At 39.6% G+C, this 144,179-nt stretch overlaps 1 protein-coding gene across 1 annotated transcript; it reads right to left on the reverse strand.

The window, feature by feature from the left end:
- Positions 1-29,138: 29,138 nt before the first annotated feature.
- On the reverse strand, positions 29,139-86,679 carry DHX15 (DEAH-box helicase 15). The gene is made up of 14 exons (XM_004762681.3): positions 86,440-86,679; positions 78,989-79,424; positions 74,591-74,784; positions 58,528-58,687; positions 55,855-56,073; positions 50,851-51,018; positions 43,851-43,937; positions 42,419-42,568; positions 41,919-42,027; positions 41,226-41,417; positions 38,213-38,335; positions 32,944-33,134; positions 30,892-31,061; positions 29,139-29,710 (listed from the first exon to the last, which is right to left on the reverse strand). Exons 1-14 carry the CDS (start codon positions 86,508-86,510, stop codon positions 29,593-29,595), a joined length of 2,388 nt encoding a protein of 795 aa, XP_004762738.1. The 5' UTR covers positions 86,511-86,679; the 3' UTR covers positions 29,139-29,592.
- Positions 86,680-144,179: the final 57,500 nt, after the last annotated feature.

The raw sequence follows: 144,179 nt of genomic DNA on the forward strand, positions 1-144,179 counted from the left end.
TGTGCATGGGCGCGTGGCGAGTGTCTGTGCACGAGCGTGTGAGCCTGTGCGGGGGCACCAGCCACGTTATTCAACTCCATACACGAATTGCACAGCACAAACAGCCTTATCAGAGAAGAACACAGCCAGAAACACATAAGTCTTCGGCGAAATGTTATGTCCCAGTTCCTTCTGATCCACTGTGATGCCTTCTGATTTAGAGTGACCTGTGGGTTTTTAACCAGGGGCCAGTGAGGAAACAAAGGACTATTTCTACTCTGTCCCGTATAATTAAATACCTAGATGAAGTTTTCTCGGGTTCTGCACTCAAAGCCAAACAATGCTTGTTTGCATTCCATCATCATATATAAACACCCACAGGCCAAGATAATTTACCTTTGCTGTTCTGTCATTAGACCCTTAACTCAGGGCCTTCAGAATGGCATTTAAGCATATTAGAAAGGCCTCTGATGATGGAGACTGCAGTGTTTATTTTTCTTTAAATAACAAAAATATCCTAGTTACAGTCTGCTCTCTGGAAAGGGGTAACATGGATATAAACACTTCGTAGATCACCCCTACATCAGCTTTACAGAAAATCGCTTTTCCTCTTCCAACCTCCATCTCAGAGCTGCTGAGCAGTCGCTAAGATGGTGGTCTGGAGGTGGCTTCTGTTGGTGTTCCCTGCTGAGCGCCGGACAGGGAGATCGCGGCAAGCAGCGAGAAGGCATGACGGTCAGGCTCGAGAGAGGCGGGAGGTGGGGACAGTCTGGGGACACCACACGACACAGCAGTTCGACCAGCCTCTCCCCACGCATGACCAGGCACACAGACCACCTGGGAATCTCATCGCCATGCAGCTTCCGCTTGGCTGAAGCGGGGCTGGGGCCTGTGAGTCTGCATTTCTTGGCAGGCTCCTGGGTGATGCAGGTGCCCAGGCCTGGGGCCCACAATTCAGTAAGGAGGCCTTAGTTCTCAGGCTCTAAGTTAGATAGGCCTGGCTGAGGGGCTGCCTCTTGGGAAGCTGGACACTCTTGTACAAATTACCTGGCCTCTCTGGGCCCTGGATTCCTTATCTGTGTAAATGAATGAGAACACCTGTCAGGCAGGTCTGCGGAGAGGCTTAAATTGTGTGATTTGTGAGAGGGGCTGAGCGTAACGTATGGCGAGTTATAAAAGCATTTGGTAAGTGTTACTTATTCTTATCAGGCCCGGGGCCTCCTGTACCAAAGTAGGATAGTGACAGAACTGAAACCAGAGCCCACCTCCCCCGCTCTCTGGAGAGAGTACCTTGTCCATCTTATTATTTCACTCTTTCTTTTCTTTCTTTCTTTTTTTAAATTTCACTCTTTCTTGCAATAAATGACTTCTCTTGGTGTTATTGTGTTATTACACAAAGTAATACATGTTTGTTTAAAGAAAGGGAGAGAGAGGAATGGAGGAGGGAAAATAAAATAAGAAAAACCATGACATACCAGAGAGAGCAGGTGGCATTTTAGTCTATGTACCTTCAGTCATAGATGCACATTCGTCAGAAACCATGGAATGATACTGTACATATTTTCTAATCCTTTATTTTCACTTGACACATCATAGTAACAATGGGAACAATACAGAAATAAAGATAGTAGCTCTCCTTCATGAGGCTTTTACTGGGGGCTAAACACCCCCTCACACGATGCGTGCCCTCACTCATTAATTTCCGCAGTCTCTCAACTTCGTTTCTAGATAAGGGCACTGAGGCCTGGAGCGTGTGGTTTACCCGAGGTCACACAGCCAGTCAATGGGGAGCTCAAGCTGGAAACCAGGCAGCCTAGAAGCACAGCGTGGGCCTGTTAATGTTTATGTTAATTTATATGTTGTTAATTTTTGTATATAAATTTTACATGTTAATTTTGTATTTTTATATACATTCATCCTAACACGTCGTCTGATCGCCTGATATTTTCCCCACTTGCCAACCACATTGTGAATATTTGTCCGGGCTGGTCCACAGTGTTGCACGTCATTTTGGGTGGCTACATAGGATTCCACTGTCTATTATCATGTCCATTTCACAGATGAGAAAGGCGAGGTCTGGGTGCGCAGTAGACCGGCAGACAGTAAGGGGGGCAACCAGAGCTGCCTGGGAATCTGGGCACAGTGTCCCCAGCAGCAGTCCCTCAAGAGCGGACACGGAGCACTGGCCACGCGCACGTACTTGCTGGTCCCCATGGAGAAGGGCGGGCCAGCCCGATTCTTACCACAGTGGAACCTGCTGCCCGGCGGGCTGAGCCACGTGGTAAAATAAGTAAGCAGATGGGTGAACCAGATGATCGGAGATTTCGATGAGTGCCAGAAAACCAGTCCCAGGCTCCGATCGGAAGAATGGAAGCAGCCGTGAGAATTTAGACAGACTGTTTGAGGAGGTGAGATTGGAGGCAAGACCCCCATGACGAGGAGGAGGTAGTCCCACAGTAATCTAGTCGGAATTTTCTAGATCGCTTCACAGGAAACAGAACAAACCTTAGGGAATGGGACTTGGAAGTATGTGTTCAAAGTTCTTATAGAGAACATGTGAGAGAGGGCACAGAGTGGGGAGTGTAGGGTCTCGGGTCAGAGGCTGGAGGGGGTGATCCTGGTCCTGCCCTTTGTGTGGCCTGAAGTGGAACTCAGTCATCTGGTCTGCAAAATGGGCTAGTGATACTCACCTTCGGGCAGGGCCGCTGGGAACATGAAATAGAATAACCACATAAGAGAGCCGCCCCTGGGGATCCTGAGGGGACACTGAGCCCCGCAGCTGCTGTTGACAGCGACACTCAAGTGTTTCGTGGGCCTGGCTGCTGCAAGGTCAAATCTGTACATTCCAACATCTCTACTAATGCACGGTTCTGGAGACCTCACAAAAGCATGTGGACTCAAGAGCCCACGGAGCACTGCCATCATATCAGGATTAAGACTAGATAATACTCCGCACACCATTTGCTAAATCTCACCTCCAGGGTAGCCCAGAAAGTTCGGAATGGTGATTTCCAGCTTCTCCTTTGCTCTGTTTCCTCTGGTAAACTGAGGGGGAGGCCACCTGGGCCACCCCAACCACCCTTGACTTCTCTCCACTCTCACATGGTGCCACAGTTGAGGGAGAGGCCCTGGGGGGCAGGGCGACGACAAAGAAGCCATCTTTGTTCATGACCATAAACCCTACTGACATCGGCTCCCAACATGTGGGGGTCACTAGGCTAAGCGCTTTACCCCCATCATCCAACTTCGTCCTCCCACCTCCTGTTGTATTTTACAGATGAGGGGACTGAGGGTCCGAGAGGTTAAGGAGCTTGGCCAAGGCCACACAGCTGTTAGGCAGTTAGCTCCGTGCCGAGGCCATTTTTTTTTTTTACATCCCCAAGCTCCATCCTTTTCTGCCTCAGGACCCACTCCCCCTTCTGTTCCAACCTGGCTAGCTGCCCCCCTCATCTCCAAAACCCCGTGATGTCACTTCCTCGGTGAGATGTCCAAAAATGGGCTCTCCAAGCTTGGTGTTGTCCCTCCTGCTGCCTGTCCCTGCTCCAACAGCACAGCTGTCCATGCGGTTACCGGCGTTCTGTATAGAGTAGGGCTGAAGGGTACCGCTCAGGCATGGGGTCCCTGGGACTGCAGCAAGCAGCACCTCCTTCCGGCTAAGTGACTTCGGGGAAGTTCCCCAGCCTCTCTCCACCTGTTTCCTTCTCTGCCACCTGAGGGATATGCTGATAACGACCTCCCAGGATGGTGGCCACAACGAAAGAGACCAGTGCTGCCCACGTGCCTGGGGCAAGGCTCGGCAGGGAGCACGCGACACCTACTGGGAGTGGCCCAGAGGCCAAGCTCCCTCACACCGTGGCCTGCACCAGGCCAGGACTGTGTCCAGTACCATGGCTGGCAGAGCAGGCGCACGCCAAGTACCTGGAGAACTCAGGGCAGCGCTGTTGTGATCAGCTCCCCCAGCTCACGGTCGTTGGGCGGCTGAGCAGCTTGCTCAAGGTCACACAGCTGGTTAAGAGGCCCAGCCCAGCCTGGCCGGAATCCTGGGCTCATTAGGCTTCCCCATTCCTCTGGCATGGGCTCTTGCCTTCCCACCCGTGGGGCAGACACCCATGGTCTGAGTGGGAGAGGTGGCACGGGGGTCGCGGGAGCTTGGGAGGAAACATTCGATGCCAGGTGGGATGCCAGGTGGGCGCAACTTCACACCCTCCCCCCACAGGTGGCACAGGGCTTGCGGAGTCACTCAGCCCCGCCATCCTGAGCAGCCAGAAACAAAGCTGGGGGCACCAGGCAGCGGGATCTCCCCCAGGGCCTCAGGCCTCCCAGGCACGGAATGAGGAGGATGGAGGTGGGGTGGGGGGAAGCTCCCATCTCTCAAATGCCTTGGTGTTTTTAACTCGCTCTTTTATTTCCCCTGGGGACTTGCATGTGGCCTGGGCCTAATGACTTCCTGTGAAAGCTCTACCCGGGTGTTTTCCTGTGTCTTTGGAGAAAGGACCATTCCAGCCAGACCGGCTCCACTCCCCTCCCCTCACCCTCTCGGACCAAACCGACCCAGCACTTTTTTTCCGCTTGAATTTAAGAGCCTTGCAGACACAAAGATCCTTTTAGCTTTTAACATATTTAATAATTTATTATTTATCCGATATTTTTGTAAATGTGTCCCTCAGATCGGGCCTTTGCATCTCCAGTTTCCAATTTGCACCTACCTGACATGGTTTCTGTTACCGCCCATTGATGCTCGTAAGGCCAGGCTTCCTCTTTTAACACTTCTTTATAGTCCTAATGAACTTCCATGCTTCATTTACTCAAGAAGACAGCTCTCGCCCCCTTTTACATTTTCCTGCTCACAGGCATACAAATCATATGTGTCACTAATACAGTGTTGGTTTTCCCCGGCGTTGCTGCTTTTTTTAAACATGTTTGCCCTTCAGCTTGCTATTAACCAGTCTCTTCCTACTTTGAAAAACTTGCTCTTTTAAATTTCATCATTCAGTTTTTTCCTCAGGGATTTTACTCTTTATTAAGAAGTCAAAACCAATTTTGGAGCAATCACAGATACCAAATAGTCTCGTGAATCTTTTGTACCCTTCATAGCTCCTGGCACAGGGGTGGGCCCACAGCAGGGACACAAGAAATATGTGTGGCCGCCAAGGTGGCCCACAAGCAATGTGGAGCCGGGGAGGTGTCCCAGTGAGGCGCACGGGTATGAACTCAGACCGCGAGGGGGCGAGTCTGGCTTCCATCCCACAGCAGCTGTGCGGCCTCGAGCGTGGTCCTCAAGTGCTCTGGGTCTCGGCTTCCTGAGCTCTCAAAAGGAAAAGACAGTGGTTCCACCATCTTCCAAGGCTTCTTGCAAGCAAGAAATAAGTAAAACGCTTACGATGGCTCCTGACAGACCAAGCCCTAGGTGAACAATAACTTTTGTTATCATTGACTGCCTACTCTTTGGAAGACTTTTAGTATTAGAGATTATCTTCAATCAAAGAATCCGGCAAATCCTGCCCCCTCCCTCCCCTCCCAATGCAGAGCCACACGGGATAAAGGTAGTAAGAAGATCTTGACCTTGGTTGTCTACACAAGCATTCGGCTGTGTGGAAAGGACCCATCCATGTGTCCCAGTGTCACCCTGTCACTTCTAGGTAAACTCAAGGACAGCATCTGTAAAATGGGGATGGTACTTGGTCGTTTACGGAGACCCCACAATCTCCGTTCTAAAATCTATTATCTTCATTTAATCAATTTCTTGACTCACTAGTCTAAAGGAAACTGCCCACACACCAGTTCAGAACAGTTTTTTTTAAATTTATTTTTTATTTATTTTCAGCATAACAGTATTCATTATTTTTGCACCACACCCAGTGCTCCATGCAATCCGTGCCCTCTATAATACCCACCACCTGGTCCTTTCTCCAAAGACACAAAGTTCCCCCCCAACCTCCCACCCACCCTCCACCCCCGCCACTTCAAACCCCTCAGATTGTTTTTCAGAGTCCATAGTCTCTCATGGTTCACCTCCCCTTCCAATTTCCCCCAACAGAAGCCAGCTGGTCCTCTGTTAAGGATGGTGGACTCAGGAGGCCGAGGCAGAAATGCCCACTAGGGGGCGAGTGCGTTCATTCATTGTTCCCAGTGGTGCATCAGTCCCAGAACTGGGAAAGGTGAAAGATAGCTTACTCAGGGCACCTGCTCTAGCCCCATCTCCCTTCACACTACTGCTAATCTTCATACTGCCCCAACTCAAGAAATTGTATTAACTCCATATTAGACCTGAGACATCTGAACCCAGCCTGCCCAGGACTACAGAGCTAAAAGGAAAAACTGAAGGAATCTAGTTTTCTCTTACTCTACCAGGCTGGCCCCAGGATCCCAGGAGAGGGCAGCACTAAACTTTGCCTGGAGGAAGGGAAGGTGTGCAGACACCTGAAACATAGACATTAACAAAATAGTGACTCAGGTGCATCTTCCCTCAAAAAGGAGCATAAGTTTGGACCTACCTTTCCCAAAGTATGTCCCAGGGAACATAGGTCCTGGGATAGGGCTCTCTAAACAGAGTCTAGAATCACATAAGTCCATGAAATGTGGCCTTCATCTTTCTCTCTGAAATACAAAGTACACATTAATTAAAGGTTCTGAGAAGTTCTGCAGAAAAGAAACCTGTTTGCCTGTTTAAGCCAGTCAGCATTTCCTCAACCTATTTGACATTACGGTTTTTATATGCATATCATTTCTATTAATATTCACTTAGAGATACACTGGTTTTGGTAAATAAAGAATATAATGAAAGCGAAAAATAAGACCCTATACTCTCCAATAAGGAACTGCCACAGGTATCTCAGGACAGCGGAGCATCCAACCAAGATACCTATGTAAAGTCCGAGTTATGAAACAACAGAATCAGAACTACAAAGAAACCTAAAATCTTTCAGCATTCAGGGTGACCCCAAAACATAATCCAGAAGACAAAATCAAATGGCAACCAAGTTGTTTCACACCATGGGGTACAAAATCTGTATTTTAGGAGTTCGTACTCAGAGCTAAGATCTTAAGCATGGGATGCAAGTTTATTCATGAACTCATTCTGTCCGCCAACACGATCAGATGTTTTGCTGCGGCTTAACGATTGAATGACTTGGAAAAGTGGAGTCCCTGCAGCATCATTCAGCAGCCAAGACCTGGAAACATCCTAAGTATCCGTATACAGATTAATGGTTAAAGAACGTGTGGCGTACACATATACACAGTGGAAAAGTAGTCAGCACCCACCCCCAAGAAGGAAATCCTGCCATTTGTGACAACACAGATGGATCCTGAAGGCCTTATGGTAAGTGAAATAGGTCATTCACAAAGACAAATACTGTAGGACATCACTTATATGTGGAATCTAAAAAACCAACAACACTCACAAAAAAGAGGTCAGATTTGTGGCCAGCAGAGGTGGGAGGTGGGGGCAGGCGGCACTCAATGAAGGTGGTCACAAAGTATCAACTCCCAGTTATAAGGGGCACTTGGGTGGCTCAGTCAGTTAAGCATCTGCCTTCAGCTCAGGTCATGATCCCAGGGTCCTGGGATCGAGTCCTGCATCTGGCTCTCTGCCCAGTGATGGGGTCTGCTTCTCCCTCTTCCTCTGTCTGCTGCTCCCCAGCTAGTGCTTGTGCCTGTGCTCTCTCTGTGTGTCAAATAAATAAATAAAACATTTTTCAAAAAATCAAAACCAAACTCCCAGTTATAAGATCAGTAAGGACTGGGGATGTCACATACTACCTGAGTGGTTACCATTACCACATAGTATATCTGAAAGCTGCTAAGAGAGTAGATCCTAAAAGTTCTCATCACGAGGGAAATAGAAACATTTTGTAAGTATGTGAGGTGGTGGATGTCAACTGACTGTAGAGCCCAAGTCACAACATATGTGCGTCAAGGCATTACGCTGTAACATCTTATATAGTGCTGTATGTCGATTGTATCTCAATAAAACTGAAAAAAGAAAAAAAAAGAATTTAAACAGTACTCAAAAGGATTACTCAGACTGCCTTCTCCAGTTCAGGGAGAGGCCAGCAGAGACAAGGAGGGAGCCAGGTGCTCCCCCACAGCTGGAACAGTGGCAGGGCTGGCCCTGCGGAGACCCTCGCTCACAGGAGCCCAGCAGCTTCCGCAGACCCCACGCCTCGTGATGACCCCAAATGAAAACAACAGCGAATGCTCATGGCAGGTTGCAGACCAGGCGCAAATCCTGGGCTTCAGCCCCTTTTCATAGGCGTGGTCTTACTTCCCTCCCCTTGAACCTGAGCTGGCCCAAGTGACTCACCTGCTTGGGGAAAATGCAGCAGCAACGAGGTCCTGGGACTTTGGAGGCCAGATCCCAAGGAAGCATTATGGCTTGCATCTCACACTCTAGGAGCCCGGCCACTCTTCCGTGAGAAAGACCAAGCAGCACTCAGGCTGAGCTCAAGCCAGCAGCTGGCACCACCCTGCCGGCCACGGAAGCAAACCATCTTGGAAGCCCACCTGCTGCTCCATCCCCCCCCCGCCCCCCACCCTGAAAAACCTCACCCTGTGTTCACAGAATCCAGGAGGAGGGTTGTTTGCAGCCACTGACTTGGAGGTCATTTGCTAAAGAGTGATAGACAGCCAGAACACACTTTTGCTGAGCTACTTTAGGACAGCACCAAGGCTGGTGCTGTCCAATACCTCCTGTCAACTTCACGGGGGCCTGCACATGGTAGGTATTTAATCATACAAACATGAGAACTAAGGCTTTGGCCTTGGGACATATTTCTGGTCCCAAAGTAGGACCAGAAATATGTTCCATCTGTCTCTGATACTTTTAATGACCAGGAAACCCTCCAGGGGAAGAGTCCACCCAATGTGCTAGGTTATAGGTGGGAGAAAAATAAAGTGAACGGCGAGCTTATGTGGGTGCAAGAGAATGAAACTGAGATTCGGCCTAAAATAGAATATAAGGAGTGGAGACTCTTCATAGAAATGGGCTCTCCCTCCAACTGCAGTTGCATCACTGCTACAGGCCAGAACAGGAGGAAGGGAGGGGGGCGCCCAGGTGGCTCCGTGGGGTAAGCCGCCAACCCTGGATTTGGCTCAGGTTGTGATCTCGTGGGATCGAGCCCCACATGGGGCTCCACGCTCAACAGCTTTTCCCTCTCCCTCTGTTCCTCCCCACTCTCACACTCTCTATCTCCAAAATACATACATACATACATAAAATCTTAAAAAAAAAAAACAAAAGGATGAGAAGGGAGGGAATATTTTCACAATGTTAAAGATCGTTCCCCCTTTTAAATGAGCAAAGCCGGCACACTGACCATGCCCTTGACATCTGTCACTGAAGAACACTAACACCATGGACTTAGCCTCTGCTCTGTCAGGTACTGCTTCAGGTGCCTCACCTGTCAGGTAGCCACAGGCACATTTCCTTACATTTGTAAGTGCTTTAGAGTTTACAAATGACATTTGCCCACATGCTCATTTCATCATGAGAGCAGATGCTTTTCCTGGGGAGCAAACGGAGCCAAATTAATCAGTGAATAATTAATATTTATCAGGCAGTACCTACGTGATGGAGAAATACGGCCCTTCCTTGCTGTCTCTTCCCTGCGGTTTGCTTTTCTCCCTTTGCTTTCTTACTGCACCGTTTGTACTGTAACGGTCGGTATATATTTCCCTCATGGGCCTGTAAGTTTCACTTGCACACCAGCAGCCTAAGTGCAGCACTTGGGGCAGAAGAGACTGGTGGCCCTGGTGGGAAGGACAGGTGGATGGATAGATGGACGGGTGGGTAGGTGGAGGGTTAGACAAGCAGACTGTATTTACAGTTAGTCACCCAGTCCCTGTGACGTTCCTGACTATGGGATTGTGGGCCAGGCACTTAACCTTTCTGAAGGAAGATTCTCTTACTTCCATAGTTACTGGGGATTAAATGAATTAGTGCATGTTTCTTGTGGGGGTGGACATGTCGCTAACTCTCCAAAGCAGAAGCTACAAAGAAGAGACAGAGGAGGCTACTGCAGAGGATGAAGAGCTGGAAGATGAGGATGGAGAAGGCAGTACTGGCTAAGTCATCAAAACAGGCAGTAAGGAAGAAAAAAAAAAAAAAGTGGACTTAAAATATTATCTGATGGGGCGCCTGGGTGGCTCAGTGGGTTAAAGGCTCTGCCTTCAGCTCAGATTATGGTCCTGGGGTCCTGGGATGGAGCTCCACATCTGGATCTCTGCTCAGCAAGAAGCCTGCTTCCCCTTCTCTCTGCCTGCCTCTCTGCCTACTTGTGATCTCTGTCAAATAAATAAATAAAATCATAAAGAAAAATAAAAAAATTATCTGGTCTGAGAAATCTGAGAAAAGACATCAAATCTACCAGGCCTCTACCATCAACTGGAGGGTGTGGAGGTGGACAGAAGTGGGCAGGGAAGTAAGGGGAGGTTTCAAATGGACAGAAGACGGACAGGAGGATTCGATGGCGTGGGCAGGATGGGAGCTGGGGGTGGAATAGGGGAAAGTAGGAGACCCGTACCAGACAAGGATGGTCATGCAGTGAGAGGGTACTTTGGGGGCAGCGAGTTTGGGGAATTCAGCTTTGTGGAGCACTCACAGAGACTTGAAAGGAGTGACAAGATAGGGAAGGAGAGGTCCCCCTGACAGACACAAGGTGCATCACAGCAGCGGTCTGCCGGGTTTCGACTGGCTGTGCATGAGCAAGGGTTCGCCGTCAGTACCATGGTAACAGCACTATGAATGAGCCAAATACTGTGCTAAGTCATTACATGCATGACCTCATTCAGTGTTCACACCAAGCTCATCTGGTGCCAACCACACTATTATCCCCATTTCAGAGATGAGACAACAGAACTGAGACATCTGGTCACCCAGGATAACACAGCTCGTGACACATGGGGTTAGGCCTTGATTTCTGATTTCCCCACGTCCAAAACAGGAGGCTGTCACACTGCTCCAAACCTATCTTTGGTGCTGTTCCACAGGAACGGAGGGTAGAAGTTACAGAGATGTGGGTCTGGGCTCAGCAGCAATAGTTCTCTCAGAATTTAGGTTGAGCCTGACTGTTCACCCCCCACCCCCACCCAAGGTAGCCCTCTCCGCTGGGGCTCATCAGAGGTGACTGAGGAGAGTGCAGTAGGGACTATCTGTCATGTTTCCAGGCTGTCTGGCCCCTTTTAAACTTCTCAACAGTTTCAAACGGATGTTTTCAGTGTCGTTGGTTTTTGTGGTCCTTGCTTATTTTACTATCTTGGAGGAAAAGTCAAGAAAGCGGGGTTTGGCCTGACGAAGGGAGATGAAGCTTGACAGGTTTATGTAAGGAATAGGCCTAAAGATCTTTGGGTGATTACTCAAGAAGAAACAGGCTGAAAGGGGAGGATACTCTGATGGAAAGAACTTGAAGATTCCACCACGGTAATAAAACATGGGCTCTCTCGCTACAACTCTGCGAGGCTGCGAGCGGAGGGCCCCTCTGGGGGAGGCGGAGGAGGGAAACTGCCAGGACTGACTGCTCTGGGAGGCCGGGACCCAGCGACCTCCACCACTGCATGGATAATGTTGGTGCAATGGATAGTATTCCATCACAGTCTCCCACTCTCCCAGAAAGTTCCACAAGGTTAATTTTGGCTACAGCCTGACCCCGTGACTTCTACCACTTTTTGGAACATGACCATGTAATAGGCGGTATTCCAACACAGTCTCCCACTCTTCTAGAAGGCACTACACAGTTTATATTGGCTACAAATAGAATCAACTGTTCGGTCAGTCAATGGCTGCTGTCCCTGTGGGCTTGACCACACGCCTCTGTTTCCACTGCCAAAGTGCTGGGCAACCTCCTCCCCACAACTTTTACACTGGTTAGTCTAGAAAGTGTCATTACTCACTGACTGGGTCAATTATCCACCAAATGTCACTGCAGTAGGAACACTGGTGGAGCACACGGAAGGAATCCTGTTGTCATTTATTTGGGAAAACTATCACTATCCTTTTCAAACACTGTTTTTCGATTTTCTCTGTTTTCTTGGAGTCTTATGGTGTCAGGACTTATATTTAAGTCTGATTCATTTCAAGTTAATTTTTGTGAGTGGTGTAAGAGCAGGGTCCAGTTTCATTCTGTCTCATGTGGCTATCCAGTTTTCCCAATGCCATTTACTGAGAAGACTGTCCTCTCCCCATTGGTGTGTTCCTGACACCCTTGTCAAAAATTAGTTGATTGTATTCGTGTGGGTTTGTGTCTGGACTCTGCTCTTTTCCCACTAACATGGAAGAAAATACTATACAAACCATGTATCTGATAAGGGGTTGATAAATAAAATATATAAAGAACCCCTACAACTCACTAGCAAAAAAAAAAAAGCAATCCAATTAAATTTAATCCAATTAAAAACACACAAAAGACCTGAACAGACATTTTTCCAAAGAAGATACACAAATGCCAACAGGTGCAAAAAAGGTGCTTAATATCACTATATCATCAGGCAAATGCAAATCACCTCACACCTGCTAGAATGGCTACTATCCAAAAGACAAGAGATGACAAATGTTGGCAAGGATGTGGAGAAATGGGGACACTTATACACTGTTGGTGGGAATGTAAAATGGTATAGCCATTATGGAAAACAGAACAGTGGTTCCTCAAAAAATCAAAAATTGAACTGCCATGTGATCCAGCAATCCCACTGACTCACGAGTGTTATCCGAAGGAAATGCAATCATTATTTCAGAGCGGTATCTGCATTCCCCTGTATGTTGCAGCTTTGTTCACAACAGCCAAGACATGGGAACAACCTAAGTGTCCTTCCATGAATGAGTGAAACATGGTATTGAGATATACATACACACAAAATATATTATATGTATATAATATATATATGTAGTATACATACATTATATATACATATATATATATATGTATATATAAAATTCAGTCATAAAAAGGGAAACGCTGCCATTTGTAACAATATGGATGAATCTGGGGGCATGATGCCAAGTGAAATAAGCCAGAAAAAGACAAAGGTGAGTAGTGTATGGTATCACTTATATGTGGAATCTAAAAAAGAAAAAAAATCCCACTTTATAGAAATCTGAAATAGTACGGTAGTTGCCAGGGACTAGAGGGAGGAGGAAATGGGGTGATACAGGTCAAAGGGCACAAGTTTTCAGTTCTAAGTAGTTCTCCAGATCTAATGTACATCTTAGTGACTCCAGGTGGCTCAGGGATATAACACTTTTAAAGAGCCATCTTTTTATTAACCAACCAGTTAGTTGCAATCCTACCGGAAAGGAGTGCTTCTACAGTATCAAAAATAGCTTGCACTAACAATAGCAAGCATTCACTGAGTGCCTTCCCTGGATTGGGCAGTGTTTTAAACGCACTAAGTATTAACTCCATTACTCTTCGCAACATTGCTTTCTGCTAGATACTATTCCCATTTTAAAGACAAGGAAAGAGGCACTGTGAGCTCAGTTGCCACAAGACTGGATCAGGGTCTGTCAGAGCAAGTACCCCTTCTCCACTCTTGGAGGCCACAGAAGTGACAGGGGCCTCCATCACCCCTGTCTGGGCAGACAGCAGGGGGCACCTCCCTGGCCACAGACAGGGTTTGACTCAAGAGGGGTACAGGTGCCAGCAGAGACAGCCTGAGACAAGAGCTCCTGGGAAGACCCACTACCCTTACAACAGAGCCAGCTGACACTGAAGTTGGTAAGAGTTGGGATCCCCAAGGAGGACGCAAACAAGGCCAAAACAGAGGGAAACAGAATGGAGGGGAGGGACTGTGTCCCAAAGCCATTGTTTGGGCCCTGTCTGAAGTCATTTCCCTAGACGCTTTCACAGTATGAGCCAATATACTGCCAGTTCTCCTGAACCACAGGAGTTGGATTTTTTATCATCTACAACCAAAATTCTTATAACTGAATTTCTAACCATAATCCTTTTTTTCTGGGTACTTTAGTTATTGAATTCATCTTTGTTGTGAACCTATTAAATATCCGGGTTCAACACTATAGTTTCTAAGGGAGAGTAACAAGTCTAAGACAGTCCCTAGCCACCAGGAACTTAGGGTCACACTGGTTGTGAGATGCCCACCCTATCCACGCGGACTCCCCCAGAAGTTGAGTATCAGAGCTGCCCCAAGGCAGTGACTATGCGCCAAGCGTGAAGAGGGAGATTAGCTGCTGAGGAAGGACTGGGCTGGAGGAGGAGGAGAAGGTCAGGATGAGATGAGGTGGGGAAGGCCACGAGCAGCTGTGTGGACGGCAGCAGGAATAGGCAGGGAGGGAGCCAACGGGTGATGGTGGAGCTGAGGGTTGATTTCCAATCTGAGTTTCCCCCCAAAGCAGCCCCTGAGACAACCGAGTATGTGTGTATTGTATTTGGGATGTGATCCCTGAAAATGATGCTATGGAAGGGAAGGAGGCCAGTAAGAGGGCGATTGGCAAGCTTAACAGTGCCTGGGCAAATGGGGCTCTGTCCTGGGAACCCGTGGGAGATAGTGGGGAACAGGCTGGAGAATCAGCCCAATAAAGAGGTGAAGAATGAGGTATTCATCTACAACCTTCCCCACCCCAGGGCGACTCAAAGCTGCTTCTCGGGTGGCGCCACCGCCACTTCAAGCCTGCCTGCAGCAGGGGAACTACAAACACCTTGGGTAGCCAGGCACAAGAGCTAGTCCCACGGGTCTGCAGCAGTCACCAACACGACGGACTGCCTTTGCATCAAGCCAAGACAGCCAGGATTTCTCTGTCCCCAGGGGTATCATAAAACCTATCAAGTGGCTCACTGAAGGCTGGGAATTTTGGGGCCAGATGGGAACGGGAGAAGGAATGTTCTGAAAGGGGAACGATTTTCTTAAACTCCAGAGCCCAGGGAATGTTTCAACAGTCACACAGCAAAGGTGGGGAGTGAGTCCAGATGATCTCCCCAGCATCCTCCCAGCTCTGCTGATCTCTGAGAGGGATTAGGATTAAACAAACTTGCTCCTCCTGGGAAGCTCTGGTGAGCCATCGGACTCACCTTTGCCCTTGGCCCAGCACAGTGGCCCAAATCCCCACAATTACGGTCTTAAAAAGCTGCTGGTCTTGGACCAGGCACTTTTATTTTTCTCATTTGCAGTGAAGAACTAATGCCAATTTCTTGCTGGCAACCTGCTGTGTGTTTGAAGCATTCCGTCATTTAAGCAGAGTGCCCTTGTTTTATTGAAAGGTTTGAGGAAGAAATATACAAACACTAAGAATATAGGTGAAGCAGGAACGTCATTTAGGAAGGCTTTAAGTTCGAGTCCTATCACACCAACAAGACCTTTCCTTCCTTCACTCAATCAACAAATATTTTATGGACCCCTAATTTGTGCCAGGCAAAATGAGTAAAGTCTGGACTTTGCTCTTGTGTGTGTGTGTGTGTGTGTCTGTGTCTGTGTATAAATAGATGTACATTTATGGTCACATTGTGATCAGTGCTAGTGGAAAAGAGATTAAGCAGGGGAAAGTGATATGAGAGCATGTTATCTTAAATAGGTCCCTCTGAGTAGGTGGTACATGAGTACAGAGACACCTATGAAGGTAAAGGTGAGGAAGGAATCCATGTCCTGGGGGGAGGACATTTTAGAAAAGGGAAACATAGGCACCTGGGTGGCTCAGTTGTTTTAAGCATCTTAGGCTCAGGTCACAATCCCAGGGTCCTAGAACTGAGCCCCACATCAGCAGTCTGCTTCTCCCTCTCCCTCTGCCTCTGCCACCTTTCCCCCGACCTGTGCTTTTTTGCTTTCTTTCTTTTTGTGGTGGTGGGCACGGACCAGAAGACACATGCATGAAGTGTGATACAAGCTGTATCAGTTTCAGACTGCTTCTATAACAAAGTATCGCATAAAATAAAAAATAAAACAAATGTATTATCTTACACTTTTGGAGGCCAGAGGTTCAAGATGGGTCTTACAGGCTAAAATCATGGTGTCAACAGATCTTGCATTCCATCTGTAGGTTCTGGAGGAGAACCTGTTTCCTTGCCTCTTCTAGCTTCTAGAAGCTGCCTAATGCCCCCAAGTACATGCAAAGTCACACAGCTAGCTGTGCAAGTGCCAGGAGCCAGGGCCTTAAGAAGTACTCCAAACGTCCCACCCTTTCACCACTGAATCCTAATGCCCCTACGGAGACTGAAGAGCCCAGACAACCATTTATTTGAAAAGTGCCTTCACTTCCCCAAGCCCTGAGCCATGTTACCCAGTGGAGTATTTCAGATGCAGATTTACAGCTGGAGGCATACCTGGGGTTGGGGTGCTTAGATAGCCTACCATTTTCATTCCCAAAGTGCTGAGCTTGTCCTCAGAAAGGTCCCCAACTCATTCCCACTGGCTCATTTAAGGAACACTATCTGGCATAACTAAACTGAAATTTACAGGGCAGTCAGCATGGAATGACAAAAAAATTAGATCTGAAAGAGGAAACAGAATCCTAGGCCTGGACATGGGAACTTGGGCTAGTTCTTTGTCAAGGTTAGGTTTGCTTCCCTGCAAATGGAGACCCTTCTTTCCTGCTCTACCTGATACACAATCCCTAGTCATTTACAAATAAACTACAATAATAATCTTTTGGGTACCTGATCAATGGCTAGGGACTATGTTCTTTTAAATACATTACATACCGTTATACTTAATCCCCATTTCAACGGCAAAACAAGAAGGGTTAAGTAATTTCCTCAGTGGACCCTGGATTGAATACAAGTCTGTCTGACCAAAAAGACCCCATGATGTTAGGTTAGTAGAAACAGGATATGACTGAAACATATCCTTGAAGGATCTTGGATATTTTTCCATTTTAAGTTCAAAAGATTTCATTTTATGCTTTATAAAAAAGATTTTTCAAGTAGGCTTCATGCCCAACGTGGGGCTCAAGCTCGTAACTCCAAGATCAAGAGTTGCATGCTCCACCAACTGAGCCAATCCTGTAGGCCCTAAAAAAAATTCATTTTAAATGCAACTCGCAACTGTGCCTTTACCATGAGCCCTGGTTGGTTTAAGTCTACAAGTCAGACAGCACAATAGCAAGTAAGACCCATGGGGGTCTGTGAACCTCAGTCATTATAGGCAAAGAGATAATGTAAGAACATAGTCCCAAACCTCAGAGGCTTCTAAAACATAGTTTATTTCTTGTTCATCTCCAGCTGAGGCCATCTGGGAACTTTGTTGTGTCACCTCGCTCTAGAAAGAGCCAAGGGAAAGGGAGCATGGGAAGCGCACACTGACTGTGCTCCGACAGCCTCCACTCAGATGTGCCCCCTGGCACTTGCACTCTGTGCCACCAGCTCAAGCAAGTCATCATGGCCATACCTAACTTTGAGGGTAGAAATCGACCACAGGCCTGGAACCAAAGAAGAACTCCATTTATGACCACCACGGGGATCTTACCGTTTACAAAGTATTTGTCACAATGACTACCCAACTTAGTTCTCACAATATCCAAGCTAGCGATTAATTAGTTAAATGAGATAATTCAATTATAAGGCATCAACAAAACACCAGAAACAAGATAAAACCAGCGAAAGGGGAGAATAAACAGTTTGGACAGTTCTGCCCACTATTTTGAGTGCCTCCAGTCAATGGAATTGGAAGTATCAGTCTGTCATTTGCTTATCTCAAAAGAGATGCCTGCCTCCTGGAAGTGTGTGTGTGTGTGTGTGTGTGTGTCTTCTATGAACGGGACTCTTGATTTTTTTTAATAAATGGCCTCTGAAGGCCTATTTTATCAATTTTCAGCTTAAAAATTGGAATCTTCCGATATTGAAGGGGGAAATGGCCATTTCCCACCCTTCCCCTTGAAATAGCCCAGCATGCATCTCTAACATCTCCCCTTCTTGGGGAGATTTAATTTGAACTATATGATTTTAGTGTTAAGGACTGTCTTTAAGAGTGTGACCCCATGTTAAAGACAAGACTCCACTTTTTCCCTCTCTAAAAGATGAGGGAAGGAACAGAGGCTTGGCAATCAAGTAACAAGGACAATAAAGAAGTGGCTCAGGATCATCTCCTGAAGGCAAGCCCCATCAAGGGGTAACTTAGATGAATCAAGAACTGGGTGGCTCTCCTGGCTCAGAATTTCAGCTACCATCTCCACAGTGGAGATAAAAAAAAGTTAAGAGGCAGGAGGCTAAGAACAGTCTCTGTTTTTCTTAGTTAACCCCAAAAAGACATGTTTTGGTTTCAAAGCCTGACCACCAGGTGTCAAGCTTCAGGGGGAAAGAAAATAAACAGAGATGGTTTATCAACCCCACTTAATTATGCCAATATAATTCAAGTGAGATTTGCCAAAGGACAGAAAATCGGCTGGCCCAAGTATGTTAATATGTCAGGGAGAGTTTACTAAACTTTCACTCATCTGATTACATCAATTAATATTTATCTTTTCCACATCTGTACAAATAATTCATTAGGCAGCACAATGATGGGACATCAATCCCTTCTCTTGATTAAAGATTAAGAAGTAGTCAACTTCCATATCCAACTATTCTAGAGACAGATAACCTGAAGGCTTCCTACAACAAAACACCTGGAAATGCAAAAGAAAATAAATATAACAAGATATTTTACTTTAGCTCCAACGCCCAGTGTGGAGTCCAATACAGGGCTTGAACTCGAGACCCTGAGATCAAGACCTGAGCGGAGATCAGGAGCTGGACCTGAGCACAATAGGTGAAACGCTTGAATAAGCCTCACAAGCTCCCCAAACAAGGTATTTTAAAATGCATAATAGCTGTGCCTATCAAAAAGTAGGGGAAATTCCTGGAGCAGTGATGGGAGGAAAAGGACTGAAAATTCAAACGATGTGGCTGGGTGTACTGTTACATTTGCCAAACCTGGCAAGACAGGGACAGGAGGAACGGGAGGGAGGGTGGAGTAAAACTGCAATTTCTACATAAAGCCTGGGCGTTCAAGAGACCATGGCTGAAGTGGCACAGACATATGACAATCCAGGTCTGCTTCACAATGGCTTGGAGTGGGGTGAGATGGGTTATGGGGAGAACATGGGTAAGGGGTAAGTTAATGGGGCTCTGGAGTTTGCTCTTCCTGCTCTCTACCTTCATTACCAAAGTTTAAAACCCAGCTCTCACTAGTCCTATATCTTGGGCAGGTTACATAACCTCACAGGGCCTCATGTTCCTTGGCCGGGCTACTGTGAAAATGTATTTAAATTCAATGCACTTTAAGTGCTTAATTAGCACAAGACCTGTACATGAAAGTGGTTTTCAAAACATGGCAGGACAATCAAAACAAAATATGTTTGAAATGTGTTCTTCTTCCAAAGAGCAAGAGATTTTTCCTTAAGAAAGTCAAGAAACAGTAATGCATTACCCAAAAATTTAATGAAAAATAAACAAACTTGATTTAGTTATAAAGGGCCAAAATTTTACAGCCATTACCAGACTCTAATCACATGATGGGGGGAGGGGAACTGTCTGAAATTAGCGGTTTTACAACTTATTCCATATTTAAATCACTTAAAATAATGCACACACAGAAGTTTTGATCACTATTACCCACATTCTCTTAATGCCACTGGCATAATTCAAAAGCCATTTTTGTTTATTTGGGGAAAGCAGGAAATCAGGTGCAATTAAAAGCCACCATGTCTACTCTATAACTGTGTATCAGGGGAAAAGCCGTGACTTAGAATGAAGAGACAAAATAACAAACTGAATGACCTTGAAGAGAATTTGGTTATCTCAGGTCCTTGGTTTTCTTTGAAAATGAGGGTTTAAAATCAAGGACTTCTGAGGTCCCTTCCAGCACTTTCTTTGATTTTATGACAGCTACTGCAATTGCAACAGAAACTAACTATCCATTTGGCCCTCCCATTCCACAGAAACAAAATACACAGTATCATTTTAAGAGTCAAAGAGTCAAATTCTTGTTTTGAATTTTAAAGTGCTACATGACTGCTAAGGTTAAAACTCCTCTCTTTCAAAAATCAAAAAGGTTGAATCATCAGAGGATAAAACCCATCACCAGTGCAAACCAAAGTGGATTTTCAACCTAGTAGAAAATTTGAATTGACAAAGCATGCAAAAATTAGCTCAAATATCTGCAGCCTTCCTCTGAATATCCAGGCAAATGTTTAGTGGTTTAAGTGTTTATTGTTTATGCTGCAGGAAGCAATGAGGCTAGATGCATGAATGCAATATGCCCAGAAACTAGAATCTTCACTCAACAGGGAAGGAGTCATTTTCAAGGAAAAATAACACAACTAAAAAATTAAAAGTTCTTAATCAGAATTGTTTAATTGTTTCCACAGGATCTTGGGGGTGGGGGGGTTAAGGAAGGGGTGAAGCATGGGGGAAAATCACCAACTGTCAATCATGTGTTTGCAAATTTTCAATTTCTTACAGTCACTGGATTTACATACATTTGTTGGTGATGCTTCTTTCTCCGTGTACACAGTGAAAGACACTGTCCAAAATAAATTTTGATATAAAGTAGAACTTAGCAAGAAAAAAAATCACTTAAGAAATCAAATCTTATATAATGGAAATACTTTAAACCACAGCATTCATACATTTGACTGTGGATCCCAAATGCTTATCTAAACAGAGGCAACGCAATTAAACTGCCTTCACTCAAAATGGTGTCAGAAGGCAACTACCCTATTTACTAGCCACTGATAAGTTATGACAACACTATTTCATAGCCTGTCATTGCATTGCTTTTAACCACCCTGGCTCTAGGATTCAGGATTTCCTCAACACTAAGGACTTATCTCAAATATTTTAGTGAACAGTTAAAAAAAAAAAAAAAAGTCAAGGTGGCAATGCCATATTCAAAAACTAGATAATGACCTGGAAATAAAAGCAGGATGGGCCCTGGGAAGTGATGAACTGCCACTTAACTGTGTCCCTAAGCTTTCCATTTTTTTAACAGAGTGAAACTTTGAACAGTAACTTAAAAGATAAATCTAGAGGGCCTAGAAATTCTATGGGAAATCCAATGGCCATGGAAAACTTCCAGGTCACCATTAGTCTTTGTACTGTTCAAATATAATAATAACAAATAATGAACACATGATTGGTCACAGATCTATAAACACTGTCACAGAAGCTACGTGCTCTGTCAATCCATAAATACAATGTGGATTATCCATAAAAAGCTCCTGATTCCTTTCAATACATTCTTTCTAAATACTTCCTCCAAGCCTCCCCTAGCATGTCAAAAGTGAAAGCATTCAGGTTACTCAGATCTGCTTGTCTTGGTCACAGTACTCTATGTTTACACAGGACAATCTTTTTCCAAGTGACTTTAAGAATCCTGAGAGTCAGGAAATAAGCAAGACAGATCTTTGAAAGGAGGTCACAATAATTATTTTAAGTTCTATGTAAAGAATGGAGTTTTACTAAGGTCCCACAAAATAACCTGTTTAAAAAAAAATTTTTTTTTTAATTTTATTTATTTATTTGACAGAGAGAGAGATCACAATTAGAGAGAGAGGCAGGCAGAGAGAGAGGAGGAAGCAGGCTCCTTACTGGGCAGAGAGCTGGATGCGGGGCTTGATCCCAGGACCCTGAGATCATGACCTGAGCCAAAGGCAGAGGCTTATTAACCCACTGAACCACCCAGGTGCCCCTAAAATCGGTGGAACAGTAAAGGCTATCAATTATGGGCATCCACTGGACCAGATGTTATGTATTATTTCATTTAGTGAAAACCCTTTGGGCAAACTATTATAATCAAGCCTCCCCTTACAAATGAGGAAGCAGGTTAGTGAAGTCACAAATCCACAATCTCACTGCCTGATAAAGGCAGAGATGGGTTTTAAAACCTGACTAAAAAACAAATTAAAATAAAATAAAATCTGGGCGCCTGGGTGGCTCAGTGGGTTAAAGCCTCGGCCTTTGGCTCAGGTCATGATCCCAGAGTCCTGGGATCGAGCCCCACATTGGGCTCTCTGCTTAGCAGGGAGCCTGCTTCCTCCTCTCTCTCTCTCTGCCTGCCTCTCTGCCTACTTGTGATCTCTGTCAAGTAAATAAATAAAATCTTAAAATAAAATAAAATCTGATTGTTGGGCGCCTGGGTGGCTCGGTGGGTTGGGCCGCTGCCTTTGGCTCGGGTCATGGTCTCGGAGTCCTGGGATCGAGTCCCGCGTCGGGCTCTCTGCTCGGCGGGGAGCCTGCTTCCTCCTCTCTCTGCCTCTCTGCCTACTTGTGATCTCTCTCTGTCAGGTAAATAAATAAAATCTTTAGAAAAAAGGGAAGAAAAAAAAAAAAAAAAAATCTGATTGTTTATGAAAGTTCATTATATCACATTCTTGCCTCACTCCGTTGCATGCCCTTGAACAATCTGGTTTTTAGCCTAACGAGTAAAAAGCAGGAAGGAGTCTTAAGTTCTACCACTACCAGTAAGAAGGAAACAATGACATAAAACACTACACACATGAAAGCCACAGCAGTTTATTTTGAAAAATACTTCCTGAAAAGTTACTGCATACCAGTCCTAGAGTCAGGTACTAGGGACATAGAGACATGCAACATAGCTCCAGCTCTTCAGGAACTAACAGCTCAACAGAGTAGAACAGCCTCAAATACTCAGACTGAAAGTACAGAAGTGGGAAAGATGATCTATCCTCACCATGACTACAGGTCATGGGGAAAAGCAGTTTAATATGAGTGAAAGCAGGAGGAAATAAATGTGATTCACTTTGGTTTGGGAATACTTCTAATCCCAAAACAGAACAAACTGACTTCTGGATTATGTTTACTTCAGATGTCATTTCAGATTATGTTCCGTGAGCCATTCTAAAACCACAATCAAGAAAGGGCTGTGCTGAAAATCCACACTATAATAAACAAGTAGATCACCAATTAAAACAGGTGTCCTCTTCAGACCCTTAAAGTACTACTTAAAGAAGAGAAGGACCAGAAATACAGTAAAGTTCCCTCTCCATTTTCTTTTTTTTTTTTTTTTTAAAGATTTTATTTATTTGTCAGAGAGAGAAGAGAGTGAGCACAGGCAGACAGAATGGCAGGCAGAGGCAGAGGGAGAAGCAGGCTCCCTGCTGAGCAAGGAGCCCGATGTGGGACTCGATCCCAGGATGCTGGGATCATGACCTGAGCTGAAGGCAGCCACTGAACCAACCAAGCCACCCAGGCATCCCCCCTCTCCATTTTCTTATGAACACTAAAACAAAATGGAAAACTAGACCCACCTTGGTCACAAATATGCCTAATATATAATGTGGATGGGGCGCCTGGATGACTCAGTAGGTTAAGCCTCTGCCTTTGGCTCAGGTCATGATCCCAGGGTCCTGGGATCAAGGCCCACATCCAGCTCTCTGCCTGGCCGGGAGCCTGCGTCCTCCTCTCTGTCTGCCTGCCTCTGCCTACTTGTGATCTCTGTCAAATGAATAAATAAAATCTTAAAAAAAAATTTTATAACGTGGAATATATTCTAAACTTATGACAAGCACCATAATCTAAGGATCAGTCAAGGACTACAACCAGGCTTGATATATCCCAGCTCCCTGCTATATAGCTCAGGGAAAACATTTAGTACAGAGGCCCTCATGCAAAATGAGGAACAGCCAGTTCTGCTGTTAAGTGGCCACATGACCTTGGACTTCAGTTCTCATTAAAAAAATAAAAAAGGAAATAATGCAATATACCACATTATAAGATTCAGTTCTAATGAAGGATTCTAAAGAGTTCCTATAAACTATTTTATGACTGCTTTCTCTTTTCTTCCACCATCCCTGATCATTTCTACTGCCTTCAGCCTACACTGTTGTTTCTTGATGAAAACATGACCACAACTATCCAAAAGTCATCAATTCGTGTCAAAATCCTCTGTATGAAAAGACACCCAATATTACATTTCTCCACACTAACAAAAATGGCGAAATGTGTTCTTACTGATCAAATAAAATCTCTCCTACCAAAACTGACATGAGATGGTCCTGATCATAACATTACTTTAAGAGGACAACTCCAAAGCAGTATACACCATTACTTTTTGTACAAAGTCCTATGCTTCTCTAAGGTAATCAAATGTTACAGGTTAGTCAAGTGCAGCCATTCAAACCTAAAAAATACCTTTAATATCATCAGTCCACCCCTCTTCTTAAATATAAAAAAATAAATAATAAAACAAACTATATTATAAAAAAAATTTCAGGGACGCCTGGGTGGCTCAGTGGGTTAAAGCCTCTGCCTTTGGCTCAGGTCATGATCCCAAGGGTCCTGGGATTGAGCCCCGCCATGCAGGCTTCCCCCGCTCTCTCTGCCTGCCTCTCTGCCTACTTGTGATCTCTGGTGTCAAATAAATAAAATCTTAAAAACAAAAATAAAAAAAATTTCATTGATATAATTAATTTTGGGAAGTAATGATTACATAAAATAGCCAAACATAAAGCTTTAAGAATTTTTGTTGTTTTATAAAATAGTCCTGTATGTTTTGTACCAAGACTATCACTAACAGAAATTCCAGTAATTTCTGTTACAATTAACTGCATGAGTTTGTCATTCCTTAAAAATTAAAATGTTTCCCTTTTGAAGACACTGACTAGCACGGACAGGTAAACCCTCCCTGTGAATCAAGGACTAGGTTCTTTGATAAGATACTAAATAGAGCTAGTGCCATAAAGCTGAAATATTCCCTACCATCTAACCTTAGTAATTCCACTTCTTTATAAAATCTAAAATAAAACAACTCACACCTCTGTAAGCATTAAAAGAAATTCTCATTCATTAAGGGTTTTAAAATAAGTCACTCCCTAAAATTGAGAGCATGCCTCATTTCAGTCTGATCATGTCTCTAATTTGGCTAAGACAACATTTCAACTGCCTAACAATTCATATGAAAAACAAATACATGAGCTGACATGAAGACACTTGTCAGTAAAGATATCACAACTAGTACTGTGTATACAATGTTCACCAGTGCTACTAACCAAACAGCACAGAAGCATAAGACATGAAGAAAATTCACAGGTACTAGATGAGTTTACAGGGACAGCTATCAATGATTCTTTTAACTGTTTAAAGATGTATTTATTTGAAGAGTACACACATACAGCACACACAAAACATGAAGGACAGAGAGAAAAAGAATTCCCAACAGATGCCATGCCCAGCATGAAACCCGACAAGGGGCTCAATCTCACAACCCGGAGGATCATGACCTGAGTCGAAACCAAGAACTGGATGCATAACCAACTCTGAGGACGCACCCAGTGATTCTTTTTAATGACAAGATCTCGAAGGCTTTACCACTTTTCTCCATTCCTTCATAAGCCATACTCAACCTGGGCAGCTTTCTCCCTGTTCAACACTCCTGGGCTATAGACCACAGGAGAGGAACCTGAGAAGGAATCCATAGTCAAATTCACACAATACTCCTCTCCCTCATGCCTGGACTTGATTCCCTTGCAGGCTCCGTAAGAGGCTATTTGAACTAAGGTTCCTTAACTATCTTAACCTAAGGAAATTCTTGCCCTCATCTAAGGAAATCTTCTCATTTCCAAGGCTAACACCACCAAGCTTGGCCTCAACCTGTCTTTTCAAGACATTCATTGAAACTTTGCCTAACAACCTGTTAAGTTGGGTCCCTTTCTTTAAAAAGGTATCCCTCCTCTTTCTTGATCTCCATCCTAATCATGTAACTTTTTGTAAAAAGTAGCCTTTCCAAGTTTCTTCCAATCCAAAACTTTAACTCAACAACAAAAACCAAGTTATTTAAGTGCGGTTTTCCCAAGTTTACAACTTGGGTTGTAAGTTCTCCATCAGGTTCCATTTACAACGTACTACAATTACAAATGAAGACTCTACAAGAAATAGCATCTTTTAAAACAGAATAAAAGAGGGGGGAAAAAATAGAATCTAAGAAACTTCCCAAATCCGGGCTGGGCTACACTCCATATACCACTGCTGATGGAGGTGGCTGCAGAGAACTGCGTTTGCTAGGTTAGGCTCAAATACCCTCAAAATGAGCAATTACCAAGTCCAAGCTAGAAAATTCAGTTAAGCCAAACAGCAAAGTTTCCATCATCTAGCCAGTGTACACCAAAAGAAGAAATTAGAAGTCACCGCAGCAACAAGGTCTCAATAAATGCATTTGTCTTGGCAATGAAGGATAACACCTGTGCAACAGTGTACCTACAGGGCCATTTTGTCCATAGGTCCAAGCACTAGCTAATGCACCACAAAAACTGCCTGGGAACACCACTCCTCCCTGACTTTCTCTAATATAAAAATAAAATATAAAAAATATAAAATTCAAATTTCTGTGTAAATATGTACCAAACATATTTACCAAACCTGTCAACTTCACTTTTAAACTCAGTATTGATAAAAACAGCATCTGAAACAATGTGTAGGTTGGTTTCATACTGTAAGAATTCTAGAACCTTTAAAAAAAAATGTACTTGAGATATTCCTAACCCAACTATTTAGGAAGACATCGTTCTTGTGTCTGTAAATTTTTTTAACATTATTTAATGAGCAATACAGAGATGTATTAAAAAGCATGGGGTGAGGTCTCTAAGATGAACACTGTCCATGGTCTTGTGACAGTCTTTTCCCAGCCCTGAGCCACATCCAAAAATTACCGCATAATAACTGGATGCCTTAATTTTTTTTTTTTTTAAAGATTTTGTTTATTCATTTGACAGAGATCACAAGTAGGCAGAGAGGCAGGCAGAGAGAGGAGGAAGCAGGCTTTCTGCTGAGCTGAGAGCCTGATGCGGGGCTCGATCCCAGGACTCCAGGATTGTGACCTGAGCTGAAGGCAGAGGGTTTAACCCACTGAGCCACCCAGGCACCCCTAACTGGATGCCTTAAATTTACGTTAAAATTAACATGAGCCAAAAGTACACTGTGGTTGTTCAAAAGGTTAATGTAATCATAAGCTACATTAACATAAGTGATGTCATGTCTGGTCCCCTGAGAAATACAAGTTCCACTGCTCTCTGCCCAGTTTAAACCACAGAACTGACTACGGTCCAAAGAATATCTAGCAGAGGTTAATCAGGGATGTTCAAGATATCTAGAAATGGTATCAAAGAGAAGGGTGAGGGGAAAACAGGCTATTCAGCCTAAATCAGGGTAAAGGAAGAGGACAGTTAAGTATCTAAATAGCATCATGCAGTAAAACAAACATCCTTATTTAACTAACTTTGCTCTAGAAGCAAGAATTAGAAACAGTCAGAAAGAAAAATTTCAGCTCAGCATTTCTAGCAGAACTATTAAGATATCTTTGAAAGTAATGGTTTGCTTTAACGTATATGAGCAGAAAGGATGGCCATTAAAATTATTCAGAAGGGAATCTCAAGGTGTTTGTGTTACCTTACAAACCTGAAATTCTAGGACTAAATCATATGGACTTATGACTCATAAGGGCTGTGGCTTAGTGGACTGACTGTAGAGTGTATGTTATACTGTCCTATTCCCCCCAAGCTGTGTTCATTTCTACAACTTATAGCCAAAGGCCTTCCTTTATGCTACATTCACACAAAAAGTAGCTTCTGAGAAGTGAAGACACCTCTTCAGAAAAATCTTCAGTAAGATTTTCTGAATTATTATGGAAAAATCTTTAAATTTAATTTTCTTCTACAGGACCACTGGGGTTTCATTTGATAGTTTTAACCACCCATGGAAACAAGGGAAATGAAACATGTCAACTGCTTCTGTATTCTGCTGCGAAACCTATGCAAAAGGGGTTCGAGGACAGGAATTTTAAAGCCATTCTTTTGCCAAAAACTTCAGTGCATAAAACTCAAAGCTTTGGTCAGATATGGTCAGCCTCACAAAACTCAATGTTGCAGTGGGCATGACAACGGAATGAAAGAGCTCCACCTGCTCCACTGTTTCCATGGCCACTCCCAGTGCACACTCATCACTTACAAGACGGAAAGAGTACTCGCTGTTCCTAGAAACTCTGCCAAATGCCAAACTTTCTTCTTTACATCAGAGCTCTGCAACTTAAGCTTCTCTTTAAGAAAACCCAATGGTCTAATTTAGAATTTTAAAAAGCACAAGATTGAACAACACATACACTACACCGAGATCTATTTAAAACTAGGTAATGGTCACATTATAAAAATATGCAACTGGGGAAAAAAATGCAACGTAATACTTTGGCGAAAGCTGCCTGCTTAGGAGAAACAGTCTGGCCAAGTGCCGAGACTTTCTTAATATAAAAAAATTCTAGCAGATAATTTGTCAATACTTAAACTGGGATAAATTTTTAACCAATTTAAATGCAACCTAAATATTATTTCACCATGTACATTATCCCATGGGAAGAACACCAGGCACTTAGAGAAATGTATTAACTCTTAAAAACCACCAGCATAATTTAATAACAGCTACCTATATACTAAAAATTATTTAGCCTGAAAAACTTTAATTTTCCCAATTAACTCCCTTAAACCACATAAGATATATGCCACAAAATATATTTCAACTCTAACTAAAAACACCTGTACATTTCCTTTAACATTTAAATATTTGTGTATGGGGGGGGGAATAGAAGAAGGGAGTCCAGAAATTAAGGAGTACAGTATTTACTCTTCAAGTGAAAGGAACGGATTTATTACAGGCCCCTTAAGGGATCACACCGAACACCTCATTTGTGTTAAAAGAGTTTTTAACTTGTCTACTATCTGTTACAGGAAACAGAAAGCCAAGTTTACATTTTAACACACTTTACTAATCACTCTTGCACACTGTGTAAAATATCCAACTCTAAGATCTACAATTTAACATCATTCCCTACTATTAATTTAATACAAATAAACATCTGTTTCAGAGGATAGGGTGTTTAAAAGGTTTCTCTAAGTATAATAAAAAGACCTGCTAAAAATGTGGTAACAAATCAGCCTTATGAAATGAACTTTAAGACGAAGAGAAAGCTATTCTTTTGTTATCCAGTCCTTCGAGAGCCAATTTTGAATGAAAACACACACTTTTATCCCATTAGATTAACCTAACAAAGTACCACACTATCATCTTAAAAATATTGCTTTAGTGACTATTTTATCTAAGGAGTAGTAGCCTTTGTGGAAAGATGCTAAATATGAAACCATAGTTTACTTACAATTAAAAAACAAAAAAGCCCCACACTTGAGAAGAAAAGAAGCCATATTTAGAGAGACTAGAACAAAGATATCAAAGTGCTTTGGCTGAAATTAGTATAAATAGACTTTATTGAAGTCAGTGCCTCTGTACTGAGACAGAAGATTGTGTCTACATAAGCACAAGTTGTAACATTTCACAACTTCTAAAAGGAATGTCAACAATTACAACGATCATGCATACCATGGTCGATAATCACATTTTAGAAGCATTTTCAACCATTTCTAAAGAAATGCTTATAACATTGTTATATATAGAACTACTTTCAATAAACTGCAAAACATTGATCGACTTTTCCAGTATGAGCTACAGTGTCAACACAAAAGGGAGGCATAAATGTTTAATTTATGAAATCAGAATGGAATATTTACTGTAAAGAAAAATTAAAAAGCTTTCAAATAAAGGCCATTATTGAACCAACGTGAAGAGCACAACTTGAACTTTTGAGTTCATTCATCTTTTAAAGCTGTCCTCTGAATAACTTCAGTTCTAAGCACTGAATTCAGTACTGTGAATATTCCTTGGATTGAAGTTTGGCAATGATGCGGTCCAACTGTCTCTTTGCTTCACACTGTGGGAAATTGCTCATGTCATAATATTGAGGGGCAATTTTCACCAACCTGTCCAGAAGGGGGGAGAAATATTACCAAATTATCATTTAATTAAAGACTAGAGTTGCTAACAGGATAGGAATTACTCATTAATATATTGATGAAAAAAGGTAAATCTACAAATCCAAATCAACATTATAACTACAAACGCCTAATCCGTACAAACACTGCTTTTAGAAGTGCATTACTTTCGCAAGCTGTAAAATTTTCTGATGTTGGACTTTCCATAACTTAAAAAAAAAGTTCAAGAAAAATCCTTTCAAAAACCTTTCTCACATTAATCTAAAGATACTAAAATAAGGTCTTAATTTCTTCACTCTAGAACACTATTTTGACCAACCTCTCCAAGGTTATAGTAGTATAGGTTCTATATGAGAAATATCTTTGCATTCAAATGATTGTATCTTCTCAAAGTTTACTAACCATAAATATAGATCTACACTCCAAAGAATTCACTTGACTGAATCTTTTTTAATGTTTAGCCATACAATTTTTTCTCAACAAAGAATTTAAGATAAAATGGTAATGTCCTACACATGTGTCAAAAGTCATAAATCTGTGTAGGAAAGAAGCCTCACAATATCTAGCAAGTGACATCAACTAAAATTAGTGCTTTCAGTCCCACCATTCTTGGCTGACATCTCCTATCTTAAGTTCCAGAATGGACTCTGGTAAACCAACCAACCAACCAAACCAAAAACCAGACATACAAAAGGAGAGTGGTGGTAATTTTGCTTAAAATAACAATCAGTTCCTATAACAATCTATAAATCAAATATGCTAAGATACAACAGGATGTGTAATTTCTATGTTTGCTTACTGACTCTCTTTAAAGCATCAACATATAAATAGTTCAGAGCTAATGATAAAAGACTGTTTCAAGTACAGTATCAGGAGACTTGGGTTGATCACAACAAAATAGTTCCTAGGACACTCCTGAAGCTAGTCTACTATAATTTTATATTTGGCTTCAAATCCTGCCCATGCCCATACCAATAATCCCACCATCCTCTTAGCAAAGTAAAGATTCTAAGAGATCAAACATTCTATCAGATCAAGGCCCCATACCTAAACATGGGAGCACATATCCTGAGCAGATGAGAAAGAACTTTCAGTTCCAGGATAGGACTAGTGCAACCAAGTCAGATTCCATTCTGAGCAAAACTGTTAGAACAAAGGGTGGTACTTACCATTCTGGCTTGATATCTGTACACGTCCGGATGTAATTCTTTGTTGTAAGAACAAACTCATTATAAAGCACCCATTCAGGCTTGTGGTCAAGAACAGTAGAGGGATGCAACTGAACCACCTGGTTATCTTTCACAGTTAAGTAATGCCCTGTTCGTTCTAAATGTGCCACCTGAAACCAAAATCCAGTAAATTAATACAATGCTCTTGATGTGCTATTTATAAAGCAAAAGTGGTATAAAGCTACCTATACAATTAGAACAGGAAGGCCTCAACTTTTGCTTTTTATTCAGGGGCTACACTTACTTATCACTGCCTTATGAAGCAGGGGATCAGCAAATTACTGCATGCCAAATCCAACTCATTGTCTGCATTTGTTAAGGCCTATCAGCCAAAAATGGTCCATATGTCTTTAAAGAACTGGGGGGCGGGGACAACAACAAAAGAACAGTAGTTGGTGACCAATGAAAATCATGTAATCTGAATTTCAGGGTCCATAAATAAAGTTTCAGTGGAACACATGGATGCGGATTTGACCATGGCCACATGTGCACTGAGAGGGCAGGCAGGGCTAAGCAGTCTGAAGAGTGACCTAATGGGCCCATGGAACCTTATATATACACTATCTAGTCTTTCATGCCTTAATCTATCTAGAGGGGATCCTTAGTGCCAGCTGTGTATTAGATGAACAATTACTGGAACATTCATGATTACGACGGAAAAATAAAGCAAAAAGTAGTCTACAAAGAAAATATAACAAGAAAAGAATGGAGCAGGCAAAGGTGGCACGTGCTTCTTGCCTCCATTTCTTCTATCTATAATCAAACACATCAATTGGTGGAACTTATCTACTATTTAATTAGCTAACACTGAAACTGATGATGATATGCCTTTTCTAATTCTAGAATTATAGTAATATGAAGAATGTGTATGAATGACAGAAATAAAGAATTATTAATAAAGAACAGAAAAATGAACTCAATTTCCTTCAATAAATAATTACTAAGCACCTACTAGGTGCCAGGTACTATACTGGACACCCTGTTTCTAACCAAGTTTAACTTTCACAAAAGTAGAAATCTATACTGTTTGAGTATGGCTTTACCAATCCTTTTTCAATTATAAGCAAATTTAAGAATATGTCAAAAAGAAGCCACTGTGTATTAGTATATATTAAACAAATATTAAGAATGAAGTGTCTAAAGAATGAATTTTCATACCTAGCTTTATTATTTCCCTAACTCTAATGAGCATGGGATCTTATATAAGGTGCCACAATTAAAAACTCTTACTGTTACTATGATTTCAACTACAGACTATGTACCAATCAATTCTTATTTTGATTTTGTGCATTTGGGTCCATTCTACTTATTTAGCTCATCTGGCCTTAAGGCAGGCTACATCTTGCTTAACAGACATAGCCAAAATAGAGAATGAAGAAACAGGAGACAGAAGTGATGATTAAAATCAATCCAATCACAAGTAATGGATTGACTTGTTTTCAATTTTACCACCAGGGAATGAGTTTTTAAACAATTTGTTTAAAATCCCTTAAGGGGCGCCTGGGTAGCTCAACCTGGGTGGGTTAAGCCTCTGCCTTCAGCTCAGGTCATGATCCCAGGGGCCTGGGATCAAGTCATGCATCAGGCTCTCTGCTCAGCAGGAAGCCTGCTTCTCCTCATCTCTCTCGGTCTGTCTCTCTGCCTACTTCTGATCCCTCTGTCAAATAAATAAACAAAATCTTAAAAAAAAAAAAAAAAAAAAAAAAAAAAAAAAAAAAAAAGACTGCTAATTAAAGAGTAATTCCAAACCGATTTCTACACAAATGGATCACTAACTTTTTCATTTAATGAGTTAATCTGTCAATCTATCACTCATTTTTTAAACACAAAAAATTTCTTGGTATATTATTTCAGTCCAAAATCTGGACATAACATTTAAAATCAATATTCAGAGACATTCTTTAACTTGTTTAAGTAGATTTAAAGGGCTGTTACAGAAAGCAAGCACTATTATTAAACATTTAATTATACATGCATGCATTATCCACATACCTGCATAAAATACCCAGTAACCAAAGCTTTTCTTATATTAATATAATAGTCCCTGCTTGTAAAGTCAGTACTTCGACGAGGCAAATTAAATCTGTCCATAATTCGTGATAGCTGCTGGCGTACATTATCTGCTGACATCAGGGACCTGTAGTTAATGAAGTTGTCATAACACCACTGAACCGATTCATGATCTACAAAGTTGGAGGGAGGGGAAAAAAGAGGGGACATGAATTATCCATATAGGTATATTATCTAATTAAAAAGAAAAATCATTACTAAGAATAAACTAAGTAATATAGAAAGGAGAATTAACCACATCAGTGTTATAAAAGAACCAAAATGTTATCAATATTTTGAAGTTCAAAATCAGAAATAGCACTAAGGTTTTTGTGATTTTGAATAAAGTATTTTTGATGAAGTTACATCGCTGATTAACACCCACCTGGTTGTTTCTCATATAGTCTAACAGACAAAGATGGGTTGAGGGAATGTGATAAAATGTCATGTCTTCCTCATTTTCAAAGAAGGATAGACTTAGATTAAGATTACCAAATACAATTTAGAAGTCCTAAAACTGAATTCAAATGACTACTACATAATTTTTATTTAACTACTTCTGAGCTAGAGCACAAATCTAGAGCTAAATATTTAAAAAAGTTTCACTGCAACCCATGTGCCGTTTAATGGAGGACAAACAAGATTTAAAATTTAAGTGGTAAAGCACTCTTTAATCCCAACCACCTATTTTTTTTTTCACTCCTCCCTCTGCCACCTCCCCTCTGGTAACCATCACGTTGTTCTCTGAGTGTTTCTTGATTTGATCCTATCTTATTTTTTCCCTTTGCTTTTCTTAAATTCCATGTGAGTGAAATCATATGGTAGTTGTCTTTCTCTGACTTATTTCACTCAGCATTATACTCTCCAGCTCCATCCTTGTCATTGAAAATAGCAAGAACTCGTTCTTTTTTATGGCTGAATAATATTCTACTACCCCCCCCAATCGTTTTTATCCATTTACCAACCAATGGACACTTGGGCTGCTTCTGTATGTTGACTATTATGAAATACTGCTGCTAGAAACACAGGGATGAATGCATCCCTTTGAACAGTGATGGGCACAGGATGATGTATGGAAGTGCCGAGTTACTATACTGAACAACTGAAACTAATATAACACTATATGCCAACTAACTAGAATTAAAATAAAAACTGGAATAAAAAACTAAAGAACTAGACTATAAAAGCAAAAAAAAAATACAGGTGATATAGTTTATAAGGATTCTGGAATCCCCACTCATGTTTAATAAACAAGTCTTACTATTATTAATAAACAAAGCTAAACACTTCAAATAATTTCACTGCACGTATTTATTATCAAAGGTATATTTCTCTACTGATGAATCCTTGACAAGCTTCCAACCAATCCACTGTTTGCTCATTTAAGCAAAGAGCTCAAACTGCAGCATAATATAAAATATTATACAGTGACATTTTTATGTCCTGGAGAGTCACAATGGAAAACTTCATCATTTACTTCATAGGCCTTTTGATAAATAAACCTAAGAGGGTTACTGTGAAATGGGGGGGGAAGGGAGGGAATTTAAAATCTGAACTATGTTCATCCTTCTGCAGCTTCTATAATAAATATTAATCTTTGGCACACTCTTTTCTCCTTAGTTCTAGGATTCTACCAATTGAAACATACAACATTTTAATTGCTTTTCAAAGGAACAACATATATTAATCAGTGTCTGCTTGTTACAAAATCAGCCACATTTCAGAAAGGATGGGTGGGCAGGTGAGGTAGTAAAATGGATCTTTTAAATTAAAGAACTGATGTGTTCAAGTCATTAACCCATGTAGAATGAGAATAAGTATCCATCTGAACTTACTGACATTTAAAACAAAGCACCAACCAAATATCTTCAGGAGATAACACAAAGAGAAGAAAAGTATGCCTATGAGGCATCCTTGCTTATGCTGGTGCAATGCATGGAGCTGAAACGCAATGGAAATGTCCACACTGAGACAATAAGAAAGGGGGCCCTTGAAAAGGGCAGCTGATTAGCATACTCTGATCTGAAGTATAGCTTTTCTGAGGTTCTAAATTTCAGAACTCATATCCCCTAAAGAGAATACTCTTTAGAGTAACAAAATGGCAATTTTAAGTGGTCAAGATAAACACTATCTGGCAGTACTACAAGTACTTTCTAAATTTGTTAGAGTGAGTTGATAAATGGGAAAAATAAAATCCAAAATTGGAAATATTTTAAAATAATGCTAGCTATGAATTTCTTAACCAATATAGCAGAACTACTTTTAAGATCTAAAGTCAAATCATTTCAGAGTGAAATCAGACAGACAAATCAAGATGTTCCAAGATAATTTAAACCTAGTTGTCTCTCAAGAGTGTTATTTCGGAGATGCCTGGGTGGCTCAGTCAGTTAAACATCCAATTCTCAACTTCCAGCTCAGGTCTTGATTTTAGGGTCCTGAGACGGAGCCCCACAATGGGCTCCAAGCTCACAGTGGAGTGTGCTTAAGATTCTCCTCTCCCTCTGCCTCTACACACCTCTGCTCACATGCATGCCCATGTGTGCTCTCTTCTCCAAATTTATTTTTTAAAAGTATTATTTCAACATATAGTATATCAAGATGAATTTTAGCTTTTCTATGTAATCAGCCACTGTCATTGTCTCTGATAATATAGTTCCTCTTGACCAGTATCTGAAACACAGTCGCTATACTTAACGTTTCAATTAACAACATAACATAGCATCATTTAAAAATCATTAGTGAAAACACTCCAAATTCAATAAAGGGATATGAAATGTTCAAATATTTTGTAGAGATCTAAGAGTCTGGTATTATTTTTAAAACAGCTCCCTTTATTTGAAAAGATGACAGGCAGTAATTAAAGGCTAAATCCTTTGACTACTGGGGACACTTTTATCAAATGTTCATTCTGTTTCCTTTGACCTTATTTATTACAAGTATTTGGAGTAAAAGGTCTAAAAACACCCATCAGCTTACCATCCCTATGGCAGTGAGAAGCATGTAGTAGACAAGGATCAAGCATCTAGAGAATGGATGCTACCTCTCTAATTCACGACACTCCTTCTCCTAGTCTTGCTAAGAAGTGGTAGGATAAAGCTTTTATAGATACCTACTGTTCAATATTTTCATAGAAAGCTCCCAACTACCAATATGTACATAAAGAAAAAAGCATTTACTAATTTTATCATGTGAAACAGTAAAATGCTCAAATTTCAAAAACTGAATTGTTACATTCATACTTAAAATCTAAATACACAGTTCTACACTATGAAACCTAAACTTCATTCTCAAAGCAACTGATGAAATCCAAATACACCAACTGCTGAGCTTATATAGCTTAAATAACTTTTAACAGTTATTTAAAAAGAGAACTTAAATAACAAAATAATACAATCTCCTAACTTAAAAGAACATTAAAATCTCTTGTGAGACATACATGGTAAAAACCCATGCTGCTCCATTAGAAATCTTTTAATTTCCACTTAAAACAGTATTTTAATGATCTCAAAGGATTTTGAGAACCAAGATGGACATGAATCTGCTCCTTCTCAGGACCTTCCCCTCTGTAGCCTCCCCGTCAGTTAATAGGTTATGTGCCTGGTGGTCACATAGTCCACCACCAACCACGACGACACCACCTGTTTGATACACACAGGAATATAGTGTATTTCTTGGATTGACCTAACCTATATCAGGAACAGTCTTTAACATTATGCATCATCAGTACACTGGACACAAGAGGGATAAAATAAATGTTCTGAAGTCAACTGTGTACTGGCCTTCGTTTTTTATTTTGACCTGATTATTTGCCAATTCTATTCAACTCATAGCGAAGTTCATGTGTAACACACAGACGTGCAGCACTTTGGCAGCTATGCTCTTTGTTCCACTTACTGGCTCTGCAGCATTTTTGGATTCTGAGATAAATAAATTCAGCCTCACCCAAAAGAGATGTGCCAAAATGAACAGACCATTTAGGAGTGTAAATAGATTTTTAGAAGATAACAAAAATGAGTTACAAATAAAAACGACATGAAAAACCTGAATTTGAGCCACTGTATTTCACTGTTCTCAAACAAATGGAAAAATGTTTTTCATGTCAATAAACAGTCTCTGAAAACCATTTAAAGTTAGAACAGGGCACCTGGATGGCTCAGTCAGTTAACTGTCTGCTTTCAGCTCAGGTCATGATCCCTGGATCCTGGGATCAAGCCCCTCATTCTGGCTCCCTGCTCAGCAGGGAGTCTGCTTCTCCCTACCTCCCGCCCCCAAACTGTGCTCTTTCTTGCTCTCTCTCTTTCAAATAAATGTAAAAGAAGAGAAGAGAGAAGAAAAGCTAAGCTTAGAATAGTATAGCATAAATCACTGAACCACCTATTTATTGGTGGGCATTAAGACAGTTCCCCCCTACCCTTTTTACTATCATATGTAATTTTGGGATGAAATCTTTTAATTTTATCTGTGTCCACTGGACACTGAAAGATAACTTCATAGATTATTTCTGGTTCAAAGGGTGTGAATTTCTTCAGGTCTCAGTGACATAAAATCTACTGCTTTTCATAAAGACCACATCAATTTATATTTCCACCTCTAGTGTAGGATTGTTACACTAAACCCACTTCTACAGAGCTCAGGACTATTTTTCTGTAAGTTTTGCCAGTTTTATAGGTGAGAAAATGGTACCTCTCAATAATACTGCTCTTGAACTACAAGTAGAGGTCATCTTTCTCCTCATGTATATGGACCACTTAGAACCTGAGAATGGTCATTCACATCTGCAGCCCTTTTCTCTATTTTGTTAGTTTTATATTTACTTAAGAGCTATTTATTAGTAAAATTATTAAGCAGTAAAGATTCTATAAAAGATACAAAACTATTCACATATAATGAATGAGAAGAAATAGGAAAAAAACGTACATAAAAATTATAGGTCAGTGGTAAATATTATACTATTTTATATTTTGTTTTTATTGCTCCGTATTTTCCAGTTTTCTTATAACAGGTATTTTCCCCCTGATTATAAGTAAACAACTTTGGAAATGACAGACAATTTCTATTTTCAATGCTAGTCAGAGGAGTTTTTTCTAAAGTACCTCTGGGTTTCTAATGTAAAGTTGTCACAGATAACAAATGAAAGTAAGATGAAGAAACATCTTATATGCTGCAAGTGACATTTAGACAAAAGAGTGCCTTCAATCTAATTTACACTTACTTTGTTTAAAAGCATGGTAGACATTCAGCAGTGTCAGATGATCTCCATCTATGTGGGCAAATCTCATCTTGGCTTCATCTGCGGCTTTCTTGGCCTCCGTGGGGCGAACAAAACACTGTGGGACTAAACAAGGTTGGTATGGGCCCAACACAAACGCCCATATCGATGAGTCACGCATTCACAGATAGAGGAACAAGGCCTAGCTAGGTCAGTTCACAGAGCATAGGGCAGGGCAGGATGGCCTCCAACTGCATCTTGGACTGTTTACTACCTTGATTTGGTACATCAACACCTAACCACATCTGTAAGACAAGAGGGTTTCAAAGCTACAGAGTACCTGATTATTTTAACTAGATCTAAAAGTAGGCATCAAACAGCTATTCTGAAGGCCATCAAGATACTAGAAATAGAAAGCTCGACTTATTTCAAAAACCAGTGCCGATAGCTCTACCAATAACCAGAATTATGGTGTCAATAGCCTTTAAGCTAAATGTAATTTTTCAAAAGGCCATCCACTAAATCCATTGAATGGCTATGGAAGTTATGAGCTCTATTTGCCCACTGCAGGGCTAAAAACAACTTTCTAACCAGTCTATTGCCACATTTCTACTGTAATTTTTTCCCTATTGCTATGGCTATTACCAACTGGTGGGTATCACTATTAGCACCGGTGAGCAGAAGCATTACGTAAACATAAAAAATATCATGAAATCTTGGGTTTTGATGATAGCAGTAGTGGTGGAAGGTTAAACCGCCTTTGAATTAAGAAAATTCAAAAAGGCTGCGGATATTCAGCCTAGTTTTTCCAGCATTTAATAAAAAGATTAGAAAATGACGTCCCAAGTTTAAAAAAAAAAAGTTATGTGAATCAAAACCTCAATATAAAAAGCAAAATTCAATATTTAAAAAGTTGACAATTAGTCTGAAACAGTCATTATTTCAAGGGTCACCAAAATATGTAACTACAGTATTTGTTTAGAGCCTCAATGTTAATTCACATAAAACTTTAAGTTGTTACAAAGCGTGCACTACATTTTTAAAATACAACTTTCCTTAATTCACTTTAGCAATTCCATAGTAATAAAAGCAGTATGAAAGTAAAAATACTTAACAGCTTGGGACTTTGTCAACACATTTTTAAAGCTCTTAAAACCTTGTCAATATAAAAAAGTATAAATGATCAGTCCAGATAGAAGATAATGGGAATAATCAACAACAAGATCAAATACAGTATCAAATTACTTTCCCATACAGTTTCCCCTTTAAAAAGATACCAAAGAAGCCAAATAAAGACAATGACATACGATCACAATAAATATAAATTAAATGTCCTGCTTAATGTAACTGAAGCAAGGTAATTCATAGAAGTACAGAAACCTCTCAAAGATGTGAAAGTAAATATGAACTAGCTCCCAGAATTAACAGTGGGAATAAGCAGCACCCTAGAAGGCCCTTGATTATACTATTTTGTATCAGGACCTGAAAATTTCAAAAACTATTTAAATGGAAAACAAAGCAGTATAAACTCGGCAAACTTGTTTTTGTTCCATGATTTCTTCCTCTCCCTTTAAGATTCCCCCCCACAAATGCCATGCTTAATAACCACTACACATAAATGTCCATAATCCTGATGTGCTAACAGACCCCTGTGTTGTGCAGAGCTCCTTATTACAAATTAGAGATATAGTTGGAAGATTTCAACTGCGTCACAATGACCAGTTTTTTAAAGAGCTACTAATCTAGACTCATATGATGGTAATTATATAGTATCCCTGATAAGAGAAACAGGAAGAATAAAAACTGAGCAGAAAACAAATACACAAACAATCTGTTAATCTTGCCCCACACTTTCTCTGCAAACTAAAATCTTGGGTAAATACCAACTGGGAGCATCTAACAAAAACACGTAAGAAAGGCAGACAACAACCTACCACCACCTCCGCAAGTGAAACTACAATTTTATTAAAATGATTCGATACTGCCCTGCCCATCTGCTCTGAGTCTGATCAGTCATAACTCTGCAAAAAAACATTTTTAGCTAGTTCTTAAATAAAAAATTCACACCATTAAAACATACCATACATCTAAACTAAGCCAAAATTTTGTATTTAGGAAATTTTTCAATTTATCCTTTAATTCTAAATAAATTTTGAATTATTTGAGGCATTAAGTTATAATAAAGACGAATAAATCACTCTGAAACTGAAGTCATTCTCCCCAGTAGTGGAACTAGTAGTATAAAGTACTTTGATCATCAGTAAAAACAAGAAATGTCTTCTATTTTTAGCTATAAGAATCAGTGTAAAGTTGTTAATCATATTTCTTCTTTTTGAAAGGTCTAATTTCCAAGTTATAATTCATTTGTGGATTACGCTTTATTGTTAACTAAAAACAGCATGATTTGTTCAGCTTAATGCTCCAATTTCCAAAATTAGCAATATTATCTATTAGGTATATTTCTTTTATCAAGTGTTTTCTGCCATTGTAAAAGAATTCTCATCTTATTTTAAGCCTAAAATTACACATACCTATTTCTATTTATTTGATACTAACTTTGAAATTCATGTTTGCTTGACTGCCACTAGAAAACATATTTATGTATGTAGGAAAAGCTCAATTTAAATGATAGTTTGGGTTTGCCCCAGGCTCACTTAATAGTGCCAAGTACTAGAACGAATTTCTTCTTGTGCTTTCAGTAATAAACCGCAAAACTGATGAAGCTACCAAAGAACTCCGTTACAATTGTGTTCAGACTTGTTCTTTTCTTATTGCAATTTTTATTCGCACTCAAGAGAGCCAATGCTTTTACTAGATTTTGTGCACAATCAATTACTTTACTTTTGTAAATATTATGTCTTTATAATTTTTACAAGAGATTTAGGAAACAAAATGAGTTCCTTGAAACCAACTATAAAATCCACTATCATACTAGATATTAAAAAACAAAACCAAATGTGAAGTCCACCCAAACTGTGAAGAGCTGGGCTTTTTTTAGTTCCTTTCCCTCTATTACCTGACAACATAGCAGTAATAGATAGGACCTCATTAGAACAGTTGTAGTCACAACTTGCAATAACCATTTTAGCGAGCTGTGGATCTAGAGGAAACTCTGCCATCATGGATCCCAATTCAGTCAGATCTCCATCATCATTTAAAGCAGCCAGGTAATTCAAAAGTTCTAAGGCTCTCATCAGAGTTTCAGGAGCTGGGGGAAAAGGCAATCTATTAGACAAACTGCTTTAATAAGCAAAAATGTGAAAAAGTACAAACTATTAGAAGCCATCTCATTTTTCATTCTACAGTGGACCAAACTCTAAACTCAAACTGTCATCAAATTCAGTTACAGAGATCTAGCAAACAATGGATCACATAAACTTGAAAAATTTTCCTGCATAGTTAAAACTGTCATTTTCCTACATTAAAAACAACAACAACAACAAAACAACACCAACACAAAAAAAAACAGAAATTTGATTTTCCTGCCCAGTCAATAATTCCCAGGATATTTAGTTATTCCAAAGAAAGAAACAAATTAAAAAGAACTTTCTCAGATAGTTGTCACTCTTTTAGCTTTAATGCTACCATATGAGACTCTTCTTGATGATACTGGAAGAAAAAAATAAGGGATATGTGTGTAATGAATAAGATGCAGAGACACTGAACTCTGGTTAAAAGGTTTGCTAAAACAGGCTTTGAGAATTCATACCTGGTGGATCCATAAAGTCAAAATGCACCAAATCATCAATACCAAGCTTCTTCAATTGTAACACAACTGATCCTAAATTAGAACGCAAAATCTCAGGATAGGTGTTATCCTAGCAAAAAAACAAGAATGTTTATTCTGTTAAACATGCCTTAATCCTCTTGCTCCAGAAAACAAAACATATCTGTTCTCTGCCTCTTTAGCTATTTACTTTGGCATTACTTCTAAACCACCAATCAACATGAGAAAAATACCAGAAAGAAATCAGACATTTCCTGTGAACTATCTTTACAGGGTTGAAAGTGTTACTGCCACTGTTTCCTTCAACTTAGAACTGTAACAGAGAGCTGTACTGCTAGATTACAACATAAATCTCACTAGGGGAAAAAGTAAGGAGCTTATGGTGCCAAAGGCAAGATGAAGTAAATAGAACAATTTTCTTCTGGTAACAAATTCAAATTAACCTTCCACACAAATAGGAAGGATACAGCAAAACCCCTTACCTGCATTTCTGTTTTATAAGCCTTCTCTGTATAAAGTCTGAAGCATTTCCCAGGTCTGGTACGCCCAGCTCGACCAGCTCTTTGTTGAGCTGAAGCTTTACTAATGGCTGTTACCAAGAGAGACTCAACTCTGATTCGAGGATTGTATACCTATTGGAATAAAAATAATGTTAAGAATTTTTTCTCCAGTTAACCACAAAACTATAACAGAAGTACACAAAGTCCACAGTTAATCTCAAAATAAAGTAGTACTGATGAAGGCTGTAAATCAGAGACAGAAACCAAGAATTGGTCACCCTGTGCCTTAACTTTCAGATATTCTGACTCCATCATTCTGAAGATCCAAGCTAACATGGAAAGGCTCTTACCTATTATACACAAAACTTCTAACACTTTTACTCTTCCTAATTGAAAATATTTTCAGTTCTCCTAGTTTTACCTTGCTTTCATAGAGCAGACAGTTTTAAAGGCTTCTGCCTGAAAAGAATCTGTCAATTTCAACATTTGATGTTCAGAGTGAACATCAAGAAAAGTATTTTGAACTTAGTCCAAAAAAAGTCAGTTACACACTGCCACTTTAAAGAGAAAATTTTCCATCAGAAACAGGAATAATACATGCAACAAATTCTCTCAATTACACCTACAAAATGTAACAAATGTAACAGAAGATCTGTGAATTACAGAACATCCCCAATATTTCTTGAGCAGTCACTTCCTCTGACCGAACTGCTTGGTTTTCAGCACTGTTCAACTAGAGGTTAACATTAATAGCTTTTCAGGTACTATGCCTGGCACATAAAAGAAACACTGATATCCTTCGGTAAGTGACCAATCTACAGGAATGATAATCCTATCCCTCTAATTACTACCTCCATACTTTTTTTTTTTAAGATTTTATTTATTTATTTGACAGGGAGAGAGATCACAAGTAGGCAGAGAGGCTAGCAGAGAGAGAGGAGGAAGCAGGCTGCTGGCCAAGCAGAAAGCCCGATGTTGAGCTCGATCCCAGGACCCATATCGAGATCATGACTTGAGCTGAAGGCAGAGGCCTAACCCACTGAGCCACCCAGGCGTCCCAACCTCCATACTTCTTAAATGAATGCAGAAACCAAAATACTTGCCAGTGCTACAGAGAAATAAAGAACAACAACAACGAAAAAAACCCCAACACCACCACCAACAAAAACCAAATTAACCTTAACAGGGAAAAAAAAAATACAAAACCCTAGGATTAAACATTATGCGTGGGCTTAATACATGAGATCCATATAACAGAAAAGGTTCATTATCACCAACACCTGAAAATAAAACACAAGACAAGAAAAAAATAATTCTAAAAAGTAAACTGTACTCACTAAATGAGTAGACAGTAAGAACTCTTAAGCTAACACCAATTTAATAAAGAATACAACTAAAGTACTAAATTATGTACCTTTTGTTTTGCAAATCCAGGATCAATCACAAATACCACACCATCTATTGTCAAAGATGTCTCTGCAATGTTAGTTGACACAACTACCTGTTAAGAAATTAATGGTATATAAATTATATAGTAAATCAAGTAAAACTGAGATAACAGTAAGCCATGAAGTTTCACTAAAGAATTTCGACCCAGTAAGTAAACTAAAAAATAAGGTTTCATCCTCAATGGCCAATGCAATATGAAGAAATTAATATTTAAGATCTTAAATCAAAATTTCATTTAGTCCATCACAGCAAATTCGTTTTTCAAAGAAAGATATTATTCCAGGTTATCAGTCAATCACATTGTTTTGATTATTTAAATGTAAGGATAGCATCAAAAGAAAAATATCGATGAAACAGTATAAGCTTAATTTATAATGTCTCTCTGACAGAACATTATTTTGGTTATTACCCAAAGTCCACACAACATGTATATCTTTCAATATTTTCTGGAAATATTTACAAAGGAAATTTGCATCATCAAAACTCAACATTTTAAACAAAATGGCACAGGAGGCAATGGGGGGAGAAAATCTCAAGTTATAATCCAAGAACTGGCAGATCATCAGAATTGAATGCAGATGTTTTAGCAAGTGTACGGTCTCAAAGATGTCACAGCATACAAACCAAGTGTTAATCACTCGGACCTTTTACTGCCAGGGGAAAATGTTTATAGCATTTACATACTAGTATGATCGTTGTGTGTATGTTAAGTGTATGATGTACTTTAGATCTATTTTAGGAAACTGGTGGGGTTTGAGAATAACATGTCACATAATTTTTCTTTTTAAACAGTAAATGGGATACTCATTAGTATTTTTTCCTCCAAACATCTGATTTTAAGGAACAGAAAACTGCCATTAGTTGAAAATGCCTGTATATGCAAGCAAATGACATAGTAGATGAGTCAGATACAGGGCCTACTCACACAGCTTGTAAAGGAAGCTCAGACATGGACCGTGTAAATGACACCAAAAAATCACTCAGACTTAAGAAGGGTTTATTTCCACAGCAAAGACCAAGGAAATTTACCGAGAAAACGGCACTTTAGTGAGTTGGCAACTGTAAGGTGGGATGATAAAGAAGGGCAGAACACTAGCAATAGAAGGTTGCACTTAAACTAGGGCATGTAAGCAAAAATGCCCATAGGCACATCTAAGAAACGAAAAGGACTTACACTGCCAAAACTTACTAGAGAGCCACTGATGGGGTAATATTTTAGAATCATTCACATATAAAACCAGAATCCTTCTTTTTTTTGTACTGGGCAGTTGCAAAGACTGCAGACTAGCAAATGGGTAAGAAACACGGGCCGTTTGATGTTACTGAAATATATTTTTCAGTACATTTAGACAACACGCACACGGTTCAATAATTAAAACCAAAGCAAACATAAACAAGGTATATAAGGTTGACAGGTGAATTTGAATAAATATCCTGAGTTGAATATTCTTCTACAAAGTCAAGTGTGTTGTGCTGGAAGGAGCAATGAATTTAGGAGTGGTGGCAGAACCGGGAAGCAAACCTAGGTTGCTAAGTTATAGCAGAAAGGTCTTAAGACTCCCAAACCTCAATTTCCTTTTATAACTTCTGCATATTAATCTAGCTAAGCCAAAGCTATTAACAAATAAAATTAGGTAATAAATGTAGAAAGTCCTTATAAACCTATTACAGAACCAGCTACATGCTCCTGATTATATAAGAGGTCTTATGGTTTTCTGGAATTCTGGGGTGAAACTGTTACAGTTCTGGATATATACTTAAAGCCAGGGAAGAAATTTTTAAAAAATACATTTCACATGTTTACTGTAGAACAGAATACAATTAATGTGATAAAAATTTATTGATTCAACTGGTTCTTTACGGTTATTTGAAAATCATTTTTCTTTACAAAATACTTTTACTCAGTGGTCATGCGTCTTTGGGTATGGTGAGTGTGTGACAAACTACAGAATACTTACAAGGACGTGTGGATTTGTGATTCCACAAGTGTTTAACAGGATTATGCCAACCTGGCAAACCCCATGTCATTATCAAACTCTAAAACAGTAGTGTTAAAAAAGACCTTAGAGGAGTATGACTACTTTCAAGCTTTTTTCCCAAAGGCTTAAAGTAAATTGGTTAGAAAAGCTTTAACGTAATAAAATTTTTTCTGAATACAACTTATTTACCATACTGATTTAGCAGGTATTAAAGTATCTTTGAGAAAAAGGGCAGGGTTCTGAAACCATGGGAAGTAGGTTTGTGGACCAAAAAATGGAAAAACTCATGTAACTGTATGACTTTCATGGTGCTTCTGCCAATGACTCTATTACTAGAGCTGGAGAAGTAATACTAGCTAGGTCTAAAGAAAACACACATACATAATACACAAGAACAAATAAATGAGATGTAAAAGTCTTCTAGCTCCTTTGAAAACTTACCAACAGAGTAAGGCAAGCCATAAGTATGTTCTAGATGTTAAGTGGCACATGATCTAATTAGGAACTGATCAGAACACAAAGTGATCCTGAATTTGTCAAGGGACCTACATATGACCAGTGGAAATATATATAGATGGTACAAGATTTCTAGACTGTAACATGGCAGTAAGTGTTCAGAGAGCCTTAAAAAGTGTTCAAACCTCATTGACCAAGCAATTATTTCAGGTAAATAACCCAAATAACCCCTAAATATAGAATAAACCCTGTGGGAAAAAGTTTGACACATTTTATGTGTTTATGTTAAGTGTGTTAAGATTAAACTTTATCTAGATTTATCCCCTTCCACCTCAATAACATGCCTTGCAATGAAATCTACTTTGATTTATTTCAATAAATCCACTTCAAAGTAGTAGAACTGAGAGTACTTGAGTTGCTCTACTTGAATTCTATTTGGACACAAAATTGCATTTAGGTTCAACTAGTTTGGTTTTTAGTCCCCAGGGAACTCTGTGGGGGTCACCAATTCAGTAAGGACATTAACTTCTTTATTTGTCCACCTCCCAGCAGTACCACACTAAGTTATCTTCAGATAGTGGATCATTAAGCCTCTCTTTAAAACTATAGAACCACCACCACAAGGGCCATTTCTCTTTTTTATTGAGCAGTGTATGCTTTGAGCCATGTTAATTAGTAAACTGTAAGATAAGCCACAGAAAAATCAGCTATCTGTATGGACAAAATTAATGAAAACTAAACAAAATCAAAGAATAGTTACTAGGTTTTAATAACACCAAATCTATTAAATAGCAATTGTAAAACGTACTCAAAAGATGTACATAAGTAATTTACTGATGAGTAAACTTTAATGTTTATACAAAACTGTAGCTTGAACTTAACCTCAAATATCTGAATAAATGTCAAGCATGATCAAAACAAGTAAAATGATCTACCCTCACAAAAATACATGCATTCCCAACCTTTCTCGATCATTAAAAATTTTTAAACAGTTCACCAGCAGTGCTGTGTTAGAAGCTCACATAAAAGGAATTCAGTAACTATTTGTAAAAGGAATGCTAGTTAAGTCCCCAATGCCGACAAACCATAAGTGACTCTTAATCTCACAAAACAAACTGAGGGTTGCTGGGGGGAGGGGGTTTGGGAGAAGGGGGTCTGATTATGGACACTGGGGAGGGTATGTGCTTTGGTGAGTGCTGTGAAGTGTGTAAACCTGGTGATTCACGGATCTGTACCCCTGGGGATAAAAATATATGTTTATAAAAAATAAAAAAATTTAAAAAAAAAGTCCCCAATGCCTATAAAACTTTACCTTTAATATAGACTACATTTTAAAACTTTAATACTAAAAGGCTGCTTTGTAGGTTTTACCTCAATCACATTATAAACTCTATTTTACATAAATTAATACTATCAGTAAGATAACAAATAAGGTACTACCTCACAAAATGTGTCCAAATATACAGAATTATACTTATTCTGGCAGAATTTTTTAAACACCTATTAAATATTCTCTTTGTTCCAAACATTTTAACTTCTTACATTCTACTTTATGTTATTATCCTTCTAGTAGAACAAATTTAACAAAGAAATCAATCAAATCGTATTTGGTTTTACACAACTGGAAGCAGACCATACATCCCTAAATATTCCGTCGTACTTTTAGATCAGTTGTGAGTATCAGTCACTGACAGTGAATTCACACTTGTGAATAAACGCGCCATTCTATAAACTGGCAGAATAATGAATTCATGACAGAAGAAAGAAGCCTTGGCCTCTAGTCCTTTATTTTATAAGAAGGATATTATCAAAGTTGTGACATTTCTTTTTAAAGACAATAGGAAAACAGCAACCAACTGCCAGTTCTTCCTGTTCCAGTATGCAACCACTTTCCCTCACATAACCTGTGTGCATCTTAATTCCTCCCCATCCTCCTTCCCCACAGTCCCAACAATCCTTCAGAAAGCTGTCTAACCCAGCCAGAGCCATGGGTCTGCCAGTCACCTGCTCTTCCTGCACCAGTTGGTGCCTGGACAGAAAAATTTTCTACTCACTCTGGTTCTCAGCTGACACTCCCACCTTCTTACAGGCAGTTTCCCCATCCAGCACCAAAAACATGACTAGATGAGTGAATCCTCCTCTGTGACTGCTCATTTTTCCTTAAACATGCCCCACATGAGACTGACAATCCAACTGCCAAAAAGTCCTCCCTCCCTCTCCTGGGATCATGGCTGGGGGCGGGGGCCGCAAGCGGGGGAATGGGTGCTTGTACGCATCTGTGTGTTTGACAGTGTTCTCAGCGTCTAAGATGAAGCTCATTCATGCCAAGAGAAAATATGACTCGCCACCAAGAGATCCTATTGTTTTAGCTGAATGAAATACCACCAGTAGATGAAGCAGCACTATGACCCCTGGTTGGACTCTGAACTGAAAGCCCACAATGGGATCCCAAAGTGAGCCCACCCACTGGGGATGCCAGTGGTCCCCTCATCATCTGTGGCCATCAACACACATATATCCAACTACTGCTAAATCACTCTTTTCAGTGAGACAAAATTCTCCTCAGTATCCTCGGGATTTACAAGAACACAAAAGGTAATACAGTTAAATTCTAATTCATGTGCTTAAGTTGTAGATCCTACAAAATGTATCATGTACTGGACTTATACCAGACTGAAACTAAATTTCCAGTAAACTTATAATTAACAGTAAAGAACTCAGATTTGTGAAATACATTTCAATAAGCTCAGGCCCATACTTCTCAAAGTAACCTAAGAACGGTATGAAAAGAGCTATATGAAAAGATACACAAATACGGCAAATCTTGCTCAGTGGTTTAAAAAAAAAAAATCTAATCTTAAATGCAGATATACAGAGTGTACATGATTTTAAGAAAAATTAAAAATTATCTGCCTACAGTCTATTCTTTGCTATAAAAATGTTTAAGAAAACAGCTACTTTATTTATACATCCACTGATACAGAATTAAGCTAAAAATTCCAAAGAGAATAAGCACTTTTCAGTCAAAAATTTCAACTTCAAAATTACATACTAAAGCTATCACTTAGAACTTCAAGTTTTCCCCAAAGCTGAATATGCACATAAAGAAAAATGTTATTAACATTTTAAGATGGAAAAATTTTAAATGGAAAAAAGGTTTTAATGTGTTTTACAGACAGCACTATGACAAAAATAATTGGAAAGTTCAACATAATGAAGCTATGATCACACTGTTTCTTTAAAAAAGTCATATTTACTACTCCAGCCGATCTATGAAAATCTCAGAAGCTGATTTTTTTTTCCCCTATCAATCGCTTGTTGATTTACATTCCACTAGGCTGGTGTTGTATATCCTTTTGGTAGGTTCCTTCAATTTGAAAAATGTATTTAGTTCATTTAACTTACACAGCCATATAAAGGTATTAGTAGCCCTGATATATTTAAGTATCTTTATAATGTGTAACTTTTCAGTAATGATAAATATTAGCAAAAAGACTGAAACAAACAGCAGAAAAAGTTGTGGGAATCTGGTAGTCCTGAATATAGAAATTAGAAAGCAATCACTTCCAAATCTAACTGACAAATAAATCATACCTAAGTAATATTTCAAAAGTTTTTTCTACAGGAATATACTCAAGGAATTTATAGCAGTTACCATGAGGGACTAGTTTATTCTAGATACATTAGTAGTCTGTGTACACAAAACTTAATCCTTGATAATAATCCCCCAAAGTGATGACGCAAATAATATCCACTTAAAAAAAAAACCTTAAGAATCTTACCAAAATTCATATTCAGCAGCTATTTAACCTAATAAATGACTAATTCCACTAATGTTTTTCAAACATTTTCAAACAATGTAATTTTATTTTTGAAGAACCTACTAGAACCTCCAGCTCTCAAAATAAAATAAAAGCATAGTTTTTTTTTTTTATAGTTTTTTTAAACTAAACTTCAACTCAGATCCCCTTCCCCTCCCAACAAAGAGCCCAGAAACAGGTTTAGAAAAACCCTTGCTCCTTCCTATGCCAGGCAGACATCCATACTGAGAATCTGGCATTCCTGCCCTAAAGAAACCCACATATTTATGCAATGCAGCACGATGAATGCTATTATCAGAAATCTGCGCAGTTAGTTATTTCATACCTACAGACATGACAATTGGTTAGGTCTTTAAGAAGATTCAAGGCACTGAAGAAAAAAGTGCTTAGCTTTTGCCAAGTGACTTAATGGAGAGAAAGACAACACTTGATCATCTCTTGCTTTTCTTAACCCACCCTAACCAAGCACCCATTTACTAAGGAGGCGTTTCCTGTGGGGGATGGAAACAGTGCTCTTACTACTCTAAGGTCAAAAGATAAAATTCCACCAAAATACACTTTTTTTCTATTTACTTTTGAAATACAGATTATTTTGTAGTACGCAACTCAGATCACCACCACCCGTAACTTAGTACTTAAAAATTCAACAGTTTCATATCTCACCGTTCTGTGTTAATGAAACATTTATAGAGAATATTTCAATGCTAACCTTTCTTCCAATCGCTCCATTCTGCTTTTTTGGAGGCGGAGGCTCAAAAATGCGTTGTTGCTGCTGAGGCGGAAGTGTAGAGTATAATGGAATGATTTTAATGTCACCAACTTCAGGGCCCAAATCATCTACCTCGCGCTTTATTCTCTTACACGCTTCATCAATTTCCTACAAAATAAAAGGCTGAGTGTAAAATCAAAACAAATACACACTGAAACATTTAAGTATTTATCATAATCTTATTAGTTCTATGACGTTTACTTTGAATTTGGAAATCAAAACTAAGTTATAAACTTCATTGGGATTTCCAAAACTATTGAAGGAATTTTGATTTCTGTACTCAAATAGACAACTATTTATTGGCACTCCACACTTTTTTCTTCTAGTCAAAAGTCCTAATTAAATCCCAACAAATTGTACTGAAATTAAAATTATTCACCAAGGAATATTTAACTGCACTCATAACCTTTTAAATTTTTACAATCTAAAAGAAATTGATGGGCTAGATATTTTAAATAAGCCAATTAGGCTTTAATATCACATATCACTAATGTGATTATATGGAAGATTTGCTTCATTGTGCCTAATGAGAACAAACACCTTTATAGTATCAACACAGATATTTAAAAGTAGGTAACCCAAATAACTTAGAGCATCTTCAAAAAATTTCCGACCACAGAAAATAATTTCCAATGCATTTGCATTCATCTCTACGTTTTAAAGAGAAGACTCAATAAATACTCAGAGTGTTGGGAGACAGAGAAAGAAAGGTTAGGCGGAGGCTCTACAGCAGTGGCAAAGGGACTTAAAAAGAGAGGACACGGGGAGGGAGCAACAATTTAACTTTTACTAAAGCATTAATTCGGTTAAATTCAGAAGTATGTTAAATGATCTGGCAGCCTGTCCAAGGTACGACCCAATCAGAAGGTATCAACAAATTATCTCTTACTCAAAAATCAGAATGATTAAAGAAAAGAGGGGGGAAAAATTTCTTATCAGGTAAATGTAGTCTGTATTTTTATTATATTAAACTAAAATTATCTTCCTTCAAATGATTTTATCAAAGTGTAACTCTGTTTTCATGTTAAAAAATACAAAGTCTTTGGATACTTAAGACCAAAAGATTTTTTCACCCTCTGTTTCAAACATAGCAGTTCTCTTAAAAAACAGTAAGAGGGCTGAAAATTATCATGTAGAAAATTATTATTGAAGATTCGATGTTCATATTTCCCTCTGAAATCTGAAGTTTCTAAAAGAAAATGAAAGAATGCTACTGACTGATAGAAAAAAATATAACAAAACAAGTATTTTTAGGAAAAAAAAAGCATTTAAATGCTGTGTCTAGATTAGAATGCCCCCTGCTGGTATGCAAATACAAAATTAGATCTCTTCCAAATAAAAAAGATTTGAATTTAACTCCAAATTAGATTTTTCTAAAATAAAAACATAAACACATGAAAACTGATGCCGATATTCAGAATACTGTTTTAATTTAGCTAACTTAGCTAGATATTTGACTAGAAAACAGAAGTTTCAAAGTCTCTAAACCTCCAGATTTCATTTAGAAAACGAACTGCCTCAGTGTACGTTTTCAGATTCCAGAATTTTAGCAAGATAATTCTAACTTTATACTTTCCAATCTGTCAAATATGTATACAGATAAAACAAAATCACTACTGCATGGGATATAAAGATATCCCTAGTGATGGGAGGGGGGAAAAAGTCCCACACCACTTGTTTTTCACACAAGCAAGGTTCTAAACACTTAGTTTTAAAACTGCAACAAATTTTTCCTAAAGTTCACCAAACTTCCATAGTCAACATTAAGTTCAGGAGAGCACAAAGCTCATTGACATTCAGCAGCATAAAGCAACCATCTGCTCAGGGTTGCTTACTTATGAGCAATATTAACTACTGAGACAGAAGCTCAAGAATTTTTAAGACTTTCAGCCCCAAAAGTATTAATATATGTGAGTAAATAAATTTGGACCACTAATTTGAGGAGGCTGAACGCACTGTATATGGAAAAGGCATTTTACTCAGCAAAATCAAAGATAAAATAACCTGCTGCTTAAAGAATGGTTTTAACATCTTCACGTAATCCCTGACAAACAATTGATATTTCAATTATAATCATTCTTATCTAATTGAGAAGTGTAGCTCTCCTAAGGACTTCCACTAGGCAACACACTTCATTTTAATCACAAGTCCAGATTTTATGTATTAACATAGAATTACCAAAAACTATTCTAGAATTCAAATCTTTCTCAACATTTCACCAAGACTGCTCTCCTACTCCCAAATTAACTCAGATTACTACAGATGCATTATTGTTTAAGCAGTCAAAGCGGTAAAATGCTCTTAAAAATCATTTTAAAACTTCCTAAGAAAACTGAATTTTACAGGTGCTATTCAAATTTATGAAAATAGAATAACAAATTCTGAGAAATTACCATTTAATTGACCACATGAAAATAAAATAGGTTCACAGATATGAAAAACAGTAATATGATATATCTTTAAGTCAGCTTTACTAAACACAATCAGTGAAACAAAATACATTAGGTACTCTGCTCCTTTCTCCCTAAAGATCTTCAAATTCAAGACTAGTCACCTAAAGATGATTTTTAAAATGTAGCAGAACAAATGCAAACCTAGTTCACAATCACAGTCAATAACTTTACTGGAAACATACTCCAGCAGACATTTGAAAACCATGGGGCTTGCTCCCTTCCTTTCCCCAACGACAGCATACATAGCTGCCAAAACATCGAGTACAAGAACTTAAAGCGTAGGAAAGCTTTTCAGGTCCTCACCATGAGACCATCTGATCTTTCTGATAAAATTCTAATGTGTTTAGTTATTTGAACATAATGGCTATTTTAGAAAATACACTATGCAGTTCTCTAGATGAAGCAGGGAACTAGAGCCCAGGCACAAAAGGACAAAATGAATACAACTGCCTAAAGACTGCATTACTGCCTAAATACCATTTATATGCCATCAAAAAAGCATTTGGTACTCCTGCTTACAAAATATATAAAAATTCTTCCATTCAAAATGCATAAAAAAGACTAGTACCAACATAGATCTATCTGTAAAACTGAATTTGCAACACATTTTATTTCCCAGAAGAACAAGTGTGATTCTTAACTGGGAATAATTTTCCACCCAGGGGACATGTGGCAATGTCTGCTGACATTTTTGGTTGTTACAACTGGGGGAGACAATGTTATGCATCTAATGAGTAAAGACCAAAGATGTCACAATGCACAGGTTACCCAGCAACAAAAAAACTGATCAGAACCTATCATGTAAATAGCGCTGAAGTTGAAAAATCCTGTTGTACAGTAAAGAACTATGGCCAATAGGGGTACAAATCATAGCTCACATAAATACTGAAGAAATGCAGGGGAAAAAAATTACTCAACACTTATAGCTCTTAAAACAATAGCATCTGCTGGTATATTATGTGTTATCAAACATTCCTGTAGAAATTGAATACAAATAAAATAATTTACATTCCAATGGAGGCAGGCAGGCAGTCACACAGGAGACCTCTGATTTGCCATCTGGGAGAACTAGGGCAATTCCCCACAACAGTGTTTATAGTTGTGTCATTAATGTACTACAGGAATTATGTGGGTTTAAACATCCCTCTAGGACAGGGACCTTTAAACCTAGGGAAATATAAAAAGGGCCCACAGACCTCACTGAAGTTGCAGATTGCTATATTTCACCAAAGATTTCACCTATCTCAGCAAGTCTGCAAGAGGGCCAAGAACTTGCTTGCCTCCCTTCAGCAGGCAGTTCACTGGCCACACTTCAGAAAAAATGTTCTGGGGCAGGGGCCAGACCTTTTATTGTAAAGGGCCAAAACAATTTAGGCTTTGCATCCATGTATCATCTCTGTTGCACATTTTTGTTCTTACTTAAAACTGTTGAAAAATGTAAAAACAATTCCTAATTCGTGGGTCATACAAAAACTGAAGTAGAAGGGATGGCACCTGCAGCTATTTAAATTTAAATTATAAAAATGCTGCAATATTAAAATTTAATCCCTCCTCTCACAGCCACATTTCAAATACTCAAAAACCGTAAGACTTCTGGTGACTACCATATTCAACAGCACAGACACAGAACATGTCCAGCACTGAAGAAAAGTCTGAGGGGACAGCGCTACTCTAGAACCTCACCACTCAACCCTGGACAGCTTCGGCATTACTTGGAAGCTTGTTAGCAATATAGAATCTCAGACTCCACCAGATCTATTGAATCAGAATCTGCAAATTTTCTTAGTGATCTGCATGTGTGTTAGTTTGAGAATCACATTCTAGAAAATTCATAAAACCTACTGAAACAAAGGACAAGGCCTTAAGAAAACCTCTAGTAAAAGACTCTCTGAAACTTTCTTATCCAGACAGCTCTTTCCTGAACTTTACCTTGAGGATGTCACAGCACACCTTTAAATCTATGGGAAATAAATTTAAAAAATGCAGCACCTGAGAATAAAATGTGTATCTTAAAATGAGGTAAATTCTAACTAAGAAATTTCAGTGATGCTTCTAATCCTTAGTAAAGGCATGGAAAACAAAACCAAAGCACAAACATTTGTTTTGATTTTGAATGGGCACCCAAGTCACTCAAAAGCTAACTGACTAGGACAATGTGATTTTCACAGCAGCTGTGTGGTTCAGGTTCTTGCTTTACCACACCACTACTTACCACTCAGGTCTCTCCAAAGCTGAGATGGCAATCACTAAACCTTGAAATTCTAAAAGCATTTAACATTCTTAGGATAATTAACAAACACCAACCGTACAAAAGGGTATTCATAGAGTACAGAGACAAAGGGGTTATATATGTCATGCATAAATACAATCAACTTGAAGAAAAACCTTAAAACTTGGGATAAGAAATACATGGTTAATATATGCCAAGTTCCTAACAGTTGTATAATTTAATATGCTAAAGGCTAAATAGTGAAGCAAATAATGACTATACCTCTTGACCAGTTAAGAAAAGTAGAAGATCTCCCTCCTCCTCTTCACACATATGAATTTGGATCACTGTTCGAATGGCAGCTTCAAGATAATCTCTCTCTGGTTCAGGAGTATAAAAGATCTCAACAGGATGTGTACGCCCAGGAATAGTTAAGAGAGGACAGTTATCAAAGTAAATTTGGAATTTCCCTGCATCTAGAGTAGCGCTCATAACTATAACCTGGAAAAAAAAAAAACAACAACAGTGAATTATTTGAGATTGTCTTCAAGGATTCTTAAATGCTCTTAAGGAAAAAAGATAAGTAACGGTTACTATTCTATATATAATATATATATTCTATATATGTTATTTAAAAACCTATAAAAATCCTCATACAAATTAATTATAAAAAAATCAAATGCTGGGGCACCTGGGTGGCTCAGGACATTAAGCATCTGACTCTTTTTTTTTTTTTTTTTAAGATTTTATTTATTTATTTGATAGACAGAGATCACAAGTAGGCAGAGAGGCAGGCAGAGAGAGAGGAGAAAGCAGGCTCCCCGCTGAGCAGAGAGCCCGATATGGGGCTTGATCCCAGGACTCTGGGATCATGACCTGAGCCGAAGACAGAGGCTTTAACCCACTGAGCCACCCAGGTGCCCCAAGCATCTGACTCTTGATTTCAGCTCAGGTCATGATCTCAGAATTCCGAGATCATCCCCCACCCCCAGCTCAGTAAGGAGTCTGTTTAAAGTTCTGTTCTCTCCCTCACTGCCCCTCCCCCCAGTTCATGCTCCCTTTCTCTAAAATAAATAAATCTTAAAAAAAAAAAAAAAAACACAGAAACGCTGAGCTATAGTAAAAGTTACTAACATTTTAAAAAATTAGAAAGAAACTCAATATCCAATAAACTACATCTTCATGAAACAATACCTGAAAACCCAAAGTTCATAAAATGTTCCTAACACGTTTAGTTTTCATAATATGTAAAAGGGATTGATAAAAACATTAATACACAGTATAATTACTACTGTATTAAGACAGAAAATGATAACCTTGCACACAAGAATAAACAGGAAATGAAAAAAAGAAAAAAAAATCAGTGGCACAGGTATAAATTTTCTCCTTCTTCCAAATCACTTTGAATAAGTATGACTTCTTCAGAAAAATTCCTACATAGGGATTTTCTACACTGTTGTAAAAAGCCACAGCCACAAAAGGCCATTTAGGGGTTAGGGTTAAGGGCTACAACACAGGGCAGTCACCCCCACCCCCCACAACGTAAATCACACGTTACAGGACCCATTAAAAAGTTTACTTAAAAAGACCCCATAAAACATTCTACTACAGAGTAATTTCTACTTTGACTTTCTTTCTTAAAAGCTTTAATAACCCACACCTGATTTCACTTATATGTGAACTCTAAAGAACAAAAAGCAGAAACAGGCCTATACATACAAAGAACTGGTAGCTGCCAGAAGAGGGTGGAGGGATGGGCAACATAAGTGAAGCAGAGTAGAAGTGTCAAACTTCCACCTATGGAATGCATAAGTCATGCGAATGAAAGGTACAGCACAGGAAATATAGGCAATGGTATTTTAATAGTGTTGTACGGTCACAGATGGTAGCTATACTCGAGGTGAGCACAGCATAATGAATGCAGAGTTGTCATTACCAATCACTATGCCGTACATCAGAAACTAAGATAACATTGTGTGTCCACTATACTTCAATTAAAACAAAACAAAAACTTCAACAGTTCATAAACTTTAATCAATAATGACAGCATTAATTTTTAAAATACATTCTTTAAAAGCGTAATTTTAATTTATAGGCAAAAACATACTAAGATAACAATTGTTTTAAGACCCAGAATCTTTCTGCACCGTGTACAATCCCGTTAACACATATATGCTAACAACTGAATGAGCAGCCCAAGCTCCAATAAACGGTACAGACACACACTTCATGGGGCGCCTGGGTGGCTCAGTTCATGATCCCAGGGTCCTGGGATTGAGCCCCTGATCAGGCTCCCTGCTCACCGGGAAGCCTGCTTCTCCCTCTCCCACTTCCCTTGCTTGTGTTCCCTCTCTGGCTGTCTCTCTCTGCCTAATGAATAAGTAAAATATTTTTTAAAAAGAGAGAGAGAGAGAGGCACTTCCTAAACTCAAGGCAAAAAGGTCAGAAAATTCAGTCTGTTTTAAGCCCTTATAAACGGTTTAACACTGGCCAGGGTAGTGGCAATATAACAGAAAGAAGAAAAACCCAAGCAAACTAGGTGAAGTGAACACATTTCTGAGGAAAGGCTTGCTTGTTCTGGGTATAGCTGTTCCTATTACCCAACATGACGAGTTATAATGGGTGTGTTTATGTTGAAGCAGGACAAAGATTTGAGGTTTCTATATTTAATGAAAGGTAGGGTAAGCAGGGTTATTAGATCACTAGAAAACAGGCAGGTTAGAAATGGAAAAGATCTGGCTTAAAAATACATTACTAAAAAGTGAAATCATACCAAGAACACACATGAAGACACAGTTACTTACCTTAGAAACAAAGAAAAATAACAATGTAGGTACTTACTGGTGACTTGTTTTACAACTGGTATTTTATAGGTGATTAGAATGATTGGCATATATCCTGTTTTTTTAAATATACCTTTTTTAATGAAATAAATGAGTAAAAAAATTATTTCACCTTTAAGTCTGATCTCTGTCTTACAACTTCCTTCAGAACACCCATGAGGATATCTGTAGCCAAAGTCCTTTCATGAGCCTCATCAAGAATTATTACTCCATAACGCTCCAGGAGGGGATCATTCATAGCTTCACGAAGTAGCATCCCATCAGTCATATACCTATATTCACAAAAAACAAGTTGGCCAAGGTTCATTTAGAGCATTTTAAAACTCAACTTCATGACATGCAAAGACATCAGGAAAATCAAAATTAAATTTTTCCCAAAACAAATGGGCTATTGTTTCATAATCAATTGCAAAATTAAACATGAATAAAAATTTCTAAGAGTATCAAACAAGCTATACACTACCAAATTTTGCCAGGTGAGACTGTAATACTGAAATGCATTAAGAAAACGAGATTAAATCTGCTTATGGAATATAATTAACACATGGTTTCATACAAATGCCAAAGCCAAAACGCATCACTTAAGTGAGTTTCTCAAAAACAATTTAAAACGAAAATGTTCAACTTCCAAAACAAAACTAAGAAGTCACTTTAAGTTGTTTTATAATACCGTATCACTAAAATGTTACCACAATGCAAATGCACATTTCTTTAAAGCCGTATTAGTAATTCCCCACTTAAGCCAACAGGCTTCCTTGGTTCAAAAGGGTTGAGACAGCACAAAAGTCTACCATCTGTTTGCCCAGTCCCGTCCAATTCAATGACATAATGGCAAGCACAAAAAGGAATACATTCATGGAATAAGGGGCAGCATTAGCACTACAGAAATGTTGATAAATATGAGAGATACAATAGGACAAAGACATCCACTAAATCAATGCAGAGAGGGAAAGAAGGTTTAGAGATGGCTCAAGATAAAACAGCTAATATGGCACCCGATGCAGGATGGTTTGGTTTGCAAGTGGTGTTATGGGCCAGCCATCTCCCATCCATTCTACTCTGGCTGCTACTGTCACTAAGAGAAAACAACTATCCCTAGAGTTTGGCACACGGACAAAACAAAGTCTGCCTGTATAGGCTAGCTAAAGTCACAGTTCATTCAATTCATGATTTACAAATTTAAAAACAGTAAAAAATGAGACGTCATCATTTCTAACTTCACCATTTTGGGGTTTTTATTTTTTACAAATTAGTCTAACCTAATCTTTCATGGACTAACTTGGTATTTTTAGCTAATGTGATTTTCTGGAGCAGTTAAGTTCACTAAATTGACAATGTACAGCAAAAGTGAACTGTTCTCCTTATTTCACTTTAACTTAATTCTAAGTTTAGTAAGACTTTGGGCAAACAAACCCATCCTTACTCTATATATTTTAGCTTCTTATTTGACCATATTTTTTAAAGTAAACTACATTTCTGCAATTAACACAGAATTACCTAAAGATTATTTTATATTAAGACCATGAAAGAAAAAAACAGTGCCAATTAAAATATGACTCAATGGCTTAATGACAGTGCAGCATAGTGCATGAATCAGCTACACTATCGCCTCTAGCTGCTTTAGCTGCTTTGAAATATCTCTGATCTATTTGAGGACATTTAGTAATTCCTCCTGACTTCAGCTGTTAATTACTGACATGAAATAGGCAATCCTTTTGCACATTATCTCAGTAGCGAAACATAATACAGTATCATCTGCTTGTGTGTAACTTCCTCAGATTCCACAAAGCTCTTGTCTGTTCTTTTGGGGGGGGGGGGATGAACTGGTTACTCTTTGAACAATAAATATTTGCTTAAATACTATCAAATGTACACCACGCTCAGTATCCAAGCTTACTCATTCCAACATGGAATCCCAGGATAATCTTTTTGAACGCATTTTATGGAATTAGCAAATAAACCCAGTACATGTAGTTCCAACAGTAGTGCATTACTTAGCTGAAGTGAAATATGCACAGCTAGATCACGTTCAAGCACTCACAGGCAATAACCACCACCAAATTGCTACCAGTTTATAAGATTCTCAGACTGTAAAAATGTACCTCAATCTCAAATACTAAAAATATGAAAAAGTCACAGAACTGATAAAAGTACCAGGCTTTAACTTGAAAACTCCTTGAAACTTGTTTAAAAAAAAAAAAAGTCACCCTCTTTATTTTGATCTTTACCCTCCTTACACTCAAGCTTCACACAACCACAACAGTGCAGAGGCATTTAAAAGCACAGCTAACCCCAATGCTCATTCTTTTAGATTTTTCTGAGGGAAAATGTTGCAAAGGGCAGAATACAGATATTGTATTTTAATGGAACTCCTATCTGTCTTGTTTTATTAGGAAGTACGTATAATATATGTACTAAGTTAAACGGTCAACTAAACCCTCTGACTTCCAGACTCCAGAGACAGACTCCTAACAGGTGTCTCAGCATTTGATCATCACACGGTGATCTAATTCTGAGATGTTACTGTTACCTCTCCTGCAGGACAGGAATGTAGGAAGTCTGCTGTTTGTGTAATAGAAAGCTTCGGAAAAAATTACATTTGTAGGGGCACCTGGGTGGCTCTGTCAGTTAAGCGTACCAACTTTTGGTTTCAGCTCAGGTCATGATGTCAGGGTTATGAGATGGAGCCCTGAGTTGAGTTGGGCTCTGCGCTTAGCAGGGAGCCTGTGTGAGATTCTCTTCCTCTGCCCTTTCACCCACTTGCGTGCATGCACTCTCTAAAATAAATATTGTAATTAAAGATGAAAGGTCTCTTAGAAATATAATCAATATTGCTGATTACCCAGTGTAGAAAATTCACTATTAGTAGTTAACTTTCCCAGAGTCTCAAAACCAGTTAAATCTCTTAAGACTAAGTATCACTGTACTGATCCCCAATCCTGAGCCCCTCCTATACTAACATACTATACTCTCCTCGAAGTCCAAGAAAAATGTACATATAAATACAATAGCAAAAAGTTAGCTGGTGTGGGGGTGGGGTTTGGAAACATTCAGAAAAAAAGTAGTTTGTAAGCTCGTCTGTGATCTACAGATAAGCAGTAATACTAAAACAAAAGTACTACTGAGTAAATATTAAATATTAATATTTACTAGAATATTAAAACATAAGTACTATACTACTTTCTTTGTCCTCTGAAATGACTGCAGCGGATGCTCTTAGTCAGCCAAACTTTTTCTAACCTGATTTAATTGACCCCCAATCCTCAGATGGCCTTTTTAAAAAAGATTTATCTGAGAGAAAGCACACGTGTGCAGAGGCACATACAAGAGCCAGACAGGCAGAGCCAAGAGAATCTCAAGCAGACTCCACACTGAGTGAACCTGGAGCCGGAGCTGGGCTTGTTCTCACAACCCTGAGATCATAACCTGAGCAGAAACCAAGAGTTGGAGGCTTAACCAACTGAGCCACCCAGGTGCCCATTACCTTTTAAATCAAGGAAACAGAGCCAGACTTTCCAAGTACATCTGGATCTTCTATATAAAGAGAGATCTTTTAAAAAAAAACCTCACCCAGGGGTACCTGAGTGGCTCAGTGGGTTAAAGCCTCTGCCTTCAGCTCAGGTCATGATCCCAGGGTCCTGGAATCAAGTCCTGCATCGGGCTCTCTGCATCATCAGGCTCTCTGTTCGGCACGGAGCCTGTTTCCCTTCCTCTCTGCCTACTTGTGATCTCTGTCCATCAAAAAACAACAACAACAACAACAACAAAAACCCTCAACCCAGTAGCGGATGGAAGTCACATAAAAGTGTCCCCCCAAAACAAGTATGCAGGTACATCCTTTTCCTATCTTACTTTAACACCGAGTAATGCTCTCTTTTAAGTATGTACCAAAACTGATTTCTGCCATCCAACATCTTTCTCAGGAGTCACCTCAAAATTCTAATCCTGTCTCCATTAGTATATCTTATTTAACATATGAAAAACATACTTTTTTTTTTTTTTTTTAAACTACAGTTTGTTAGGCCTTGAGAGTTTTGGGACAATTCTTTGCTGTGTGTCACCACAATCATCGATTCCTTTATGGCATGCTTTCATTTACGAGACTTCAGGCACTGTTTTCTGTTGTTATATTATTACACAGTAAATTTTTCTTTCTATGAGTGCTGTAAGTTTTGATAAAATTACAAGTGTGCCAGCATCAACATACACAGCTGATTTTAGGAACACTGAACTTTTCTTAAAGTACATTAAGAGGCTCCAAAGTACCGACATGTTCACTGGCAAAAAACAAGAAGGGATGAGGCTGTGGATTAAAACCCAAGTTCAGGGGCACCTGGGTGGCTCAGTGGGTTAAAGCCTCTGCCTGAATTCAGCTCGGGTCATGATCCCAGGGTCTTGAGATGGAGCCCCACATCTGGCTCTCTGCTCCGCGGAGAGCCTGCTTCCTCCTCTCTCTCAGCCTGCCTCTCTGACTACTTGTGATCTCTGTCAGATAAATAAATAAAATCTTTAAAAAAAAACAAAAACCCAAGTTCAAAAGGTCAAATGTCAAAATAATGAAGACCAATCAACCGACCTGGCCTATTTCAAGAACAGAGGGGAAGCTGGGAGCAAGACCACACACCTATCCTTCCGCCAGGTTTCCTTCCCCCTCTGGGTTTGTCCCTCCATCGAGACTCCTCTGACCTGTTGTCACTGTTGTTTATTTATGCTATGGAGAGGCAAACAGAAAGGTCCTACACTTCTCCTAATTAAGCCACTATCAGATTTACCGGCAACTTTGGCAGAGTATTTGAGGTGATTTTCTTTCTTTATATTTAGAGTGACTTGATTCTGATTCTTTCTGTTGTTTTGTATGGAACAGCACTTTATCTGTGTATTAACAGAACTGTTCCCCTGTATCCTTTACGGCTTTTCCTTGTTTTTGTTTCCTTTTTAAATTATGCATGAATTTTATGTGTATGTGAAATTAAGGTCCTTATTAACCCTGAGAAAAAAGAAAAGCCACCCGATGATTTGCTATACTACTAGATAAATGAAGCCCTCTGATTTAAAAAGAAAATGCAACCAAACACAAAGCACAGAAAAAGGCAGAACCTTTACTGCTGATCCTATAAAGGCCATAGCCATCTTCAATTTTACTACCTTCCTCTCAGTACTAATGGAATATTTAACCACAGTAAGGCATCAGTCACAGAAAAGTAGGGTGTCACAATAATAAAACTTTGATCACCTAATTTTGAAGTTTCAACAATAGACTAATAATTGAAAACTGAATAGGAGAGTCAAACTCTACCTCTGACTGGATACGCTAGTATTCAGTGTTCTTCAGTTCTGAAACAAAAACTTGCTTAAGTAGTCATCTGTACTACCACCTGTGAACCAGTTAAAAATATAAAACTTGGGTCTCACTCCTGACCCGCTTAATGAGAAATTTTGAAGAGGAGTCATAACAATCTGTTCGAACAAGCTTTCCTGAGTCTGATGCTTGCTAAAGTCTGAGATGCAGTAGTCTAAATCAAGTTATACAAAGGCAGATTAAATAGATGCCTAAAGCAGCAAAAGATCCCTGAAGATTAAGTCAGAAACAGTTTATATTTTCAACCATGACTGCTTAATTAATAAAATAAACAAAAAAAAATTCAGTGTGCTGAGTAGTATGAACTTATCTTGAGAATTTCTTTTTTGCAATGGGCACATGCAAATGGCATAACACAACTATAAGCCAAATGCCAACCCTGACCCTGACCAATAACACCAATTCCAACATGAAAAAGTATTATAAAACACTACAGACTACGAAGGTATTATTTAGTTTTCTGTTTATATTTATAATTTTTTGAAAAATTTCTCAATTTGTCTGGTTCAAAGAAAATAGATACATAGGTGAAAGTTTCCCAAAATGTATACCAGAAATTTTTAACAAACTCTGTATAAGATTATTCAGAACTTTAGTGGATGTCAAAAACTAATGCACAACTGTGCCTACATGGGGAAACAATCTCCAATTATGCATGCACCTACACATTCTCTGGTGTAGGAATGTGTTAAGAGAGACACAGAGTGTGAACCTACTTAAATCCCTACCTCAAACCTTTTATCTCCTTAAAAAAATTTCAAATAGATCAAAGATGTGTAAAACAAAAATACTACAACACATGGATTCAAATAATTGTTCAATAACTGAATACATCTTCAATTAATTCAAAACACCTATATAAAATTCAAGTTTCTACATGGCATAAAGTGTGATAAACAAAGCAAAGAAACATGGCAAAGTGAATAAAAATTGGAACTTAAATCCTGAAGGCCAATTTTGTTAAGAAAATTGCAGCTGATATCCAGAATGCTAATTCTGTTAAGAGCTCCTACAATCAATATAAAAAAAGCCAACTAACCACAGAAAGATGGACAAACATCAAGTTTCATTAATCCTGTAATACTGTACATTTTTTTCAAATTTACCTTCTCTGGGATTGGGATGCATTTTAAAATAGCACCTTATAAATAACTGGCAAGCAGGTAGCAATACTTCAGGAAAAATGAGAAAAGCACTACTCTAAGCTCAAAAAGAAACACAAATGGCTCATAAATAACACGTAAAAAGCTCAATTTCATACAAAAGAAATGCAAATTAAAACCTAATATTTCATTTTTCACTTAAAATAATGACAAAGAAAAAAAAAAAGTTCCACAATACAATGCTGGCAAGGATACAGAAACAAACATTCATTTGCTCATTCCTTACTGGTCAGAGTAGATAAATCTCTATGAAAGGCAATCTGGCAATATAATAAAATTCAAACATAACCCTGTAACTCAACCAATTTCATTTGTAGGGAATTCATTTCGGGCATATATGTGTCAATGTGTGAAAAAATGTGTGTACCAGGTTTTGTTAGGAGGGTACTAAGGGCAGCACATGTTTTTCTTTTTAATATTTTATTTATTTGAGAGAGAGAGAAAGCACAAGCAGGGGGAGGGGGAGAAGGAAAGAGAAAATGAGAAGCAGAATCCCCACTGAACAGGGCTCAAATCCCAGGACCTGGACATGACAACCAGAGCAGAAGGCAGACATTCAACTGACTGAGTCACCCAGGTACCCAAGCAAGTGTTTTTAATAGCAAAACTACAAACCTTGAGTGCCCATCAATAGAATAAAACAAACTATACAGTCATTAGAAAGAGTAAGGCAACTTTATATTTACTGTTCTAGAACAATACAAGTGAAATCAGCACCTATCAGTAGATGGGGTACCTGGCTAGCTCAGTAGGTATTTGAGTATGCAACTCTTGATCTCAGGGTTGTGAGTTTGATTCCGACGATGGGTGTAGAAATTACTTTAAAAGCAGCCCTATCAGTAGAATACTTTTTGAATGACAACAGTAAAAGAAACAGAAATGACAAAGCTAAAACAGCTTGCACTTACCAAGAACTTCATTAGAAGAAAACTATATATAGTATACTGACTTTATAAAATACAGCTCTTTTCACTACTATAAATAGTGAAGCCTGAACACCCACACCCTACCATGCGTTAAAATGCCAACATTATGAAATGGTCAATTACCAACTTTTAAACATGCTCACAGGGATTTCTATTATAGTTATTCAGTAGGTACCAAGAGTCCTCAAATTACCTTCCTCCAATACTTTCTTCCAGTATCAGTTATTTCTATGCCATAAGCATAAAAATAAAGAACTATCATCAAAGAACACCTAATTGTGTACAAAAACAAAAAAACCCCACATAAGTCAGTTAAAAATGAAGTCATTTACCTCTTGTAGGTGATCTGGCTATTTCTGGATTCATCACTAACTTAATGTCTTCAGTGTCTATAATGCTAGCATTGTATTTCTCAATTTATATAGTTCTACGAAGTTACGTCAAAAAAAAAACAAACCTTTAGAAACCTGATCATGTGAACACGGCAGTTTTAAAAAATAAGGTATTGGTTGTTCAATAAGATCACCTAAAGGACAGTTTATCTATAATCCCCTAGCACAGTCCAAGTTTAGATTACTGTAGAACTTTAACATCTATTTATATAACCAGTCAAGAGAAGAGTAGACTACTTCCTTCTTTGGGTATAAACAGGTCACTTAACTTGCTACAGTAAATTGATTCAATTTGTTAAATGATACCCTATTTCCAGAGAATAACTATGCTCTTGCCTAAGATTCAAAACAATTTATATTATCATCTTCCATAACTGACATGTGATGCCACAGAACCACTAGCAGAGGTACTTCATTATGTGTATTCCTTTCAAAGATACTATCTTTGCAAGGCTTAATTTTTGATAGTTGCTCTAACAAAAAGCAAATATAAGGCAAATATCAGTGTAGAACAGTAAATAAAGGCGGCAGTGTCCAACTCAACTCCATAGTTTAAGAAACTGACATCACACTAGTAGATAATGGTGCTTTAAGAATGAAACAAAAATATTTTGATTCCAGGCACCTGGTTGGCTCAGTGGGTTAAGCCTCTCCCTTTGGCTCAGGTCATGATCTCAGGGTCTTGGGATGGAGTTCCACAACCCGCTCTCTGCTCGGCAGGGAGCCTGCTTCCTCCCCTCTCTCTCTCTGCCTGCCTCTCTGCCTACTTGTGATCTCTCTCTGTCAAATAAATAAATAAAATCTTAAAAAAAAAATATTTTGATGGGCACCTGGGTGGCTCAATGGGTCAAGCTGCTGCCTTAAGCTCAGGTCATAATCTCAGGGTCCTGGGATCGAGTCCCGCATTGATTGGGCCCCCTGCTTAGCAGGGTGCCTGCTTCCCTCTCTCTCTCTCTCTCTCTCTCTCTGCCTCTCCGTCTACTTGTGATCTCCTTCTGTCGGATAAATAAATAAAATCTTAAAAAAAAAAAAGTTTTGATTCCAGTGTATGTGTGGTATTTGTTTAAAGGCTACTAAGCTGTTAGGACATAAATACTTAACTAAGTTTTTAGGACCAAACCAATAAATAAATGAAATTCTGAGTCATTTCTTCAGGCGTTAGGGTACCCTGAAAAATCACTGAGACATTAAGCATGTGAACTTAAGGTAGTTTAGGAACTTCTACTCTACCTAAAACCTAGCTAAGTTAATCTATCTAAGTCCATCCACCCTTCTCAGCTCAGATGAAATACCTTCTCCTTTGTGAAATCATCTATATAATTCATGTGACTAAAACTACATTTTTTTTTAAGATTTTATGTATTTATTTGACAGAGAGAAATCACAAGTAGATGGAGAGGCAGGCAGAGAGAGAGAAAGAGAGGGAAGCAGGCTCCCTGCTGAGCAGAGAGCCCGATGCGGGACTCGATCCCAGGATCCTGAGATCATGACCTGAGCCGAAAGCAGCAGCTTAACCCATTGAGCCACCCAGGCGCCCCCTAAAACCACATTCTTAATTGCCTCACAGCTTAAGTCCCCAACCAAGTCAGAGAAGAACTAGTGACACTAACACAGTTCGTTTGTGTACTTAATATTCCTTTCATTTGTAAAGGGATAAGCAAACATTTATATAGGGTCAAGTTCAACTTGATATATTTAAACAACACTAATCTTACTAGAATCACAACAAAGAACAAACTACAAGATGTAAACAGTCACATGGAAAGGTACGACACAATATTTTGAACAATTTGGAATCTACAGTGTTCCAATGCGTTTCTAATACCAAAAAATGGACAAAAAGAAAGCAAACAGAAAACCGCAAACCCCACTTATATATAACCTATACAGACAGCCTCATACTTCTGAGATCAGCATTCAAAGCATACAGCTTTATCTGGGCAAACAGCTAAAATATATTGGTATGGTTCAGTCAGCTATGTATCAAGCAAAAGAAATACCTAAGAAATTAAAAATAGGCAAATTACCTTTTCAAAATAGACTGTCCATTCCTCAATAAAATTCACAGAAAGCTAGTATAAATGCATGGGTTTTATTTAACATTTTGTAAGATGTTAAACACTATAAACAAAGAGTCTTCTAGAACTAAACCCTTGCAAGTACTTAAGTATAAACACAAAGACCAAATGCAATATATGCATACCTTTAGGAAATCAAGTTAGCTTTTTATGAACAAAAAAAAATCAAAGAATTCTAACTCTAAGGTGACAACGATGAGTTTTCAGCCTGACAGAAAATGCTTAAGTGGTAAATAACCATATTTGTTCTTTATCACTACCCCTTTCTAAAGATTTAGTAAAACTACCTTATCTAACCCCAGTGCTATACCTGATTTAGAACAAAGCCTACTCTACAACATATGTTCAATAAATTAGTTTATAATTAATGTTTATGTAATTAATGGTCTTTAAAGTACCAGGCCTATTTCCATGGCTTACCTCCAGCCCTAAGAGTATTTGGATTCATTCATTCATTTCATAGTGACAAGTAATACCCAAGTTTTAATTCAAGTTAAAACCCCCAAATTGTAATTCAAGTGCTGTATTAAAAAGAACTTTATTAAGCTGTTTTTATGTCTCTTTTTAATTAACTAGGTTAACTGCTTAATAAGATCCAATAATTTCTCAAACTGGAAATCTACCACCCCTAACAGCAGCAGCAGTGTAGAAATGTTGACTTAGCACTTGCTGGGCGACAGGAATTACTCTAAAGGCTGTACACAAATTAACTTATTTTATCTCAGAACCACCATATGAGATAGTTATTATCAGCTCTATCTTCTGAAAAAGCAATAAGCACAGGGAGGCTAATTAACATTGCCAAGATCGCAGCTAATAAGTAGCAAAGCTAGGACACAACTCCAGCCCCATAATCTTTGTCTGTGGCTTAGGATGTATTTCCCTTTGATTCTCTTCTCAGCTCATCTACTTTTTAATAAGGCTGCCTTATTGGAAACCCACTGTGGAATCTCTAAATAGTCCTTATTCAGTTGGTGCTTCTAACTCAAGCCCCAAAGAATCTGCTATGAGAAGCTGCTACAACAATGTCTGGTAAATTCTCCCCAGTGTCAACCTTAAAGGTCCTGTACCAGCCAACTCCTTATTGTAGCAGTGTTTGTACTGGAATCTCATATTTATTAAAAATTTTTAGATTTTCTTCCATCTTCTCATCTAGACTGCCTTTTGGAAATTAAAAAAATGTGGAAAGTCTCTGACTCGTATTATGGAGATTAGCACTTCTTTGGCTGGTTAGTTCAAAACTTTTCTTCCTCAAACTTTACAAGGGGTTTATCACACCTTGAGACCCAAAGTTCTGTTCATTTCTCCTTTATCACCGGATTATAGATTTAAACTATATCCTGTCCTTAAGTTTTCTAGATTTTTCCAGCAGCTTGTCCTGAAGCTATATATACCATAAACAACTCAGGATGGTGGTCTTCCAAAACATGCATCCTTGAAGGAAAGAGCTACACCACCTTCACTCCATAAACATTACCCCAGATTAATTCCTTAGCCTTTGACCCATCCCAAAATTGAAATGAATCTGACGCCCAAAACCAAAAGATTCAGAATAGAAACCAAATTATAAATTATATACACCAAATCACCCTATCATCATGCTGTCTCCACCAAGAAATCAAGGAAAATGCCTTTTCATGAAAACCAATCAGTTTTTCACATTTATGTTGAAGATTAACCCACAATCTACAGTGTAGTGACAAATTTCACACTCTCCTGTTGCCTTTTCCAAATCAGGTTTTTTTTTTCTTCTTGAAGTTCCATGCACAAGGCAAGTATACAGATATAGACACAAACTCTGTTTCCCAAAGCGTTTATACTCCAACCAGGCAAAAGAAAGAAACCAATCTTTAATTATTCATACTATCCATAAACCAGTCCTATATCATCTCAAGTGATGAGGCATGGAAATACTGACTTACACAAATCATTTGGATACTTGAAAAAATACACAAACTGCAGTATCTTCTCAAGTAAACTCTTTCCCCCCCTTCAGAAAAAAAGGTTTTAAAAATGTTGCTCGATGGGCACCTGGGTGGCTCAGTCAGTTAAGTGTCTGCCTTCAGCTCAGGTCATGATCCTAGTGTCCTGGGCTCGAGCCCTGCATCAGGCTCCCTGATCAGCGGAGTCTGCTTCTCCCTCTCCCTCCGCCCCTCCCCTGATCAATAAATAAAATCTTAAAAAAAAAAAAAAAAAATGCTGTTCCGTCTGCCAAGAAAGCTCTGCTCCCTGTACCCCCAAACCCTGGCAAACCATTATTCAACTTAGGCTTTTATTCCATCTTCTCTTGTCCCGTCTAAACTGAATTTCCAAATCATGCCTTCATACAAACACTGGTATTCTCTTTCAGAAGCCTAATCACAATGTGAAATTGCACTTACTTTATGGGGACAAGAACCAGATCAGCTTTTTAGTATCTAGCTGGCACTGTCCAACACAGAGAAAGCACTCAATTAACTAACTTTACGACTAACTAAACATTACTTATGCAAATCACTGGGTTCACTCAATATCAAAATACCTCAGAATTCTGCAGCTTAGGGGAGAAGATACAAAAAGAAAATAATTAATTAGGTACAAAATTACCAACGTCAAATATTATGTCTCCCTGAAGGTTCAAGACTATCATACTGTTTTATTCCATAAAAAAATTATCAGCTCCCTCAAAATAAACGAAGAACAGATTTCTTAAAATTTGTCGGAACTCCAAAGTGCTTCTTAAAATCCCCTGCAAGAGTATCATCTCTTCTTCCTTAAAGTGGATTAAGAGATTTTTCACTGACCAATCACAAACTTAGCAACATCTTCCACTGACAGATGTGCTCTTCTTTAGCGAATTTACTTGGGGTTTTTTGGATTTTTTTCTTTTTTTCATAATTTCCAAGCCAAAATGGCAAAAGGAAAGTTGAGAATACTGTAAAAGGAATACTTCAGAAAAGTGATGGGAGCAGGCAAAAATCACAACAAATGAAATTTAAAAATGATTTACAGCTGTGGCAGTTTGAAAACCTAACTTGTCTACTGGGACTGGACAGACAGACTTTTAAGACTAGTCTGATAGAGGGGCGCCTGGGTGGCTCAGAGGGTTGGGCCTCTGCCTTCGGCTCGGGTCATGATCTCAGGGTCCTGGGATCGAGCCCCACGTCGGGCTCTCTGCTCAGCGGGGAGCCTGCTTCCCACTCTCTCTCTGCCTACTTGTGATCTCTGTCTGTTAAATAAATTAAAAAAAAAAAGACTAGTCTGATAGAGAGTGTACTAATTTACACTAGATCCAATTCTCTGAAAACAGTACAATAATAGATCTAGAATCTAGAATTTATGGGTATGTGTCCCAAACACCAGAAAAAGTACCTTTGGGCCCTTAATATGAATAGAGATGATTTAAAGATATACTACTTTAACTAAAGTACTCTCAAACAAATTTAATTTAGTAAAAAACTATTTGTTTACTGTCAACAATGAAATCAAAGAGTATGATTGAATTCTGAGTCCCTCAGACAGAACTTTCAGAAGTTAGTCCTCTTTACCATTCTTAGTGAAAATTAAAAGCCTTTTTTTGGGCAGAATAATGGATTCCTAGGCATTTTTATAACCACACCTGACCCCTAAACAACACAGGTATGAACAACACATATCTACTCATACAGATTTTTTTTTCAATAAATATAGTACAGGACTATAGATTATTTTCTTGTGATTTTTCCCTTACCTTGCTGTAAGAATATGGTAGATAATACATAAATAACATACAAAATATATGTTAACTGTTTGTTATTGGTGAAGTGAGCTATTAGTAGGTAATTTGTAGGGGAGTCAAGTTAGACACTGATTTCTGCAGGGGGTGGGAAGAGCTATTGCTCTAACCCCCTTTGTGGCTCAAAGGTCAACTGTGTTTAAGAATAACTGAAGGAGGAGACTGACTGGTGGCTGTCTTAGGTATTCACTCTTCCTAGCTAATTATGTAACTGATCCTCCTTAAGTTTAAGTTCTAGCTGTTTTTAGTATCTGGGGTTCTCAAGACATGAGATGATAGAGGACTATACCAAATACATTTACAGATTCATACTACACTCCATTTGAAGTATTCCTACTATCAAAACTATCACACATTCCATACAATTAAATAGGATTTAATTTTAGTATCACTTAAAGACAGTATTAGGTAAGCTTCTAGCTCTTCAGACTCTAGAAGATAACCCAGTAAGCTAGCTCTGTCCAGAATTAGGTGGGCTTTTTTGTTTAAAGTTTAGTTATAGCCTCTAGGAACCATTTCACATAAGAAAACATCCCAATGCCAAAAATATGTTCATTTTGATCTATCGAATCTATTTATATGTTACTTCTCATTCCCTATTAACTGAACCAAAATCTTTCACAAGCATACATTTTTCGAAAGCCTACCACTTCCTAACACTAACACACACACATACACACACACACACACACACTCTAACCCAGTATTACATGTAACTTTCCTTGCCCAATTCCAAATTCCATTTTCCCTGCTCAAATGTGGCTTGCCAAGAAATATTCAATACTTAGTGAATCAAATGTCAAAATAATTATTTCTCCTCAAGGTGAGTAAAATCTGCCCTTTATTGTCCTCAAGTCCTTGACATTACCTGCATGTTAAATTAGTATGAAATCTTACGTTATGATTTTATATAACTCCTTCATTGGTTATATCATAATTACAAGTGAACAATAATGAGATTATCACTAAACTAAAAAGATGTACTCAGGGGCACCTGCATGGCTCAGTCGTTAAGCATCTGCCTTCAGCTCAGGTCATGATCCCAGGGTCCTGGCATTAAGCCCTGTATCAGGTTCCCTGCTCAGCAAGAAGCCTGCTTCTTCCTCTCCCACTCCCTCTGCTTGTGTTCCCTCTCTCACTGTCTCTCATTCTGTCAAATAAATAAAATCTTAAAAAAAAAAAATTAAAAAAAAGACATACTCAATGAAACTTAAGATATAAACCAAAAACATGCCTTAAAGTCAAAGACAAGCTGATTTAATAGACAACTGTCCAGTTGCTATTAAAAACAACAGTGATACTTTAACCTGAAGTTCCAATAATTATCAAAGAAACTAGAAAAAACTGACATGAAACTTTAAAAGTGATTGGATGTTTTAAGGAAATTTTTAAAGTTATGAATATCATAGCTATATAAGAAACCATCTTTGACCTATGTACACTGAAATATTTAGAAATGAAAGTATATAATATCTAACATTTGCTTAAAATTATATGGGACAGGGAAAAGTTGGGATTTGGATGAAACAGGACAGCCCAAGGTTGAAGATGCTGGATAAACAGGTGGGAGTTCATTATACTATCATACTTCTGCATTCATTTGAAAATTTCTGTAATACATTATTTCCCTCATAAGACTATATATTCCTGCCACCAATGACTCATTTCACTGCCCATGTAACATTTTGTTCCAAAATTGTCTTTTAAAAAACCTCAGGGAGAATACATCGTGACAAAGAAATCATTTTTAAAAAATGATTTAAATGTCACATATATACAGAATAAATGGAAGCAACAAAAGGGGAAGATTTTCAAAAGAAGTACCATCAGGCAGTATCTCACAACTTATGCAGAATACAGTATAAGAAGAAAAAAATTAGGACAGTTATAAAGAAAATACTAGAAGGAAGCTCAACAGGGTAGTCAATTGTGCACCACAGCAATAAAAGAAAAGGTAAAGGACTTTGGGGAGACTCCAAGAGTATATTACACAACAAAAGATTCCTCCTTTTAGCTCATAACATATGTACAGTAATAGCTGTATAATTAACATTAAAAGCACCAAATAATTTCTATCCCATCCCACACATCATTCTTTCTAGAAATAACTATCTTTCACTAAGATGTATCACTTTTCTACCACATTTAAATGCTGTAACATTTCACCCAAGATATAGCACCGAATAACTAAAATCTGACCTTTGAAGCTCACTGTCTACTGAACAACTATATAAATATATTGCTAGTAAGAAATCTTTCTTTGATCAAAGAAAATTTTGAACAAAATCAATTTTTGTTCAAAGAAAAATTTCTTTGAACAGCTGCATATATTGCTGGTAAAAAAGAATCCATCTTAAAAAGTCATTTATTAAGTCTAAGAAGGTCTTCTCTGGACTATTCTAAATTTGGATGATTTTGAGACTCCCCTAACAAAGCCCTCTATCTAGTGGCAGAAAACTAAAAGTAGAGAAACAAAGTATGCATTTTCGAAGACAGTACTTACTTAAGAATGGTTTTTGCACTGCTGCAGTCTTCAAATCGGATGGAGTAACCAACTTCCTGGCCCAACATTACATCCATTTCATCAGCAACTCTCTGGGCCACACTCATTGCAGCAACTCTCCTGGGTTGGGTACAGGCAACTCCTCTCTTGGGTCCTGGTAATGATCGCATGTACTCCACACACCACTGTGGAATCTATCAAATAATTTCAAACTTAAATCAATTCTACTCTGCCTGCACATCAGGCATATTCAACATATATTTTATTGCATTCCAATAATTTAAAGCAAAAATCAATTAGGCACACCAAGTATTAGGGCTCTAACTTAGAGCATGAGCTCTCCAAGCCAAGGGGTCATACACTGATGACATAATACTCCAGAGCAGACTAGGTCCACTGAAGCTGTGCTAAATACGCTCTACAGCATCAACTGTTAGATCATTAAACGTTTCTCTATATACTGGAAAAAACCCAACTTATAAAAAATTCTACTTTTTAACAAATGTGAGTTTCCACAAATTTTCTCAGAAATTATTAAATTCTTATACAATCTGATTACAAAATGCAGATGAAAATAGAAATCACAACCCTTGTGGTTATAAAGCTATGTCTTTTAAGTCAATTCAAATTTGGTTTGTAAACCAGCAGAATCAAACCCCTATTCTTCTGCTTTTGGGAGAAGTAGGCACAATGGAACGCCTTAGGTGCCATCTTAAAAGTCAATTTCAGTAACTGTCAATCTCAAACTCGATGGCACCTACTAAAGCAAGAAAAAACACCAAGCACAAGTTGGTTGGCTTCCATGACGACAGCGCATTTCTCCCTTGTTCCATTATCAACAGAAGCTAACAGAACCTCTAATTTCTTGGCTCTTCACTCACTTACCTAGGTAAGAACCATGGCAAAAATCTAAGTAATCACTATATTAAATGGGAATCCACTGCATTAAAGTCATGATGGGCCTCCATCAAAGCATCCAAAAGCTTGTCAAACTCAAATGCCGCAGAAAATGCAGGTGGGGGTGGTTTTGGTAAAGGATTACAAACACACTTGAAGAATATTGGTTGTCGTACCATTGCCACATTTTAGTTAGGTTACTTCTACAATTTGGGGATAACTGTTTTCACTTACAAATATCTAAAAGGGGAGAAGGGTGACTATATCACTTCTCTAAGAACTTAACAATGCATATCTTTAAAGGACTTAAAATGAACAGAAATAAATACTATCCTAAAAGAGAAGGGTCTCTCTAGGTCTATAAACCCACAAACCAAAGTTTAAGTGGTTTTCCAGCTAAGTTTTATATATTTATCTTCATTTCTGCAAGCCTTTTGCAAAGGCAAAATGCACTTTATAAGACCAAACAAAATGAAATTCAAACAAACATTTACCATTCAGCTAAAACTATTTAAAACCATTTGGAATTCTCAAGGCAAGAATGTTCAAAGCTTTTAAAATTAACTCCAGTGAAATGGTAACTTGCTTCCACTTTAAAATTAAGATACAAACATTTTTGGCCAATTCAGCAGTTTTTGAACCCTGATCTCGGGACTTCTTTTTACTCTTAAAACAATCAAGGATGCCAAATAACAGACTTTACTATATGAGGAAATTAAAACTGAAAAACTTTTAGAGTATTTATTAATTCTTAACAATAAAAACCTATCCTATACTACCAAAAACATTTTCTATGAAAAATAATTACATCTTCCAAACCAAAAAAGAGAAGAAAGAAAAAATTAGCAGAAAAAATACATTGTTTTGCATTTTTGCATATCTCTAATGTCTGGCTTAATAGAAGACTGCTGAATTCTCTTATCGGTTTCAATTTTGAATATATTGCACTATTTTTGTTTTGTTGGAAGTATATAAAGAAAATCCCAGGACCTCTGAGTTTCAGGAACCTTCCAGGTTTCCCAGACAATATTTGGAAAACGGCGCAGGCAATGCATCTATTCACATTTCTAAGAACATTATCCTGATTGGTCTTATTTACTCTCCTGACTTCTAGTATTACCTGTAATACACTGACAATCCTAACTATGTTTTCCATCCTAACCTAGTGGTCATTTCCACTTGAGGAATGAATATTTTACTGGTATCCCAAATTCAACAAGTTCAAAACCGAAACTATTTCACACCTTCCTCCTATACTTACTAATCCCTCCTATGTCCCAACAGTAATATTAACATTCTAACTCCAATCTACTCTTTATTCTCCATTCTACTACCTTATAAGGAGTCAAATTTTTGTTATGACTTCCTACATAGTCTGTTGTCAACATTCTCACTAGACAGGACATTTCTGTAAAAATCCCTACTGAAAAGCTCTGATGGCTCCCCGATCTATAGCACGATACACTGAGGCTTAGCCTGCTGTTCCAGTCCCACCTGCCCCATCTCCCTCTTTATACACACCCTATATACTGGCCAGAAAATACAAAGTTCTCTCTTCTCTGAACTTGTGCCTCCGTTCGCCCTGAACTGGCTTTAGTTTCTTACACATGGATAATAGTATGAACACACCAAGTTGCAGTGTAAAATGACTTTTACTGTGAGTCTCAGTCAAAAGTTAGAGTCAATACTTTAGATTCTGTTTGGAGGGTCTCATTTTCTGACAGGCATAAAAAGATAACCAAAAGGGCTTGCTCTTAATGATTTTGAGTAAAAAACTTTAATAGGAGCATGCCAAAAAAACACTTGGGTGAAATTCACTAAGCTGTTCAGCTTCCCTCTGAACTACCCAAATGGCCTGCGATTTTAAGTACACAAAACAAACAACAAAAACCACTACAAATACTCATCGAAATAATCACAAACCTCTCATTTTGATATCACTTGACCTTCCACATTAACTGCTACTAAAGAAACTCATCTCTGAAACAAAGTTAACCACGTAAGACCATAGAACAGGAAAATGAAATAAATATAACTTTGGCTATTAAACAAAGAGACAAAGCTTTAAATACTGAGCCCACCTAAATCTACTATGTAACCACAGGCAACTCACTAAACCTCTAAGATTCTTACCAATCTCAGGCTCATTTTGCTCATCTGGAAAATAGTGACCAACAACTTCCTTATAGTGTTCTTGAAACAAATACAAAGGATACAGTGCCTAGCTTTATCCAATTCCTAATTAAATAAATTAGTACTATGCAAAGCAGATAAATCAGCTGAAATTCTTTAAAATACTAAATCTTCAAAATAAGTTGTATCTTTTCACACATTTAAATTCCCGTAAGATGATAAAAATAAACCTATCAGTTTCAGTTCCTAACATCAACACTAAGTTTTCTTTTCTTATTAAGAAAAACCATATTCACTAAGGCTCAGTCTTTAAAAGCCTTCTATTCTGATTGCCACTGTAGCCTTCAAAATGTCTCCACGATATATCCAAATTGATAGATTTGTGGCATATGGAACTTAAAAAACAACAATGGTAACTTGCACATGCAGTATGCTTAATTATTATAAACATGAATCACAGGTAAATAAACATGGAAAACAAGCCAGGAAAAAACACAGTATAGTAATATTGATTTCTACATAGTAAGAGAACTTACTAAATTCATTTGAACTTCTGGATTTTCCAGATTTTCTACAATGGCCAAGGACTACTACTTCTGTAATCTCCTTGAAATTTTTAACTGGTGGTTAGGCTCAAGCATACAAAAATATGGTTAACACCTCATTCATAGCAGGAAATGCAAATTAAAAATTACTGAAATACCATTTTCACCAATCAGATTTGTAAAAATTCAAATTCCATAGTATAATCTTTTGGATCTACCTGTTCATGAAAAACAACCATTAGAAGCAGCCTAGAGTTCTATAACATGGACCCAGTAAACCACAGCTCATCCATTTTTAAAAATATCCTAGATATATTACTAACAAGACACTAGTGCTTACTGCTATGTATCTGGGGGTAGTCTGTAACTGGATATATGTGGAGATCATAGGTAAAGAGACTTTAGTTAGCTCTTCCATTTTTTAAAAACAGGATAATATTCACCCAATTCAAGACAATTACAAAACGAAACAAAGAAACAAAAGATTAACAAAAATAAAACTGCCTCAGTGGTTCAAACCTCTATACTCAAGCAATGGAAAACAAAACTTGTACCTCCAAATTTGTACCACCCAAGAGACAAAGTGGTCAGAAAGCATCATTCTGTCATACTTAACATTAACAAAACAGCACTGCTATTTTCCTCTAGACTCAGGAAAACAGACACTCCCACTGTGTGTTACTAAAAAGTGCTAAACATCAAAGTAGCTATTCTTCGGGATGTTCTACCAGACAATGTAAAGGACTACTAGGATCAAATAAGCAACATTTAGTAAACATGAACATTAATATAGTATATACCATGGTATACAATAATAACTCACCTGTGTTGTTTTACCAGACCCAGTCTCACCAACCAGTACAAAGGACTGATGCCTAACCAGAATATCTGTAAACCTATCTTTGTATTCCCAAACAGGGAGCTGAAGCCGTTTCTTTAGAATATCATAGTAACGAGGAGTATGGGGTAGGTTGGTAAAAGGATTAATGCACTGTGGAAGTGATGTGTGTCCTGCATGTCCGGTGTGTGCTGAATGAGCAGAATGTGTCGAATGTGTTGAATGTGCAGAGTGGGTTGAGTGAGCTGAATGGGAAGCTTTTAAAGGTGGTAATCCAGCACTGATAAGCATAGCATTAGTCGAAGCTCGCAATTCCTTCTCCTTTTCTTTCTCCCTTTCCCGCTCTCTATCTCCTCTATCACGTTCTCGGTCTCGATCTTTAGACCGATCTTCACGATCCCGGTCACGATCTCGATCCTTCCTAAAAATAAAAATTTAGAATTCAGATTCTGAATTTTACGCAAAATGTTCTTGGCAGTGTTATAGTCACAACAGAAATATGCAACAACCAATAAACCAATACAAAACTCAATAACGAAAAAGACCTTATGGACATTGGGGTGGGTAGGGCTATGGTGAGTGCTGTGAAGTGTGTAAGCCTGATGATTCAGACCTGTATCCCTGGGGCAAATAATACATTATATGTTTATAAAAATAATTTTTAGAAAATAATGAAAAAGACCTTATAATCAAGAATTCTCCATGCCTCATCCATAAACATCTTTCCCTCTTTGATGAGACCTCAAGTTCTCTTAAGGAACAGTGTCTTTCCATACCTTTAATCACCAGCTGAGATAACGCCAAGTCTGAGAAATCAGACTTGATGGAGTAAAATCCCTGCCTACTTAGCAGAAGTTAAAGACTGAGGGCAAAGGTGGGGAAAAGGTAGGAATAAATAAAGCAAAAAGGATGCATCACAATTTTCCCCAGATTTTCCTTCAAGTTACATGAAAAGGTATGTTCAAATTCAAAACGGCTTCTGGACACAAAGACAATTCTATTTCCCTAATGGTAATACAAATATGAGTTAATAAAAGACTGTAGGTGAGTTTGCTTTCGAGTTATGCTTCAGAGCACTTTTCCAGTTTTATTTACTAACCGTGTATTTGTCCTACAGAAAAACTAAAATTAAAACACTCTCATTCTTTTGTCTTCATTTGCACAACATCCTTAACAGCAACTGCAAAACTTTGTAAACCTATGTATACTTTTGACATTCGTCAAGTGAAATACAACCATTAAAAACAAGCTTCACTGAACAAAAGTTGTTATTTAAAATGCTAAAATTTTGCAGATGGCCACTGTATTAATTCTAGGTCAACTTTAAGTACTCAATGCTAATATCCACTTCCAGTTACCACACATGATTCCTAATAAAATAATAATTTTTAAATAATCTGTTTATTTATTCTACTAATCCAGTTTACTTCAAATCAAATCCTACAGCAAACTTGCCACAAAGTATCTGGATCCAGACCTGAAATAGTGAGGCAAAACAGAGCTGTAAAGACAAGCCACTTAACACGTCACTACTCCTTATTCATAAGTCACAGAAGACGTACAAATTTTCCATGCACCAATTATCAGTAGCCAAGTAGGAAAGACCATTCATTCTCTATGACAGCACATCAGAACAACAGAAAACCCTAGATAAAATACAGCTAAAATTCTAGAGCCGACAGGAATTAGGTTGGTTCCCCAATTACAGAAATAGTAAGCAGACCAACTCTATTTTATTTTGTCCCTCCTTAAAATATAATTGTATTCCAGAGAAATTTAAAGAAAAGCTTTATTATGTATATAAACACATGTATACTTTCATAGAGCCATATATACATACTTTTCATATAAATATAAAATACATATATAAAAAGTGATCCTTTCTCCCATCCCTCTGTTCACCTTCTACAGAATCACAGGACACATAAGCCATGATTGAAGCCTTTTATCCCATTTCACACAAAGAGAAAGGAAGTCAAAGGGGGTAAAAAATAAAAACCCAAAAGATAACATAATAAACACATAAAACCAGGTCTCAGAACTCACAACTTCCTGGGCTACCTTTGAAATATGCCATCAACCATCCTTCGTTTACCTCATTCTGCCGCTGGTCTAAAGTATCATTAATTATTTATATTGCCCCAAATGTGAATGACAAAGTTTCTAACAGGGTACAGAGAAATGTGCCCAGCAAAGTGAGAAGCACTGTAGCCATGAATGGTTCAAAGACCATGTATATTAAAGGTCACAGAACATAAAAGAACCCTTAAAGAACATCTGGCCTAAATGCAAAGGATTCATGTTTCTAGTACTCTAGGAGTGGGGTGGGACAGAAGACCATTACATGACCACCAAGAAACAATATGACAAAAATATAAGTTTTATGAACTTCTACACTCCTAGCACCAGGCACTTAACATATGAACCTAACCTTTCCAGAGTTATAAAATACAGGTAAGGGAGAGTGATCGACAAAGTAAATCATACCACAGTGCTTTGTTACAGTATCTATACAGATACATTTTTAAAGGGCCTACTTCACCAGAAACTTCATTACCAAAAATAACGACAGCAAAGGGAGCATAAAATACATCCTAAGGACACAAAGATTTAACTGCTGACTGAGAAATAGGGGCAAAAAGAGTAAAAAAGAAGCACTGAGATCACAGCTGTACAACCACTGGCAAGATGTAAGCCTCAACTTACTATCTGCAAAGAGATAAGTATTACTAAAATAGCCTGAGATTAAAATAAGAAAGCAAGAGGAAGGATGCAGAAACCAAATCCAATCATCTTGCCTATCACTCAAACTATTTACTTTCAATGTGGGAGGATAAAAATCAAAATACAGCTATGGAGGGCTCTCTCAAATCCATTACTTCATAAATAATGAATAGACCACCATGTATACGTTTTCTTTTCCTTTTTTTAAAGTTATTTATTCGAGAGAGATAGATAGAAACAAAACAGTGGAACAACACTCTGGCTGAGCATAGAGCCCAACTCCGGACTGGATCCCACAACCCCTGACATCATCACCTGAGCCGAAATCGAGAGTCAGGGGCTTAACCCACTGAACCACCTGGGCAACCTGCCTGTTTTCTTTTTTAAAACAGGCACTTTCATTATACAGGAGTTTTACTCTTAAAAAGACTTACTCATTGAGATATGATGCTTAAAAACTGACTAAAAAACAGTGCTTTATTGATCACACAGCCACAATCCTGGCAGGTAGACACAGTTATGACACAGTTTTTAAGCACGTTTCTTAACTATCTCAGCTCAATCTTGGCTCAGCATTGAAGCTAACTATATGACCACAGTTATTTCTTTCCTTGTCTATAAAATGTGGCTATTCACAGATCTTGTGCAGTACTTCAAGAATTAAGTCAGGGGGCACCTGGGTGGCTCAGTGGGTTAAAGCCTCTGCCTTTGGCTCAGGTCATGATCTCAGGGTCCTGGGATAGAGCCCCGCATCCGGCTCTCTGTTCAGCAGGGAGCCTGCCTCCTCCTCTCTCTCTGCCTGCCTCTCTGACTACTTGTGATCTCTCTGTCTCTGTCAAGTAAATAAATTAAATCTTTAAAAAAAAAAAAAAAGAATTAAGTCAGTACATGTAACGTGCTTCAAGTTGTGCCTGGGACAGTGTAAATGCCTGATAAATATTGCGTATCACTGAAGGGTTTTTTTTTAATTTAATTACAATACCGCATTAAAATTCTACATGGAATAACAGGCACTACAGTACTGCTGATGAAGATGTAAAAGATGGTTTTTTTTTTCAAGATTTTATTTATTTTTTTGTCAGACAGAGAGCAAAAGAAAAGGAAGCATCAGGCAGAAGGAGAAGTAGGCTCCCCGCTGTGCAAGGAGCCTGATGCAGGACTCCATCCCATCCATGACTCTGGAAGCATGACCTGAGCTGAAGGCAGCTGCTTAACCGACTGAGCCACCCAAGTTCCCAAAATCAGAATATTTTAAATACACACTGCTTTTTCTCGGGCAATTTCACTCCCAGAAATTTTCTGAAGGGTATTTTAAGTGTGCAAATACGTATACATAAGGATATCCTCCATCCCTTTCACTTGTAAAACAATAAAGACTGGGAAACTAAACACCAAAGAGGAGAAAACTGGGTAGATAAGTTACAACACCCCTTTATGAGTGGAATGTGATATAGCAAATGAAAAAGATAATGTACACCTATTCTAATTTGATACATTTCTTAGTAATTAAAAATCAAAGCACAAAACAGCCCATATTGAAACATTTCATCTATATTAAATATTACAGTTTGTATTTGTGAATAAACATGCAAAGACTAAAAACAATGTTCATTGAGTGGTTCAAGATAAGGATGAAGATTTCAGGGAAATTTTTCTTTATTTATTCTTTCTTTATTTATTTAATTCTTTCTTTTCTTTATTTCTTTATGTATGAACATTTCTTGTATTCCCTGGGACAAATTACTTAACCTCACCTGTATCATAGGGCTGTAATGAAAAAGTGGTATATATATACAGCACCCAGAATAGTTCTGGGAGCACAGTATGTACTCTACATATGCTATATTTGTTTCACTTTTCCACAATTAAGGAAAAAAGCGCTTATTATTAGGAAGTACTCTCCAAAACAAACATAAAAATGGAAAGTGTCCTTACTTTCACAAAGTTTTCCAAAGGTCAGTTGTCTTTTTCTTAGTAATTTTATAAAGCAAAACTTGTGGGATGATGAAAAAGTAGTAATGTCAGTATGTAACAGAAACTTTCAACTTCTCTACCTGACCTCCAAACAAAAATACAGCAAGAATAAGAAAATGCCATATAGTTTGGGACTTGAATCTAAATGAAATCTCCCACCAAATTACTTTCCTTTTCAGTACTGGGGAATGAACCAGCCATGTTCAGCAACAAAGTTCATAGGACTGGCAAGCTTCTCTCCCTCAGATAAAACCACTTGTTAATAACTACAAGGGTTTAAAACAAAAAACAAAAAACAAAAAACACCCCCCCTACTTCAAGACTGCAAGGCAGGTAGGGAGAGGGTGGCTGGGTTATGGACATTCGGGAAGGTATGTGCAGTGTTGAGTGTTGTGAAGTGTGTAAACCTGGTGATTCACAGACCTATACGCGGGGCCTAATAACACATTATATGTTAATTAAAAAAAAAAAAAAAAGACTGCATGGCAGTCAACAAAAGTGACTTTCAAAATTATCGAACTAGCGGCAGGGGGAGGGGAGAACCCAAGTACAAATGTAACCCATTGCTAAAGAATTGGTTGTATGAGAAATGATACAGAAATGTTTATACAAATTTCTCTCCAGAATTATCTCAGAACTTGGACTTGACTTCAAAGATGGAACTCTCCTTTACCAACAGGCAGATACGATATAATATCCAAGAGAATCAAAAGGTCACCATCCTATACCTAAAAAGAAATCCTTAATTTACTAAGGCTGTTTTGCAAGAAAAAGGGAGCAATATACACACACACACAGCCAATGATCCCAAACACACAAATATGAATGCGCGCACGCGTGCGCGCGCACACACACGAATAAATGAATTCACTGCATTCCAGTGTCTTTTGTTCCAATCTGAACTCTTTTGAGAGACATCAGTTGCATCTTAGCCAGGTGACAGGACTATTTATTTTTACTCCCAGAAACCAAGAACCAAGTGTTCCCTACTTTACCAACCCATTTCAAATGTCATTAAAATAGGCTGCACTGACTTAACTACAGCCATATTCTATGCTGTAATGGAAAAAAGCAAGAGGCTAAAAGTGAGAATGAAAAGATCAAGGTTCTACACCGAGCTGTACACTGTGTAAGGTTGCACAAGCCACCTTAACAACTCTGCATCTCCATTTGTCATCCCCTGAGCGGATGATGCTTATACTCTCCAAAGTAACTTTCAGCTCTAAAGGAGTCTTTAACCAAAAACGCTGAAGTTTTGCTGGGGGATGGGGAGGAGAAGATCCTAAAAGAGAGAAAACTAATAACCTAAAAAGAAAGAAAACTAATGTCTAACATTGCAAACTAAAAATTTTACATGATTAAAATGTGATATACTTTTGCTTTCCACATTCAGTACATAGAAAAGTATTAAAAAGTACATCCTTCCCCAGGCTTACACTCCAGACACACACAGACACACTCAACATTGATACTGGAAACCAACAGAAATGAAAAACTTTGGGAGAACAAAAATTCATAGAACTTATATAGATAACGTGACACAGTGATTCCTTACATTCTTTACACACACACAATTAAATTATGGAAAGTATTTGGATATGCACACTTCTGTTTTCTGACCTGAACTACCCAAATAATTTTCTTAACTTCAGGAATGAAAACACACAACGGTCGAGAAGTGATTTTGATGAAATTGCTAGTAAATTGTTAAATTCCTTTGTAACTTTCAGGAAATGCTGCGGGAAAGCAATCTGAAACACCAAGAGTCTAAGTGTTTCAACTCCCTAACAATCTCCCCACCGGCGACATTTTCCTAAAATACTAAAGACATTTTTTGGAGAAGTGTCTGCATGTTTCCAAAGCTACTAATGAAGGAGTGGGGATATAAAACAAAAAACTTCTTAAAGGGGGGAAAAAATGCCTTCTAATTCCCATCCCACGACTGCCCAAGAACCACTGTTTCAGCCAAAGCAGGAAATAAAGGAGATGGCGGGAGCGTAGGCAGAGAGCGGAAGTTTGCCTACTATCTACTTTGAAGTGTTTGAATGGACTGAGGCACAAGCTCTCCCGCCAAACTACACACGCAGCGGCTCCAAGGCACCAGCCCTCCAGCCCACCAGCGGTGCTCCACGTTCTCCTTTCTCCCTGCAGGCCCTCTACTCTCCCTTCCCCGAGAACTCTCCCGGCACGCCTCACTCGACTCCCGCCGCCCCCATCTCAACCTACACGAGAATCCACGCGCTTTCCTCACTTTCTGCCCCCTGCCTTTCTCCTTGGGGGGCACCCAGCCGCCCCCCAAAGACCTCTCCGCGATCGCTCCGCCGGAGAAGTAGCTGCTGCCCGCGGAAGCGAATACTCCCGCCGCGCCCTCCCCCACAGTCTCCCCGGCTCCAGACCTCACCCGGGAACCCAGACCACGAGGTGCGCGACTCCCTCCCGCATGCTCCCCACGAAGTGACTCCGGCTCGGCTCCGAGAGGAGGTGCCCTCGTGGCCACGCAGGCCTCTCCACCCTCCCGATTGGGCCGGGCGGCGGCCGCGCCACACATCTCCCCGCGCCCTTGCCCAGCCGAACACCGGGAGTGGCGCCGCTCTCCCCGACCCGCCGCTAGTGAGCCGAGCCCAGAGGGAAACAAAGGGTCGAGCTCCAAGGCCCGTGGCTAGGCCGATCCTAGCCCGCTCTCCTCCGGGACCCCAACAAAGCCCGAGCCGCTGCCTCGCGCCCCCGGCCTGGCTTACCCATCGGTCCCCGCACGCTTCTTGCCGGAGGGGTAATCCTCCCCCAAGTCCAACCGGTGCCGCTTGGACATCTTCGGACTTTGCGAGCGGGCGGTTATGAAAGAAGAAGAAAAAAAAAGAAGCTGGCGGCTGTATCGGTACAGTCGAGGGCAGCTACTTAACTCTGGAGGACCCCCACCCCTCCCCGCTACAACAGCCTACACCGTGCGGCCGGAACCAGGAGCTAAAATGGCGGCGGCGACGAGGGCTGGGCCTGCGCGCGCGCTTCCGCAGCGTGCTGTGCGTGCCGTGCGTGCATGCGTGCATGGTGCGCGCACGCATCGGAGGCGGGAACGCCAGGCCCTTCCTGCCGCGGTCTCGTTGGCCCGCCCCGCTTCGGCTTCTCGGGCCTCTAACCCCTTGCTTGGCCTCTTAGCTTGCGGTGTGGCTGTTCAGAGGGGTAATCCCCCATGGCTTTCTTTCCCCTCTGATTTAGGAAATTGAAAGAGAAGAAAGTCTAGTCCCAGTTACGAAAGTCTGTCCATCTCTGTTATCCTGGCTTCAGGGGAACCGGACACCATGAGAGGTTGAGAAACAGATCATAACAGCTAGATGACAAGGTGCGGAGTCAGAATGGGAACCCAGTATTTTGTAACTCTCAATCTTGAACTTGCAGCCACTGACCTAGACCCTTTCAGTTATATTAAGGAAACTGAGGTGAGAAAATAGAAGCACTTGCCTTGATGCATTTTGCCCCTTTTTTTGCCCAGCAAGAATAACATACGTTCAACCTGTAGATGTTTTTTACTGGAAGAGAAAATTGGCAGTAAGGGCATAATTCGTTTTTGTTTTTTTGTTTTGTTTTGTTTTCTTTTCTTTTTTCCTCTGTGTGACTGTAATGTGATTCCACAGTATTAACCCTACTTCTGACCTCAGTCTTACAGTAACACTGCAAGGTAGGTGTTATTTCTATAAATGTGGACACTAAGGCTGAGAAAGGTAAGTCACGTTGTCATAATAGCTGTCCCTAAAGCCACAGCAAACTGTTAGGGTTAAGTGACTCTTACAACTCTTGTGGATCTCTGCCCCCAGGGCATATCAGTTTCCCGGCTTAAGGGCTACTATTAAGTACTTTAAAATTTCAAAGAAATGTTGAGGGGAAAGGTTAGAATTGTACCTGCAGAAGTGGCTCACTCAGGGACGCCTGGGTGGCTCAGTTGGTTAATTGTCCTCCTTTGGCTCAGGTCATGATCTCCTGGGATTGAGCCCCACATCTGGTTTCCTGCTCAGTGGGGAGTCTGCTTCTCCCTTTCCCTCTTCCCCTCCCCCCGCTCATGCTCTCTCTCACTCTTTCAAATAAAATAAATAAAATCTTTAAGAAAAAAAAATAATAAGTGCCTCACCCTAAGAGGCATCAGCCTGGCATAAAAGTGCAAGGAGACTTGGTAAAGGAGGAACTGAAATTAAAGTGGTGATGCTTCTGCCTTGGGCTTAGGGTATACCTAAAGAAAACAGTACTGTAATCGTGTTGTAATCTGAATGAAGAAAAGCCATACTTACCAAAAGATAGTGGCCTTTCTAGAATCTATAATAAGGAGAACAAAGAGCCAAAATCTGCTAGAATGTTCACAGTGCTGGTGAGGAGGGGCGGAATACTGTGCCTAGATAATCCACCCTAGATTTTCAGATAGAACTGTCTGTAGACTAGAGAAGAGCTGCCTACCAGGTCCCTACAGCTTTTTGGAAATGCCAAAGAATATTTCCTTTATGCCATCTCTTTGTCCACTAGATAACCATCTGATCTATCATTTATCTATGGCATAAATTTATGCACCTAGAGAGAATGTCTTATGCAGCTAACCAGCACCAGGTGTCCAGCCAGACATGTCTTCCAACCTAAATTAATAAATAATCATGATAATAGCAAACACATATAAAGAATTTACTGGGTACCAGACACTGTTTCTTATATATTTTAACCTACCTGACCCTTACAACAACTTTGAGCTGGGTGTTATGAGTTAGACTCCTTCACAGGTGAAGAAAATGATGTACAAAACAGGGTAAGCACTGTGGTCAAAATGACTGTTTCCCAGATAGTCTTTGTGCATAAGTGCCATGCTGTGCTGCTGCTGATGATAAATAAAGATTCTCATTCCACACTGTTCTAGGGTTTGGTTACTGAGGGTAAGTTCCACCAGTCTGGCAAACTTAATGTGAACTGATAACCTGAAGTTTGTCTGCTGTGCAAGGGGAGAACTCCTTTACGGAACTCTCCATGGACAAGTTAGGATTTGGAAGGTTTGCATCCAGCCTGATTACAGAGCCACACTATTAACTGCTACACTTTATCACTATTATCTATCTTAATTACTTCATTTACATAGTTGCTCAATGAGTATTTATTAAAGCTACATGTCAGGCATTAAGTTTAGTTCTGGGGATGCTGGAGAGGACAAAATAGCCATAGTTCCTGCCTTCATAACACTTATCAGAGGAAGAGAGGCGTTGAACAGCTAAATACAAAAAAAGCTATGTCATCTGTTATAGCTCTGATAAGTGTTAAAAGGGCCAGACCCTTTTAGTAAATGGTAAATACAGTCTTATAACTTGGCAAATTCCAGGGGTTTAGAAGTTACCTCTCAGGAACCAGGAACAGTATTATATAACAGTGTCACAGCCTCTTTTTTTTCTTTTTTTTTTTTTTTTTGCTCTATGTGATCCTACTGTCCTTCCCTTCCACTGCTGTTGATCCTAAGTGTAATCCTTAGTAAACTTCCTGAACACTCATCTTTGCTTCTGTTTACTGTTCATGGAACCCAACTTAAAAGATTTGGTGCCAGGAATGGTCCAAGAAAGCAGACACTCTGATTGCATTTTGGGGTTAGCCATTGGTCACCGACCACAGTGAATCAGTGGTGATGGGTAGAACATAGCAACCACAAGAAAGCAGGTTAACTTAAAAGTTTCACCTGTGATGTAATGGGAAAGAGCATGTGGTGTATAATGAAAGAACATACTGTCAAAGAACAGGGGAAATGGTATCTGTAAGCACAAAGGATGTCGTGGCTACTACAAATGGAATTGATGCTAGAGCTAACAATGATTAGAGTGGTAGATCTACAATTCAAAGTGAAGTGTGAAAGCCAGAAGACCTTCTGGGAGCTTATGAAGAAGTTCTCATCTCTTGCAGTGGGAAGACAGAGAAAACGGGGAACTAATCCTGGACTTAAATAAACTCATGATGAGCTCAGAGCTCATACTGGCTCTCACAGTATGAGAGCCATGTGGAAACTTGCAAAGTCTAAACTCTCCATTTAGGAAGGGGTGATATGTCAAGGTCAAGGCCCTCATTGGGAAATAGCAGAACTGTGACACACTGGGATAGGGACATTTAGGTTCATATGCCCAAACAATCTGAAATCCCTAAATTCCCTTCAACCTGCTAAGCCCACCCAAATGCTCCACTCCACCCTATTAAAAGCTAGTGCTCCTTGCTTATAAATCAATGAGAGGCCTCCTCTCTGTGGGATAATAATGCACTTCTCTCAGGATACACTACACTCCCCCCACTGATTTGTTGGCAATAATTAAAGTGAAGTCACAACATATGATATTCCAGGGGCATCCTAGGGCCAATAATATTGGAAAGTGACCCTACCCCAAAGAAGCTGTAGGACCTAGCTCACAGGTACTCACAGGAGCCAGGAGATTATACATGGCAGCCACTACACTGAAGTGTAATTGCTATGTTAAGAGAGGAGAGAAGATAGAATCATATAAAATGCTCAGGAAAAACCAGAGAAGGCAGACAAAAAAAGAGGTGAAAAAAGAAAGAAAAAAACTATAATGAATAGAAAATAGTTACAAAATCAACCTAGATAAAAAAGAAAAATGACTTACTCAAAAAAAAAAAAAATTGGGCAAAGGATTTGAATAGACATTTCTCCAAAGAAGATACACAGATGACTTATAAGCACATGTAAAGATGCTCAACATCATTAATCATTAGGAAAATGCGAATTAAAACCACAATGAAGAGCCATTTTTACACCCATTAGGATGACTATTATAATAAAACAAGTATCGGCAAGGTTGTAGAGAAATTGGAACCCTAGTGTATTGCTGTTGGGAATGGGGTAGCCACTATGGGAAACAATATGGTGATTCCTCAAAACATTAAACATAGAATTACCATAGGATCCAGCCATTCCTCTTCTGGGTATGTACCCAAAAGAACTGAAAGCAGGACTTGAATGGACATTTATATACTGATGTTTATAGCAGCATTATTCACAATAGCCAAAAACAACCCAAATGTCCATTAATAGATGAATGGATAGAGAAACTGTGGTGTATACATACAGTGGAATATTACTTAACTTTAGTAAGAAATTATTTAGTAAGAAATGTACACATCTATGTGTACAACATAGATGAAACTTAAAGGCATTATGCTTAGTGAAACAAACCAGACACAAAAGGACATGTATTCTATCATTCTGCTCATATGAGGTACTTACGGTAATCAAATTTGTAAAGATGGGAAGTAGAATGGTGGTTGCCAAGGGCTGAGGAGAGGTAGAAATGGGGATTTCTTGTTTAATGGTACAGGTTTTCTGTTTGAAATAGGGAAAAGTTCTAGAAACAAGTACATGCACATCAATGTGAATATACTTAATACCACTGAATTGCATACTAACAAATGGTTAAAATGGCAACCATTATGTTGTATATATTTTACCACATTATAAAGAAATGAGAGAAAGAAGGTCAAAATTGTGGCCTCCCTTCAAGATCTAAAAGATGGATGGGGGGTGCCTGGGTGTCTTAGTCGTTAAGCATTTGCCTTTGGCTCAGGTCATGATTCCAGGATCCTGGGATGGAGCCCTGCATCGGTCTCCCTATTAGGCGAGAAGCCTGCTTCTTCCTCCCCAACTCCCCTGCTTGTGTTCCCTCTCTCACTGTGTCTCTGTCAAATAAATAAAATCTTTAAAACAAACAAATAAATAAATAAAAATATATAAAGTAAATAAAATCAATAAGTACAATATGTAAATAAATATATATAAATAAAATATAAATAAATATAAAAGATGGATGGGTGATAATCTCTGTCATACCTCCATTTAATTTACTGGCCAGGCCTCTGCCAAATCCAGATAAATATTGGAGAACGGCAACTGACTATCACAAACCTAACTAAATAGCATCCCCAATTTTAGCTGCTATGTCAGTTGTGTCATCTTTGCTAGAGCAGATTAGCATGGACTCCAGCTATGGTAAGCAGCAATGATCCAGCAAACTGCCTCTTTCTATTCCCATCCAAAAAAAAAGAAACAATTCACATTCCTTTGGTGCATGCAACTGTGTCCATTTATAGATTTGCCCCAGTGCTATGTTAAAACTCTGCTGCCCCCTGTTATAACATAGTCCAAAGAGACATGAACCAGCTGGACCTCCCACAGAATATAACAGTGGTTTGGGAAATTGATGACATCATACTAGCTAGACCAAATAAACAACAACTAGGAGATTGGAGGCCTTGGTAATTCACATGCATTCTTGAGGGAGACAAACCTTAAAAGATTCAGAAGCAGGATGCCTGGGTGGCTCAGTTGGTTAAGAATCTGGCTCAGGTAATGATCTCAAGGTCATGATATCAGGGTCATGAGATTGAGCTCCATGTTAGGCTCCATGCTGGGCGTGGAGCTGCTTAAGATTCTCACTCTCTCACTGCCTCTTCCCCCTAAAAAAGACAGAGAGAGAGAGGGCGCCTTCCACATAAGTAACATTTTAGAGTCTAGTGATCTTCACTGTGTGGGGACATCTCTTCCTTGCCATCATGTGTAAGGAGCACAGTGCCTGCTAGGTAGGTCTCTTCAAGTTCTGGAAGCAATATATCCCCCAAAATACTGCTCCAATTCACATACTAGGTAACAACGCACATACCAGGATGCATTTTTTTCAAGGGAGTGAAAAAGGACTGCCACAGGTCCAGGCTGGAGGGCAAACGGCTGGCCTCTTGGACCATACAGCCTAGCAGATCCTACAATATTAGGGGCATCAGTGATGGAAAAATGATGTGTGGATTTTCTGTAACCCCCGTTGGAGAATCACAGTATAGATCCACAGGTTCTGGATCAAAGCCATATCAACTGCAACACAGAATTACACACCTTTTAAAAGACGGCTTTTGGAATACTACCGGGCACTGATTGAGACAGGTACCTCATTATTGAACATCAAATGACCAAGACACTAAAACAGCCCCTCATGTTCTAGGTTCTGTCGCATTCTCCCCACCGTAAGGTGAGATAGGCCCAGATGGAAGAGGTACCTCTAGGATTTAACATCAATAAAACTAGAGAGCACAAGAGAGCTGTGTAAGCACAGGTAGTAGACATATAGCTCAATCAACCACCACTGTTAGACGCCACCTCTCCCTCAGCTCTGATGCTGTGCTGGGGCCAACTTCTATCAGCTCATGAGAGCTCATTGTTAAATTTTCAGGAATGTTGCCATCCTGTTGACATCACGTAGATAGTTTGAAACTGACAGTAGTAGAAGTATTTATACCATGAAAATGAGTGAATGCTATAAATCACATATTTTTCATGTGGTTTTATCGCCTTTTATCACCTTTTCAGAAAGGTGATATTTTATCACATTTTCAGAAAGCTGGTTGTTAAGTATTTTACCAGTAGACCACTGCTCAACTCACATTTCAATGATCAGTTGATGTAAAAAGGAAAAGTCTGAGATGGATTTCCAAATGGCTCGACAGTGGCTGCACAACTGCCTCATTCAGCATGATCTTGAGAGATTTACCACTTTTCATGGAAAGAGAAGTGGCCTGAAATGCGAACATGCAGAGATTCACGGGCACTGCTGAATAACTTGACCATCTGGCCAGGAGTCTGGAAGCAGAAAGCTTGGAAGATTAGGGGACAATGAGGATTGGGGTAAAGCCATGCAGATGAACATATGAAGTGGGCACAGAGTGATAATCTTTATTTCATAAACAAATGCCCATCAAAGAACATCCATCATAGAAGAGGCACTAACAAGCCACATATCGTCCAGTGATAGACAGGCTTCTGTCATCAGCCACTCCAGGACTTGCTTGATGGGCATATGAATGGAGTTGTCACGGTAGCAGGGATGGAAGCTATATGTGGATGCAACAGCATGGGTCCTACTTAACAAGGCTAGTCTAGCTACTACCATCACTGAATATCCAATTTTTTCACAACAGAAACCAATGCTGAATGCTCAATATGATATATTCCCTCCAAGAGAATGACTGTATTGGATACCATTACCTCTGAAAGTGGTAACTATTCATTTTGACAAGAATAGACACATATTCTAGGTATGGATTTCCTTTGTCTATCCAAGGTCCTTGAGCCAGTACCGTTATCCAAATACATGGAATGTTTAATGCTCTATTATGAGATTCTATATACCATGGTGTCAGACGAAGGGACCTACTTAACATTAAAGGAAGTGCAGGAACACATATATGACCAGGAGATACACTGTTCATGTCACACACTGCAATACCTAGAAGTAACTAACACGATAGAATAACTGGCTCAGAAACAACATCTTATGAAGATGGCATGCCATCCTCCGTAATGCAATGCACATTGTAAATAAAGGACTCTTCTTTTTTGTTTAAGATTTTATTTCTTTATTTGACAGAGATCACAAGTAGGCAGAGAGGCAGGCAGAGAGAGAAAGCAGGTCCCTGCTGAGCAGAAAGCCCGATTGGGGCGCGATCCCAGGACCCTGGGATCATGACCTGAGCTGAAGGCAGAGGCGTTAACCCACTAAGCCATCCAGGCTCCCAATAAATGACTCTTCTATGGTGTTGTTTCCCCAATACGTAGAATACATAGATCTGGGAATCAGAAGGTGGGAGAATGAGATCTCCACCTTCCTTCACTTTTAATTGTCCGTTTTGGGAATTTGTCCTCCCCATTCTTGAAACTCTGGATTCTAAATAGTTAAGAGTCCTAAAAGGAAATACTTCCACCACGGCTGTCAACTGTGCTCTCGAAGTTCCTCATGCCAAGGGACTGGAGGGCGGGAAGAGGAATCACCAAACTGGCAAAGGTAATTGGCATTGATCATCAGGAGGAGAGTAAGGCTGCTGTTACACAAAAAAGAGTTTGTCTTCCTCTCAGATGATCCATTTGAACACCTCTTGGTACTCTTATTTCTAATTTATATAATAAATATTCAAAAGTAGTAGCTATAGCCTGAGAATGTCATAGTGACCAGGGACTCAGACCCTTAAAATCTGAAGGTCTGGAATTTCTGTTTGTTTAAGGTTTATTTATTTATTTATTTATTTGAGAGAGAGGGAGGGAGAAGCAGACTCCCCACTGAGCAGAGAGTCCAAAACGGGGCTCAATCCCAGGACCCTAAGATCATGACCTGAACCAATGTTCAGTTAAGGCAGATACTTTTTTTTTTTTTTTTTTTTTAAAGATTTTATTTATTTATCAGAGAGAGAGACGGGGAGAGAGCGAGCACAGGCAGACAGAATGGCAGGCAGAGGCAGAGGGAGAAGCAGGCTCCCCGCTGAGCAAGGAGCCCGATGCGGGACTCGATCCCAGGACGCTGGGATCATGACCCGAGCCGAAGGCAGCTGCCTAACCAACCGAGCCACCCAGGCGTCCCTAAGGCAGATACTTAACTGACTCCCCTGAAGGTCTGGATCTTATTACCAGGTAAGCCATCAGGAGCACCAAAGAAGCTACTTGAGGGTGAGACTAAAATAGATGGCCAGTAGAGGAAGGAGGCGATGAGTGTTCATTGCAGCCCTCAGACGCATTGCAGGTGTCTGCACACCTCCTACCCAGGGTAGCCTATGTCTAATAACAGATTACTATGGGAATATAAGTCTTGTTCCCACCCACTGTGATCTGGACCCAATTGGAAGAGCTATCCTAGCTTTGAAGTCCCCACTGGGATTGACTGTGGCCTTTTAAGGGACCATCACAGCCACACTTTTCTCTCTATCCAATCCTACTTTCTTCTCTTCTTTTCCACTAGTGTTGATCCCTGGAGCACTCCCTCATGAAATTCCTGTGTGCTAATCTCAATATCAGAGTCTGCTTCTCAAGAAGCCTAATTTAAGATATTAGAGTTGGCTTCCTTATTTTCAATATGAACAACCTCCAAACACATTCTAGATGACTTGTCAGAAAGTTTGAAAGTCTCACATATACATTCATTCATTAGTTAGCAAATATTTACTTATCACCAACTATATGTCAAGAACTGTTCTGGATGCTGAGGCTATAGTGATGAAGAAAATAGAGAAGATCCCTGCCTTTGTGGCACTTATATTCCAGTGGAGTGTAAGAAGCAATAAGCAAGAAATTAATAGGATAATTTCAGATATTCATGGGTACTGTGAAGAAAATAATACAGAATAGTATGACAGAGAATAACTAGAAGTGTTAGAAGTGGGAGGGATTCTACTGAGAAGGTAGTTAGGAAAGTCTTCTTTGAGAAGTTGGCTCCTTGGCATGAAGAGCTTAGAGAGTGCAGTTGACAGCCATAGTGGAAGTATGTCATTTTAGGACTCTTAACTATTCAGAATCCAGAGTTTCAAGAATGGGAAGTACAAATTCCCAAAATAGATCATTAGAAGTGAAGGAAGGTGGGGATCTCATTCTCCCAACTTCTGATTCCCAGACCTATGTATTCTACCTATTGGGGAAACAGCACCATATAAAAATCATTTATTTAGAATGTGCATTGCATTATGGAGCCTTTCGAAGGACTGGAAGAGTATTCCAGGCAGAGAAAAGAGTGGGCGTAAGGAAAGAAGGTAGTATGAGTATGGTAACAATAGGAAAAGACCAGCATGGATACAGGTAGTGAACAAGGGGGTGGGGGTGGGCTGAGCTGAGGTTATTAAGGTTGACAGTGGCCAGATTATGTAAGACCCATGAGTCATTGTAAGGAGTTTGGATCTACTCTAATCTCAATGGAAATCTATTAAAGAATTTTACACAAGGGAGCTACAGTTCTGTTTTACTTTTTAATGAGTCACTTTAGCTACCTTTGGAGAATCAACTATGAGGGAAAAGACAAAAATGGGAGCAGGGAGTTTAGTACAGAAGCTACTGAAGTAGGCCCGATGAGAAGTGATGGTGACTCAATCCAGAATGATGACAATAAGCAGGTGAGATAGAAATGGGTTTGGGATCTAGTCCTGAGGCAGAGCCAACAGGACACACTAATGGACTGACTCAAAAGAAGGTTGGGAAAGGAGAAAGAAAGGAGAGGACTATGGGATGTCTGATCAACCAGGTGTATGGTGGAACTATTTATCAAGGTGGGTAGGATTGTGATGGGTGGGTTGGAGGGGATGACTTAAGAGTTTTATTTTGGTCATGCTAAGTTTGAGATGCTTGTCAGACAGACATCCAAGTGGAGATATCAAGCAAACCTACAACTAAAGCTTAGGGATGGGAATGTAAATCTAGGCATCATCAGCATTTTATTTAAAAACGTGGAACTAGGGGCACCTGGGTGGCTCAGTGGGTTAGAGTCTCTGTCTTCAGCTCAGGTCATGATCCCAGGGTCCTGGGATTGAGCCCTGCATCAGGCTCTATGCTCAGCCAGGGAGCCTGCTCCACCCCCCCTCCACGCTCTCTCTCTGCCTGCCTCTCTGCCGACTTGTGATCTCTGTCATATTAATAAACAAAATCTTAAAAAAAAAAAGTCTGTATCACATTCTGAATCATTTAAAATAAATAAATAAAAATAAATAATAAATAAAATAAAAACCTGGAACTTGGGGTGCCTGAGTGACTCAGTTGGTTAAGTGCTTTCGGCTCAGATCCTGATTCCAGGGTCCTGGGATGGAGCCTGCTGAGCAGAGAACCTGCTTCTCCTTCTCCCTCTGCCTCTAACCACCCCCCTCAAGCCACCCACTCATGCTCTCTTTCACTCTTTCTCTCTCAAAATAAATAAATAAAATCTTAAAAAAAATAATGATATATAAATAAATAAAACCATGGAATTAGGTGAGATCACTTCATCCATGAGTGAGAACCAGGCCCTGGCATCCTCTTGGTATCCTTTCATCAGCCAGTGAAGGCAACAGAGAGGAACCAACCATCAAAACCAGGTCCCTTAGTAAGAACAGTAAACATATCAAGAAAAAAAAAGTCCAATGTTTCTAGGAAGCCCAGTGTAGTAGGCAGGACTTGTGCTCCATGATCGTCATTACCTGGATATTTCACCTTTATCTACTACATTATGTAGTAAAAGATACCTTGCAGATGAAATTAAGCTCATGGACTTTAAGATAGGGAGACTAACCTGGATTATGCTCACGGTCCCAATGTAATCAGGTAGCCTTTAAAAATGGAAGAGGAAGGCAGAACAGTCAGACTGATGTGATAAAAGAAAAGGAAGGAGACATTCTAAGCATGGAAGGGACCCATTCCTCTGTTGCTGGCTTTGGAGATGGAGGAAGGGGGCAATGAGCAAAGGAATGAATATGACCTCCAGAAACTGAGAACAACACTTAACTCATAGCCAGCAAAGCAAACAGCTCTACCACCACAGGAAACCAAACTCTGCAAATAATCTGAATAAACAAAGGACCAGATTCTTTCCTAGAGCCTCCAGGAAGGAATGTAGTCCTGCTGACACCTTTATTTTAGCCTGGTGAGTCACCTGTCAAACTTATGTCATACAGAACTATAAGATAGACACTGTTTCTTCAAGCTGCTAAGTGTGTAATAATTTGTTACAGCGACAATAGAAAATGCATGTAGAAGTAAGATGGGGCAGATATCTTACCATTGGGTTGAAAAAGATAGAGGCCATTGATGAACTTTATGTGCTGTTTCAGAAAAATGGTGGTGGGAGAAATCCAGACAAAAGGGTGGAGTGAATTAGAAATAAAAAGATATAAAGGAAGGACACCTGGGTGCCTCATTTCCTTAAGCAACTGCCTTCCACTCAGGTCATGATCCTGGAGTCCTGGGATCGAGTTCCACTTCGGGCTCCCAGCTCCATGGGGAGTCTGCTTCTCCCTCTGACCTTCTCCTCTCTCACGCTCTCTCTCACTATCTCTCTCTCAAATAAATAAATAAAATCTTAAAAAAGAAAAAAAGATATAAAGGAGGAGGAAAAAAGCAGAGACATGACATAAAGGGATAGGTAAAGCCATGAGTTCTGAAACAACTCCAGGCCCCAGAGAGCATTCAAGCTGGTTAAACAACAACAACATTGAGGTCCACCAGCAAGAAATCAGGCCACCTCTGGATTGGCAAACGGGTCTACCGCTAACATTGGAGGGATCCGGGGCAAGGATACGAAGGACTGCATCTGGCCTGTGGCATACATACCTGCTCTCCCCTCCCTTTGCAGACACTCCAGTCCAATGGTCATGGCTCTCATCCAGGTTCCCAGGGGTAGGGACTCCAAATGGCAACACTCCCTTGGCCCTGTAGGCAACTTGCTATGTGGGTAAATACTGACTCAAGAAGACCCCCATTGGACCCCTGACTGGCCTAGGACTCAGTCATGAGCATGGTCATGAAACCTGGACCATTCAGGGTTTGAGCCCCAGTTCCCTGAGTCTAAGGAAGACCCTGCTCTAGGCCATTCAGGGTTTGAGCCCTGGTTCCCTGAGTCTAAGGGAGACTCTGCTCTAGGCTCTAGTAGTTTGTACTGGTGCCTCCTCCTCTCATGATAACTTTATTAACAGAGCAGTAGGGAGCACAGGGCAGCCCCATCCAGGTACTGAGGCAATTCAGATGAATGGAAGCCTATAAAGAAAACAGACACAGAAAGTGAGGAATCAAAACTGAGACTTGAGAACAGCCACATCGCCCCCAGCTGACTTTACAGCACAATGCCTGAACTTACTTGGTGTATGGAGACAACTTCTCCTTCCCCCACTCAGCTTTACACACTTCTCAGACTTCCTCTTGTGGAAGTACCAGGGAGGAGGATCTCATCACTTCCGCTGACCCAGTGAGAGCCTGACTTCCGCTGGTCCCTGTTTCTCAGTTGGGTGGGATTAATGAGTCACCGTGGGACCCAGGACTTCGGTTCTGGTTCTCTTGGATCTGCGTGCCCGCAAACGGAGTGTCACTCAGTCACTAGAAATTTGTGTGGATCTTTCTTCTATCTTCCATGTCCTTCCTTAACACACTCATGCTTTCCTCCACCTTCTTAAATTTGGGATGATTCTTTTAATGCCATTGTCTAAGAATTTTATCATCTGTGTTATTTCTGGGTTTGTTTCATTGATTCCTTTTTCTCATCAACAACAGTTACATTATTCGGCTTCTTTGCATGTCTGGTAAGCTTTTATTAGATGCAAATAGTATGAATGTTGTCTTGTTCAAGGTGGGGTATATTTTGTTCCTTTAAATATTTTGGGGCTTTGCTCTGGGGCGGAGTTAAGATACTTGGAAGGGATTCAATCCTTTCAAAGCTTATTTTTATGCTGTGTTTGTTAGGTGCAGAAGGGCCTTTGCCCTGAAGCTAGTGGAGGGGAGTGTTCTTCCTAATCCTTCCTGGTGATCTTTCTCTTACTTCACGTGGTATTCTCATTCACATTGCTGTGGCCTGAATGTTTGGATCCTCCAAATCCATATATTGAAACCCTACCCCCAACGTGATGGCATTTGAAGTGAGGTCTTTGGGAGGTATTTAGGGTTACATGAGGTCATGAAGATGGGCCGCCCCACGATGGGATTAACACCCCTCTAAAAAAGAGGAGGAAAGACAGGATCTCTCTCCTCTCTGCAACTAGCACTAAGGAAGACCACATGAAGGTATAACCAAGAAGAGGGCCCTCATCAAGAACCTCACCAGGGGGCACCTGGGTGGCTCAGTGGGTTAAGCCACTGCCTTTGGCTCAGGTCATGATCTCAGGATCCTGGGATCGAGTCCCGCATCGGGTACTCTGCTCAGCAGGGAGCCTGCTTCCTTCTCTCTCTCTCTGCCTGCCTCTATGCCTACTTGTGATCTCTCTCTGTCAAATAAATAAATAAAAATCTTTAAAATTAAAAAAAAAAAAAAGAAAGAACCTCACCAGGTACCCTGATCTTGGACTTCCAGCCTCCAGAACTATGAAAAGCAAATGTTCATTGTTTAAGCCATTGGTTACAGCAGCCTGAGCTCCCTCAGAAACACATGCACAGCTGAGTGCTGGGCTGAAACCCTCAAAAGGAAACCTCCGCAGCTCTTCAGAGTTCTCTCCATGTGGCTCTTGGCTGCCCGGTGTGCCCCGCGAATTATAGCTGTTTTGACTCAACTCTTTAGACGCTGACTCTGTACTCAAAGTCAGAGATCACTCTGGATGCTCCTCCTTGAACTGCAGCTGAGAAATTCTCTGCAGGCAGTAGGCTTTGGCAATTTTAGGGTTCATCTCCTTTGTTTTCCTTCTCTGCTGCCTGTTGACCAATGCCTGAAACTGTTGTTTTGTATGTTTTGTCTAGTAATTTCATTGTGTAGGGAGGAGGTGAAATCTGGGCACTGGTTGTTTCATTATGGCCCAGAGCAGATGTTAGTAAACTATGTTAGTAAACTAAATCTATGCAGTAGACTCTCAGTATATGCTCCAATATCTGGTGGGGAAAGGTTTCTTTCATTTTCCTTTTTTCAAAATTTTGGTGGCCTTCAGGTCCCTTTGCCTTTCCTATGGATTGCATAACTTGCTTACTAAAGTCCCTTAAAAAGGTCCATTGGGATGGGGATTGAGATTGAATTAAGTTTTAGGTACTAATTCGAAATATACTCTTATACTTGGATATACCTTGCCTTTGGATGGGAAAAGGTAATGTCATAAAATAACTCTTTTCACCTGCTGGATGTTGTTGATGAACTAGAAAGGGAAAATGCATGATTGAAGGGTATATTGCAAGACCCAGTTGAGGAAGTGCTGGCCAATTCAAGGCTGATAAACTGGAAAGAGTGGGAACTCCATAGGATGAAAATATTAAAATTGTCAAGATTAGGGAAAGAGAGTGATCTCTGGGATACTTTGTTAAATGAAAAAAAGGTGGAGAGAAGCATAAACAGTTTTCTACCATTTAAGGAAGGGAAGGTACAGGGGCATCTGGGTGGCTCAGTCAGTTAAGTATCCTAGACTCTTGATTTCAGCTTAGGTCATGATCTCAGGATGCTGAGATCAAGCCCCATATTATAGTCTGCACTCAGCTGGGAGTCTGATTGAGATCCTTTCTCCCTCTCCTTTTGCCCCTCCGCCTACTTGGGCACCCTCTCTCTTTTTAAAGTAAATCTTTAAAAAAAAAAAAAAAGAGCGGGGAGATACACAACACGCAGGTACACATACTATTATGTATACATATGTACATCAATCTACTTAAATTTAAAATTGCCAAGTTGATTAGCTGTTACTACAGTCTTTTTTTTTTTTTTTTTTTTTAAGATTTTATTTATTTATTCGACAGAATGAGAGAGAGTACAAGCCAGGGGAGCAGCAGAGGGAGAGGGAGAAGCAGGCTTCCCACTGATCACGTACCCTGATGTGGGGCTCAATCCCAGGACCTTGGGATCATGACTTGAGCCTGGAGCCAGACGCTTAACTGATTGACCCACTGAGCCAGCCAGGCAAACCTGTTAGATTTAAGACTTCCTGTCAGAGGAAGTCATGAAGGAGCAGGCACAGTAGCTTGACTTTTTCAAATATATCTTGCTTTTAAATTTTACTTTAAAACCATATATAGATTACATAGTTATACATCTAACTTAAATTTTTAAAAAGCAATATCTGAAAAACTGAAAGTAACCAAATGAACCCAACCCAAATGGAATCAGTTTGGTGGCACAGCTACACAGAGAGAACCTATATAAAATGACTTTTAAAGCATGGTAATTTGATAGCACAGTCCCTAGTGAGATATGCCCTAAGGGCAAAGGAAGAATTGCAGAAACTGTCTTCAGCTGCTGCAGAAATCTCACATTTTTGAGGCAGGGCGGAGATCGTTATTCTGAGACTGGAGTGTGTGCAGAGTGGCCTAAAGTCAACGAATTCTGTGGGGCTTGTCAACAACCCAAATTGTTCAGTGTGGCAAAAAAGGAGATCAATCAGTTAAGTAAAAATCCTGTAGTCTTTCATTTGAATCGAAACTATTGATACAAACTCACGGTACTGGTAATCCTAGAAACAAACACCATTTTTCTACTCTGTCCACTGAAAAAGTCCAAACACTGTGACTCAGCCAATAGCATCAAGCACCCACATGGTGGTCCCATCCCATTTTCCCTAGAAGGCAGCAGGGCCCTTGGGGCTACAGCCTAAATAGGTCAGGGGCAGGAAATAACACCACCTGCTCCCAGCATCTGAGCTTCCTTTTCTCTGATAGGACCTCAAAAATCCCCAGGGCTGTGTGCAAAGCCCTCACCAGCCAACCCAAAGAGGCCTCCGGAGGCCGCCAAAACATACAAATAACTGTCATTGAAGTACATCAATATGGAAGCCCACTAGTTCTTAACAAAACAAACAAACCAAGCCAAACTTGAGGGTCACCCTTAGAGGGTTCCAGGAAAGCAGCTCATCTGAAATCCATCCTTCATCTTGTTCTCCTGGGTAACCAGACCACCAGGAATCCTGTGACTGTCAAGGACACAACACATTTGTAAAAGAAATTTCTAAAGCTGTTCCAGTTCACAATAGAGGAGTGATGGAATTAAAATATCCTCCCCCACCCCCGCCCCAGACCCCGTGTGAATCCTAACCAAAAACTGCGATGAATACAGGGGAGCTGAGCAGCAAAGACAGACAAATCGACGTTCTGTGCCAACTTCTATGAAGAGGATTTGCCAGAAAATTGAAGCTGAGTCTGATAGAACTTAGATCTAACTATCAGTACACGGCAACTACAGGAGACAGAGGAATACATCCAGTGACACCACAGAGGTGCAGTTACCAAAATTCAGCCTTGGAAAATGCTACTGGACAGTCTATTTTCCTCAGTAAATTATAAGAGCAGATGTGACAGAGGGGAGTCTATAGATTAAAAAAAGCTAAAAACCAATCACCTCCAACTGCAATTTAGGGCTTTATTTTGATCCTGAGTCTAACACATAAGCTAAATAATTGTGAGATTATTGGGGCAACTCAAAGAGTGATGAGACATTTAATCACAACAAGAATTTTTAAATTTTTACAATGTGATAATGCTATTTCTTTTTTTAAAAAATACTGAAATTGTTACAGTTTTTGAAAATATCAATTTTGCCCCTTAATAGACATAACAAAATTCTATTTATTATCTCAACAGTTCTCTTTTGGAGGGGTGGAGGGAGTTGGATAAAATTATATTAAAATACATAGGGAAATATAAATGCCTGAATAGCAAAAACCACTGTGAAGAAGATAAATAATGAGAGACTTGTCTTCACCTGAAAGCCACTGTAATAGAAATCACTGTAATACAATGAACATGGTATTGGCCTAAGAGTAGACAAATCAGTGAAACACAAGAACGGATCCAAAAATAGAACTCAGTATATATCATAATTTAATATGTGACAAAGGTAGTATTTCAATTCTATGGGAAAGAATGGTTTAGTTAATAAATACTGTAGGCATAACTGACTGTTCATCTTAGAATGAAATGAACTTGTATCCCAATTTTGCAACAAGCCCAAAAATAAATTTCAAGTGGATTAAAAACTTAAATATAAACAATAAATCTTAGAAGCACATTTAGGTGACTACATGCAAATCTAGGGGACAGAGAACACCTTTTTAACTCAAATCAGAAACACAGAAAATATACAAGATAAATATTTGATTAAATAAAGGTTTAAGACAGTTAAATGGTGAAAAACACCATAAAGTCAAGAATCAAAATATGCATTTAGGACAATATGTGCAATGCAGGCAACAGATAAAGGATTAATATTTCTTATATGCAAAAAATTCTTACAAAGTGATAAGAGAAAGATAAGCCCTTCCAATCTTTAAAAAGGGCAAGAGGTATAAACAGGCAATTTACAGAATAGCAAGTCCAAATGGCTAATAAACATATGAAAAGACACCCAAACTCACCATCAGTGAGGGAACTAAAAATTAAAATAATAATGAGACACTACTCCACACACGTCAGACTGGCAACAAGTTAAAAAAAGTAATATTATCTATTGCAGCCTCCTGCATTCTTGTGAAAATGTTACTGCCTTTTGAGGAAAAAGACTGTCTAGCAGCATCTCTCAAAATCAAGAATCCACATACCCTTTGACCTAAGGATGGAACTCTTGTAAATGCGGCCAGTAGAAGTCAAAGAACCGGTGCAGAAGCCAATATGTGAAATTGTGGGCTGCAGAATTATAGTGGCAAAAACCTAAAGATGAAGTGAATATGTACCCATAAGGAAATGGTTGACTAAATGGTGTATCTGCATCACAAATAGTACAAAGCTGTTACAGAAGAAGGTATTAAAACTAGTCCCTATGAATTAGAAGGATTGCTATGTGATGTTGAAAGAGGAAGGCAAGATGCTGAGAATTGTGTACAGCATGGTTGCCAGTGATAACTAGTATGTATGTATGAATGTGGAGGTGAAAATGTATATATTTGTATGCAAACCTCTCTTTGTTTATGATGTTGTGAGCTTGGGGGAAAAGTGTGGAATATTCTACAAGGGGTGATTAACAGCCAGGTTGAGAGGGTAGGGAGCTGAGATTTAATGTAAGGAGGATCAAAGAAAAAAAAAACAGCTGATCTAAATTTTTTACACATTAATTTGTTACACATTAATTTATGTATAAGTTACATATACATATATGTATAGTGTTTGTGTGTGTCTGATGTATATTAAAGGAAAAAAACTAGAATTGAATCTGCCTCTACATATTTGCAGGGTGTCCATGATATGCTGTTAAATTTTAAAAAGCTTGGACTGTGTATGGTATGATTCTGTTTTGTCAAAACAAAGCCCATGTAGGCAAACCTTTAAAACTGTGAGCAGCACAAGTAATACTGAACACTTGTAATACTGAATGAGCCATGAAAAAGATGTGAAGGGATAAATGCCAGGTTGTTAACATTTCTTACCTCAAAGGGGATTGAGCTGGGGATGAAATGGTGATTCACGTATTCTTTATACATCACTGTACTATTTTACTTGTTACAATTGCCTCCCTTTCTTTGTGGCTTGAGAAATATCAAGCTGAGAAAGCGAACAGAAACTAACTTAAACTAAAACACACACACACACACACACACACACACACACACACACACACACAGGATTGAGGGGCTTCCATCTAGAGAATACAGTATCTTTCATTATAGATGGAGGTCTTCTTTTTCCCCTTAGATGAAGTTTCTTTATATTTCTAGCCTGCTTAAATTCTTATTGTTACCATGGTTCACTTAATCAGGAATGAGAGTTTAAAGGTTGTTAAATCTTTTTTGGCATCTGTTGAGAAGATCATCAGGATTTTTTCCTTTAATCAGTTTATGTCATTTTTCTCCTCCGTACCTGAGCAGTCCCAGGTAGTGACCTTATCCAGTCTCCTGGCTTTAAACATTATACACATGCCAACAACCCCCAAATAGATCTCTGAAGCCCAGACTTCTCTTTCATAGTCCAGATCCTAAAGAGCTGTCACTTGACATCTCTGTCATTGAATGTCTAATTGATATCTCAGATTCAACATGTCCAAAATGGAACTCGTGATCACCTTTCCCTCTTACAAATTCCGACAAACCTTCTCAACCAGTAGCTACCCTTTTCTCAGGTGAGGTCAATCTCATCCACCCAGTTGCTCAGGCCAGAAGACTTGTGTCATTGGCAACTTTTCTCTTTCTTTGGCAACCTACACCCAATGCATCAGGAAATTCTGTTTGTTCTACCTTCAAAAGCTATTCAGAATTGATCACTTTTCATCACCTGCACTGCCACTACTAGAACATACATTCCAAGAGGCTAAGAGTTTTATTTTGTTTATGGATGCGACTCAAATGCTGGAACAGTGCTTGGCACATAACAGATGCTTAACAGACAGGTGTTGAATGAAAGAACAAATTAATGAGTTGCACTAGCTTGGATCATAGAACTCCCCCCAAACCAGTCTCCCTAATGTCACAGTTCCTATCTTGCATGGGTTGAAACTGCGATGCTCTACTGGATTTTTTTCCTCTTAAATATGACTCCTATTGCTTTTCCCATTTTAGAAATAATTCCAAACTTCTGGCTCATTAATGAAGCTTCCTATTATTTCCCCACATGGTAATAGATTCATTCTTCTTAAAAGTGCCTCTACAGTGAGTGATTTCATAGAATTTGGTGCGGGAGGAAAGGCAGATGTGTGTGCTCACTCCCCCCAGACTTGACCCCAGAAAACTGGTAGTTTGTCAGTGTGAGTATATCTGATGGACTTGAGTTACTGGTGATCCCATCAACACAATGTAGCCTTGTGAGGCCTGGCTTGGCCACCAGCTGGACTTCTCTAATATCTCCAGCCCCAGCCCTTGAAATGTAACACTGCTCTCATTAACGAGATATTATAAAGTATTTCTTTCAGTTCAGAGAGGAAATGAATTGCATAAATGCTAGATAATAAAAATGAGGTTCTAATGCTTGACACCACATTTCCTTTCTACTAATCAACTCAATCTTAATATCAAAGATACCCACCCACATCCTTAGGGAATACATTGAAAATCTTATGCAGCTGAAAAAATTTCTAATCTCCTTTTGCCATGGCTCTACTAGTCAATTAAAGACTTTTCAAAATGTAAAATATGCATTTTTATGTCTTTTTTCAAAATCACCAAAGACCAGATTTTGACCATTGATTTATATGCTGAATAGGCCTGCCCTACAAAAAGAAATTTGGTTAATTTGAGAGTTTGAGAATGTGTTAAACTATCTTTATCTAACTTTCCCACCAGCATAACATTTCTAAACCACAGAAAAACATGCTTTGTGTTCCATCATTTAAACAAACAAACAAACAAACAACATATTCTCAATGCTTTTGGTTCTTTGCTTTTTATGTAATTTCATGACTATGTTGGATTTGAGGGGAAAAGTGTTCACTGTGAGCCTATTTGTCCAAGGCCAAAAATGAATTAATACAGATCACAAAATCACAAGGCTGTGACCAAAATTACTATTTTTAAGAATGTGACTTGACCTTTAACTACTAATATCAGCCAATACTGAGAAGAGACTGAGCTATCAGCTGAATCAGCGCAGCACCTGTCAACACCCCATCTGTCAACTGGATAAACCAGTTTTTCCAGATCTTTATGTTCAAACTGATAGTCCCCTGCCCTTGGCCTTCTGCTAACAACCCTACCTTTCCCAAGATACTCCAAATAAGAACTCTTGTTTGTAAATCACTGGTAAAAATAAGTTCCATTATCTTGGGAAAATCTATGAAGATGGAGGTCCTCTTCTACTTTGGGATTTTATTCCATTTTTCTAGCAGGTAAATTCTGCCTTGTGTTCATCCAAAATATATCTACTTTCCTCTAAACTCATTTTCTCTCAATCAAAATTTTTGAACATGGAAAATCATCGCTCATATCCTCTGTATTATTCTTGGAGACAATGCACAAATTCTCTTTTTGGCCTGTTCTATTTAAATTTTTAATTGTGAAGAAACAGAAAAGTACTTTTCATTTCTCATCATTTCTGGATACTAGTTAGCAATTCATGTGATTATTAAAATGTGGTGGCAACAATAGGACCCCTTTTACAAGATCTTTGCAGAAATGGGAGCTTTTTGAAAGATGGAAACAATAGGAAAAATTAAACAGGAAATGACAGATTTAACTGTCTTAAATTTTTAGAATTTTTAACCACAAAAATTAATAAAGCTGGTGAGGAAAATATTGACGTCACATATCATGGTTAGAAATTGACATCTCTACATTCTAAAGAATTCACTCACATATGTGAAAATCAGCTTATATATAAGATCCAATTTTTTTTAAAGATTTTATTTATTTATTTGACAAACAGAGCTCACAAGTAGACAGAGATGCAGGCAGAGGGAGAGAGGGGGAAGCAGGCTCCCTGCTGAGCAGAGAGCCTGATGTGGGGCTTGATCCCAGGACCCTGGAATCATGACCTGAGCCGAAGGCAGAGGCTTTAACCCCCTGAGCCACCCAGGCGCCCAATAAGATCCAATTCTTTTTTTTTTTTTTAAATTTTTAATTTTTTATAAACATATAATTATATTTTTATCTCCAGGGGTACAGGTCTGTGAATTGCCAGGTTTACACACTTCACAGCATTCACCAAAGCACATACCCTCCCCAATGTCCATAACCCAACCCCTTCTCCCAACCCCCCTCCCCCCAGCAACCCTCAGTTTGTTTTGTGAGATTAAGAGTCACTTATGGTTTGTCTCCCTCCCAATCCCATCTTGTTTCATTTATTCTTCTCCTATCCACTTAAGCCCCCATGTTGCATCACCACTTCCTCATATCAGGGAGATCATATGATAGTTGTCTTTCTCCACTTGACTTATTTCGCTAAGCATGACACGCTCTAGTTCCATCCATGTTGTCGCAAATGGCAAGATTTCATTTCTTTTGATGGCTGCATAGTATTCCATTGTGTATATATACCACATCTTCTTGATCCATTCATTTGTTGATGGACATCTAGGTTCTTTCCATAGTTTGGCTATTGTGGACATTGCTGCTATAAACATCTGGATGCACGTGCCCCTTCGGATCACTACATTTGTATCTTTAGGGTAAATACCCAATAGTGCAATTGCTGGGTCATAGGGCAGTTCTATTTTCAACATTTTGAGGAACCTCCATACTGTTTTCCAGAGCGGTTGCACCAGCTAGCATTCCCACCAACAGTGTAGGAGGGTTCCCCTTTCTCCACATAATCGCCAGCATCTGTCATTTCCTGACTTGTTGATTTTAGCCATTCTGATTGGTGTGAGGTGATATCTCATTGTGGTTTTGATTTGTATTTCCCTGATGCCGAGTGATATGGAGCACTTTTTCATGTGTCTGTTTGCCATCTGGATGTCTTCTTTGCAGAAATGTCTGTTCATGTCCTCTGCCCATTTCTTGATTGGATTATTTGTTCTTTGGGTGTTGAGTTTGCTAAGTTCTTTTGGATTTTGGACACTGGTCCTTTATCTGATATGTCGTTTGCAAATATCTTCTCCCATTCTGTCAGTTGTCTTTTGGTTTTGTTAACTGTTTCCTTTGCTGTGCAAAAGCTTTTGATCTTGATAAAAATCCCAATAGTTCATTTTTGCCCTTGCTTCCCTTGCCTTTGGCGATGTTCCTAGGAAGATGTTGCTGCGGCTGAGGTCGAAGAGGTTGCTGCCTGTGTTCTCTTCAAGGATTTTGATGGATTCCTTTCTCACATTGAGGTCCTTCATCCATTTTGAGTCTATTTTCGTGTGTGGTGTAAGGAAATGGTCCAATTTCATTTTTCTGCATGTGGCTGTCCAATTTTCCCAACACCATTTATTGAAGAGGCTGTCTTTTTTCCATTGGACATTCTTTCCTGCTTTGTTGAAGATTAGTTGACCATAGAGTTGAGGGTCTATTTCTGGGCTCTCTATTCTGTTCCATTGATCTATGTGTCTGTTTTTGTGCCAGTACCATGCTGTCTTGATGATGACAGCTTTGTAATAGAGCTTGAAGTCCAGAATTGTGATGCCATTAACTTTGGCTTTCTTTTTCAATATCCCTTTGGCTATTTGAGGTCTTTTCTGGTTCCATATAAATTTTAGGCTTATTTGTTCCATTTCTTTGAAAAAGATGGACGGTACGTTGATAGGAATTGCATTAAATGTGTAAATTGCTTTAGGTAGCATAGACATTTTCACAATGTTTATTCTTCCAATCCAGGAGCATGGAACATTTTTCCATTTCTTTGTGTCTTCCTCAATTTCTTTCATGAGTACTTTATAGTTTTCTGAGTATAGATTCTTAGCCTCTTCGGTTAGGTTTATTCCTAGGTATCTTATGGTTTGGGGTGCAATTGTAAATGAGCTTGACTCCTTAATTTCTCTTTCTTCTGTCTTGTTGTTGGTGTAGAGAAATGCAACTGATTTCTGTGCATTGATTTTATATCCTGGCACTTTACTGAATTCCTGTATAAGTTCTAGAAGTTTTGGAGTGGAGTCTTTTGGGTTTTCCACATATAGTATCATATCATCTGTGAAGAGTGATAGTTTGACTTCTTCTTTGCCTCTTTGGATCCCTTTAATTTCCTTTTGTTGTCTGATTGCTGAGGCTAGGACTTCTAGTACTATGTGGAATAGCAGTGGTGATAATGGACATCCCTGCTGTGTTCCTGACCTTAGCGGAAAAGCTTTCAGTTTTTCTCCATTGAGAATGATATTTGCAGTGGGTTTTTCATAAATGGCTTTGATAATATTGAGGTATGTGTCCTCTATCCCTAAACTTTGAAGAGTTTTTATCAGGAAGGGATGCTGTACTTTGTCAAATGCTTTTTCAGCATCTATTGAGAGTATCATATGGTTCTTGTTCTTTCTTTTATTGATATGTTATATCACATTGATTGATTTGCTGATGTTGAACCAAACTTGCAGCCCTGGAATAAATCCCACTTGGTTGTGGTGAATAATCCTTTTAATGTACTGTTGAATCCTATTGGCTAGTATTTTGGTGAGAATTTTCGCATCTGTGTTCATCAAGGATATTGGTCTATAGCTCTCTTTTTTGATGGGATCCTTGTCTGGTTTTGGGATCAAGGTGATGCTGGCCTCATAAAATGAGTATGGAAGTTTTCCTTCCATTTCTATTTTTTGGAACAGTTTCAGGAGAATAGGAATTAGTTCTTCTTTAAATGTTTGGTAGAATTCCCCCGGGAAGCCGTCTGGCCCTGGGCTTTAGTTTGTTTGGAGATTTTTAATGACTGTTTCAATCTTCTTACTGGTTATGGGTCTGTTCAGGCTTTCTATTTCCTCCTGGTTCAGTTGTGGTAGTTTATATGTTCCTAGGAATGCATCCATTTCTTCCAGATTGTCAAATTTGTTGGCATAGAGTTGCTCATAGTATGTTATTATAATAGTTTGTATTTCTTTGGTGTTAGTTGTGATCTCTCCTCTTTCATTCATGATTTTATTTATTTGGGTCCTTTCTCTTTTCTTTTTGATAAGTCTGGCCAGGGGTTTATCAATTTTATTAATTCTTTCAAAGAACCAGCTCCTAGTTTCGTTGATTTGTTCTATTGTTTTTTTGGCTTCTATTTCATTGGTTTCTGCTCTGATCTTTATGATTTATCTTCTCCTGCTGGGCTTAGGGTTTCTTTCTTGTTCTTTCTCCAGCTCCTTTAGGTGTAGGGTTAGGTTGTGTACCTGAGACCTTTCTTGTTTCTTGAGAAAGGCTTGTACTGCTATATATTTTCCTCTCAGGACTGCCTTTGTTGTGTCCCACAGATTTTGAACCGTTGTATTTTCATTATCATTTGTTTCCATGATTTTTTTCAATTCTTCTTTAATTTTCCGGTTGACCCATTCATTCTTTAGAAGGATGCTGTTTAGTCTCCATGTATTTGGGTTCTTTCCAAACTTCCTCTTGTGGTTGAGTTCTAGCTTCAGAGCATTGTGGTCTGAAAATATGCAGGGAATGATCCCAATCTTTTGATACCGGCTGAGTCCAGATTTAGGACCGAGGATGTGATCTATTCTGGAGAATGTTCCATGTGCACTAGAAAAGAATGTGTATTCTGTTGCTTTGGGATGAAATGTTCTGAATATATCCGTGATGTCCATCTCGTCCAGTGTGTCATTTAAGGCCTTTATTTCCTTGTTGATCTTTTGCTTGGAATTTGTCCATTTCAGTGAGGGGAGTGTTAAAGTCCCCTACTATTATTGTATGATTGTTGATGTGTTTCTTTGATTTTGTTATTAATTGGTTTATATAGTTGGCTGCTCCCACGTTGGGGGCATAGATATTTAAAATTGTTAGATCTTCTTGTTGGACAGACCCTTTGAGTATGATATAGTGTCCTTCCTCATCTCTTATTATAGTCTTTGGCTTAAAATTTAATTGACCTTATATAAGGATTGCCACTCCTGCTTTCTTCTGATGTCCATTAGCATGGTAAATTCTTCTCCACCCCCTCACTTTAAATCTGCAGGTGTCTTCGGGCTTAAAATGAGTTTCTTGTAGGCAACATATAGATGGGTTTTGTTTTTTTATCCATTCTGATACCCTATGTCTTTTGATTAGGGCATTTAGCCCATTAACATTCAGGGTAACTATTGAGAGATATGAATTTAGTGCCATTGTATTGCCTGTAAGGTGACTGTTAATGTATATTGTCTCTGTTCCTTTCTGATTTACCACTTGTAGGCTCTCTTTTTGCTTAGAGTAACCCTTTCAATATTTCCTGTAGAGCTGGTTTGGTGTTTGCAAATTCTTTCAGTTTTTGTTTGTCCTGGAAGCTTTTAATCTCTTCTTCTATTTTCAATGATAGCCTAGCTGGATATAGTATTCTTGGTTGCATGTTTTTCTCGTTTAGTGCTCTGAATATATCATGCCAGCTCTTTCTGGCCTGCCAGGTCTCTGTGGATAAGTCAGCTGCCAATCTAATATTTTTATCATTGTATGTTACAGACTTCTTTTCCCGGGCTGCTTTCAGGATTTTCTCTTTGTCACTAAGACTTGTAAATTTTACTATTAGGTGATGGGGTGTGGGCCTACTCTTATTGATTTTGAGGGGCGTTCTCTGAACCTCCTGAATTTTGATGCTCGTTCCCTTTGCCATATTGGGGAAATTCTCCTCAATAATTCTCTCCAGTATACCTTCTGCTCCCCTTTCTCTTTCTTCTTCTGGAATCCCAATTATTCTAATGTTGTTTCGTCTTATGGTGTCACTTATCTCTCGAATTCTCCCCTCATGGTCCAGTAGCTTTTTGTCCCTCTTTTGCTCAGCTTCTTTATTCTCTGTCATTTGGTCTTCTATATCACTAATTCTTTCTTCTGCCTCATTTATCCTAGCAGTGAGAGCCTCCATTTTTGACTGCACCTCATTAGTAGCTTTTTTGATTTCAACTTGGTTAGATTTTAGTTCTTTTATTTCTCCAGAAAGGGCTTTTATATCTCCCGAGAAGGTTTCTCTAATATCTTCCATGCTTTTTCGAGCCTGGCTAGAACCTTGAGAATTGTCATTCTGAACTCTAGATCTGACATGTTACCAATGTCTGTATTGATTAGGTCCCTAGCCTTCGGTACTGCCTCTTGTTCTTTTTTTGTGGTGAATTTTTCCACCTTGTCATTTTGTCCAGATAAGAGTATATGAAGGAAGAAGTAAAATACTAAAAGGGTGACAACAACCCCAGTAAAATATGCTTTAACCAAATCAGAAGAGATCCCAAATCATGAGGGGGGAAAAAGGGGATAAAAAGAGGTTCAGAAAGGAAGAAAGAAAAAGAAAAAAAAAGAATTAAAAAAAAGAAAACGAATAAAGAAAAGTATAAAAAAAGAAAATATATAAAAATTAGATAAACTAGTTAAAAAACGTTAAAAAAGAAAAAGGTAAAAGTTTAAAAAAATGTTAGCAGAAGAAGAGAAAAAAATGAAAAAGAAAAAAAAATTAAATGAACTGCATGACTAAAAATCACAGGGAGAAAGCCATGAATTCCGTGCTTTGCTTTCTCCTCCTCTGGAATTCTGCTGCTCTCCTTGGTATTGAAACTGCACTCCTTGGTAGGTGAACTTGGTCTTGGCTGGATTTCTTGTTGATCTTCTGAGGGAGGGGCCTGTTGTAGTGATTCTCAAGTCTCTTTGTCCCAGGCTGAATTGCACCGCCCTTACCAGGGGCTGAGTAATCTGTTTGGGTTTGCTTTCAGGAGCTTTTGTTCCCTGCGCGCTTTCCGTAGAGTTCCGGAGGATGGGAATACAAATGGCGGCCTCCTGGTCTCCAGCCCGGAGAAGCCGAGAGCCCGGGACCCCACTCCTCAGTGTGCCCTCAGAGAACAGCGCCCGGTAACTCCCGTCTGCCTGCCCTCTGTCCATGCTCCGAGCTCACGGAGCCTGCGACCAGTTCAAGGCAACCCCGAACTGTGAGCTTACTGTTGGCTCTGTCTCTGTAGCTGGCTTCCCCGTTCCAATACCCGCAAGCTCTGTGACACTCAGACACCCCCGATCCTTCTGTGACCCTGCGGTACCTGAGGCCACGCTGACCGCTCATGGGCTTCGCTCGGTTTAGCCTCTGGAGCAATGTCCCTCAGTGGAACAGACTTTTAAAAGTCCTGATTTTGGGGACACCTGGGTGGTTCCTTTGGTTGGGGGCTGCCTTCGGCTCAGGTCATGATCCCAGCGTCTTGGGATCGAGTCCGCATCGGGCTCCTTGCTTGGCGGGAAGCCTGCTTCTCCCTCTGCCTCTGCCTGCCACTCTGTCTGCCTGTGCTTGCTCTCGTTTCTCTCTCTATGACAAATAAATAAAATAAAGTCTTAAAAAAAAAAAAAGTCCTGATTTTGTGCTCCATTGCTCCGCTGCTTGCCGGGAGCTGGTCCCTTCCCCTGGGGTCTATCTTCCTGTGGCTTTGGATTCACTTCTCTGCGAGTCCTACCTTTCAGAAAGTGTTTTTCTGTTTCTAGAATTGCTGTTCTTCTCTTCGATCTGCCGATGGATTTGCAGGTGTTTGTAATCTTTAGATAAGCTATCTAGCTGATCTCCTGCTAGCTGAAGTAGTCTCAGCCTGCTACTTCTCTGCCATCTTGACTCCTCCCCCTAAGATCCAATTCTTAATGAACACTTTTGTATTCATTTTTTTGTTATTTTTAACTAAAACAATCTTTCTGAGTAACATCAAGACTCCAGTAGATACATAAATGGACAGTATTGTTATAGGTCAATGTTCACTTTTCTTCAATATCTAAGAAGCCCCATCTTGGAAGCCCCAACAAACTGCCACAGAAAATAACTTTTTCTTCAAACTCTGTGATCCTGTAATTTATGTTAATGCAATATCCTTTATATCCCTTTTATAGCAATCATTATATTATTCTGCATTTACTTACATAACTATCTTCAGTATTAGAAATGACCACCTGATAAGGTGTCAGAACAGGGACGATGTCTTTGCTTCATTATCTTTTCATTATTTAACATGGTGTGTGGTACAGGGAATAGGTGCTTCATAAATGTTTATTGAATGAATCAGTTCATGTTGAATGTAAATAGTAATTGTAGAGTTACAGAAAATCTCTCCCTCCTCAAGCTCTTAAAGATGTGCTACATAATGCAATATTATTTTGTTCAAGAAGACTTTAATAATTGATGGACTTGTGTTCTTTTTGCCTAGGAATTAAAAAGATATGAAGATTATTAAGGAGATACTAAACAATGGAAATTGTCTTGAAATGGATTTATAAGTTTAGTGTGATACCAGTCATAATGCAAGACTTTTAAAAACTTAATGCAATTATTCTAATGACCATCTAGAAAAACGAACATGAGAGAAGAGCCAGAAAAAAAATCTGTAGATAAAAATAAATAAAGACAAGTTGGCAACTGGCTGGCTCATTTGGTGGAGCATATGACTCTTGATCTTGGGGATGTAGGTTCAAGACCCATATTAGGCATAGAGATCAATTCAAAAATCTTTTAAAAAAAGAAAAGAAAAGAAATAGCTCTATCAAATATTTAAATGTTTCATTAAATTCCAGTAATTAACATGCTATGAACTGATATGGGGAAAAAAGATTCTATAAGTAAACAGAATTGGAAATACAGAAATGATTGGAAGTATGTATGAACATTATTATATGAAGTTAGCTTCTCAAGGATGGCCTAGCCAATAAAGTATGTAGTAAAAAACGGAACACTTTTTGAAAAGGTTATCATCTCTTTCATAAAGAAATTCAATGGCTTAAATTCTCAAAGAAATGCCATAACGACAACAAAACCCTAGAAGAAAACATGAGTAAATTAGAAAAAAAATAAGTATGGGGGTGCCTGGGTGGTTCAGTCAGTTAAGCATCTGACTTCAGCTCAGATCATGGTTTCAGTGTCCTGGGATCAAGCCCTACATGGGGCTCCCTGCTCAGTGAGGGGTAGAAGGTGTTTGCATTTGCCTCCATACAAAACACCCTCCACCCGCGTGCTGGCTTTTGCTCTCTCTTTCTATCTCTCTCTCTCAAATAAATAAATAAATAAATAAGATCTTTAAGAAAAAAGAAAAAATAAGTTTGGATGGGTAAGTCCATTGTAAGCTTGACACATTAAGAAACCATTAATGATAAAATTATTTAAATTTTTTTTTAATCCTGGGGGCGCCTGAGTGGCTCAGTGGGTTAAGCCTCTGCCTTCCACTCAGGTAATGATCTCAGGGTTCTGGGATCGAGTCCCGCATCGGGCTCTCTGCTCGGCAGGGAGCCTGCTTCCTCCTCTCTCTCTCTCTGCTTGCCTCTCTGCCTATTTGTGATCTCTCTCTGTCAAATAAATAAAATCTTTAAAAAAATGTTTTTATAATCCTGGAATTCTCATGCAGCAAGAAGAAGCCCACAAAAACAAATCAACAACCTTCCAAAGATAAAATAAAAAATAAGGAAAAACCAAAAAGAAAGTGTTTGTAATACATGACACATGAAGGATTAACCTCTTTAATATGCAAAGAGTTAATACTGATCCATATGGAAAAAATTAATGATCCAACAGAAAGATAGGCAAAGGATAAGAATATAAAATTCATAGAAAAGAAGTAAATGGCTAATAAACCTATAAAAAGATAATAAAAGAATATCAAAATAAAGCAAGCAATGATGTTACATTTTTTACCTATGAGATTAGCAAAAAAAAAAAAAATGTTTTTAAATTGATGGCATACAGGGTTGGCAACAGAGGGGAAATAGATTCACTTCTCTCCTGAAACAATTGGTGAATGTTAAAAAGATACATCATATATTTCAAAGGGCAATTTGGCAATATTAATAAAAAAAACTTAAATAAGAACAAACAAACAAAAATATATTTAGGGATTTTTTTGTTGTTGTTGTAACACTGTTTGAACCAATAAATGCTAGATACATTCTAGCTATACATTGGATTCTGTGCAGCTCAAATAGAATGTGTTAGAATAGGAGTATAGAGAAATGTCCGTTATATCACTAATTGAAAAGAAACAAGTTGAGAACAGTGGTAGAATATGATCCTATTTGCTTTTTAAAGTGTGTACACATAGGATATATATATTGCATGCATTTATATTAAAACTGTCTGGGAAGGGACACCTGGGTGGCTCAGTGGGTTAAGCCTCTGCCTTTGGCTCAGGTCATGGTCTCAAACCCTGGTCCTGGGATCAAACCCTGCATCGGGGGTCTCTGCTCAGCAGGGAACCTGCTTCCCCTCTTCTCTGCTTGCCTCTCTGCCTCCTGGTGGCCTCTCTGTGTCAAATAAATAAATAACATCTTAAAAAAGAAAAAAAAAACCTATCTGGGAAGATACAATATTTATAACAATGACTACTTTTGGAAACAGGATTGAGAGAAGAAAGATATGAGAGATGTTTGCCTTTTACTTTACACTCTTATTTTTTTTATGAGTATACAGTGTTTCTGTAATCAAATTTAAAAACATTGTAAAATAATGCTCACATTTTACATAGCAGTTGTTAGCAGCAAAACCTTCTGACAAATAATCTGGCAACACATGGTGAGCTGCAGAGCTGGGATTGGTTTGAGACAAAGTAGGCACTGGTCCTGGGGGCAAAATTTAAGGGGATGGCAAAAAAACTCAGTAGTCAAGATAAGTGATATTTTAATGCAATATTAAAAAAAAAACAGTTAATGCAAAAACAAAATCTACTGGTGAACAGAATATCAAACATTTAAATGAAATTCTACAACTGCATGAGTAGTCTTATTCACCTCACTTGAATCCTGGTCCCTTTTGATTCTGTCTTTATTTAAAATATTGGAGCACCTGTGTGACTCTATCGGTTAAACATTCAACTCTTGATTTCAGCTCAGATTGTGATCTCAGGGTTGTGAGATTAAGCCCAGAGTTGGGCTCTGCACTCATCGTGAAATCTGCTTGAGATTCTCTCTCCCTCTCCCTCTCCCCACCCTACTCTCCACACACTCTCTATCTCTCAGATCAATAAATAAATCTTTTTTTTTTTTTGCTATGTTATCTTAGTCACTATACAGTACATCATTAGTTTTTGATGTAGCATTCCAAGATTCATTGTTTATGTATAACACTAAGTGCTTCATGCAATACATGCCCTCCTTAATAGCCATCACTGGGCTAACTGATCCCCCCACCCCACTCCCCTCTAAGACCCTGAGTTTGTTTCTCAGAGTACACAGTCTCTTATGGTCCATCTCCCCCTCTGATTTCCCCTCCCTTCATTTTTCCTTCCTCCACCTAATGTCCTCCATGCTGTTCCTTATGCTCCACAAGTAAGTGAAACCATGATAATTGGCTTTCTCTGTTTGACTTGTTTCACTCAGCATAATCTCCTCCAGTCCCATTCCTGTTGATGCGAAAGTTAGGTCTTCATCCTTTCTGATGGCTGAGTAATACCCCATTGTGTATGTGGGCCACATCTCCTTTATCCATTCATCTACTGAAGGGCATCTTGGCCCTTTTCACAGTTGAGCTATTGTGGGCATAGCTGCTATGAACAGTGGGGTGTATATGGCCCTTCTTTTCATTACATCTGTATCTTTGGGGTAAATACCCAGTAGTGCAATTGCTGGATCATACGGTAGCTCTATTTTTAATTTTTTGAGGACTCTTCACACTGTTTTCCAAAGTGGCTGCACCATCTTGCATTCCCACCAACAGTGTAAGAGGGTTCCCCTTTCTCCACACCCTCTCCAACACTTGTTTACTGTCTTGTTGATTTTGGCCATTCTAACTGGTGTAAGGTGGGATCAGTGTGGTTTTGATTTGAATTTCCCGATGGCTAATGATGATAAATCTTTAAAAAAAAATAAAATTTTGTTATTTTATTAATCATTGATTTAAACATTTTAAAAAATAATTATACATTCACAGGAATTTGCAAAGGTTATACAGTACTCCCTCCTTATCTGCAGTTCCAAGGTTTCAGTTACCTGCTGTCAACTGTGGTCCAGATGCAGATGGCCCTCCTTCTGACTTATCATCAGAAGATCAGTAGTACACTATCTCTCCTAGGGATGTAACAAAAAGGAGAAGGAGGAGGAGGAGGAGGAAGAAGTGGAGGAGGAGGAGGAGAATGAGAAGGAGAAAAAGGAGGCGGAGGAGGAGGAGAACGAGAACAAGAAGAGGAAGGAGAAGAAGAAGAAAAGGAACAAGAAGGTGGTCCATAGTAGCCTAATGCTACATTACAATGCCTAAGTCATTTACCTTGCTTCATCTCATTACAGAGGTATTTTATCATCTGTCATCATCATCATAAGAAGAGTGAGGACAGTACAATAAGATATTTTGAGAGAGACAACATTCACATAACTTTTATTGCAGTATAGTTATAATTATGCTCTTTTAATTTTAGTTATTGTTAATCTCTTACTATGCTTAATTTATAAATTAAACTTTATCATAGGTCTGTATATAGTGGGAAAAGAATATCTATAGGATTTGGTATTGTCTACAGTTTCACACATCCACTGGGGGTCTTAGAACTCATGCCTGCCGATGTACAGAAAAACCTTGTGTATTCTTTATCTAGTTGCCCACAACAGTTACATTTTACATAACCATAGTATAATGAAAAGCAGAGATCTGACATGGATGCAATGTGTGTGTATGGTTTCCTATTATTTAATAACATGTGTTGATTCATGGAACCACCATGAACAAGAGGCAGAATGATTCCATCCCCTCCTAGATTTCCCTTGTGCCACCCTTTATAGTCACATTCATCCCTTCCCATTCCCCTCACTAGGCTCTGGCAAAATCAACCTGATTTCCACATCTATAATACTGTCATTTTAAGGATGTACATAAATGGACTCACATGGTATATGACTTGTTGCGACTGGCTTTTTTCACTCAGCATCATGACCTTTTTAAAATCCCTCTGAATTGTTGCAAGCATCAATATTTGTTTATTTTAATTGCTGAGTGTTCTCCATGATATGAATGCACCAGGGTTTGTTCTACCATTAACCTATTGAGGGACATTTTGGTTGTTTCCATTGGGGTCTATTACAGATAGCGCTGCTTGGAAAAACCATGCACAGACTTTTGTGCAGGTATAAGTTTTCATCTCTCTAGAATTAAAGCCTCAGAGTGCAATTTGTGTGTTACATTGTGAGTGTATGTTTAGTTTAGCTTTTTAAGAAACTGACAAACTATTTTCTAGAGGTAGATGTATCATTTTAGATTCCCACCAGCAATGCACAAGAGAACTAGTTTCTCTACATGCTTCTCAGCATCTGGTATTTATTATAGGTTGAATCATGTGCCCCCCAAATTCATGTTGAAGTCCTAACCCCGGGACATCAAAATGTCATTGTATTTGGAGATATGGTCTTAAGAGAGGCAATTAAGGATAATGAGGTTATTGGATTGGCTTTAATCCAATATGACTGGGAGTCCTCATAAAGAGTTTCAGACACAGACAAATACAGAGGGAAAACCACGGGAAGACACACAAAGAACACAGCCAACTATAATTCAACCAGAGAGGTGTCAAGATGAAATCAAGCCTGCCAATGCTTTGCTCTGGCACTTCCAGGCTCCAGAACTGTGAGAAATAAACTGTAGTTGATTCAAGTCACGCAGTCTGTGGTATCTGTTATGGCAGCCCTACTAAATTAATACTACCATCACTATTTTTTTTTTATTGTAGCTGTTATGAAAGGTATGTAGTAATAGCTCATTGTACTGTGACTTTGCATTTCCCTAATGGCCAGTGACATTGAATAGCTACTCATATGCTTACGTGCACGTGCCTTTTGCCCACTTTCTAATCAGATTTCTGGTTGACTTTTAAGTATTCTCCGAATATTCTAGAAATGAGACCTTTGGTTTTTGGCAAATATTTCCTCCTAGTCTGTAGTTTGCTTTTTCATCCTTTCGACAGGTCTTTCACAGAACAAAGTTTTAATTTTGATGAAGCCCAATTAATCCATTTGTTTTTTCTTTTATGGATTGTGCTTTTGGTGTTATGTCTAAGAACTCTTCACTAAGTCTTAGGTCCTAAAGACTACATTATCTTTTAAAAATTTTACAGTTTTATGTTTTACATTTAACTCTATGATACATTTTACTTAATTTGTGTTTAAGATGGGAGGTGCAAGTCAAGCTCACTTTTTGTTTTTTGGGTTTTTTTTGTTTTTGTTTTTTGCCTATGGATATCCAATTGTTCCAGTGTCATTTACCTAAAAGACTATCTTTCTTCTATTGAATTACATTTGTCCTTTATCAAAAAATAAGTTGACTGTACTCATGTTGAGCTATTTCTGGGCCTTCTATATTGTCCCCCCGGATCTGTGTGTCTATCCCTCTGCTACTACCCCACAACCAGGAGTGCTATAGCTATATAGTAAGACTTGAAATGAGGTAGAGTGATTCCTTCTATTTTATTCTTTTTCAGAAGGGTTTTAGCTATCCTACTGTCGTTGCCTTTCTATATACATTCTAGAATTAACTTGTCTGGATCTACAAGAAATTCTTGCTGGGATTGTGACAGAAATTGCACTAAAGCTGTATATCAGTTTGGAAAGAACTGACGTCTTTAATATGCTGAGTCTTTCAATCCATGTAAGTGATACTGTATTTTTAATTCTTGTTTTCATATATTCATTGCTAGTATGTATACAATTACTACTATGTATGCTAGTATAACAGTGATTTTGATATGTTGATCTTGTATCTTGCAATCTTGTGAAAGTTGCTTTTTCATTCTTATTTTTTAATAGATTACTTGTGATTTTTTATATAGATTAGCATGTCATCTACAAACAGAAAGCTTGATTTCTTCCTTTCCAATTGTGCCCTTTTTATTTCCTTTTCTTCCCTTATCAGTTTGGTCAGAACACCCAGTTCTGTGTTGACAGTCATGGTAAGAGTGGACAACATTGTCTTCTTGATCTTAGGAGAAAATCATTCAGTCTTTCAAATTAAGTTTGATGTTAGCTATAGTTTTTGGAGATGTTCTTTATGAAGTTGGGGAGGTTCTATATTCCTTATTTTCTGAGAGTTTTTATTATGAATGGGTGTTAAATTATGTTGAATGTTTTCTCTGTCTCATTTGATAGGATCTTGTGATTTTTCTCCTTTAACCAGTTAATATGGTGGATCACATTGATTGATTTATGACTATTGCCTACACAAGAAATCAAAATGAATTTAAAAGGGGAATTTTCTCTCCAAAGACTAAATCCCTGAATTCATATGCTTTTTGTACTTTATCTTTTTTATCTCCAATAATATACACTTCCTTTGTCTGTCTGTGCTCTGGTCCCACAGAATTTAAGAATATGGTGATGGATATGGGAATACAGCAGAATAAAACCCTGAGGAGTCACTTCCCTTTTCCATTGGCACGGCCATTTACTTGGTTGAGGCCCTCATCATCTCTCTTCCAGAATACTGTAACAGCCTCCATCAGCCTCCCTGACTCCAGCCTTGTTCTCTTCCTATTCATTTTCTCTGCGGCTATCATAGTTATTGTTTCTGTTTTGTGTTTTTTAAAACACATGCATTTAATCTTGAGATTTCCATATTTAAAACTTTTTTTGGTGATTCTTTCATGTCTAGAGGATAAAATGAAACACAAGCCCCTTCATATGGTCCTGCCACTCATACTTCTTCTGTCCCCACCCTAAACTGAACTCTAAAATCTAGCCACTGAATAAGGCAAATATTTAGTCTTCATTCAGGTTATTTTCCCCTAATTTTAATTGTCCTTACTCCTGTGACAAAAATTTACCTATCTCTAAAGACAAAAAATTTTTATCATTTTAGAAATCCAATTTCCTTTTTCCCTTTCCTATTTCAAAGAAAATGAATCATTACCTTTTTTTTTATGTCCCATGGTCCTTTACTGCATCACCTGATCTGATAAATCACCTGATCTTCCTGATCAACAAACATATTTTTTGACAAATATACTAATGAGAAAACAGATAAATTTTAAATCAAGACCCCATAGCACATTTAATAATGTATTATAATTACAGTATATTAAAACACTCCATCATCCCCCCATAAGCACATTCAACAGTAACATATAATTACCATAGTTCCTTGATCTGAAGACACTATTGGTTTTAAGATGGCACATTAATTTAGTAATAACTTTTAAAAATTATCATTAAACCACATCAAATTTTTTAAATTACCAAACTTTTCTGGATCATTACATTCTACTTTTCTTGTTTAGAATTGCTAAATTTCAGTGTAAGTCTTCAACATACTGAGAATATAAGGTCCTTCTGAATCACATCCCAATAACCGCAGTTTGCCTACCATTGTGGTTTACAACATGATCATGTTTATAATCTGAATTGGTGATAGTGACCCCTTTAGGACCTTTAGGTAAGACCATGAAGTTTTGAAGTAGCTTAAAGACTATCAGAGTTTTGTTTTTATTTCTTATTTTTTTCAACTCAGAGTCTTGATTGCTCCATTGCTGGACATTAAATGGCTTCTCTCTAAGTGACAGGAGGCTTTGAACAAAGAAATTTCTAGAATCCAAGTAACAATTCTTCATGTTGTGTGAATTGGTCACACCCTTCGCTCCCAGGTTTGTGAAATTCTATCAGCTACTCCTGAGAAACTTGGCTGTTTGTACTGCCTTTAGTTGCATTGTCTGTTGAAGACAGGCTGTGTGTGTGCGTGTGTGCGTGTGCGTGCACATGTTCAATATCATTTATTTATTTAATTTAAAAATTAAAAAATTAATTTTTAAAATTAATTTTTAAATTTTTGAAATTTAATGAAAAAATAAATAAATTTTAAAAATAAAAATTAATAATTATTAATTCAATAATTAATTCAATTTTTATTTATTTATTTTAGAGAGAGAGAATCTGAGCAGGGGCAGGGATGAAGGGAGAGGGAGAGAGGGAATCTCAAGCAGACCCAGAGCTGAGCATGCAGCCCAACATGGGGCCTGATCTCATGACCCTGAGAGTCAGAGATCAAGTCAGATGCTTAATTGACTGAGCTAGCCAGGCATCCCCAAATTATTTACTTTTTACTTTGTTAAAAGATTTTGTTTTGGGGGCACCTGGGTGGCTCAGTCAGTTAAGCGCTGTCTTCGGCTCAGGTCATGATTCCAGGGTCCTGGGATTGAGCCGGTCATTGGGCTCCTTGCTCTGTGGAGAGCCTGCCTCTCTCTCTCTGCCACTCTGCCTACTTGTGCTCTATCTCTCTGCCAAATAAATAAATAAAATCTTTGAAAAAAATTTATTTTCAAGTAATCTCTACACCCATGTGCTCAAACTTACAACCCCGAGATCAAGAGTCACATGCTCTACCGACTGAGCCAGCCAGGCACCCCCAGTATTATTTTTGTTTTAATGCTTCATCATGACATCATCTTCTAAAAGACATTTTAAGCAAAAATTAAAAATCCAAGTTTCATTATGATTTTGCCACCAATGCAAATAACTTGCAGTGAGAAAAGTATAGGTACATTCACTGTTCAGTGCTAAATATTTCCATGCTTGGGCCTTCCCACTTCTCACTTCCCTAACCCCACTATATTATCCCAGATAGTGACCTCTTCTGCTTGGCAGCCGGTAGGAAAGTAAGGGTCACCATTGATTGTAAATTGTAAAGACACTCTACAATTCCAACAATAATAAAATATGAAAAATTTTGCAATTTTAATCACAAAATTAAGATGGTTGCCTAAGTGCTTGTTTCCTTTGCAAGATTATATTAGTTTTGTTATTTTTTCCACTTTGTCTCCATGTTGCTAGAGTCCAGTATTAGTGCTTGGTATATATTACATGCTCAATAAAAACCGTAGCATGAATGGGTAAATACAAACTATAAGCTAGTTGGGTAACTAATGGTACATGTTCATCTATAGTTAAATAGTTGGACTGACATAGGGTTCAAAGGTTGGTTCTCAATTTACCCTTCCTTGTTCCATGAATTGTGATAGAGATGCTTTGTTTCTCAATTTGAAGAATGTTTTCCTCAAATTGAGGAGGAAAAGGGCCACATAAATTAATAGAATTTGCTCACTTAAATTGTCTACAGATCTCTGAGATTTGCTTGTACTTCTCTAAAAGGGAGCAGTTCACAAATGAATAAATAAATAGCAAATATTAACAGGACATTCTAGAAATATCTGATAGTTCTTATGTCCAGAGACTGATATTTCAAGGAAATGTGTGCTGAAGGCTGTGTTCTTTATTGCATATCTATATACATGCAGTATATAAGCTAGTAAAATTGTTCTTGGTTGATATGATGAAATTAAATAAGCCAGTATCTCACAGTGCTATTGTCAACTGTTTCAGGAGTTGGTACTAGATGTCCTGTCTACCCAGAGGCTCATTAAAGAGGGAGGCATGAAAAGCCTTGGAATGGGGTGTGCTAGTTACCCATTGCTATGTAACAAACGATCCCAAACTTATTAACTTAAGCCAGCAACCCTTTTAGTATCTCACAATTTAGTGTCCGAGGAATTTAACAGAAGCGTTCTCTACAGCATCATCTAAAATCATTTGGCCAATGGGGAGTCAGCTGACCAGAAGGGGACAAGTCGACCTTACTCACATGTCTGGTGGTTTGGCAAGTTGGATGAAACACTGAGTTCACTGGGACTGCCCACTGACATGCCTACATGTGGCTTTACTGTCTTGGCGGTCTCAGGGTAGTTTGTCTTCTTAGTGGGCAGCCCCGGATTATGACTGTGATCCAGTCTCAGGAGCATGTAGTGGCATTTCCATCATGTTCTATGGGTCAGAACCTGCCCGAATTCAAGAGGTGGGGACATAGGTCTCCATCTCTCAAAGACATGAGCATCGGGGTGCCTGGGTGGCTCAGTGGGTTAAGCCTTTGCTTTGGGCTTAGGTCATGATCTCAGAGTCCTGGAATCGAGCCCTGCATCTGGCTCTCTGCTCAGCGGGGAACCTGTCTACCCCTCTCTCTGCCTGCCTCTCTGTCTACTTGTGATCTCTCTCTCCCTATCAAATAAATAAATAAAATCTTAAAAAGAAAAAAGGAAAGAAACAAAGAAACGAGCATCAGCGAATCTGCAAGTTTGTTTTCAAACTGCCGTGAGCTGCGCGCCTGGGTGGCTCAGTCAGTTAAGGATTTGACTCTTGATTTTGGTCAGGTCCTAATCTTGGGGCTCGTAAGATCAAGCCCCGTGTTCAGACTCCTCGCTCAGCGGAGAATCTGCTTGAGATTTTCTCTCTTCCTCTGCACCTCCCCCCTATCTAAAATAAACAAATAAATCTTAAAAACACACACACACACACACACACACACACACACACACAAAACAACTGCCATTGGCGTGGAGGTGGGAAGAGTCCAAAAGGAAGCCAAACATGGAGGGGAAAGACTGCATGTCCATCAGACCATGGGAGGCTGCCAAGTGGAAGGATGAAAACAAGGTCAGAACCAAAGCAGCAAGAATCAGCAGCTGCGGGAACACTGGCATCAGCTATTCAGAAGTAGATCTATGAGCAACAGGAGATGCCGGAATGCCCTTTTAGAAGTGGTGCAGTGCCTTGTGTGTGTGACATGGGGTAATATTGCCCAGCAGAGGTTGCTTCTTTATGCTTGGACATCTGAACCTGTCTGATAATGTGGTCACTAGAAATCATTTCCTCTTCTTAACAACTCAGTCCTTCTTCTGTTCTACCAATCCCTTCTCTAAAACCTGACCAGAGATGACCGGGCTCCTGGTCTTTCCTCAGGCACAGGCTTCCGCTCAGGTCCCTGGTCCACCCATTGCTTAATCTCTGTGGGCTGTGGGACAGCAGACCATGGAGAGATTCAGGGCTTCCCTGGCTTCATGAAACTGCCAGCAGGACCTCCATCTTCAACAGGGAATCTCAGATCTGTCCCCTGCATCCTGTCTTCCTCTTTTATTTCCTCCACCATCCTCAGTCTCTTTCCTTTGCCGATTACCCGGCGGTTCCCATTCCTGAGTTTTAGTTCCCCTGGAGTTCTTGTGAAGGTTCCCTGGAACCGATATTCTTTGCCCCATGTTTCTCCACTTGGGAAAGCTGCTTGTTAACTGTCAGGAAATCTGCAAGCTCATTGGCTTCACATGGATAGCTTTAGTGGGCCATGGTAGTGCTGCCATAAACCAGCCTCTCTGTCCCAGAACAGGTTGTTAAACACTTACCAGCACACGACTGCCCACCTCTTGATGATCTCATTTCCTTTCCCCTGCCTCCCTCCAACTCTGTCGGAATTTCACTTAGAAACCACCGTTTCCACTTGCTGTCAGGTTGGGGAACATTTGCACTTGAAAATATGAAAGGGTTAGGAGTCAGTGACTTTACTTCTCTAAGCCCTCATCTCCTGTCTGTAGAGGGGTGACAATGACATCTTCCTCGTAGGTTGTGGTGGAATGAGACCTGGTTACGCAAGTCTGTGTTCAGCAAATACTCAATACTTGTTGGCTCATAGAACCCTGCTGTTCCTATCCCTCCCGGCCTTGTGTTACTCATTTATTCTCAGATGCTTTTTGGAGTTGTGTTCTGTGAAAAGCTGGCTCTAGTGATTCATCAGTGACGTGTGTTTCAAGTTGAGGAAAATCACTTAAAAGGTGGAAAGAGCTCACAACAATCCTTGCACACTTGTTTGTACTGTGATGAACTGTGGGAACCAGGTATCTTTCTGCAATGCTAGACCATGGGCAGTTTGCAGGCATTCTGAATACCAGTTCTCGCATTGTTATCCATGCTGGCATTCTTTTACTTGGACAAAGCTATTATTCTTCTGGGAATACCTGAATGGCATGTGTCTACATTCGACTTTGCCCTAATTTTGGAGGACCAGCTTCTCCATGTGCTGCGGTCATTGTGCGTTGAGATCTGATATGAGTCATTTGGGTAAAATGTGTTAACCCTTCCCTCCTCTACCCAAGACTCTGAAACACACACAACCCATTCTATGCAACATCTGTTGTTGACAATGGCTTTTTTCCAGTAGAATTCCTAGGTGATTCTTTTTTTTTTTTTTGAGAGGGAGATGGGCATGGGAAGGGGAGGGGGGCAGAGGGAGAAGGAGAGAAAGGATCTTAAGCAGGCTCCATGCCCAGAGTGGAGCCCCATGTGGGGCTCAATCTCACAGCCCTGAGATCATGACCTGAGCTGAACTGAGTTTCCAGGGTGGACCCTTATCTGATTCTAAAAGACTGGCTGTACTGGAGAAATTTTTTTTTCTTACGCTAACGTTATTATATTTTATGAGATTAATTACCCCTACTTTTAAAAATGCATATTTCAATAGCTAAAAAGGATGTCAAGAAATGCATAAAGTTAGGGGTGCCTGGATGGCTCAGTGGGTTAAGCCTCTGCCTTCGGCTCGGGTCATGGTCTCAGAGTCCTGGATTGAGCCCTGTATTGGAGGGAGAGAGGGAGCCTGCTTTCCTTTTTCACTCTCTGCCTGCCTCTCTGCCTACTTGTGATCTCTCTCTCTCTCTCTCTCTCTGTCGAATAAATAAATAAATAAAATCTTAAAAAAAAAGAAATGTATAAAATAAAAGGAAAAGGAAAAACGAGTTTATTCATTAGACTTTGAAAAGTGCCAAGTTTCTTTTTTTTGCTGCTCCATGATTCCTATGGACAAATTCATTTTAAAGTCATTAGCGTAGTTTACATGCAGTAAAATTTACCTATTTTAGTGTACAGTTCTATAACTTTTGACAGACTTGTGTGTATAAGTATAGGACATTTCCAGTCCTCCCCCAAATTCTGTAAGGCCCTTTGTAGCTGACCCCCTTCTCCCATCTCCAAGCTCTGGCAATCACTGATCTGTTTTCAGTGTCTATAGTTTTACCTTGTCCAGAAAGCTGTATTAACAGAATCACACATTATTTAGTCTTTCAGGTTTTTCAGCTAATGCATTTGAGATGCTCCCATGATGCACTTGTACTGATGGTTTGTTCTTTGTCATTGATGAACGGTATTCCGTTGTGTGTACATGCTACAGTTCGTTCATCCATTCACTAAGGTGAAGGACGTTTGGGTGGTTTCCAGGTTTTGGTGATTATGAATCAAGCCACTATACATATTTGCATACAGACTTTTATATGGACAGAGGTTTTTATTTCCCTTGGGTAAATCCATGGACCATGTTCTTGGCTCCCCACAACTCCTGTGGCTCCCTGACATCTGTTGCCTTAACCTCGGCACCCGGGCCTGGAGAGTTGAGTACTCTTCTTCCTTCAAGCAGAGACAGGTGGATTCTAGAGTCAGGGAGCAGTTTCAGTATGTAGGTCTCGAGACGGGCTGACATATCCATGATGGAGAGAGGAAAATAAATAATAAGCAGAGAAAGGGATGGTCGATAGATTGGGGGAGGAGAAAAGAGGACAAATAAGGCAAGTGCGCGTGAGACAGGTCTCCTATGTCAGGTGCTGTAATTAAGGGCTTCTTCTTAATTAGCAGCCCAGCTGCCTATAAAATTGAATTGTGCTTCTCTGCTTATAAACTGGAATCGTGACTCACTGAGTTATGACGTGCTTAAATCCACTCTTGCCATTTGTGTGTATGCGCTAATGTACTGCAGCTGATATCTGGACTCAAGTGAAATGATGAGGAGGTCTCTGGTCATCAGAGGTTTTTATTAATAATTCTAGTCGAAGAACAATAATAGCAAACACTGAGCACTTGCCACATACCGGATACTGTTACCATCCTAACGACTTCACATACACAAGCTCATTTAACCACCCCAACCTTAAGAGCTAGAAATAACTGTCCTTACTCTAGATTTTACAGAATTCGAGGTCCAGAGAGGAAAAGGACAATGAGCAAGGGAACAAGCTGAACACAAACACAGGCTCTATGTCTCAAGAGCCCAATTGCTTAGCCACTAGGCTCTCCTGTCCCTACACGCCTGCCATTATGAGCCAGACATTTGGCGTCTCTTTGGTCTTCATACTGGCTCAGCAAGGTGACTTCTTATTATCCCTATTTTTCAGATGAGGGAATTGAGACTCAGAGAAATTTAATAACTAGGGCAAGGTCTCCTGACTGGTGGGTCATGGAGTTGGGAATCAAACCCAAGTTAGTCCTCGTGCTCTCTACCACCTTCCCCTGCCTCTAATAAAATTACTTGGTTTGCCTTGGACTTGACCTAAGTTGAGAGGCTGTCGAAGACATGAAATGAAGATGAATTTGTCTGAGTCCCTGTTAACCTGCTGTCCAGGCTTCACACATTCTGCCTGCCTGTTCCTGCCAGGAGTTTGCTCTGTGCAGCCTCCTGGCCCCAGAGAGTGGCTCTGTGGGGACCAGGAGGCACAGCCTAAAAATATTCTGATTTTTTACCTGGCCTTTTCTCAAACAATAAATTCCCCCTAGGAAAGTTGGGGAAAAAAACAAACAATAAATACTTGTTAAAGATATACTTAGAATACATGTCCTTTTGCATTCGTTTGACTCACATTTCTTTAATAGGCCGCTTATTCTGAGCACCAAGCTTGCTCTAATTAGTTTTTTCATCATGTGATGCTGGTCTCTGGAGAAAGAGAGAGCTTGAAATCTTGAGCAGCCACTATGGCCATAAAACCACCAAATAAGCCCATCCTTCCCTCGGCTGAGCATCCAAGAGGGGGAGGTGACAGGGACAGCCTGGTTCTTATCCACCTTACCTTCCACAAAAATGTGCTGATATGGTGTAGGCTTGGTTCTTATAATTTATTTTATCATTATTGACCATCTTCTTTGTGCTAAGCTCTGTGTTCGGCACTTTTGGACGTTTGCTATCTCTGGTTCACACAACAGACTTTATGTATACATCTGTCTCTCTCCTGAATTATGGGCTCCTGAGGGTAGGGAAATATGTCATCAAAGATTAATTGAATCTGGTTTTCTATCACCCAGGAGCTCCTAGTTTAGTTGGAGAAACTGACACTATATATATACTGACACTATATACATGTGTGTGTATATATATACACACACATGTATATATGTAAAATCTGAAAACATGGCACACTGTGATAGTGCAATATTACTCCAACAATAATAAACATTTAAGGGAAGGGTATCATGGTCCTGGCATGGCGCTAAATCCTACAAGTTTATAGGCTTCTTTAATCCTTAGTAAAACCGGTGCTGTATCGGTTATCTACTACCATAATAATGCTGTGTAACGACCATAAAACCTCAGTGGCATGCAACAATGTTTATTTTTGCTCGCAAATCTGTGCATCAGCTGGGAGCGTCTGCTTGTGGGGCAGCTGGCTGTTGGCTGAGACACCCTGGCTGGTTTCTCTCCTGAATCTGGGCAGCCAGGGACTGGCCAGATTGGGAAGGGTCTTGGATGAAGTGGTTTGCCTCTGTTTTACTGGGTCTCTCCTCCCCCAACATTCTCAGAACAGAGGAGGGATTCCAGGGAGCCCAGAAAACTCTGGAGGCCAACACATGAAACTGGCACCCAGTCAGTTCTGCATAGACACTTGGCCAAAGCAAACTTACAAGGGTAACCTAGCTTCAGGGAATGGGGAATAGGCTCTACCTCTTGATGAGAAGAACTGTAAAGTTACACTATAGAGAGCATGGATTCCACAGGGGTGAAGAATTATAGCCACTTTTGCAACCTACCCAGGACAGTTATCCATATTTTACAGAAGAGGGAGCTGAGGCATAAAGAGGTACCTAAACACACCCAGAAGTTAGTGGCAACATTCACAAAAGGGCTATGGAAGTGTTGGTGAAGGGAGAGATGGATGCTTTTATAAATGACTGAAAGCTTCTCTCATGTGGGGATAAATTGGAATGGGGCCATTGCTGATGCCTTGCCCCCCTTCAGACCACGACCACCTTCAGGTTCACTGGTAGCTGCTTGGGCAGTTCCTGAATGCCAACAGCTTCTCACCTCAAGGGTGAGAAGGGTGCTCCTCCACTTGAAGCCTTCTCCAGCACCATCAATGTTTACTTACTGCCCTTCAAGGCAGCCTGAAAGTGTCAGAGCTAATATCCCAGAGAAGCCCCTCAACCAGGGTGGGATAGCCATGGGAGACCCAGTACATAGTCTATATCATAATGGGGAAAAATTCTGTGGCACATTTTACAGAGTCCCTCAGATGATCCCTGTAGGGATTGAACCCCAGGTGACTCTCAGTAGTAACCTGCTCATTAACACAAATTTTTCTTCCTTTCTCTTTCAACAAAGCCACCTATACCCGAGCCCCTGTCTCTGCTTTTGTAGGAAATCAAACTAAGACACACTGAAGGATGGATAAGGTCTTGGCAGATAGAGAGAGGCTTGTGCAGTGTGGAGGTAGACAGTCTTGCTTGAATAAGGTCTTGAAGCGGTTCTAGGCTAGTCTGTTCTGTTGTCAAGAAGTGTTTTCCAGAATACAGGACTGATTCTGTAACATGTTAGCAAACATGACGAATACCACTCAATTAGTTATTCACTATACATGTTCATATTTTTTTTCTTTTTAACGAATTAACTTTACTAGTTAAAAAAGAAATGCAAGCGTTTTATAGAAAAACTGGAAGTGCAAAATTTAGGTAAAAAGGAAGAAAAAGTGTGTAGTCCTACCACATACGCAATTCCTACTAAAATTTTTCTATATTTTCTTTTCGTTTTTCCTGTAGGTATATTTTAGTATATTTCATATATGGTAATGTGTTCCATTTTGTATTCTCATTTTCCCCAATATCAGAGCAAAAGCATTTTCTACTATTAACAAATTTCCAGAAATCTAACTTCTAATGACTGCTTTATGTTATATCATGTGAATGTCACACAGTTTTACTTACCCATTACCCCACTTGTGGCCATTGAGTCTAAACTGTCCTTGTGCAAACATTGTTGCATTTACATCTTGGTGTAATCACCGATTATATATTAATCTCAAATCATCCCTTTAGGATTGATTCTTAGAAATAGAATTAGTAAGTTACAGAGTTCACAAGCTTTTGGCCACCAAAATCTTAACATTTAGGCTTTGCTGAACACAAATATCTGCCTCAGTACCTGAAGAGATTTTAATGGTTTTTTTTTTTTTCATATAATCAACATATAGTTTTTGAGCACCTATTCTGTTCAGGCATGATTCTAGGTACTGAAGATAGAGCAATGAACAAAAGAAACAAAATTCCTGACCTGGGTAACTCCGAGATGAAACTTGATCATCTTTTAATGTTCAGAGAGTAAGGCAGTAACCCAAAAAGAGTGAGGGCATGTCACAAGGACACAGAGCCTACTCAAAATGGTTCCCACCAGCAAAATCTGGGACATTTAAGTACCAAATAATTAAAGACAACAGTGAATTATAAATCATTAAAAAATTAGAAACAGATGAATCCACTTTAATAGTGGGTAGATAAACAAGGGAGCAGGGAAGGCTCTTACAGTACAATGCCAAGCCCTCACTGGTAAATTTCGTGAGGTGATAAAGTTGGAGATTACCCCTTACCAGCATCACAGTAAAGGTAAGCCCAGGCTAGGATCATCAATAGTTCTAAACCAAGGAGGTAATTTTCATGAGCAACGGGAGATTTACATGGACTTAAGTGTTTCTCTGGAGACTGGGCATTCATTTTAAGGAAAAGGACAGTAATTGTATAGTGCAGAAATCAGACAACACCTTGACCAGACGATTAAAATTGACATCACCTATGGGGGGCAGGTGGAGGTTGTGTATTTCCAGATATCCTTGACCACAAAGGACACAAATCACCTATGGTGAATTCTGGCCGGGAATACATACCCTGAATCTAACCATGGGGTCATAGCAGATGAACCTCACATGAGGAATCTTCTATCGAAAGAGAGAGATAGATAGAGAGAGAAGAGCTCAAGTCTTCAAAAGTGCCAGTGTCATAAGATACAAAGAAAGGCTAAACTGAAAAGAGGAAACCGTATAAAGGAAACAATTGGGTCAACTGACATTTTGGGTTGATTGACATTATTGGGTCAGTTGTGAACTGGAATATAGTAAGTAGCCTAATGTGTTTTATCAGCGTTAAGTGCACTGAAGTTGATAACTGTAATATGGTCATTTGGAGAATATCCTAATTCTTGGAAAATAGATATTGAAATAATTAGAAGTAATAATACAGTTATATAATTAAAATAATCATTGGGGGTGCCTGGGTGGCCCAGTTGCTTGGGTGTGGGACTCTTGATATTGACTCAGGTCATGATCTCAGGGTCCTGAGATAGAGCCCTGGGTGGGCTCTGCACTCATGTGGAGTCTGCTTGGGATTCTCGCTCTCCCTCTGCTCCTCTCTCGCTCATGTGCTCTCTCTCTCTCACTTTCTCTTTCTCTCTCAAACAAATAAATACATAAATAAAATCTTTTTTAAAAATTTCATATGTTTTCTATACAAGAGAGAAAGATTGAACTATAAAGCATTTGGGTCAAATGCTAAGGTTAGGTCAATCTGGGGAAGGGGTCCAAGGATGTTCTTCGTACCATCTTTATGTTTGCCACTTTTCTGTGTTTGAAATTATTTCCAAATGAAAAGTTATACACCAAAAAACCTCGTCTGACCTCATTGAGCTTGCATTCATTAAATTTACAAAAAGATTGGGCATTAACTGAACCCACATACTGAAATGAAAGCTGCTTGGACATTTGACTAAACACATACTTATGTGTCTTCACTTCTGGTATCACTTTCTAGTACCCTCTCTCCATGATAGGATGGGGATTTTCAACCAGAGGAGTGGAGGTCCTCCATCTGTACCCCACTTCTTCATGGGTCTGTCCACCTCTCATCCCATCTTGTTCCACATGGTAATATTTCCCATCTCAGGGTTTCAACAGTCAGGATCCAAGCAGGACAGTGGGAACCTTCTGAGTATTTAACAGGGATTGGCTAGTTGGGTGAGGGAAGTGTTGAGAAGATGAAGGGTAGTGGGAGGTGGCCCAGAGATTTGCAAGAGCAGAAAGCCACAGCCACCCCCTTTGAAAGAGACAAAGGGAGAAGGCAGTCCTGTTGGAGCCCAGGGGCAGGGCTCACCTGGTCAATGCAGAACCCCAACGAGCCTGTCCTGTAGTGCGGAAAGTTTTGACCCAGCCGATGCTGCTGCAGTGGGAGGCGCTGTCCAGGGGCAGAGGAAAGTCCCTGCTTCTCCCTTCCTTGGGTTCCGGTCTCCCACGACTGTACCCAATGGGATCCACCTCATAGGGTGGTCTGGGGAATGCAGCCGGTCAGGGTCAGCCCATCTCTCACCCTCTTAACGCATACATCTTGTGTGATCCAGAGCAGAGGAGGGGAAAGGTAGAGAAATGGATCTTAGCGCAGCCACTCCCCTGACTTTATTGTCATTTGCAGATAGTCCTTGGCTTTGCTATGTTGGAAATCCCCTTAACGTATGATCTTTAGGAAAGTGTGGCTTCTTTCCTATCTTAGAATGTGAATTTTTGGTCTAATTTCTTGGGTCTGTGATTCTGTCTCCCTATGCTAAGTTCTCCCCCTGTTGGCCATTATCCCTGTCAAGCAGACCTAGACCAGCTTTGGTTTCTACACGGGGGCAGAGGTGTCCCTGAAGTCCTGTCAGTATTCACTTTAAGGTTTCTATTGGGGCTGCCTCTCTGCGGGTGTTAACCACGTACTTCCTGCTCTCCCATTGGTCTGGCTGGATTTCCTGTTTTAACCCCCTTTGGTAGAAAGAGTCTCTTCCCTCAGGGCCTGGTCTGAAAGTGGTATTCCCCATCAGGCAGCACCTTGGCACGTCCGGTGTGCTGTTATTGAGGCCGACCCCAGCGTCACCATTCAGCGATGTTCCTGCCACATCATTTCATGCCCATTGTTTTTTTTAGCCTGGGCTTTTGTGGTCTTGTATATGGAGTGGACATGATGAGAGTTGGGCTCCCATTTTTCCTGAAAACCACAGATAATAACCAAAGTTCTTATCTCACTTCTGTCCAGAATCAGCATCCCTCCTAAAATCTTTTGCACTTTTCTGTTGTGGCTTTAAATTCCACCTGGCCACCTCTGGTTTCAATTTGTTGCGTCTCAGCCTTCATTCTACATCCTTTTTTTGGTGGGGGCAAGCTATTCCTTTTCCACATGGCCTGATTGATTTCATTCTGATCATAGCACCTGGACTTTGATCTCGGAGGCCATGTGTTTCAAATGCATAGCTAAAAGTGGCTGCCCAATCCTCATTGGATTGTGACTGGAGTGAGAAATAAACATGGATTGGTCAAGGTTTATCTGTTTCAGGTTTCTTTGCTACCCAAGCTAGCATTGCTTACTGAAATACAGACGGTTCCCTCAAGGTCCATGTAGACACAGGACAGGAAACTTTTACTGCTATTCTGAGTGTATGGGGGTAGACCACTTGCACAAATCTCCATACCTACCCCCAGCTGAAAATCCATATTCTAAATGTCCTTAGGCCGTTTCTGTACCGTAAGCTTCTTATTGGCCAGTCTTCCATATAAAACCATGACCTCTCCTCATATTCTATGTTCTTTCCTTTCTCTCATCTCTCCTCATTTCCTTCAATTTAGTCGCCAGTCCCCAATCTAGCCCCTACCCGCTGACTTGTGTGTAGGGGTGGGGCGGGAGGGGTGGGGGAAGGTTGGACAATAGGGGACCCTTGTGAAGAGGACAAAATAAACATGATCAAAGTTGAGAATAAACTAGAAAATTTCCTGCTCCCCCAGATACCCACCTCATAACCTCTAATTCTGTGCTTTGTTCTTTTAGATCCTGAAAGCTTTTTGGTCTTCAATAATTCTCTATTAAAATGCAAATACCTACTGGGAGTTGTTAAGCCTTATCAGTTAATAGTTGACTGCTGCAGGAGCATAGGATCCTGCTTTAATGGGGTCAGAATGGCAGAGGGTTGGGGTGCTACTGTGGACAAATAGATTCAGGAAGAAGAGACAGTATTTACTGAGACTTCTTTTTTTTTTTTTTTTTGGCTCTTACCTATATTTTGACCAGAATGAACTCTGCTCACCATTATCCGTAGCCCTCTCTTTGCCTTCCGAAGAAAAGTAGTTTTAAAATGGTTGGTTTGTTTCTCCTTGACCTGAGCATAAATTGAATTAAGAAGGGATGCTGGAGTCTCTCTGCTTCACCATGCCTAAATTAGAAAGGGTAAAAGTAATCCAAGGAAATTGCTACAACGAATCCCCCCCCAGCCTAATTTTAGCTCCATTTGATAGCATCCGTCCCATGGTACACAGATGGCCCTAGTAACTCAGTGGGTTGCTGCAAAGCCCGGACATAGCCAGGATGATGAGTGTACTTCCTCTGTAGTAGGATGCAAGCTGGATTCCTACAAGGTGGACTTGCCAAGGTGAGCCCGTTAGGAAGCACCCAAAGAGAATGCAGATGCACACTGCCAACTGATCCCAACTCCTGGGAAAACTGCAGAAGCACAAGGTGAGCCCGTTAGGAAGCACCAAAAGAGAATGCAGATGCACACTGCCAACTGATCCCAACTCATGGGAAAACTGCAGAAGCCCAAAGGGACCTCCATGGGAAATGAAGGTATCCATCCATCAGCTGAGTCCCCAGCAGCCTTCCAGCCAAAGCATCTTCTCCATCACCTGCGCTCTCCACCACCACGCCCACCACTCAAGGGATTGCCTTTAGCAGGAGCCCAGTCCAAGTTCAAGTGCAAAATGCTTTCAGTATAAATGCACCCACCAAGAATAAGTGACAATGGAGGATCATTCCAAAGCTGGATTGGAAAACAAGAGAAGTCTTTGCCACCTTCCCATCCCTTTTCTTTTCTCCAGAATCCCTGTTTTTCCTTTTCAGTTAGGATATTCAAAATATGTAACAACCAGTAAGACACCAGCACCAATCAAAGTACCAACAGCCTGGCTCAGAAGCAGTGTCCTGGGGCTACCTGCTGGGCCACATTAACTCTTTAGTTCCTGGAGGAACAGTTTCCACAGGAGGGACTGTGTTGGTGAAGGTGTGCCTGGTTGGCTCAGAATAGCATCTTTTTATCTGCCAGTGTGGAGGCATTCCCATATTTTAACAATCTCTGACTGTCCCGGTGTGTCCTGCTGAGAGACCTGCTCTTGCCCCTGTTCTAAGCTCCAAAGATGTGGGGGAACTGGGCCTATGAGACTCTACCTTGAAGGGCACCTCTGCACTTTGGGAATGGGGGGCCAGTGAGCTAGCTCCATGCCAGGGCAGATGCGAGTGTTTTATTGAAGAGACTAAGGGCCTGATGGCTCAAGGAGGCAATGTCTGGCAGGAGAGGTCACAGCGTCTCCTCATTCCCCATGGGCAGCAGTCACTGGCCTAGGGAAAGGCCTCCCTCCTTTCACACCGAGCCACCAGCTTTCTGTGCTTCCTAGTTTTTGCGTGGCTCATTGCCACCACTGAAGAAACACATACTTCTCCCTTCTCCACAACTCTCATCCCCCTTTTCAGGGAAAAAAAAAAAAAAGAAAGAAGGAATCTTTAGGCCAACCCACCTCTGCTGCTTGCTGGAGAAAGGAGAGGAACTGTTGTGGTTGTATGCACATTAGTTTTGGCACAGGGCTCGTTTTTCCTCCCTCTGTCCTCATTCATGCCTCGAACCCCTCTGTCGGGTCTAGGATTCATACTGGTCTTTACATGTAATCGCGGACTTGCTTGATGGAGGTGGGGGCACAGAAGGAAGAGGAGAGCAGGGAAGTGAGCTATTTTCAGTTTGTCAAAAATCCAAATGGAAATTATAGATGAACACAATACTCCTGTGTGCAACTAGGCAAATTCAACTTGAGCTGGCTTAGGGGAAAAAATGGAATTATTGGCTCACGAAATCAATCCACAGGAAGAATGAGGGTAGGCTAAGCCTCGGGGACAGCTGAAATGGGGGCCTTAAATGTCACTGGGACATTCTCACATTCACGAGCTCTACACCTGTGCTCTTCGTGGCATGTGGACTTCATTCTCTGCCAGGGATGGGGGATGATTTTTACATTGTAGGGGGCATTTGGCAATATATGGGGGAGAGTGGCATCCAGTGGATAGAGGTCAGTATGCTACTAAACTTGCTATCATGCTTACAATGGCCCCCCAAAACAAAAAAATGATCTGACCCCAAATGACAATAGTAGTTGAGAAAACTGCTCCAAGACCAGCTTCCTCCATGTGTCTGGAAACAAGGCATGGGCAGCTCAGAGGCCCACTGCCAGCAGCCTTGGTGAACCCAGGGGGACAGAGACTTGCTCATTGTGATCCAAATGTCAAACATCCCATGGAGAAAGACAAACCTATGATTTCACTTTTAAGTGGAATTAAAAAAAAAAAACTGAAACAGACTCACAGATACATACAAGAAACAAGCCGCCGGAGTGGGGCTTGGCTGGGGGTGGGCAAAATAGGTGAAGGGGATTAAGAAGTGCAAACTTGCAGTTATAAAATAAGTCGTGGGGGGGCGCCTGGGTGGCTCAGTGGGTTAAGCCTCTGCCTTCGGCTCAGGTCATGATCTCCGGGTCCTGGGATCAAGTCCTGCATCGGGCTCTCTGCTCAGCAGGGAGCGTGATTCCCTTTCTTTCTCTCTCTCTGCCTGCCTGTCTACTTGTGATCTATCTCTGTCAAATAAATAAATAAAATCTTTAAAAAAAATAAAATAAGTCATGGGGATGTCATGTGCAACATAGGCAATACAGTCAATACTCTTGTAATAGCTTTGTATGGTGGCAGATGGTAATTAGACTTACCACGGGGATGATGGTGTAATGTATGAAAATGTCCAATCACTAGGATGTATACCTGAAACTAATAAGGTATTTTATATCATTTATATTTCCATAAATAATAGTAATAATAATAAATCCGAGGGAAGTTCTCTGATTGGCTCAGTTTGGTCTGGGGGTTCACTCATAAGCTGATCTGGGGCTAGTCGGGGGGTGCAGAAAGGTGAGATTTTAGAAGATCATGAAAACCTTCTTTAGGGGACGCCTGGGTGGCTCAGTTGGTTAAGCAGCTGCCTTCGGCTCAGGTCATGATTCCAGGGTTCTGGGATCGAGTCCCACATCGGGCTCCTTGCTCCGCGGGGAGACTGCTTCTCCCTCTGCCTCTGCTGCCACTCTGTTTGCCTGTGCTCACTTGCTCGTGCTCTCTCTCTCCCTCTCTCTCTCTCTGGCAAATAAATAAATAAAATCTTTAAGAAAAAAAAAAAAACCTTTTTTAGAACCTCAAGGTTGACATTGGGAAGAGGCATTCTCAGAAGAAGTAAGGTAAAAAGCAGGTGAAGAAAACATGACAACATTCAGTTTATTTGGGGGGACAGCATCTTTTAAAACTAGAGATATGGAAGAAGAAGTAAAGAGACGTGATCTTTGGTGGAGTAAAGGTTAGGAACCACACTGATAGAAGCCTTCACTAAAGGCATGCACAGACCAGGCCAGTGTCCCATGCTCCAGACCCTTTCCCCCATTCCTCCCATGAAGATGATTCCTGCGGGACCCGTTTCCTGCTCCAATCTATGGGTGGTAAGTGGCTATTCAGATAAACTAATTATCGCTAATGTTTAGCTAGCTAATGAGTTATTCCTTCCAGATGACATAATTTCTAAGCCCATTACAACATGCATATCCTTTAAAAGGTCCTTAAAGGAGAAAATAATGGTAGAGATTTCAGGCAAACGGGAGCTCAGTGGGAAGATATTTTTGTTTTGGAAGTCTTAGATTTGGGTTATTCATTTAGGGAGCAGGTTACACTGTATCTGAATAAGACACGTTCAAGGTCAACCTATTCTGAACTATATGCTATGGAATCCTGGGTCTTTGGGGTGGTAGTTAAGTGTGGTTGAGCATAAAGATTTCATGAAGGTGGAGGGAGGATGATGGGGAAAAAAAAAGAAAAGATTTCATAATCCAGTAGGCTGGGAAATTCTGGGTTTAGGTAAAATTTACTGGGTTTCTTTACTATAGGACTCAGAGCTTTGAATAAAATGGGTACTGCAGCCCTCAGGGAGGGAATTATAGTAAGCAAACTTTTTGGGCCAAGGAATTCTCTTTGTGGAGAAATATTGGATGTAGGGTGTAATTACCTTGTTTCATGACCATTGTCCTTGCATAATTGCTAAAGGCATCCCCTTTCTTCCCCCAAAGTGTACCAGTTTGGAGGGTAAATTATATGATCACCTTATTCTAACAGGAACACACTTTAGAAAATGCTTTTCTATTGTCGTCTTTATTTGTGGGGAGCAGCTTTTTATTACCACCTTAGGAATTCCTCTGTGATGGCGTATTTTCACAACATAGGCATCAAACTTAGAGTGGATTCTCAGTAATTTCCAGATGAGCACAGGATGAGAATGACCTGGAACAATGTGCCCCAGAACACTTCTAAACTGACCCCTTCCCCCCATCATTGTTAGCATTATAATGGTAGAATCAAAGCATAGACTGTTTCAAGTTGGACAGAACCTAAGGTCATTGCATTGGTTTTTTTTTTTTTTTTTTAAGATTTTATTTATTTATTTGTCAGAGAGAGAGCAGTGGAAGGCAGAGTCAGAGGGAGAAGCAGGCTCCCCGCGGAGCAAGGAGCCCGATGTGGGACTCGATCCCAGGACGCTGGGATCATGATCTGAGCCGAAGGCAGCTGCTTAACCAACTGAGCCACCCAGGCGTCCCAAGTCATTGCATTGTTAAGGAATCTTTTGGTTGTAAGAGACAGAAACTGAATTTGAACAGGCCAAAAAAAAAAGTAATTTCAGGAAGAGACTTCTACAAGCAGAGGACAAACTTCAGAAACCACAATGCTTTTCAATACCTTGGGGGCTGAACCTGGTTTTTGTTTTTGTTTTTGTTTTTAGAGAGAGAGAATGGGAGCGTGAGGGGGGAGAGAGAGAGTATGAAGGGGAAGGGCAGAGGGAGAGAGAGAATCCCGAGAAACCTCCACACTCCGCACAGAGCCTGAAGCTGGGCTCCATCTCACGACCCCGAGATCATGACTTGAGCCGAAATCAAGAGTCGTCACTTAATTGACTGAGCTACCCAGGCGCCCCTGAACCCCGTTTCTTTATGTTCCCTGGATTGTCTCATTAATCACAGCTTGTTTCTGCCATAGCTTCAGTGTGTCCCACCACGGACCATACTGCTTCTAGTTGCTGGTGATTTCGGAAGTCACATTCCTGACCTTCAAGTACGCATGTAATAAATATTAGATAAGACAAAGACAATTATTGTAAAATTAGAACCACAAACAAGTATGTTAAGCAGCATAGGGTAGTTTCAAAGGAGGAGAAGCCCAGAATGATGGGGTTTCATTTTAAAGTCAAAGTGAAGGACAAAGAACCATTCCTGTAAAAGATTACTCTTGAAAGTACCTTAAATCACCTACAAGGTACAGTATATGTGGTTTTATGTTCTCAACTCTCAGTTTGTACAAATGACAGAGGCATGCAATAATGTACAGAAAATAATGAATAATGTACAGAAAAATAATAAAAGTCCATGTGCAAAATACAATATTCCAGATTTCTTACTTACATAAAGGACACAAGAGAAATAGAAGAATAAAGAAAATAAAGAAAGACTACAGATGGTTTCTTCAATTGAGCACCAGATAAAGTACTTAGCTTAGAATAAAGGGGCATCTTGTACCGAAAAAGCATCTATCTTTAAATCCTAGAATGATATTTAGGGCAGAGACCATGAGCCGCCTCCAGGGAGAGGAGCTGTGTTGTGTTCAGCCTCTCTGCTCACGCGGGCTGGCGTGTGGTTCCCTGAGTGGGAGGTGGAGGAAAGTCAACTGATCTATTCTGTGTTTGTTTACTTCCCCTTTTTGTTTTCTCCCTTCTTCTCTGCCTTCTTCCTCCTCTCTCCTCCCCTCAGCCCTCTCTGACTCTCTGTGCCTTACACTGCCTGCTTTCCTCTTAAACCAACATGGTGGGCCATGTATAATATAATAGTCCTGAAAAACATGAACTAGGGTTAAGATTAGGGTTATATCTAACTAGGGTTAGATATGACCTTGGAAAAGTGGCTTGATCTTTCTGTACCTCATACATAAAACAAGGGCAATGATAGGACACACCTCATAGTTTTTCTGTGATGATTAAATGAGATAATACACATGAAACAATTAGAACAGGGACAGAGACCCATAACTTATTATTACTACTATTACATATTGTTACATATATTACATATTACATATTATTACATATTATTACTATTTTTCTATTGTTGGGTTTTTAAAATAATTTTATTTATTTATTGAGAGTGAGAGAGAGCAGGGGAAGAGGCAGAGGAAGAAGGAGAGAGAGAATTTCAAGCAGACTCCACACTAAGCCTGGAGTCCCACAGGGAAAAAATACAATATTGATTGTATTTTTTTTTTGAAGTAGTTTATTTATTTATTTGTCAGAGAGAGAGAGAGAGTGAGAGAGTGAGTGAACACAAGCAGGGGGATCTGCAGGCAGAAGGAAAGGGAGAAGCAGGCTTCCCGCTGAGCAGAGAGCCTGATGTAGGGCTTGATCCCAGGACTCTGAGATCATGATCTGAGCTGAAATCAGGAGTTGGATGTTTAACTGACTGAGCCACCCAGACATCCCTGCTGTTACTTGTGTATCAGCACCAGCAGGGGCTCTGCTCCCTGAGGAGGTTTCCTGATTTTCATTTTGTTCGTTTCCTAACCCTTCTTCAATTTTTGCTTTGTTTCTTTGTTCCAGTTTCTAATCAATCTCTGACTGGCTTGTACCTCTTGGAGAGAAAGCCTTTCTCCT

This window comes from Mustela putorius, unplaced genomic scaffold, assembly GCF_011764305.1.
Source record: "Mustela putorius furo isolate JIRA1106 unplaced genomic scaffold, ASM1176430v1.1 tig00000083_pilon_pilon_pilon, whole genome shotgun sequence".
Classification (NCBI taxonomy): domain Eukaryota; kingdom Metazoa; phylum Chordata; class Mammalia; order Carnivora; family Mustelidae; genus Mustela; species Mustela putorius.

Coding starts and splice junctions, on each gene's coding strand:
- DHX15 (XM_004762681.3), bottom strand. CDS start 86,510: ATGTCCAAGCGGCACCGGTTGGACTTGGGGGAGGATTACCCCTCCGGC. Junction 43,938..50,850: donor ATGGAGCGATTGGAAGAAAG/GTTAGCATTGAA, acceptor ATTTCTTAACAG/GTAGTTGTGTCAACTAACAT. Junction 38,336..41,225: donor TATTACTGCTATGTTGTCAG/GTAATAGAGGGA, acceptor AACCTTGTTTAG/TCCCACAGTGTTTTGTTCGC.